Source organism: Tenrec ecaudatus, chromosome 16, assembly GCF_050624435.1.
Source record: "Tenrec ecaudatus isolate mTenEca1 chromosome 16, mTenEca1.hap1, whole genome shotgun sequence".
Lineage (NCBI taxonomy): Eukaryota > Metazoa > Chordata > Mammalia > Afrosoricida > Tenrecidae > Tenrec > Tenrec ecaudatus.
The window spans coordinates 999351-1142998 of NC_134545.1; the positions used below are offsets into that span (position 1 = coordinate 999351).

Below are 143648 nucleotides of genomic sequence, written 5' to 3' on the forward strand. Positions count from 1 at the left end.
AGCCAGTTTTCGAAAAGGTCAAGACAGAGTTCCTGACTCCAGGCCCCTCGATGCTCCCTCACAACACAGCTCACAGGATCCTAGGATGCTTCCTCCCCTCACAGTGGTGACAGGTGAGACCACCAGGAAGATGCTGCCTCTGGGATTCTGCAGTGTCGGCTTTCCCTCTTTCATCCAGTCACCCAGGAAAGACAACTGAGCACTGACCATGCCTGACCCCTGAGGGCCTGACTGTCCACCGGGGAGTCAGCCATGGACACAGGATTTGTGGGGTCCTGGTTTACAACTGCCGACACCAGCACCATGACAGGCTGTATAAAACCAAAGTCTGGGGCAGGCTTAAGCTCTAATTTCAGATTCTTGGACACTGAGGTAATTCTGTCAGAGAAGGCATCACCTGTCCCAGACTGACCAGTAGGGAGCAGTGACCACCCCCCCAATTGACCAGTCAAGAGAATGCGCGGAACTACTCGCCAACCACCACTGGACAACGCTGATGCCAGAAGTTTTCTCCAATAAGTTTAAAGAACTGCAACACTGGACTGTCCCCGGTCCCTAGTCCCATAAAAGCCCAGGGAACAAAGAACTCGGGGCTGATTCCCTTTTGGATGCTGGGTCCCCGCTGCGCTGGGCAGTGGAGGGAGGAAAGCCCTAGCTCGAGCTAGCAAATAAACTCCTTTTGCCGCTCTTGCATCTCAACTGGTCGTAATTCTTCCATGCGCCCAAGGTGAGCTCTCGTTCCCTTCCCCAATCCAACAGATTCTTGGAGTCACACAAGGGGCACAAGCTCGGAAGGGCTTAGACTTAATGGAACATTTGCTGGCTCACAGAATCCAAAAAAGATATGTCTGTGCACGCTTGTCTCTGAGGCCCCCCAGGTCAGCTCCCCACCATACTTGGCCTGCTCTGGGAGGCTGGTTCCATGGTTGGTACCCTTGGGGCTCCCTCTGGTTTCTGGCTGGATCTGGCCACTGGCATCACCAGCAGTCGATGGCACATGGGGTACCCACACTGAGGGCAGCGCTGAGAGTCCAGGGTGCTATGTTCTCTCATAGGAGATGTGGGTCCTGCTGGAGGCCCTCACCCCAGAGCTGCACCCACACCAGGTTGCAGCAGGTGCCTGTCCCTGTGCCCTGACTCAGGGTAGCATCAGTTTCCAGGCGTGTTAGCTATGGGGTGCTTCTGCATTTGCATGGGGGGACCTTTTACCCCACCTTTCAGCATACTTATTCGATCTGCATGCTGAGCAAACAATCCAAGAAGGTGAGTTCAAGGGAGACTCTTGAACAACCTATATGCAGGCAAGTGGCACAACCTTGCTTGCTGAGAGTAAAGAGGACTTGAAGTACTTAGTGAAAAAGATCAAAGACTGCAACTTCAATATGGCTTACACTCAACAGAAAGAAACAAACAAAACATCCTCACCACTGGACTGGTACGCGACATAGCAATAAATGGAGATTGATGCAGCCAAGGGTTTCGTTTGACCTGGATCCACAATCCATGCACATGGGAGCCAAAGAAGTCAAGAACTCGGGCAACGTACTGCCTTGGGCAGATCTGCTGTAAAAGACTTCTTTCAAGTGTTCAGGAGCAAAGATGTCACTTTGAGGAGTAACGTGCGTGTGAAACAAGCCACAGTATTTTCAGACACATGCCATAGCTGGGCAATGAACAGACAGGTGGAAGAACTGATGCCTTTGAATTGTGGTGCTGGTGAATGATCCTGAATATACCAAGGACTGCTTGAACAACAAGCAAATCTTGGAAGAAATACAGCCAGAAGACTCCTCAAAAGCAAGAACACCGAGGCTTTGGCTCATGTACTTTGGACTTTGTATCAGGAGGGCCAGTCCCTGGAGGAGGACATCATGGTCAACAGAGGGACAGTGAAAAAGAGAGATATGCTGAAGGAGGTGGACGGGCACAGTGGGCACAACAATGAGCTCTGGCCTGGCAACCGTTATGAGGATGGGACAGGACCAGGCAGTGTTTGGGGCTACTGTGTAAGGGGTCACAATGAGTCAGAACTACCTGGACAGCACCTCAGAACTCCAGGTTCCGTGAGATGCAGGTCCTGCTGCCCCGAGCAGAGGGCAGCCATGCAGGTAAACTTTAGGGCAGCAGGCAGTTGTCAAGGTAGGTGGTGCCCAGTGGGCAGAATGTTGACTTGATTCTCTGTTGAAGGTATGCTGTGTTAGTCTGGGTTGACTAGAGAAACAAATTCATAGACACTCCTGTGTGTAAGAGAGCTTTATATCAATGAGTAATTGTATATTAAAAAAAACATTCCAGCCCAGCACAGATCAAATCCGATATTAACCCATATGTCCAATACCAGTCAATAAATTTCTCTTCAGACTCAAGCATCACATGCAATGACATCAAATGCAGGAAGATCACAGGCCAGTGGGCGGAACATCTTGTGGATTCAGTGGCAGTGGAAGCATCTCAGCACTGGCGTGGGTCTCCACGTGGCTCCTCCAGCTCCAGGCCTCTGGCTCCATCAGTGTAGCTCCACATGGCTTGTCAACAGGAATATCTTGCAGGGAGAAAAGCAGAGAGTGGATCTGGCCTCCAGGGAGCTGTCTATCTCCTTTGGGCCTCCAAATGAGGTCATCAAGCTGCCGCCTGATTGACAGGCTAAACTCCACCCCTTCACTCTTAATAGTCTCAAGTTGACACCAGATTATGAATCTTCTCCAAACGGAAACAAATGCACAGCCACAGGAAACTCCCCCTCCCCCCAGTTGATCTGGTCCTCGGAGCTGGGCTTGCTGCTCTGGAGGGCCCAGGTGGTCCAGTCTGAAGCAACCCCTTGCTTGCTAAGCCCCCACAACTACAGGGTAGATCCTCATGGTCATCATAGTGTCCTTGGCTCCACTGTGCAGGTATCTATGTCCCACCACTTTCTGATGTCCTCTGACCCCCGAGGAAGATCCATGCTGCCAGCAGCCATCTCTGCTCCCTTTAGGAGAGCAGCATTCTTGACTTGGCTATCAAGAGACCCCCAGCTCTTAAACCCAGACCATTGCCCCAGGTTCAGACACAGGGGCTGGTGGGGTTGGGGCTTCCTCAGGGACCAGGACAGGCTTCTCCTGCACAAAGCCGACCCCCACTCAGGCCCCGGACGGGTTGCCTGTACAGCAGGGACACTGTGCGCGCCTGACCGTCCATTTCCATCCGACTGATTGGTGGTTCCGGGGTGAAGGCAGGTTATGAGCGATTGTGCCGGGAAGCATGTCCGCAGCATGAGCAGCCGCCTCCCCCCCCCGCCCTCGGCGCTGACTTCCGCGTACACACACAGGGCAGCCATCCCTGAGGGTCTCAGGGGGACACGCAGGACAGGACACGTCCCAGCTCTCCTTGCAGCGCAGCTCCCACAGCCGGGGCTGGGGCTCAGAGAGGAGGCGCTGTCTGCCCGCCTGGAGACAGACCTTGGGCACAGACATGTCCCCGTGTCCCAGGGGGGGCTGTGCGGGGGCGATGTCAGTGTCCAGGGCGAAGGCTAGTGAGGGTCTGCGCTAAGCAGAGAGGACAGCTGACAAATGGCTCTTAGAACACGCATTAAATGGCTGTCACTGTGATAGATCATAAAAGCAGTGACTGCGAAGGAGAATCCAGCTGCAAAGGCACCCTGAAGACCTCAGCCTCTCTGGGGATGCCCCAGGCTGTGGGCGTGGCCGGTCCAGGGAGTCCCTCCCCCAACTGTGGGCATGGCCGGTTCAGGGAGCCCCTCCCCTAGCCATGGGTGTGGCCGATTCAGGGGACCCGCCCCTCCCGTCCCACCTGGAAGGGTCTGCTGTCCTCTCCTTCACATCCAGGGGCCGAACCTGGGAAATTCAAGGAACAAATGCCACTGTGTTTGCCACATCGCCTGGTCAGGCTCCCTCGCGCTGTCTGTGGTGCTGACTTTGTAGGGTTCCCGAGAATCCTCCAGAGCCTCAGTGGGGACAGCCGCCCACCCCATGCTTCTGGAACAGCCCCTGGTTCTCCCTAGACTCCAGGACAGTGAACCGTCCCCCAGGTCCCATACCTGACGCCTGCGCTGTAGCAACAGCGACTCTAGTGGTGAGCGGGACAAGTGGCCCCAGAAGAAAGACTACAGTTCCCAGCTTCCCTTGCAGCAGGTGTGGTCACATGAACATGTTCCGGCCAATGGTGTGAGGGCCAATATGGCCCATTCCTCGGGGAGTTCAGAGATTGGGGCTTGCAGTGACCCAGTGCACAGAGAAGATGAACTAAGTGTGAGGGTGGTCAGTGGCTCTCATGCCCTGTGTATTGAGGCGCCTGCCGGAGAGCATTCTTTCCATATGACATCAGGGGAGATGCAGGGAAGGTCCCTGTGACCCCCAGAGGGGTCAAGCCCACCCGAGCCTGATCTCCCCCACCAGTCACCAGTCACCTGTGTGCTGAGGCCTCTGCCCCCCCTCCCCCATGACCGCAGGGTCCACCGTCAAGGTGGAGCTCAGCACAGATCTGTGTTGTGACTGGTCTGCAGGCGAGGGATGCCCAGGCCACAATGACCCCTCAGCCCTGCTCTGTCTGTCCTGTTGGGCGAGGACAGGAGTAGGCAGGGAATGAGACTGAGCATCTCTGTGGCCTGCACAGACCATGATGGCCACCTACTGCAGGGACCCCAAGGCCACTGCGAAGACCACCCAGCAGGGCTGGGGTGGAGGGGTAGAGAGAGCTTGGGGGAGCTGCTAAGGCCCCTGACTTGCTGATCTGGGATGGGGCAGGGAGAGCTGGGTGCAGGGTAACAACGTGAAAAACGTCTGTGTGGTGGCTGGGTGTCCTCTGACAGGGCAATTTGATCAGACAAGGTCAGAGGCAGGAGCTGATACTTCCAGTGAAGGTGACATGGTACTCAGGCCCTGGGACTCCACAGCGCCCAGGGCCCCACCCCTACAGCCTGTCAGGGTTTACACCTGAGTTTGAGCTGAGGCTGAGCCTGCAGCTCACGTGGCTGGAGTTAGGGCCACATCTGAGCTAAAGTGAAGGATGCCTGCTGACTTTGACCAGGGGCTAGGGCTTCTCCATGACCATGGGCAGCTGGGGCCTGAGGGACTGGATTGCTCTGAGCCTGAGCATGAGATTTAATGAAACTTGTCAACTCTCCAGCCCGAGGCCCCCTCCCCCCTCTCTGATCCCAGCTGGAGGAGGTGGGCTTGTGACTGTTACAGGCCCTGATTGATTTGCTCCCTGCCGGAAATGGGCCAGGAAACCTGCTTCTCTGGAGGTGCACAGGGGTGCTGGGGGCTCCTCCTTCTTGCCTACCTCCCGTGTCTCTGCAGGAGAGGCAGGTTAGCACCTGGGGCCTGAGAACCGAGTCCCCCTGACCAGAGAGCTGAGAAAGGCTTCTGGCTAGGACTGGGCTGAGGCTGTGAGCTAGAGGGCAGCCCAGAGCCTGTCAGTGGGCCCAGTGGGCAGGGGCAGCTCTAACAACTGTAGGTGAAATTGTTGGGCTATAATATATAAAAATCATAGTAAAGTCATAGAGAATAGGAAAGATAGGAGAGAGAATAAAATAAAGGAGTCACACACATTTCATGGTAACGCTCACCGCCCTGACGGCCATGAGCTCAGCACGCAGGTCTGCATGGAAAGAGTCCGAGAGGCGGCACTGCCTTGGGATATTTATAGGTAGCCATAACACATGCATATTCAGTAGTTACATACGTCACAAGGTGGGTGGTAACCACAGTAAAGCCCCTGAGCTCACAGGTGAGGAAACCTAATACCTGCATTGGGAGAAGGTGTGAGGGGGGATGGGTGCCGCAGCGGGAGGAGATAACAACAGAATGTCTGCTTCCGTAGGGAGACCAAATCAAATCAACCATGTGCTCACTTGAAGGCAGCATAGCTGTTAGCGGGGAATCTGTGAGCATGATATTTAAAGCAGGACAATGTACTTGGACTTTATCTCTAACTTACAAAGTGGTGGCTTTCCTACGGTGGAATACCAGCTTTCCATATTCCCTCTGTTATAAGTTAGGGAATACAGTCCTCCTCCTATTTCCCTCAGTGTTAGTTTCCAAGCTGGGTGCTTAGGGCACATGCTCCCCGCCCACCATTCACCCCACAGGGCAGGTGACCTGTTGGCTGCTCAGGGACCCTGCCCCCTGTCTGGCCTGCCTTAGGTGCACCTAGAGGCACACAGAGGGGGGCAGTTGGTGGGGTTCAAAGGTTGGGAGGAACCACATCCCTAAAAGGGCTAAGGTCCCTGACCTGAGTACCCAGGGCGCGTCCCCCTCCAGAATCAAGGAGAAGCCCCCTTCCTGACTGGGCGAAGGATGAGGGGGCTTTGCTCAGGCATTCAGGAAGTAATTAGCAGACAAAGGTAGAGGCACAGTGCCAGCACCGGGCAGACAGACACCAGCATGCACTGTGCTTTAGGCAGCTGGGGTGGGGGTGGGGGGCTTCTGGCAACAGGTGGAAGTCCTCAATTGTCTTATTAATGAGCTAGCTTGGTGTTGCCAGGAAGTGGGGAGGGCTGAGAGAGGAGAGAGTGAGTGTGTGTGCGCATGTGTGTTAAACTGACTTCTCTGTCTGGGAAAGCACCCAGTGACGCCTGGTGAGGCGGTCCAGCAGTGGTTAGGCTTCTCTCAGAGCGAACATGCGTCCTCCGTTCAAGGAAACACAAACCCCGGGGATTTCATGAACGTTCAAAGCCAGTTAAAACCGGGAACATGTTAGATGTGTGTCACAAAACGAAAACCCAACGCCCTGAAGCACAGGTGGCTGGGGGGTGTATTTATATGTTAAAACAGAGGACAAACGTACCTTTATGATGACTGCTTCTTGACTCAGAGGGGTGGGAGGTGGGACCTCAGGAAGCAGGGAAATGAAGGGGAGTGGTTCAATGTATACGATTGGACTGCTGGGATTGGTTAAGAGCTGTAACTGCAGAAGTCGGTCTACAGAGGGGTCCCAAGATAATTACAAAGTCTTCCTTCTTCAGTAGATTTTGTAAAAGCATCCATGTGAGCCAGGCATTTTCCAGGGGTGGTTGATGCTGGAGGGGTTTGGCAGGCCATTGGCAGGAGGTTCTTTTCATCTCCTGCCCAATGGCAACATGTGGAAGAAGCGCGTGCGCAGGGTTAAGATAGACCCTGGCCTCAGACATAGATCAGCCGATTTACTAAAGCCAAGTGCCTCCAGTTTCAGAGCTCTGATACATTCTCTCCCTTTGGTCATGACTTTCCATGGACATTCTCAGATTACTATTTTAAGAATGCTTTCTTCCAGATGGGCTTTGTGTTAATCTGGGTAGACTAGAGAAACAAAATCATAGACACACATATGTGTATAAGAAAGAGCTTCATATACAGGAATAATTGAATATTGAGAAAACATCCCAACCCAGTCCAGTTCAAGTCCATAAGTCCGATATTAGCCCATATGTCCAATACCGATCTATAAATTTCTCTTCAGACTCAAGCATCACATGCAATGACATCAAATGCAGGAAGATCACAGGTCAGTGGGTGGAACGTCTTGTGGATCCAGTGGCAGTGGAAGCATCTCAGCGCTGGCGTGGGTCTCCACGTGGCTCCTCCAGCTACAGGCCTCTGGCTCCATCAGCGTAGCTCCACATGACTTGTCAACAGGAATGTCTTGCAGGGAGAAAAGCAGAGAGTGGGTCTGGCCTCCAAGGAGCTGTTTATCTCCCACGTGTCTCCAAATGAGGTCATCAAGTTGCCGCCTGATTGACAGGCTAGACTCCACCCCTTCACTCTTAACACCCTCAAGTTGACAGGAGATTATTTAGCTACCACCTATGGGACCAGGCACTACCCAATTTCTTCACCAGGCTGTGGATCGGCATTCTGTTCCTGTGACCTTTAATTTGGGAGCGAGTGTGGAGCAAGGTCCTGCTTGATTTCTTTTTCCAAATGACTATTCTAATGGGAAGTTCTTCTAGTTTGCCACTGAAGTATCATTTCATCTCTATACATAGTTCTTCTCATCGGCATTACGTTCTGAGTAGTAGCATTGGTCATGCATGTCATATAATATTTGATTAACTAAATAGTGCTCATTGCAGCCAGAAATATTAACAAACCAACGCCTTTGAGCAGACAACGAGAAGCATCAGGAAAGGTCAGGCTGTGCAAAGGAGTTGCGTGAAGCCAGTCGCTGCTCAGTGCACTGGCTTAATGTCTTGTTCCACTTCCCTGAAGAAGTCACCCAAGTGCAGCCAGAGGTATTGGCGACTGCACAGATGCCTCCCCGTCTGTACATGGGGACAAAAGCAAGGACGATTTCATCCTCTCATACAAACTGTATCAAAAGTGCAAGGTTGGATTTTTTTGGCAGGGGGGTGGGGGGTGGGCGCTTTTACACTATCAGCAAGTTCATTCCTTAATTATCACACGGTAACAACTATGCTGCAGATGGCTTTTTCAAATTCGGGAAAACAAAAGAATTGGTAAGATGCATCAGAATTGGGGTGTCTCTGCTGTAGGATTGTCATCAGATCATCGCTCTCTCTGGTGTCAGGCAAGGAATTAAAAAATGCTGGTCTTACTGGGCTTCCACGCAAGTCCTCCCTCAACGCAAGAACACTTTGTCCTAATAACCTGGCATTCTGTGATGTTCACCTTCCTGACATGATCGCTGAAGACAAATGTGCGCATAAGCAAATGTGGTGAAGAAAGCTGATGGTGCCTGGCTATCAAAACATACAGCGTCTTGGGTCTTAAAGTCTTGAAAATAAACAAGCAGTCATCTCGATGAGAAGCAACAAAGCCCACATGGAACAAGCATGCGATCATGAGGTGTCAATGGGATCAAAGACCCAGAACAAAAAATCATATCATGGTGAATGAGGGCTTGTGCGGAGTGGAGACCCCAAGTCCATCTGCAGACAACTGGACCCCCCCTTACAGAAGGGTCACAGGAAGAGAAGAGCCAGCCAGGGTGCAGTATAGCACTGACAAAACATACTTTCCTCTAGTTCTTTAATGCTTGCCCCTCTCCCCCAATATCATGATCCCAATTCTACCTTACACATCTGGCTAGATCAGAGCATGTACATGTGTACAGATAAGGACTGGAAACACAGGGAATCCAAGACAGATAAATCCCCCAGGACCAACAATAAGTGTAGCAATACCAGGAGGGGAAAGGGATGGTGGGGTAGAAAGGGGGAACTGATCACAATGATCTACATATAGCCCCTTCCCAGGGGGAGGTACAACAGAAAAGTGGATGAAAGGAGACATTGGTCAGTGTAAGACAAGACAAAATAATAATAATTTATAAATTATCAAGGGTTCATGAGGGAGGGGTATTGGGGAGGGAGGGGAAGAAAATGAGGAACTGATAGCAAGGGCTCAAGCAGAAAGCAAATGTTTTAAGAATGATGATGGCAACAAATGTACAAAGGTGCTTGACACATGGATGGATGGATGGATGGATGGATGGATGGATGGATGGATGGATGGATTGCGATGAGTTGTACGAGCCCCAATAAAATGATTTTAAATACTGGTCTTTTGTGTGCTTTCATGATATAGTGGAGGCTTCGTGGGAAGCCGAGATTTCCTAGGACACACTGGTCACCCAGGCCCAACCATCTGATCGAGTCAAAGCCCACGCAGCAGGTCCAAAGCTTTGGTGGTTTCTCTTTATTTTTTAATCATTTTATTGGGGCTCATACCACTCTTATCACAATCCACACATACATCAATTGTGTGAAGCACATTTGTACACTCGTCCTCATCATTCTCCAAACTTGCTGTCCGCTTGGGCTCCTGGAATCAGCTCCTCAGTTTCCTTTTTCGCTTTGGTGCTTTCTTTTCCGTAAGGCGGTGATTCCACCTGGAATGCTTGCTCCTGCTTCCCTGCTGGCATCTGACGACCAGGGAGCCAGCGTCTGGGCGCCTCTTGAAAGCAGGTGCTTGTCAGGGAGGTACTGCACACAGGCAGTCCTCATTCTGCGTGTTGGCAGAGAGAGAGGCCTACTGGAGCGCTGCTGGTCTGCAGCGCAGAAGGGGCAGGGCCTCCGCTTCCAGGAGCAAGGAGGGCAGGGCGCTCAGAGCACAAGGGAAGAAAGCACCAGCAACCAATCGCAGCTGCGCTTAGTAGGTGACGGGGACCAGGGTGGGTGTTGCCAGTGGGTCCGCGCTCACCTGCAGAAGGTGGAACTCACAGCCTCCTCACCTCCTGGAGCACCCTCTGCTGAGTACGGCCTCCTTCCAACACCCCAACCACACGCCAACACGCCCCAGTAGACCCCCAAGTCACACGCCTAAGTATACCGCAACCGCAGGTCTAAATCACAGCCTTAAAGCACCCTCCTAGAACACCCCTTCCAGGCACACCCTTGTAGCACCCCCATAGCACTCCCAGCACCCCCCAAATGACACCCCCAGGTCCTGAAATACCCACCTCTCCCTGGAAAATAAGGAAATGTGTATTTGTCGAGAGAGAGGCCGTTCCACTGGCTCTCACGTGCGTGCTGCTTACCGCCTGCTGTTGGCCCTGCACATGTCTGCACTCTAGATGCGCCTGGGCCTCCTGACTGGGGTGCTGGGGACAGGAGGAGAGCCTCCCTGCAGGTACAAGTGACTGCCTGGTTTCTGGTGGCTCCACTTCAACAGCCAGGCGCCATCTGTCACCCAGGCTGATCATCTTAGGTGCAAACTCTCCGAAAATATCGCCCTAACTTTCTAACCAAATGGAAATACTCATTTTGTGTATGTGTGTGTGTCCCTGGATTAGAAGGGACTCTTTTCTTACCAAATCTTAAGTACCTCTTAATTATTGAATCAATTTGGTGCAACCTCAGAGTCCCCGGGGAAATGCCACAAAGCCCCTGGGGACAGCTATGCAGACGAGTCTGCGGAGAGGGGGCGCAGATCGACTGAGCAGCTGCTGTGGAAGCTCATGGAGGAGCCGTCGGTGGAGCTGCCTTCAAGGAAGCCCCCGGGGCAGTTGCACCCTGTCCTAGGGGGTCACTGGGCACCACCATCAGCTCAAAGTTGGCGAGCCCATACACGGACACAGGCATGTCTGCATGGCTGGCTTTTCTCCTGCGAGGGCCCCTCCCAGTGTGAGCCCAATGCTGGGGGGCCTGGGGAGTCCAGGCTGGGTCTCCCCTCCCGGAGAACAGAATGTGTTGGAGTCTGGGCATCTGGCAAGGCCAATCCTCAGCCTGGAGTCTCCTGCTGCCGTGGGAAGGTGCCAGGGGGAGGACAAGGCAGGGCCTGCACAGTGGCCCCTCTGCCTGGGGTCTGGGATGGGGGAAACAAGACCCTAAGGGCTGTTCTCCAACTGGTGGGTCTTCCTCACAGGATGGGCCATCTGCGGAGAATCCAGCCTCCCTCCCCATCAGACCCTGGGCTGGGAAGTCGGAGATTCAGATCATCAGAGGGTGATTGACAGCTCCTAGGAGTGACATTAGGACACTAGCATTTCTCTAACCATCCCCATTTCTGCATTGTTCTTCAGCGAGGATAGCAGGCCCTGCCAGCCCTGGGAACCCCTGCCTGGAGCACCATGTGAAACCCCGTTCATTTCCTCTGCCGCAAAATTACCTTTTGATTTTGTTTTCTGTAGCGCGGCTCCCAGGTGAAATATAAGCCTAATTAGACCACGGAGACGACAGGACTCCTGGTCCCGAGGGAGTGTCCCTGTCATCCCAGTCCCGTCCCATCCACAGTGAGCGGCTACAGGGCAGCGGGTCAGAGTGTGAAGTCACACGGGGCAAACCTTTAGGGAAAGCTGCCTGGGCTGGCTCCTCAGCCTGGAGCAGGGATCAGAACAAAGGGAAGAGAGTCCTCAGGTGGGGACGTGGGGGAGAATGCAATGTCATCCCAGAAATCAGGGCTCCAGACAGTCAAGGCGACTGGGATGGTGAATGATGGGGGAGGTGCTCCCTTGAGAAGGTGGGCAGAGATGGTGGTGACGACGGTGGAGGTGCTGGTGGTGATGTTGGTGGCGGTGATGGTGGAGGTGCTGGTGGTGATGTTGGTGGCGGTGATGGTGGAGGTGCTGGTGGTGATTGTGGCGATGGTGGTGGTTATGCTGAGGGTAGTGATGGTGGCGGTGATAACCGTGGTGGTGGTGAAAGTGGTGAGGGTGTTAGTGGTGATGATGGTGATGGTAGTAGCGATGTTGATAAGGGTGGTGGTGGCGATATAGGTGATGCTGTTGCTGCCCTGATGGTGAGGTCATGTTGGTGAGTATGGTGGTGGGGATGGTGGTGAGGGTCATGGTGATGATGACTGGCATGGTGATGATGGTTATAATGGTCAGAGTAGCAGTGATGGTGCTAAGAATGGTGGTGATGAGGGTGGGGATGAAGGTACTGAAGGTGGTGGTGGTGGTCATGACAATGGCTGGCATGGTGATGAAGGGGTGGCGACAGTGACATAGTAATTCGCCTGGCCCTCGTGCCACTCTCTCTTCCCCGTAGCTTTCCCGGGAGGCTCTTCCCACGTCAGGACAGAATAGGGTCTGGCAGCTCAGCAGCTGGCAGCCACACTGGAGCAAGGGCTGCCTCAGGTGCTTGTCGAGGGGATGAAGAGCGGCGGAGGAAGGACTCGCTCTTTCTGAGCATAAACACTTGTCAGTGCGCGTGCTGCCTCTGCAGTCTCAGGGCCCTGGAGGGCAACTCATCTCCCACAGCGCCAGGCCAGCGTCACAGAATGACGCCTCTGACTAAGTGCGGGAGTGAATGGGAGAGGGGATGGGCATTCGGATCCACACAAAGGGTCCCTCTCAGCAGCTGTGGCCCTGGGCTGGCCCTGCTGCTGCCGCCCTGCATGGGCTCATCTGCTGGGGAAGAAGCGGCTGTACCTTGAAAACACAACAAGCCGCCAGTCCATCGACATCTCAACCCCTACCTGGAGTGGCCATTCACAGAGGCAAAGAGGCGCAGGGGGCCCCCACCGAGCAGAGCCAGGCTCTGTGGGTGAGGCGGCAGCCCCACCCTTTGGGAGGACCAGACTAACCCAGTCTCAGCATGCATCCTCAAGGCAGGCTAGATACCAAAGGGATTCCGTTCCTTGGGGGGTGCTGGAGCACTCCAGAGGGGCACCCACACTTTATCTGATAAGACAAAGATGTTTAACTGTTGGGGGCACTGAGATATCTATCTATCTATCTATCTATCTATCTATCTATCTATCTATCTATCATCTATCTTTTTGTTTTCTGAAAAAGGGATGGAGGGAAAATCCATTTGGGAAGCCCTGCTGCTGAGGTCAGAGTGCACAGTGAGGGAGGGACAGGGGATGTACAAGGGGGCTCTGAGCAAGGGCTCCCAGAAACTTTGAGAGACACGGGGGCGGGAGTGGGGTGGGAGTGACTCACGCTGGGAGCCCCTCCTGCAGGACCCTCGGAAGGACGAGGCTAAGGAAGAAAGCTCTCGGCCGAGGAGCCACGTCTGAGATGCAGGAGGTGAAGGTGATCCCAGGAAAGAACATGTGGGGCAACCGTCCATCAAACTAGCCATCTTCTAGGTCATAGTACCATCGGGGGTTGGGGGTGGTTACAAATAACAAAACCAGGCCAGAGGAGGGATCGCAGTACATGATTGCAGTTCAGGTAGAAGGTGAGGATGGTAATTAATGTCGAGCTTAATGAAGAAAATATCCACGCTGGGCTTCTTGGTCATCTGAACGAGAAGAGACAAACACCTGGCCGGCTACCCAGGAGGAGGTGGAAAGAGAGACAGGAGGAGGGGAGAAATCTCCGGAAGACACCTGAATGTTGTAGGGCAAGGTCAAGTCACACTGGCTCAGCGATCCGTGCGGCCCTGCGCCTGCGCCGTGCACACACTCGTTGCTGTTTGAGCCCATTGCTGCCACCGCTGTGTCTCCCCTCGGGATGCCCTTGTCTTCCTCTTCGCCCTCGGTAAAAAGGGGGCGCTTGTCCAGGCGGAGGCTCAGGGTGCAGAGGGGGGTACTGTTGGCCGTTCCCACTGGCTCCTCTGGCACCATCTGTAGAGACTGAGTGTCCCCATGCCCAAAGAGGCCGGGCTGGGGTCCCGGGTTTCACAGAGGCCCCGAAGGCATGTTTTAGGAAGGGCCCTCTGGGGTCAGGGCAATGAGGTCATGGTGAGGCTCTGGCCTGGTGGTGGTGGGCAGTGCCCTCCTGCGGTGGAGGGAGAGGCTGGCAGGCCTGGGTACCATGAGGCAATGCTCCCCACCTGTCCCTGTGCCCACCACGGCCACCGCACCAGCCCTCCACCAATGATGACCCCCGCCCCGAGTGGGCTCCCGGAGGACAAGGGCCAGCAGCACAGCTAGTGGCCTCTGCACCTGTCCCCTCCTCGCCCCCACCCCCCACCCCAGGGCCTGGGCACATCTTCAGCACAGGAATTAGCGACGCTGCCACTGGAGCCGAGTAATGGGATGTGACAGGTTTGATTTACTGTTTAATTAATTTTATATAAACAGAGAATTAAACCCGCACGGCAATCCGGCAGCACCGCCTCAAGACGAAAGGCTGCTCTCTGCAGGAGCCCCGGCTGCCGGGACCACACCGGGGCACCGTGCCCCCACCAGGCCAACCCCATCAGGGGGCGCCCATCTGCTAGGTGGGGGGCCCGACAGCTCAGCCCCAAGTCTTCGGAGAGCAGGGCATCTGGGGGCTCTAGGGGGCAAGGATGGCCGGGGAGGTGTCTTGTGCCTGTGGGAAGGGGCTCTTGAGGGAGAAAGAGCATGGCCGGCCTCGCTGGCACAGAGTTCTGAGCGAGGCCTCGCTCGCTCCCTGGGTGCAGTCTTACTCCGGGCTACTCTGGGCTGGGGCAGACTGGGGGCGTGGGGGGTGGCCCCTCACCGACAGGCCCCATCCCTGGCAGTGCCTCTGCCCCCTGTTTCCTCACTGCCAAGTGAGGATGAGCTCCCTGCCTCCCCCAGCACATGAGCCTCAGGCGTGAACAAGCATGGTGCCGGCTGGTCGGGCGTGGGCAGCGCATGGACAATGAGGAGGATGTGGACCATGATTTGGCTCTCACGATCATGGTCCAGATGACAATGTGGAAGGAGATGTCCGTCTGCCCTGCTGGCCCAGGGGTCCCCCTAGGCTTCTCTGGGGAGAAAGAGGAGGCTCTGGGCTCCTATGAAGAGTCAGAGTCTTGGAAACACCCCCCCACCCGGGGCAGGTCTGCTCCGTCCTGTGGGGTCATTGTGAGCCGGTCAACCCAACTCTCTCGAGTCCTGCCCTGCCCGCCTCCCTCCTCAGCACGGCTCCCGTCTAACCTCACAGCAGCTGGCACCATGTGCACAGCAAGCCCATCCCGGCCCTGACCTTGTAGACACTCACTGACCCCGAGGTCAGCCCGGGCTGTAAGGGCCCGATGTGGGTGGGGGTGGGTCCTGGTGGGTCCCACCCCCACCGACCCCTGGCCCCTCACTGTGCCCTGCCCCCACAGGAAGATGATGCATACAGCATGAGGTGGTCCCCTTTCCCCTCGGCCTCCCGCTCCCCCATCTCTGTGTGTCACCAGGGAGCCCCTGGAGGGCACGTGGCTCCCATGCTCGGCCGCAGGCTGGCGATTCACACCTGCCCTGAGGTTCCTCAGAAGCAAGGCCTGGGCAATCTCTGTCTGAAAACCCAGCCCTCAGGGCCCACAAGACCAGCCCTGCTCTGACTGACCAGCGCGGGAGGACAGGGAGGATGGGCCACGGACGCAACCTCTGCCAGGTCTGTGCTCAGGCTCCTGGTGCGGGTAGAGGCACCTGTTGAGGGCATCCACGGCTGTTTGGAGGACAGTCCCTGCTTCACCTCACCCGCACAACGCTGCAGCAACACAGGCTATGACCGAGGGTCAGCAACTGTGTTAGTCTGGGATGGACACTCACAGATGTACAGGAAATTGATTCATATCCAAGAGCAATTGAACATTGAGAAAACATCCCAGCCCTGTCCAGATCAAGTCTTTAAGTCCGATATCAGCCCATAAGTCTGATTCCAGTCTATAAATTCCTCTTCAGACTCAGGAAACATATGCAATGATGCCGAATGCAGGAAGGTCACAGGACAGTGGGTGGGAAGTCTTGTGGATCCAGTGGTGTTGTAAGCATGTCAGCGCTGGCAGGGGTCTCCATGTGCCTTCTCCAGCTCAGGGCACTGAGCTACTCAGGCTACATCAGTGTAGCTCCACATGTCTTGTCATCAGGAATGTCTCGCAGGGAGTGAGCATGTGGCCTGCCTCCAGTGAGCTATTTATCTCCTTAATGCCTCCAAGTGAAGTCATCAAGCTGCAACCTGATTGACAGGCTAGACTCCCCCCCCCCCCCAGTCTTCATCCTCTCAAATTGACACCAGATGGTGTGATGACCACAGAGACAGGGTGGGGAAGACCCTCAATGGGCTCACATGTGACAACTGCAGGCTGGCACAGTGCCAGGCAGCGTGGACTCTGCTGTCATGGAGTTGCTGTGAGGGGGACGGCTCGATGGCATCCACCAGCAACAGCAGGATGAAGGCAACCACCTGCCGGCTAGTGCCGGGCCCTGTCCTCAGCGACTGTGGAGGGGAGGGCGGAGCGGAAGCACATAGTGTTCTCTGCCAGCCACGAAATCCAGATGGCTCCGGGAGTGGCGCTGAGCCCATGGCTGTATTTCCATCTTCCTCAGTGGTGGCAGTGCAGCCACCTTCTCCATGAGATGGGAAAGCATGATTGCCCCCCCAGATGGTCCCTGGGGTGCTGGACACTTCTGGAAGCCCCCAGGGGCTGCTCTGAAGCCTCACCTGCAGGAGGGGGGGCGGACCACTGGAGAAAGGAAGCAGTGTCCTCCTCGGGGCAACAGCAAGTGCAGTAAAATATTCACGACCCAATTTCCTAACTGGATCCTATGGAATTACCATTTCAGATTCAGACACCACACCATGACTGTCTCTCAAATGCCATCCCCTGCCCTTGGAGAAGGGTGGGTGAGAGGGGCCCATCTAGGTAGGAAGTGGTAGCCACGGCTGACAGTGGGGAGAGCTGACTTCCCCACAGTCGGAACCCTGTCTGTCTGCACACCCCAGCCTGGGGTCAGTACGAGGCCTGCTGTCCTGCCCACAGCCAGCAGAAAGACTGCCAGGAAGCCCAAGCTGGTCCCCACCCCACCTCCCAAGCCCCAGGCCCAGCAGAAGACCCACTGGTGCTTCATTGATGTGCAGGATAGGGATGAAACTGATCCGTCGCCTCACCTGGCCGTGGGTCACCAGGTCTGCTCTCCCCTCCTCATCCCCGTGGATTTTCCACGGGCAATTTCTGCAGCAAAGATTAGCACAGAGGCAGAGTGGGGGAGACAGAGTGGGGGAAAGAGTGGAGGGCAGAGTGGGGGGCAGAGTGGGGAGGCAGAGTGGGGGTGAGTGGGGGGTCAGAGTAGGGAGACAGTGGGGGAAAGAGTGGAGGGCAGAGTGGGGGGCAGAGTGGGGGAGGCAGAGTGGGGAGGCAGAGTGGGGTAAAGAGTGGGGGGGCAGAGTGGGGAGGCAGAGTGGGGGAGGCAGAGTGGGGAGGCAGAGTGGGGGAGGCAGAGTGGGGAGGCAGAATGAGAGACAGAGTGGGGGAGGCAGAGTGGGGGAAAGAGTGGAGGGCAGAGTGTGGGGACAGAGTGGGGAGGCAGAGTGGGGGAGACAGAGTGGGGGGGCAGAGTGTGGGAGGCAGAGTGGGGGGGAGTGGGGGAGGCAGAGTGGGGGGGGGAGAGTGGGGAGGCAGAGTGGGGGGCAGAGTGGGCGAGGCAGAGTGGGGGAAAGAGTGGAGGGCAGAGTGGGGGCGCAGAGTGGGGAGGCAGAGTGAGGAGGCAGAGTGGGGAGGCAGAGTGGGGGAGGCAGAGTGGGGGGAGAGTGGGAGGCAGAGTGGGGGGGCAGAGTGGGAGGCAGAGTGGGGGAGGAGAGTGGGGAGGCAGAGTGGGGGGCAGAGTGGGCGAGGCAGAGTGGGGGGCAGAGTGGAGGGCAGAGTGGGGGCGCAGAGTGGGGAGGCAGAGTGAGGAGGCAGAGTGGGGAGGCAGAGTGGGGGGGCAGAGTGGGGGGCAGAGTGGGAGGCAGAGTGGGGGGCAGAGTGGGGGAAAGAGTGGAGGGCAGAGTGGGGGGGAAGAGTGGGGAGGCAGAGTGAGGAGGCAGAGTGGGGAGGCAGAGTGGGGGAAGAGTGGAGGGCAGAGTGGGGGGGCAGAGTGGGGAGGCAGAGTGAGGAGGCAGAGTGGGGAGGCAGAGTGGGGGAGGCAGAGTGGGGGGCAGAGTGGGGAGGCAGAGTGGGGGGCAGAGTGGGGGAGGCAGAGTGGGGCCGCTCAGCCAGCTCCCCTTCTGGGATGGAGGTGTCGATTCAGCGGGCTAAAGCATCACTCTCAATATTCCTCACTGTAATATGGCACCAACGCCCCTCTGGTTTTCCCCGGTATCTTAGGCTTTGGCATGCATGTGAGCCAACCGGAAATGCCACGGCATGGGTCACGCTCACGTGAGTCCTCAGGGCGAGTGGCATCTCTGCTTCTGAACGAACCCTTCCACAGATGTGCCCGAGGGGATAACCAGTTGGATTTCTTGACGGTTGCTTCCATGGACGACGCGATGTCCTAGTTGGGTTCCCTAGACAAGCCAAACCAGCGGTGCCTTTATGGGGTACATGCCGAGAAATGTACACCGAGAAAGAGGCCCCTGCAGCTGTGGGAGGGGCAAGTCCAAGCTCGGGAAGTTCCAAGCCTATGGGTCCGCTGCTGGGCTGCCAGTCTTTGAGACAAACATGAGGCCAGCGTGTTTGTAAAGATTTGCAGCCTTGGAACCCTATGGGGCAGCTTTCGATTATTTGTTATTCCACCATGAGTTGGAATTGACTTCAAAGTGGTCTTTTTTTGGGGGGGTGTCTTGGGGAGCAGGACTTACTTCTCTGATTTTTTAAATATCTGATTTTTAAAAATATAACACCCCTATTTTTCCTCATTTTATATATTTATTTTGGGTTTAAAAAATCATTTTATTGGGGGCTCGTACAACTCTCATCACAATCCATCCATCCATCCATTGTGTTGAGCACATTTGTACATATGTTACCATCATCATTCTCAAAACATTTGCTTTCTGCTTGAGCCCTTGGTATCAGCTCCTCATTTTCCCCTCCCTCCCTTTCCCCCCTCCCTCATGAACCCTTGATAATTTATAAATTATTATTTTGTCATGTCTTACACTGTCCGACGTCTCCCTTCACCCACTTTCCTGTTGTCCGACCCTCAGGGAGAGGGTTATCGGTAGATCCTTGTAATTAGTTCCCCCTTTCTACCCCACCTTCCCTCCACCCTCCTGGTATCACCACTCTCAGCACTGGTCCTGAAGGGATCATCTGTCCTGGATTCTCTGTGAAAACCTCCTATTTTTATTGCCTCCACCTTAACGCCGAAGCTCGCTCGTGTATTCGGAGGATAGCGGGAGCTGGAACTGCTACTGTATTATTTTTTAGATTGAAATTGATTTTCAGGTTTCATAGCCTCTGGCCTCTTCCTGCAGCTGTGGTGCTGCCCTGCGTCTACAGAGCCCATTTCCCACGGGCCCGCAGGAAAGGCCGCATCCCAGCATTCACTTCAGGTGACTTAATTTTCTCCCTGGGAGGGAGTGCTGAGCCTGCCCACCCCCCGCCCCCCAGCGCCCCCTCCCTCACCTGCCAACAACCAGGGCTTCTCTTGGTGGCCCACCCCCAAGTGAGGGGACACCTCTAGAACACCCCGCCCCCGCGGCCCACTGCTGGCCATCAGGGACACCTCTAACTCACTCCTGCGCATGTGCGGTGGAGTCCCCAACTTGGGGCAGGGGGAGGTCTGAGAAGGCGGCCTTGGATTCTGCAGAGGTTTCTCCAGCTGGTGAGCACTCAGCTGTGGGACAGTCTCAGCCTGTTTGCAGGACGTCAACCGGCCCCCTTGGAGGCTGGGACAGGGAGAGTGCTGGCGCAGCAGGCTAAGCGTTCCGCGATAACAGGAGGGGTGGCCAGGCCCCTCCTGTCCGGAGAAAGACAGGTCCTCAGCGTGCATAATCACTGACCTCCGAACCCTGCAGGGCAGTTCAGCTCCTCTGGACCTGAGTCAGGTGGGCAGGGGGTGGGAGCGTCCTCAGCAGGTACACAATCCCCGTTGTCCATCTCTTGTCCCCAGACTTGATTTGTCCTGTCATTGCAGCTCATGCCCCACAGAGGGGTTCAGGCCAAAGCCCTGACGGTGACTTGGGGCGAAGGTGGAAGCTGGGAAGTGTGGGAGGTTCCAGGTGTTGGTCCATCAGCTGGTCAACATCTCTATGAGGACTGTGGGCCCTGTGTGCTCTGTGCCCCGGACACAGAGAATGTTCTGGAGTCCAGGCTAGAGATCCTGCTGTGTGTGTAGACAGAGAAGCGGCTGACACAGGCAGAGGTGTGTGGTCAGACCTGCCCGGACACCCCAAGGAGCAGGAGGCGTGGGAAGAGCAGTGTGGAGGACGGGTGTGTCTGTCTCTACATTGTACATCCTGAGCGTGATGACTTCCACGGGGGCTCCCACAAAGCACACACGGGCAACAGCCTCCTAGACCACACCCCCACCCCACCCCACCACAGGCAGGCAGGTCACAGTTTCACAAACCTGGTGTTTCCCCAGACGTTTTCTGAGAGGGGACTGTGTCCACACTTAGCCCAGGGTGCCCAGGAAAAGGCAGGGCCAGCTCTTGACTGAGTGGAGGTGAAACCCGAGATTCCAGCCTAGGGGTGGCATTCCAGTTTGTGCCTCAGGACAGGGCATCAGGAAAGGCCAGGAGCTGGTGGGGGGGAGGTGCATGGGAGGGTGCATCCTCCGGTGGGACAGATTCAGACCCTCCAGGTGGATTGACTGACACAGTGGCTGCAGCAATGGGCTCAAAAACAGAAAGGTCGGTACCGGTGGGGCAGGGCCAGCCCGTGCTCCCTATTGGACTTGGGGGCACTGTGAGTCTGAACTGCCTTGCAGATGGATCACTGGCCTCTGCCCTGGTTGTCTCCATCCGTCACCCTCTAGGCCTGGGACAGACTCCCTTCCTGGGCTCAGTTTCCAGTCCAACAGCATACATGTCTATCAGGCGACCCCTACCCCCAGCAGTCCCTGCTCCTCACAGTCAGCCTGGAGACCCCAGGGAGCACTTGCCCAAGGACAGAGCTCAGGGGCAGGGTTGGGAGGACAGAAGGGGCTGGAAACAGGAGACAAGGGGGAGGGAGTTGCAATCCATCGAATCATCAATAAAGTGAACCCACGGTGGTCCTCAGGCAGGCGTCTGCTGGGCCCACACGTGAACGATCCTGACCGCCCTTGCCAACCAGAGAACCTCTCTCTCCTTTGCAGGCCTGGCTCTGCTAGGGGGTTCCAGGGCTGCAGAGCCCAGGAAGGAAGGGCAGGAAATGGATGAAGTCACCTGCTTTTCAGGGGGTCATGGGAAGTGGAGTCCTCATTTGCTCACACCCCATTGGCTGGAGTGTGGCCACAGGGGCATAACCACCACAGAGCATGCTGGGAAATGTAGTCCCTGGCCAGGAGCCTGCTCCAGGCCAAACCCAGGGGCTTAGTAAACGCAGAGGTGGCAGCCACCAGGGCTGAGGATGGACTCCAATCTCTGAGGAAGGGATCAGCGGATGGTGGCCTGACTTTCCATGTGTCTGCAGCAGGAGCCCAGGCGCAGAAGGATTCCTCAGTTGAGGAGTGTTGTCGGGTTGAGAATGTTTGCAGATTCTCTGCATGGCAAACAAAGCCCGCAAAGGTCCTGCAGGAGAGGCTGTAATGAGCTCCCTGTGGACTCCAGTAATAGGCTGGTTGGGCAGGATCCCAGGATGAGTGCTCCTGCCATCTCCCCTCCCCTGGGCTCCTGCCCTGGGCATTGGCGCGTGCAGGCGGTTTGTGCATTTGCAGAGAAAACGCCGCGTTTTCCACAGAGCGCCTTTTGGGAATTCCCAGGTGTGCAGGAAAGTAAAATCAGAATCCATCTGCCGGTAAGAATCGCGCCCCCTGTGAACTCACAAAAGATGGAAATAAATTTAACTAAACTCTGCGATGAATTCACCATGGTGTGCAAATGGAGCATGGAAACTGGGGCCCCGAGAGGAACGTTTTAATAAAGCCTGGTCCGTGGGAAATGAGGCGCCGAATGAAACTGCCCCCTGGCCAGTGTGGGACGGCTCACGCTGGGGCCATTGCAGGAGACCTTTGGGGTGGTGAGCGTATCCATTACCATGATGGTGGAGGACTAGCACCCAAATCCAGACGTACAACATGAAAGGATCAGACCCAAAGCCCAGCCCTGCAGCTTATCAGCCTCTCGATGACCTTGGGGACACAGGAGAGCTGCCTCATGGGCTTCCAAGTCTGTGGTCACAGAAGCACACGGACCTAGTCTTCTTCCCTCCAAAGAGCAACCGGGGTGTGTGTGTGTGGCTGAACTGCTGACCTTTGGTAGCAGGCCCACACTTAATCCTTGGCACCAGAGTCCCTTGGAAGGACCAGATAGAGACACAGTATTCCCGTCTCCTGGGGGGTGGGGTTAGGGGGAGAGACAGAGACTTTGGAGGGCTGGTCAGTACCTCAGAGACGGGGCATTAAGTTGCTGAAACAAAATCCCCTGCTGAGTCTATTCCTCCATCTCCATGGGAAGACTGTCCCTCTGAGATAAAAAGAGCCCCCCAATGTCTCTCCCTGACTTTTCCATCTATCTTCCCCGACCATGCCTGCCACCCAGCCCTGCCTCTCCCCAGCCCCTTACTTTGCTGGGTGCCAGCCCACTCGGGGCTGTCACTGCTGTGCTGGGAGGTGGAGGGGCCCCAGTCGCGGGGCAGGGAGTCTCTGGGTGGACGAGCTGCATGGATGTAGACCACCCAGCTTCTAAATCTCAGGAAGGCAGGACTAGGTGGGTGTGTCACCACAGGGACCCTCCGGGGCTGATCTGCCACCCACAGGAGACAGGGACTCTCAGGGCTGGGGCCTGTCCCTGACGGACATGAGGAACCCTCACTAGCGGGGTCTGTCCCTGACAGGTAACTAAGACCCTTGGGGTGGGATTTATCACCGGCAGGAGTGTAGGACCCTCAGGAGGCTGTCTGCAATTGACAGGAAACTAGGACCCTTAGGGGCAGGTCTGTCATTGATCTAGACCCCCAGGAATGCAGCATGCTGCTGATGAGAGGAGGGCCCTCGGGGGCAGGTCTCTCAGGACCAGAGGAGAGGGGTGTTGTACAGGGAGCCTGTTCACTTCTCCACCTTGAAGGGACCTGTGGCTGCTTCCCTGGAGCAGGAGTGTCATGGAGCTTTGGACAGCTGACTGGGTGGGACAGGGGACGTTGTCCCTGGAGGTCAGCATCATTGCAGGGTCTTGCCTGAGTGGTCAAGCCCCTGTCCACTTACTGGGCTGCTGAGTGAGAGTGCAGACAGACGGCCCCCCACTAATAGCTCTGGGTGAGGGTCGGGTGGGTGCAGCAGGAATGTGGAGGGGCTGGGGTGAATACGTGCCAGCACCCCAATGCACCCCAGAGAGAAGAGGGCCCCCCAGGTCCCCCGTGGACTGCAGTGTGTCAGGGCTCGGAGACATCCAAGCCAAGTTCCGTCAAGGACTGGCATGTTGAAGGGCGCGGCCACTCCATCACCTCGAGATGTCGCGCTGCTCACAGGAAGCTGGCACACCAGCCTGGGAGCACGGTGTGTGGTGGGGGAGAGCACCCTGCTCCCAGAGGGTCAGAGGATGGGTAGGCCCCCACCCACTCTGAGTTGAGAACCTGAGCTGCACAGGGGAGGGACCGAGCCCCATGTCTTCCCTGTGGTTAAATGGTATGTCACATGCAGTAACCCTTTCAAGATTAAACTAATTTCTGCCTTAACATTTTTGTTGAAGTACTCCCTCAATGCAAGAACACTTTGTTCCATTACACTGGCATTCCATGATGCTCACCTTCCCGACACAATCGCTGAAGTGGGTGCATAAGCAAATGTAGTGAAGAAAGCTGATGGTGCCTGACTATCAAAGGTCTTAAAGACTTGAAAATAACCAAGTGGCCATCTAGCTGAAAAGCAACAAAGCACACATAGAAGAAGCACACCAGACTGTGTGATCATGAGGTGTTGAAGGGATTAGGTATCGGGCATCAAAGAAAAAAAAATCATATCATTATAAATGAGGGGGAGTGCAGAACTGGGGACCCAAAGCCAATCTTTAGGCAACTGGACATCTCCTTACTGAAGGGTTGTGGGTAGGAGATGAGCCAGTCAGGGTGCAGTGTAGCAACAATGAAACATACAACTTTTCTCTAGTTCCTAAGTATTTCCAACCCCCCACTATCATGATCTCAATTCTACCTTACAAATCTGGCTAGACCAGAGGATGTACACTAGTACAGATAGGAACTGGAAACACAGGGAATCCAGTACAGATGAGCCCTTCAGGGCCAGTGGTGAGAATGGCGATACTGGGAGGGTAGAGGGAAGGTGGGGTAGAAAGGGGGAACCGATTACAAGGATCTACATATAACATCATCCCTGGGGGAAGGCAACAGAAAAGTGGGCAAAGGGAGACATTTGACAGTGTAAGACATGACAAAATAATAATTTATAAATTTATCAAGGGTTCATGAGGGAGGGGGAGGGGGAAGGGAGGGGAAAAATAAGCTGATCTCAAGGGCTCAAGTAGAAAGCAAATGTTTTGAGAATGATGAGGGCAACATGTGTACAAATGTGCTTGACACAATGGATGGATGGATGGATTGTAATGAGTTGTACGAGTCCCCAATACAATGCTTTTTAAAGGTTTTGTTGTTTTCATGTGTTTTAAGTCATGGAAGAATATTTGAAAGAAAAGATAAAGTAACTTTTGGGGTTATTTGGAATTTGACAAAATTAGTGGGACGAGTGTGTCCCAAGGGTTCTCTGGTACAAGGGTTAGTGGGATGAGATCCCGGTCCTCAGATTCATACAGTCGCATGGGCCCCCACCAGATGGCAGCACACTTGAGAAGTGGGACTGTGGCTTCCCAGTAAACCTGAGAGGCCAGGCGTGTGAGTGGGCATAATGAAAGGGTTAAGTTAGCAGATTGGTCACTCTCTTGGCTGGTAGAATTTCAAGGAGAGACAGTATCCTGGCAGATGGAATTGAGTCAGCAGCCAGTGTGGAAAAGCAGTTTTGCAAAACATCTAAAGACTTGCTAAATCATCTCCTCTTTTTTTGATACAGAAAACAAAACCAGTTCTGAAATTTAATCGGAAAAAAATAACAAACGTCAGGGAAAAAGGCAGAGCAGAAAGATCAACGTCTACGTGCACAGAAATGCACGAACCATGCATACGAATGGATGTGCTTGTATTAGGAAATGTAAAAATGTCTGTCTATAAATCTGTGCACCGCTAACCCAAGAGCACACCGACTGCCCCTGTGCCGATTCTAAGTCCCGGCGACCCTGCAGGACAGGGCACAACTGCCCCCGGGGCTCCCGAGGCCATCGGTCTTTATGGACACACGGTCCCACCTGTCCCTTGAGGAGAGGCTGGCCTGTTCAAGTGGTAACCTTTGGTGAGGGGTCACCAGGACGACACGCACGCACGTATACACACACATGCACACGCACAGACACAACCTAGTGAGCTGGCTGAACAGCAGACACGGCAGTTCGCTGACAGAGGACGTCCGTCTGTGTGGACAAGGACGCGAAGGCCACATGGCAGCGAGGAGAGTGACAGGGTGAGGAGCATTTGAAGGGATGGGCCGGCACTGGCACTGTGTCACCTTGGATGAAGCAACAGAACGCTGAGCACAAACCCAGCAACAGAGGTCCCCGTAGTCACCTACCTTCCTCCTGGTCCCCCTCTTCCCCGCCCTCACCTGCCCACCTGTCCCTGCGGGCCCATACCCACCTCCCTCTCTGCAAGGGAAGGTCCCCAGAGCAGGGTCCCTGGAGCCAGACCACTGGGCACCGAGCGTGGCTGCCTGGTGCTGTCAGGCCAGCTGTGTCTCAGGGAACCCGGCACGGCCGGGGACACGGTGCTGCGCGCCCGGTCCTGCACTGTCCCCACCATCCTGGGTGGGCCTCTCCTTTGTGGTGGCACTGCGTTTTGAGTGCCTTCCCCCCTGCACTGCCCCCAAGGGGACACTTTGTCCAGTAGTGGGCGGATGGTCAGGTGCACATCGGACACTGCAGGTCAGTTCCAGACACGGGACAGGGATTGTCGCCGGCATGCTCTGGCTTGCAGGGCAGAGAGATGACCAGAGAAGCGTGCAGCAGTATGTTACGGACGGGTAGTGACCAGCCAGGGCAGAGGCACAAGGGGGCACAGGATGCTGGGCAAGTGGCCTTGAGGGGCTCACTCCACCACAGGGCAGCCACAGACTGGCCACTCATAACGGAGGCAGCAACCTGAAGCTCGGGAAGACAAAAAGCCCCCCACCCCAATCGGGGAGTCACTCCTGCCACCTCCCCCGACCCCAAATGTTAATTTTGGCCCAGTCGCTCCCGTCCCAGCCCTCCCCTCTTGCAGTCAAACTCTCAGATGTGCTGCCGGCAGGGCAGGCAGAGCTTGTCTGGTGAGTTTTGAGACTGGAGCTCTTTCCAGGAGAGAGAACCGCATCTTTCTCCCTCCCACTCGGCGGCTGGTGGTTTTGAACTGCCGACCTTGCAGTTTGCAGCCCATGTGTCACAGGGCTCCACCCCCTCAGCCAGAGCGGTGTGAGAAGGACAACATAAGGTTTTATTTTGCAGAATCACAACACAGGCTTGCTACTCTGTGGCGCTCACCATCACCCCCCGACAGCAGTCCTGACATGCGGCAGAGGCTCAGTGGCGTCTGCCGTCAACACAGCACTCTGTCGGCCCCCTCTCGGGTGGTCAGCTCTCGGCGGAGCAAGGTCCAGTCTGAAGAAAAGCATCTGCGTCACAAAGCAAAGAACCCACATCCCAGTGGGAATGCCCAGGTTCGTGTCTTCAGGGATACAGTGTGGTCACTTGCAGGCCCGCCCTGGGCTGTCAGCACAGGTAGGGCAGGCAGCACCCAGGATGAGGGTGGGGGCTTGACACACACACACACATGCACGCACGCATGCACACACACACACACACGGTGTGACCGTGGGAGTTCCAGCCAGAGTGGAGCTGGTGAGGGCAGAGTCGAGGGTTTGGGGGCTGCAGGGTCCAGGCAGCAGCCACTCAGTGCTCTACAGGAATGAGGTCCAGGATGAAGACGAAGGTCCCGGGCCACCTCTGCCTCAGCACGTGTTCCCCACAGTACGTGTCCCCCACAGCACATGCCTGGGCCCCATCTGTCTAACAAGGAGTGGCTAATGACTTGGCCACACAGCCCAGCGTGTGAGCCCTGCACAGACAGGGCCCTGCCCCCGGCTTCTTGGGAAAGGCTCTGAGAGGGGCCGGAGCATGAGGCAGTCAGCTGGGGGTTCTAAGAAAGGTGTTGACCTGGGGTCAGAGGCACTGGTAGGGGCAGGGAGGGTCCTCCTAGAGTCCAGGTGTCCACTCACTGATGGGGACCCAGACAGACAGGCGTGGGGAGACTGGTTTGGGGAGACTGGGGTGGACCTAGCAGATCTAAGCCCCCCCATCTGTCCCCCTCCCGTACTCTCCATACTCTCCCTTTGGCTGACTCAGCGAGGCCTGTGGGGCATGGGGGCCTCAGCCACCCTCGCCGGCTGCCTCCTGCTCAGTGTTCAGGTCCCTCCAGTGCTTACGAGTCTTGGACCGGTGGGCAGTGCATGCGCCTGAGGAGGTGGCCAGGCGTGGGAGGTGCGGCTTGCAGTGGCTACCTGCGGTCCTTGGCTGTGTCCCACAGTGACCCCACCTGGTCACACAGCCCCTGAGTCAGTAGCCATCTGAACCGTGCATGCCCACAGGTGAGTCACGGGTGGTGCTGTCCCAGGAGCCCAAGAAGGGAGAGTGAGTGTGTGGGGCACCTGGAGGTCAGGCAGTCTCCAGCCCTCTCACACGGCAGACAGGTCCACTTGGTGGGCAGACAGGCTGCTCTTGTCCCAGGGGCTGAGCTTGGAGGGGGCTGTAGCTGGCCGAACCCCGTTCATCTGAAAATGGCAGAGGGGCAGCGTGAGGGCAGCACTCTAAGGTCAGAGTCCAGGAAGGGACAAGGGGTGCCTCCTGCAAGCAGTCTCCCCCTCCCCTTTCCTGCACCTGCCCCAGTGTGGTCTGCCGTAATTCACTCACCCATCCACCCATCCACTTGTCCATCTGTCTGCCCACCCACCCATCTGTCTGCCTATCCTTTCACCCGTCCATCCATCTGCTCATGTACTCATTCATTTCTCCACCTAACTGCTCATCCTACCCCCCCTTCTGTCCACTGGCCATTCACCCGCTCATCCATATGTTCATCCATCGTAATCTATCAATCTGCCCATTCCGCCACCCAGCTGGTCACTCGCCAATCATTCGTCAGTGACCCCTCTGTTAATTAACCCCTCCTCCATCTGACCACCCACCCATGGAGAGATCCATGGGGTCATTGATCTGTCCCCTGCCCATCAAGGCCCTCACCATCCAGGGGCCATGCCCCTGTTCTCTCACTGCCCAGCTGCTCACTCATGCGTGCATGTGTTCCTTCTGTCTGCCCGTGCCCTTTCTCACACCCTGCGCTGAGCTCTGTCATGGGCCCTGGGGTTAGTGGGACTAAAGTCTGCCAGATCCTGGATCCCCCAACTTCTCATTCCAGTGGGGCAGGAGTGGGGTGGGGAGGGGAGGGGATGGGGTGGGTGCCCTTCAGTGCAGGGCAGGAAAGCTTCCTGGGGGGCTACGGGAGGACCTGAGAGGCACGTCACAGGCAGCCCTGCAGGAAGAGCAAGGGACCCTGCCTGACCTGGAAAACAGGAGGGAGAGGCAGGGTGGGTGCTAAGCCACGCGAGGACATGGGGAACTTGATTTCTCAGGTGTCGGTGATGGGAGGACACATCTCCTGAGCCAGGGCTGTGCTGGGACTTCTGGGTCCCCCATGGTCTCCACCTTCTCGTCAGCACCAGAGACTCTGGGGACGTGCCTTGGGTGGCCCCTGCCCTGTGCACAGGAAGCCTGCAGGCATGTATCAACGTGAAGCATAGACAAGACCCGCCAGCTCCCAAAGCCACTTCCATCCTGCCCTCAGTTTCCAGCCATGCATGGAGCCAAGAACCCACCCACAGGCGCAAGAGGGAGGAGTCACTCACGTTGTCTGAGCTGGAGGGCTTCGTGTGGGTACTGCGGGTGGAACTGCCAGATAGGGACCAGATCTTGGCTTTGTGCTTGAAGGCTGCTCGTACCTTTGAGAGAAGGCCGGGGCTCAGCTCCCAAGGGCCAGGGTAACCTCAGTGGGCAGCACCGCCCACCCTGTGGTGACCCCAACCTCCAAGGACCGAGCTTGGGCCAGAGATCAGAGGTCGGCCTGTAAGGCTCTGGCGGCTTCCTCCTGGGCTGATGGTCTGGAAGGTGGTGGCCAGGTGCTTCCCCCTGAGACTGCTCAGCACTACGCGACACACCCTCCCCCACAGATGGGTGGCAGCTGGGGTTGAGCTGAGCTGGCCAGGAAGGGGGCCAAGGTCTGCCCCATTCTGCTCCCCAAGGGAGGGGCTGCGAACACAGGCCTGAACCGCTGGCTGGCTGGTGCCTGCCGTGTGACAGAAACGGCTGCTCTAGGGTGACTGGGTGCACCCATCAGCACTGGCATGGGCAGCAGGGTGAGGTGATAGGCCCTGAGCAAGGACCAGGTGGGACCAGGCACCCCACTGAGCATGGACTACCCTCGTGTGCTGCAGCCCTGTCTGCCCCACCTCCTATCTGGTCTGGCACCTATGTACAGACTGACAGTCCTCATGGTCCTCAGCCCACCGTCTGCTCCCCCATGGCCCTGCCACCAGGCTGTAGGACAGAGGCCATGCCCAGCAGCCCCACACACACCGGTGAGTTGAGCTGCCCCTGCTCTGCCCTGCAGACAAACTCACAGGCTCATAGGTCCAGCTGTCTTACAAACACGCGCTCCTCGGTGTGAAGCCAGACAAAGTCAGGGCCTGCCCCCGGTGTCCGCAGGGCACAGGCCACGGCAGCCAGACACTGCAAACAGCCGCGTGGCCACCCACACACAGATGGTTGACCACACAAGAGCTGAGTGGCCCAGCACCCCTCCTCAGACTCCCCAGGGTTTGAGTGGCATGGGCCACAGCAGCCAGATGCTACAAACAGCCACATGGCCACGCACAGATGTGTGGCAGGGGCACAGGACTGGTCTGTGTGGATGTGGGAGAGATGTCCGGTGCCATCTTAGGACGAGCTTGAGAGGCATCTTGCTGGTGCCACCAGCCAGCCCACAAGTCAGGCTCTGAGGGGCTGCTGGCTGGACACCACTGATTCTTGGGGAGACCTGGACGGGGAGGGAGGGCCTGGCAGTGTGGTGGGTCTCTCAGAGGGTGGGGGAGAGTGGCACGTTGTTGACTCACGTGCAGTCACTGTCGTGCATTTCTTCACCATAGATGCCCTCATGCCACCCAAAGCCCAGAGTCTGCTGGCTCAGATAACAGTGACCTGTGGCTACCAACTCTCTCCAGCCCTGGGGCTCTGTTACCTACACTATCCTCGGCCACACACAAGTGTGTCCCCTCCCTTCTCTGCCCATCAGGGCTCCCTGCACTGCTGCCTCTCACCCCCCAAGTGCTGGGGGCGCCCGCCTGTGCTGGCTGTGCTGGGTAGTCTCAGAGTCACCCCTTCCCTGGGTCGGCCCATATGGTCCTTCTGGGTGGGCGGATCCCGAGTGTCCACACCTTCCCCAGTACCACGCTGACCAGAGCACCAGGCCCGGGCCTGGTCCTGCTGCGCCTGACAGATAGCGGGCAGCCCACAGTGCTGGAGGACTCATCCCATCCGAGGACCCCTGCTCAGTCCTCCCACCATCTCTGCAGACCAGCTTGTTAACATCTGAGAAGGAGAATGGCTGGACACTGCCCAGCATGGCCCAGCACCAGAGAGAGCACAGCCGACTCCAGCCAGCCCCCGGTCTGCATAGTCTGATCACTGCTCATCCAGCACAGCCAACTCCTGCCAACTTGCGGTTAACACAGCCTGACCACTGACACAGCAGAGCTGACTCCAGTCATCCTGACGTCAGCCATGTGTCTGGCACCCAAAGAGTGGCTAACTACAGTCAGCCTGGGGTTACAACAGCCTGATCACTCACACAGCACCACCAAGCACAACCACACTCACACTGCACCACCGAATCCAACCACACTCACATAGCACCACCGAGCAAAACCACACTCACACAGCACCAAGCACAACCACACTCACACTGCACCCCTGAATCCAACCACACTCACACAGCACCACCGAGCACAACCACACAACACCACTGAATCCAGCCACACTCACACAGCACCACCAAGCACAACCACACTCACAGCACCACCAAGCACAACCACACTCACACAGACCACTGAATCCAGCCACACTCACACAGCACCACCAAGCACAACCACACTCACACAGCACCACCAAGCACAACCACACTCACACAGCACCACCGAGCACAAACACACTCACACAGCACCACCGAGCACAACCACACTCACACAGCACCACCGAGCACAAACACAATCACACAGCACCACCGAGCACAACCACACTCACACTGCACCACCGAATCCAACCACACTCACACAGCACCACCGAGCACAACCACACTCACACAGCACCACTGAATCCAGCCACACTCACACAGCACCACCAAGCACAACCACACTCACACTGCACTACCGAATCCAACCACACTCACACAGCACCACTGAATCCAGCCACACTCACACAGCACCACTGAATCCAGCCACACTCACACAGCACCACCAAGCACAACCACACTCACATAGCACCACCAAGCACAACCACACTCACACAGCACCACCAAGCACAACCACACTCACACAGCACCACCGAGCACAACCACACTCACACTGCACCACCGAGCACAACCACACTCACACTGCACCACCGAATCCAACCACACTCACACAGCACCACCGAATCCAACCACACTCACACAGCACCACCGAGCACAACCACACTCACACAGCACCACCAAGCACAACCATACTCACACAGCACCACTGAATCCAGCCACACTCACACAGCACCACTGAATCCAGCCACACTCACACAGCACCACCGAGCACAACCACACTCACATAGCACCACTAAGCACAACCACACTCACACAGCACCACCAAGCACAACCACACTCACATAGCACCACTAAGCACAACCACACTCACACAGCACCACCAAGCACAACCACACTCACACAGCACCACCGTGCACAACCACACTCACAATGCACCACCGAGCACAACCACACTCACACTGCACCACCGAATCCAACCACACTCACACAGCACCACCGAATCCAACCACACTCACACAGCACCACCAAGTACAACCACACTCACACAGAACCACCGAGCATAACCACACTCACACAGCACCACTGAATCCAGCCACACTCACACAGCACCACCGAGCACAAACACACTCACACAGCACCACTGAATCCAGCCACACTCACACAGCACCACCGAGCACAACCACACTCACACTGCACCACCAAGCACAACCACACTCACACAGTACCACTGAATCCAACCACACTCACACAGCACCACCGAGCACAACCACACTCACACAGCACCACTGAATCCAGCCACACTCACACAGCACCACTGAATCCAGCCACACTCACACAGCACCACCAAGCCAACCACACTCACACAGCACCACCAAGCACAACCACACTCACACAGCACCACTGAATCCAGCCACACTCACACAGACCACTGAATCCAGCCACACTCACACAACACCACCAAGCACAACCACACTCACACAGCACCACCAAGCACAACCACACTCACATAGCACCACCAAGCACAACCACACTCACACAGCACCACCGAGCACAACCACACTCACACAGCACCACTGAATCCAGCCACACTCACACAGCACCACTGAATCCAGCCACACTCACACAGCACCACCAAGCACAACCACACTCACCCAGCACCACCGAGCACAACCACACTCACACAGCACCACCGAGCACAACCACACTCACACAGCACCACCAAGCACAACCACACTCACCCAGCACCACCGAGCACAACCACACTCACACAGCACCACCAAATCCAACCACACTCACACAGCACCACTGAATCCAGCCACACTCACACAGCACCACTGAATCCAGCCACACTCACACAGCACCACCAAGCACAACCACACTCACATAGCACCACTAAGCACAACCACACTCACAGCACCACCAAGCACAACCACACTCACAAAGCACCACTAAGCACAACCACACTCACACAGCACCACCAAGCACAACCACACTCACATAGCACCACCAAGCACAACCACACTCACACAGCACCACCGAGCACAACCACACTCACACAGCACCACCGAGCACAACCACACTCACACAGCACCACCAAATCCAACCACACTCATACAGCACCACTGAATCCAGCCACACTCACACAGCACCACCGAATCCAACCACACTCACACAGCACCACCGAATCCAACCACACTCACACAGCACCACCGAGCACAACCACACTCACACAGCACCACTGAATCCAGCCACACTCACACAGCACCACTGAATCCAGCCACACTCACACAGCACCACCAAGTACAACCACACTCACACAGCACCACCGGATCCAGACGTCCTTGGTCAGGTGTCCAGTCACATGCTGAGTGACCATGGCATGTGCTCATTTGGACAAACGCCCCACACCCCACCCTGGACGGTGTGGCCATACCTCTGAGTTCAGCAGGCAGTGGAACAGGAAGATGAAGAGGCCCTAGGAGAGGAGAACAGAGCTCTGGAACATTCCGAAGGCCATTCTATGTTCTGTGGGGCCTGGGGCAGACACACTGGGTCTTTCGGTTTGGGACCCTGTCACCTGCTCCATATGCAGCAGGCAGTGACTGCCCACACTGCTCAGGGGACAGGTAGAAGCAGGCAGGGACAGAGACCACATGGCATGTTGGTGAGTGGGGGGAGGCCCTTACATCACACAGTTTGGGCCCCAGGGAAGCTTCTCAAACAAAGCATCCTGGGTGGGGGAAGGGGGAGCCTCCCCCTGCAGTGGCAGTGATACACACAGCCTCAAGTGGAGAGCACAGTGTCGGGGACCTAGCCAACGGGGCAAGGGCGGTGCTCAGGAGAGTTCCCCTCCAGCCCTGGGGCTGGGCTTCAGCACTACCAGCCCCTGGTTTCTCCAAGAAGGCCCCTCCCCACCACCCCTACCGACTGGGCCTCCAAGCACCTTGCCACCCAGTCCCTCCCTGCTGCTCTGCCCTAGCTGGGGAACCCCATGGGCTTGGGGGCCTGGGGAGCCAAGGATACATACCTGTAAAGAGTTGAGGATGGCGAATATGTACTGGAAGACCAGGGCCTGCTTGTTGACGGCGAGCACCCCAAAAACCCACGAGGTGCCTAGGATCGGCAGGAGCACTGCCACTGCCTTTGCTGTCAGCCTGCGAGAGGGGAGGGCATGGTGGGTTTAGGTGCTGGTGTGGCACGCAGTCAGGGGCACGCTGGGGTCACTCCTCTCCGACCCCAGGGGCCGCAGCCAGTGAGCCCCAACTGTCACCCAGCAGGACAGCAGAGAGGGCCATCTCCAGCAGGGGCTGTGACTCAGTGACCCTCTGGGCCCTGCAACACCACTAGGGAAGGAGCCCCCTCGGAGCCCTTCAGCCCCACTGCTCTGACATGCAGCAGCTCCGCAAGGATAAGGGGGCGGCTCAGGGCTGTCTAGAGCACTTGGGAGCTGGGGGGCATGGGGTGTGGCCCCTGTTCTGCCCCCATGGGGAGCCTGCACAGAAGTCAATCCCTACTTGGGTGGGAGGTGCCTGCAGGTGCTGAGGGGCAGCTACAGGGCAGGCACAGAGGTGGGGGCACAGAGCGCACTGTTCCCGGGAGGGAGAGCTGCTGCTGGGGACACGACTGGCACACTGGGCCCCCTTGCCGTGCAGTGTGACCTGGGGTGTTCCAGGGCCAGGCAGGAGGGGCAGGGGTCCTGACTGAGATCCATGGAGTCTCCCACACCCACTACCCTGCTCCCAAGGGAGAGGAGGGAGAAGGACAGACCCTGTCCCAGCTCTGGCCTGAGGGCCCTCCCCAGCAGTGACAAGCCCCAAGGGCTGTGCCTGAGACCGGCTTAATTCCCCGAGTTTGGAATTCATCAGGAAATAATGGCCTCATCGATTCGGCCGCAGACATATTTACTGTCTGCCCTGACAGACCAGAAGAGACAAACTGTAACAAGTCACTTATATCCTGCCAGCCTGCCTGCCCTTCGGAAACCACTGCACCCTAAATATTTTAGTTAAGATCTGCTCCCTGGAAATGACCGTCCACTGCAGCATTTCCGTGGGCCTGCCCTCACCCCCACCCTCCACGCAGACGCTCCCTGCTCACCCAGCTCAGCCTTGAGATCCCAGGTACGCGTGACATCCACAGGCATCCAAGAGGCTGCCTGTGTGTCTCCGTCCCATGTTCATGCCCCTCTACACACCCATCACCCAGTTATGGTAAGGAGCACTCATGCCCCTGGCCTAGTTGTTGGGGTGCCAACAAGGCGCTGGGACGCAGGTCCAGGGAACCGGTTGGCTCACGCACTGTGACTAGACGGGGCGGGAGCCCGAGCCCGTGTGCAGGGGCGGAGGAGGAGCAGTGCTGGGTCAGAGCATCAGGAAGGGAAGGGGCAGCCGAGCACGATGCAGCCCCCAGGGCGTGGGGCTCAGACCTTGGGTGGACTGTCCCGTGTGACTATCAAGACAGCCCCTCCACACCCGGGGCCTCATGGGTCCCTGGGTGGAGGTATCCCTCTTACCATTGCCGGTGGGCCCTGACGGCCTGACACTGTCGGTTAGGGAGACAGAGGAAGCAGCTCTCGCTGCCCCAGGGTAAGGGTGGCAGTCTGCTGTTGACCCCTGAGGGCACCTTGGTAGACCCCTCTGCACTGTGCAGCACCAAGGTCAGGCCCAGAGCATGTCCTGGGAGACGGCACAGGCCACGTCCCTCAGAAGGACCCTCTGGGGGCAGGGAGTGGCTGGTCGCCGGCAAGACCACTCACTTGAAGGCGTTGGGGTCCTGGTGGATCTTGTAGTTGTCAGTGCTGATCTGAGAGATGACGCGGGTCACAGCGACCAGGATGCCGATGTTGACCTGCCAGGGCGAAGCCGTGGGAGGCGGGTGAGGGGCTGCCTGGCACCCCCCAACACACAGCAGCTTCTTCAGAGTTGGCTCCAGGCCTCAGGCATCTGCCTACACACATGACAGGCAATCCCCATCGTGCCACACTTGCTGAAGGAAAGGGGGATCTCCCCACAAGGGGTTTGACGCTCCCCCATACAGTGGTGGCTGCCTGTTGCTTTGATGCTGGAAGCTAGGTCACAGGAACTTAAAATCCCAGCAGGGTTCCTCATGGCAGAGAGGTTTTGGCGGGGCTTCCATGCTCAAGAAAGACCAGGAGCCAGCCAAGGAGAGCCGGGGGCTGACAACAGCATGCATCTGACGCAGGGCTGGAGCACGCGTCCCCGGGGAGACGGAGCTCAGACCACGGGCCTGAGCAGGCAGAGCAGCAGCTGTGAGGGTGGTGTGGCACCTGGGTAGGCAACAAGTCTGGACTGACTGAGCCACGACACGCGAGAGCACCCAGCTCAGTCTCATCCCGGACAGGCGACAGGCAGCCAAGCACACAACTCCGTGTCCTCGACAGCACGGCAGGTCAGCACGAGAGCGTGTCCACAGAAGACTGACCGCTGCCCGTCCACGCAGCACACAGAAACCAGGCGGGGCCTCGGCTTGCACTTCCCAAGGCTGTGAGCCTCCTCAGGCACAGACTGCCTCGGCTTTCTCCTGCCAGGCTTTAAACAGGTTTAAACTGGGGCTGCAAGGTCTAACCCACTACATCCCAGGGCTTCCTGGGGAAGAGACCACGAGGAGCCTGTCAGTCCCTGGTCAGCATTTTGTCTGGCTGTCCCTACACCTGGGATCTGTGACTGTGTCACTGCTACAAGTCACGGATGGCACAGAAGAGGATAGGCACCTGTCCCTGCCCCACTTTGTCAGGAACTTGCTAGGAGATTCTCCCTGGGGCCTGGGGGCTTTTAGAGGCTGCAGCACAACCTGGCCGGATGTGAGCTGCCCTTCGGGGTCCTGACGGACTGCTCCACATGGTGACTGATCGAGATGGGCAAGTCCCCCTCTTCCCCCTGCCCACAGTCTCCTTCCGCTCCCGGGTCCTCACCTGGACCCTTGGCCTGAATGGAAATGGGTCTTGTCCACTGTGGACGGGGCCATGAGCGCGGGGCCAGGGCGCCCTGTGTCAGGGGAGCTGTGAGTGTTCAGCCCACCAAGATGGGGCGCTGGACTAAACCTCGTCAGCCTAATTGGTGCCTGACCACTCTGGGCCTGCTAAACTCCTGCTGACACCACTGACACCAGGCTCCGTTGGACCCCTCCCGCCAAGCCAAGGGCACTGTTCTAGGTTGGGGTTCACCCCTTGTTGACAGCCTAGCCTCCAGGGTGGGGACTGGGCTGTTCACTTTCAACCTCTCCACTCTGTGTCCACCAGCAGCTGCACTTGTCCCCCAGACCCGGCCCACCAGATCCTGTAGCTCTGGGAGAAGAGAAACCATGAAGGAGGGAAAGGCTGAGGGGTCAATGTGGTCCTTCCATCTACACACAATCCTTCCATCTACACACAGACGGCGCTGCTCGGCATCTCCGCCACTCTGCCTGGCCATCTGCCTGTGATAGAGGGGACTGCTCCCTCGGTGTTCTCAGCTGCCATCTTTGCGGGGCAGATCGCCCAGCCTTTGCTCCACGGCATCGCTCACTGGGTGGGATCACCCACCTTTCTGTTAGCAGCCAAGCACAAGCCCCGGTCCCTGCCACTGGGCTAAGTGCTGCCCTAAAGAATCTGCTGGCAGATGTGAGGCTGCCCCTGTCGAGATGTGAGGCTAACCAGGGTTGCTTCCCTGAGGCCAGACCTCCAGGGCTCTCACCAGGGGTGAGGAGGGAGGTAGAGAAGACCCCCTCTAGGCTCCTGCTCACCTCCCCTGCACCTGCTGCCTCAGCTACAAAAGCACGGGGGAGTCAGGCCCCCCAGGGCCATGGGGGATGGGGGTGTATCCCCCAGGGTAGGTCCATAGAAGAACCCTCAGAGGCCACACAGAGTCCCTGCACGCCCACCCACCCCATTCCCACTTTGTGTTCCATGGGCCTGGGACGTACTGTGATCACAAACAGGGCAGGGGCCACGAAAGCCCAGATGGCTCCACTCCCGAGGGACAGCCAGCAGCTGTGGAAGAAGCAGAGGGCAGGTCAATGGTCACCCACCATCTCGTCACAGCAAGTCACACTAGGACAGCAACTGACAGCCCCCTACACAGAGAGACCGTGTGCCTGTGACCCCCTCACTCCTGACTTCCACACACACTCCTGCACTCCTGAGTCTATGGACCCTTTCTCTCTCTCTCTCTCTCTCTCTCTCTCTCTCTCTCTCTCTCTCTCTCTCTCTCTCTCGTGCGTGCGCGACACTTGTGTGTCTGTGACCCCTCACCCTGGGAAGAAAGATCTGCCATCCCCACAGATGGGCAACCAGCTGTCAGAGCAGGGGAAGCTCCTTCCTGTGCTCCAGCTCTGGAATGCCACATTCCATGGTGTCCCTGGGTTGTGTACTTCCCTGCAACCTGCCTCCGCCTGCACCTGGTGCCACTCTGTACTGGCCTCCTCTTCTATTGCTTTTGTAGTGGCATCATTTTGCAATGTTTTATTTCAGTGAACGTATGTACAACAAAACGTATGCCGATCCAACGATCTCTTCCCTTCTTATAGGGTCACTACCAGCCACACCCTCCTTTGGGATGACCTCATCTTAGCTCATTTCATCTGCAAAGACCCCATTTCTCAAGAAGGTCACTTGCTGAGGCTTCAGGTAGATGGAACTTTGTGGGCACCTTATTTAGCCAGCACCCACCCAGAGTCTGAGGGAAGAAACCCCTCATCTGAGGATGCCTCCCACAAAGGGAAGTGCAGGGCAGCTCTGCGGGCTCCCTGTGCTCGGCCCAGGCACTCTGTGTAGGGAGGCACCACGGAGAATGTTGGAGCCTCCTGACACGGGACTGAAAGGACCACGATCTCCTGACTCCTCTCCCAGAAACCCCAGGAGCCCAGCCCTCTGCCAGGGCCGCCTGTGGGCTGCGTGGCTGGGGGTCACGGCAACATGGTGCTGAGACCCATGCCATGGGAGGGAAGTGTCCTGGGAGTGGAGAGGGACAGGCGGCACTGAGATTCCTCTGAGAAGAGCTTTCTTCCTTTAAGGAGCACGGCAGAGTCTAGCACCATCTGGGACAAGAAAGAAGGGGTCTGAGAGGAGCACTTCCCCTTCAGCGTCCAGAGCCAACTGGGAAGAGGAAGACGGGGCCACAACAATGGTCCCCCATCATTGGGAGGACAACACTGCTGTCACTCGCCCTCTGCAGTTAACTGCCTCACTGGGGGAGGAGGCTGCGAGGGTGCGGACGCCCTTTCTCTTTCTCGTCATGCGCAATGAGGCTTCCACCTCGTGTCTTTGCCCAGAGGCTGCCGGCTTGAAGAAGATGGGGAGTAGCTTCCCAAAGGCATTTGAGATTGAGCTTTCGTTCTTGTCAGAAAATACCGTTTTCCTGGTGCTTGGCCCCGGGCCTGCGCCTACCGTATCGCCCTTTCCCAAGCCAACTGTGGGCCACCAGCTGCATGTTCAAAATGGTGGCACCACATCTTGGGCCACATACAGTCCCACGCCCTTACGTGAGCAATGGGATCCAGTGCCTGCAGGATCACACTCACGCGCATGTCCCTCAACTGTAATTTACAGTTGTTCACCACCCAAGAAAGGGCAACGGGCTCCCAAGCCTGGGCTCCGTGGGCACAGGAAGACCCAGGGGGAGGACGGTCCAGGAGGAACTGTCTACCAGCCACCCCATCATGCCTGGAGGAATATGGCATCCTCGCTGAAGCTCCAAAACAGAGGGGGCCTGACCCAGCAGAAGTAGTTCCTCTCCATCTGCCCACCTTTCTCCCTCCAGGGCCTGGGAAACCTTCCCAGAGCCCACCCACCCACACCCATCCCGGCGTGGGGTCAGAGCTGAGCGGTAGGAAAGCCTTGCCAGGAATGCAAAGCCTGCACTTACTTGTTACTCGATCCGTAACTGTCAATGGCTGATGACATTGAGATGATGCAGACCACCAGAGGAGAACCTGCAGAGAGGCAGCGTGGACCGAGCGTCAGCTGCAGGGCACCACGGCCAGGGCCCAGACCAGCTCCTCTGAGAACTTAGTTTACACAGGGGCCTCACGCTATGCCCACAAGCATGAGCACAGTGCACACCCATACGTGTGCATATGTACATGCATATGCACACACTTACACAATAAACATTCTCACATGTGTGCACTCATGCACGAACCCTCGCTCGCAGGTTCTGCATGAGGACCTGCTGTGTCTGTCGGGACAAAGACACACAGAGCCAGGCACAAATAGAAGGTCCCCCCAGGTGAGATGCTGCAGCCCCAGGCCAGACCACCGCCCCTGGGAGCCATCACCACTCAGGCAGCCTGTGACTCCCTGCGGGTGCCCTCGGTGTCCTGATCAGCAGTCCAGTCTGGATCAGGAGTTGGGGCACAGGTAACACTGTCTCTGTGGGTGGGTATGTGGTTTCCTCCCCCTTAACAGGGCATTTCCCCCCCACCCCACCCCCCACTGCAGCCTGGGCACTGAGCTCTGCTCAGGCCGCCCTGGAAAGAACAGCCGAGAGCTGAGAGGGTGCAAGTAAGTGTGACCATCTTTACTTAGGCCCGGTGCCAGTTCTGAGCGGCAGGCGAAAGATGCAGCTCAAGTTCTCATAATAAAATTAATTAAGGGAAAGCTGGCTGGAAGATGGATGGAGCCTGTGGGGCTGCCAGGACCCAGCCCAGTGGGCCTCCGGCTGCACTCAGCTTCCACCAGGGTCCCAAACTCAGACCCAGGGGGCTGTGGAGGTGCCAGTACACTAGCTCCTGCCAACACCACCACGCACAAGCACTGCCCCAGCTCCAGGGTTCACCCACATTCCAGAGGAGCTGCGTGACTTGCCGTAAATCTCTCAATGCTTAACTGGTGCCAAGAGATGCCTTTCTCTCTCTCCAATATTCTGCAGACCAAACAAACACACCTCTAGGATGGATGGGGTTGGAATGTGACCTTACCTCCCAGTTTATGGGCAACAATGACCAAGTGGGGCTTTCCCTGATGCAATCATGTGTGTGTGTGTGTGTGTGTGTGTGTGTACGCCTGTGTGTTCTGTGGCCACATCCCTAAGGAAGCCAGAAACCACAGTGGCTGGCTGCTTACAGCCCTGAAAATGCTTATAAATGGGCCACAGATCAGAGCAAGGCACCCTTCCTCGCTGGGTAAGTTGGGGAAGAATACATGGGGTGGGAGGGTGGGAGAGTGGGGGGACACCCAGGACCTGGGCTCAGGTGAGTGAGTTGACAAGCACGATGGGCTTCCACCAGGGGTTGGTGGGGACCTCATGGGGCTTTTCCACAGGGCGGACATGGTGGCTCAGGGTCAGTCTCCTCCTTGTGTCCCAGGAATGCTAGGTAGGATGATTTACCCCACTCTGCCCTTGCACCACAGACACCTCCTCTGCTCCTGCACCCAAGGAAGTGAGGACACAAGTGGCTGGCCAGTGGCCGCAAGCACATGGCAGGTCCTGCAGCAAGGCCATGGGCACTGCGCCATGATCCGTTCCCAGGCAGCAAGCTCCCTGCCACTCCACAGGGCCCATAGGGAATGGAGTCACCATCCAGTCGGCCAGAGACAGATGCAGCAGAGAAGTGGGGGCATGAAGCCCCCCACCCTGTGCACAGAGCCAAGAGTAACATGGCAGAGGCAGATCCAGTGGTGCCAACGACCACGGTCCACGTGACAGGGTTCAACAGTAGAATTAAAACCAGAGAGGGTCCGGTTTCTTTTCTTTAAACCCAGTCATATGCTGTCTGAGGATCTCTGGTGGCACAGAGGACTAAGCACTGGGCGGCTAGCCAAAAAGTCAGCGGTTCAAAACCACCAGCTGTTCCGTGGGAGAAAGCCGAGGCTGTCTGGGTCCAGGAAGATTTACAGAAGTTCTTCTCTGCCTGACAGGATGGCCGTGAGTCGAAGTTGACTGGAAAGCACTCAGCAGACACAACACATGCTGTCTGTGGGTGACACAGCCAACATCCAGAGCCGCAAGTAAGTGGAAGGTGACATTGTGAGAAAAGGTGTTAGGAACGTAGGTGCGTTCCTCACAACTGAGCTTCTAAATGCACACAGCCGAACCGGGCAGAGCTGGAGGCAGAGGGTGGGCGGGGGGAATCCCTCTGAGTCGCCAGCGAAACAACAGCAAGAAAGCAGAAGACTTCACAAACCCCAAGGCTGGCTGGGACACTCTAGCATTGAGAACACAGTTACTTTCTCCAGGGCACACAGTACGCCACTCGTCAGGCCACAAAACAAGTGTCAATCAATGTAAAAGGGCTGAAATCCCACCAAGGAGGCTTTCTGAATATAATGATAGGATTAGAAATCAACAAGGGGGCGGGGATTATTAGGGGGCTTCAAAGAAGATTGTGGAATTTTTTCCATGAACTTTTTGAACCCCCATCATCTGTGGCCATTAAACAACACCCACTGAGAGGAGCAGAGAGAGCAGGAGAAACACTTAGAAGTGAACGAAAAGGAGAGCACAGAGCATCTCAGGGGAAACGCAGCTAAAGCAGACCCCAGAGGACAATTCATAGCTCCAAGTCCTACACAGATGCCCTCCAGGTCTCCCATACCAGACCACTGCCCGACAGTAACCATCAAGTGAAAGTGAGCCACAAGAACTCACCGGCTTCCCAGTACTTACAGATGCTAGATCAACACTGTGCTGTTGCCTAGGAAGTGTGCATGAACACGAGGAAACAAGTCTAAAATATTGTGAGAATTCGCCAGAACGGGAGCACAGAGACACAGTGAACACATGCTGTGGAAAAATGGCCTGAAGGAATCTGGTCAGTTCAGGATTGACACAAACCTTCTATCTGTTAAAGACAAAACCACAAGGTGTGCAGAGTGCAATAAAGAAAAGGGTGGGTACCAATCTATAAAGACCTCTTCAGACTCTTGTAACACATGCAATGATGTCGAATGCAGGAAGATCACAGGCCAGTGGGTAGAAAGTCTTGTGGATCCAGCTGTGGTATTAGCATCTCTAGCGTAGCTCCATGTGTCTTGTCAGCTGCAATGTCTCCCAGGGAGTGAGCATATGTCCCGCCTCCAGCGTGCCTCCAAATAAGGTCATCAGGCTGCGACCTGATTGACAGGCTAGACTCCACCCCTTCACTCTTCAGTCTCAAATTGACAACAGATTATGTAACAAACACAAGGGGTAACTCACTTGAGACAGCTCACCCCACCCCCACTGGACTGGTGCTTTTCTTTCTTTTCTAAATAAACTTTGCTTTCTGCTTGCAAAAAAAAAAAAAGGAAAGAATCATGTGGGACCACAGGGCGGGCCTGTTCCAAAGAAGCTAGATATTAAGCCAACGACTGTCAGGTACTGCAGGAAGAAGAGCAAATGGAGCCCCATGCAAGTGGGAGAAAGGCAGTGGTGGTCAGAGACAGATACGAACGGAATCAATCCAAGAAAAAACAACAGAGCAGTCAACAAAACAGAAAGCTCCTTGCTTGAGAAATCTCGACCATAGCTCAGTCAGTGATGGAGGCAGGGATAACAATTTTCCCTGGGGGTGGGGGTGGGGGTGGGGTAAGACCTGGGCCACCAGGCAGCCAGTTTTCCTTTCCATCCTTGCCTCAGAGGCTTCAAGGTCTCACTCTACACAGGTCAAGCGCACGAACGGTAACTAAAAGGCCAAACTCACTGCCACCACGTCAGTGCTGACTTCTCAGGACCCAGTAGGACAGAGTAGACGGGCTCTGTGGGTTCCAAGACTGTAAATCTGTCTGGGAGCAAAGAGCCTCATCTTCTCCTGCAGAGGAACAGGGGAAGTCCAACTGTTGACCTTGGGGTTGGCAGCCCCACGTATAACCCACTGCATCACCCAGCCTCCTCACAAAACCACAGGAGCTTGTACTAAACAGAATGATCACAATGTGAAGCTAGCATTAACTAGGGCCACAGAGAAGAAGCATGCCAGCCCGCACGATCCAAGAATTATAAATAATAAAATCCCAATCCAGTGGAGGGAACAGTATCAGAGTTTACATTCTGAACACCCAGTTTTCAGAAGGCTATGGATGATAGTGGGAGCCCCAAATCCACTTGCAGGGTCCCCACAAAACTGTGGTTGGACTATATTGTGACCATATTCCAGAGATGTGCACGGTTTTGCTTCAGATCAATCATGTGGTACAGCAATGGTGGCAGCCTGGGTCCGATTACAATGTAACACTTGGATGGCAGACTCGGATAGTTACAATGTAACACTTGGATGGTTGACCCTGTTAGTTACAATGTAACACTTGGATGTCAGCCTCAGATAGTTACAATGTAACACTTGGATGGTTGGCCCTGTTAGTTACAATGTAACACTTGGGTGTCTGGACCTGGTTAGTTACAATGTAACACTTGGGTGGTTGACCCTGTTAGTTACAATGTAACACTTGGATGGCGGACCTGGTTAGTTACAATGTAACACTTTTATCATTTGATCTCCCTTTGACCCATTCTATATTCGTTTTTAATATTTTATGCCTTCTGTTTCATTTTGTCATTTTTTTATCTCTTGATTTTGTTGTGTATGTTTTTCTTTTCTGTATATGAAACAGGGTAGGTAAATCTATAAAGTCAGCAACTAGATTAAATAATTACCTAGGGGCATGGCAGGGGAAGTTGGGGGAAATGAAGGGCTAACACCCATGATTATGAGAAAGAAGACAACGTTCTGAAACCGATGGTAGTGATGATTGTACAACTCTTCTTCATAGGTCTGAACGATTGAATTGTATGATGTGTGCATTGCATGTGAGCTATAGTCTCCTGATCGAGCCTCATCTAGGTCTGCACAGTTCTGAAGGTAGTGCTTCCCTCTCTCTGACCTTCCTCCAGAGAGCTCTGCATTCTGTTCTTTATCTCACATCAAAGCAGGGGTTCGGCACTCTCCTGGAACACTGATTGTGCTCCTTCTCAGTGTTCTTTGCGTTTGGGGAACACAAACGTCAGAGGATACATGACCAGGGCTTTTAGAAGGATGGAGTAGGCTTCCCTCCTACAATCCCAGAATGAGCAGGTACATTGTTGTGATGTGGGGAAAACAGAAAGATTTCTCCCAAGTTGTCTCCCCCAAATATAGCCCAGGTCAGCGGTTATTCTCCCTAAGGGTTACCAGCCATCTACAGCAAGCTGTCACCACTGTGTATCCCACAACAAGTAGGACCCACTCCCTTCTGATAAGGATAGTAGTTGACTCTTTCCTTGTAGGAGACCCCAGAGAGGTCAAGCCCACCCAAGGGTGACCAAGGTTAGGCCGCCATCATGAATCTAGGATCCACCCATCTTGTCACATGTACACCTCTAGTCCCTCCCCTTCCTATGTGCACACCCCTAGCTCATCCCCTTCCTGTCACACTTACGCCTATCATACATCCCCTTCCTGTGATGTGTATGCCTAGTGTACTGCCCCTTCCTGGGACGTGTGGTTGCCTGTAATCATGCCCCCCCCCCAAGGAGTTATGATCCTGGGTTAGCAATAAAGCTGGGCTCCCGGGCTCTCCCCACGAGGACCACCGAGTGGGGCTGAGGTGAGCATGCTACCATGAAATGTGTCTGACTCCATGACTTCAATCTCTCTTCTATCTCTCATGCTCCCTCTGACTTCACTATCATTGTTACTTATTACCGCCGTACCATTGTGCCTCCCAGACCCGTGAGGATGTGCCGGGGCCTCCTTCCCCCACAGTGCTGGGGTAAGTCCTTAGAGCAACTCGCCTTGCCCTTTTCCCAGTGATGCACTTCAACATTTTCTTTTAAAGTCCTCATCAGCCTCTGGGTTTGTCCTGTGTTCTTTGAGAAAATTTACCAAGACGCCTCCTTTGGATTTCAAAAAAAGGGAGCCACAACCTTCTGAGCTACGTCTTCACCTTGAATCAAAAGGGCCCCTTTGGAAGTCACTGCTTTAATCCTTTTTAAAGGCACCAAGGGGACTTAGACGGAGAGAACTTGGCTGCAGCCTCCACTGATCACAGAGACATGTCCCACTGCATTTTGTTGGGATTATTCCCATGACCCTGAAGTCATCCCCCTGAGGGAGTCATCCCCCCTGAGGGAGTCATCCCCCTGAATGAGCCAACCCCCACCGAGGAACACCCCCCCGAGACTTCTCCTCTCAGGGACCATCCCCCTGAGGAACCATGCCCCCAAGGAGCCATCCCCCTGAGGGATGATCCCCCCAAGGGTCCATCATCCCCCCTGAAGGAGCCATCTCCCCTGAGGGACCCTCTCTGAGTACCCCGTGCTCGCATACCTACCCCACCCGATGCCATAGTAGTACAGGTGCTTGCTGTCCTCAGAGCCGAAGACCTTGATGACCATGCTGTAGAGGTGAAGGCCCTCCACCAGCATCCAGGCAAAGGCGCTCAGGAAGAAGTAGTGCAGGAGCACAGCCAGAGCTCGGCACGCGGCCTGTGAGCAGACACAGGGCATGAGCAGGGGCTTACAGGGCCAGTCCCCTGCACCCCCCACAGGAGGACAGAGCCAGGACTCATCCCTTCTGGGGAATCACTGCTCCCAGCCCACCCTGCACTAAGCAATGTGGGTGGAGCAGGCGACATAGACTGGTCAATTATTGCAGGTCCTCAGGCCTAGCAATTGGTCCAGGAGAGGCAGGGGTATCAGGCTTGACCAATCAGCACAGAGTTGCTTGCAGCCCTCGTGATCTTACAAAGAGCAGGGATCTGAGGGGACCAGTGCTCATGCCTGTGTGTTCACCCATGTGTGTGCACACGTGTGCGTGCAATGTGGGAATGCTGGTGTATGTGTGCGTGTATGTACACACATGCGCGCACGTGTATAGGGATACGGAATGGGGTGGGAGTGTGTATGTGCCGGTGTACATACATGGACGTGTGGATCTGTGTGCACACTTACATGAGTGTGCATGCATGTGTGTACACACGTGTGCGGGTGGTGGTGGTGAGAGATGCCTGCTTTCAGAGTCCTTCTTTGTCCCCTGCTGGAGCATGTGCTGGGACAGGTGGGGAGTTGTCAGTGGTGAGGGGTGGGACGCTGCCGCAGAGTGAGCTGGGTGCTTCATGAATTCCACTGCAACTGTGAGGGCACAACTCGGCTGCGGGTGGGCAGCTGGCATGAAGGTGGGGTTGGGCCTCCAGGGCCCCCAGGGGCAGCAGGCAGGGGGAAGGGGTATAGGCTGTGTGACCTGCCGTGGGGCCTCCGGTCAGGTTCAGTAGCTGTGCAGGTGCAGTGCTCAGCTAAGGGTCAGCACAGCTGCACATCTGACCTCTAGCTGAGCACCTCAGCCCCTCGGCTGTTAGACAGAAAGAGATGCCCTGCTGAGACGGGTTCCCTGGCATGTGGCCTGCCTTCCAAGTCAGAGAGCCCCACAGGAGGTGCCCTCTCCTCAGGCCACTGGGGGGAGGTGGAGGGGAGCGTGGCCTAGGGGACTGGCCCACTCACCGTGCCAGGCTGGAGCTGGAAGCTGACAAGCAGGAGCACCTGGGCCACCAGCACGGCAAAGGACAGGTTGGCATGGATGTGATAGCGCTGGTTCCTGATGGTGCTGACGGAGCTGAGGGCACAGGGGCGTGAGGCCCAGCCTGGGCACGCCCCACTCCTGACCCTCAACTGCTTTGCTCCCAGGGGTTCCAACAGATCGCTGGCACTCCCCCACCTGCAAGTCTACCCACAGCCTACTGCAGCCTCAGGGCCTTTGCAGCTGCTGTTCTAGACAGACTCCTGGGCAGGATGTCTTCCCTCGTGGGCCAGGGAACTGACCCATGTCTGGGACCCTTCTGGACCCACATCACCATGCTTCTGTCTAGAGGTTTTGGTGGGTGTCCTCCAGGGGTCCTCCTGGGTCCCGTCCTCCCCCCGCCCCCACCCACCCTTCACCCTCTCCTCTGCAGACCTCCAGGCTAACAGCACTGACCCGAGAGGCTCCTGAGGGGAGGCAAGGCTTCGGTGATAGCTGGGGGGAGAGCCATCATGGGGCCGTGGAAGCCCACCCCTCCCAGGCCGGGCAGCGGGGACTCACGAGAGGACGGCGAAGGTGGCCAGCGTGGCGGTCAGGCAGAGCACGGAAACGGAGCAGCCGATGTAACTGATGGCCGACAGCGCCACCTGGTGTTCTCGCGCCAGCTGTGCGGGGGCAGGGCGCGAGTCAGGGAAGGGGGTTTAAGGCCCGATGGTGAGGCCCCCACCTGCGGGTGCTGGAGGGGGCGGGGTCTCAAGCCACAGTGAGTGCACCAGCCCTGAGGGTCATGATTGATGGGGGACTTCAAATCCTGCCTCCAGCACCCAAACGCCTGGCCCTGGCACCAACAGAAGCTAATCCTCAGAGCTCCAGGCCCACCTCAGGGCTACTCTGCACACCCACCCTTTGGGACCCTGCCTGTGAGTCCCTCGTCTGGACTGCAGCTGACAGACACAGCCTTCAGCAGGGTTGGCCAGGGGGCCCAGAGCCAAGTTTCCTGGTTCACATCTCATGCCCACTGCCTGCACCATATACTGTGGGGTCTCTGCCCAAGGAGCCCACTCCTAAGAGGAGGCCCCAATGGCATGCACCCCACAGGGGAAGGCAGCACTGACTGAGGCCGGGCAGGTGAAGGAGTAGGGGACCAGGTGGGCCCAGAACTGACTTCCAGGGGTGTGTGTGTGTGTACGTGGTGCACAGAACAGCTGTGGACAGCATCGATGCCACTCCCCGTCCCCAGACCCCCCAGGTCAGCACCATCACTGCCCTTTCCCAGACCCCTCAAGTCAGCCCCAGCATTGCCCCACCCCCCCTTCCCAGATCCCCTGAGTTATCCCTGATCACTGCTACATCTGCTCCCCCCACTCCCACCCCAATTTCAGGACCCCCTGGAGGTCATCTCAGATCCCTGCTGCAGTTGCCCCCCCCCCATTCCAGAACTCCCTGGAGGTCATCTCAGATCCTTGCTGCAGTTGCCCCCCACCATTCCAGGACCCCCTGGACAGCAGGCCGACCTCCCGTGACACAGTGATGCTGCCTGAGGCTGTGGCATGGGGGTGCATCTGCAGTGGCCCTCCAGAGGATTAAACACACCTTGGGCTGCGTGGCAGCCGTATAGCTGGGATCCTCTGTGGTTGAGGATTTCATTTTTCCTGCACCCACAGTCAGCGCTTGTGGAAGCAGCAGGCAAGAAATCAAGCAACACTGTGCTCGGTGCATCTGCCACACAGACTTCTCTAAAGTCTTCAGGAGCAATGAGGCTGCACCCAAGGCTGACCTGACAGCGACTTCTCAATCACTTCATATGCATGATAAAGCGGGACAGTGAATAAGGGAGATCAGAGAAGAATTGATGCCTTTGAATGAGGGTGTTTGTGAAGAATGCAGAATGTGCCCGGACTGCCAGGGACTGCTGGGGGAACAAACAAATCTGTCTGAAGGAAGTATGGCCAGAATGCTACTGAGAAGCAAGGATGGAAAGACTTCACCTCGCATACTCTGCACAGGGAAGAGGAGGGGCAGCCCTGAGGGAGGACGGCGGGCCTGGTCAGGTGCAAGGGCAGCACAGAGAGGAAGGCCCCTGGGAGATGCACTGCGTCCGGGGCTGTCACGGTGGGCTCAAACGCCAGGGCAGGGTGAGGATACTGCAGAACCGGGCCTCGTTTCCTCCCCGGGTGCACTGGGTCGCCCCGAGCGTGCCCATCACAGAAGGGAGGATTGCAGGGTCGAGGGGATGTCGGCTGAAACGCTTCTCCCTTGTCCAGCTGTGAGGCTGGGGGCTCAACTGCCCACCCATCTGGCCTCCATTTCCTCATTGTCCTGGTGAGGGCAGCAGTGTCTGACTCAGAATGTCTGAGGCTGCGTGGGGGCCAGCTGTGCGGGTGCAGCAGGTCATGAGGTGGGGAGCAGGGGCCCAGAGCCCACTGCCTGGAGCCCACTGCAGTGGACCATGGGGTGGGGGTGGGCAGCAGGTTACCCTGTGTGTGGCTCCATAATCACTGTTCTGGGAGTCTGGATGCTGCCCTCCCACCCGCCCAGGAAGGCGTGGGGAGCTGCACCCCTCCTCCCAGGCCACAGCCAGATTTAGAAACAGCAGGAAAGGCCTGGAGTTTATTATAAGGACAGGAGGCCTCTGAGCCAGGGGCGTGAACTCAAGTGGCCCCAGGAGGACTTCCGAGAAGTCGGAGGTCGCCGGACACCTGTGTCCGCACGGGCAGGCATGGGAGTGACTCTGCTCATGAGAAATCATCCCTTTGCCGGCGGCACTCACTGCACTGCCCCTCATGCAAAGCCAGAATGAGCGTGAGGCTGAGAAGGAGGGGTGGTGGCATCACCGTAGTGGGTGCCCCCTCTCAGTGGGCCTGGTGGCAGTCTGTGTGTGACAGAGGCAGTGAGGGTCTGAGACACAGATAGACAGCGAACTCCCCTATGAGGAGTGAGCTCCCTCACAGGGAGGGGCAGCAGGGCTAGGGGCAGAGGGCCCCCGCTCTGGGCTGGAAAGCTCGGAGGAGTGGGCCTTCCCTCTGGTCCTCTCAGCCCGGGTAGCCCCCAGTACCTTCAGCCCAGACTGCAGGGCTGGGAGTGACCCAGGAAGGTCCCTCTTGCAGAGAGAGATTTAGATGGAAGAATAGCAGAGACGGATAATACACACGTTAACATATATACACATGCACACAGACATGAGAAAGATGGATATGCACATGCATGTGTGCACATACACGCCCACAGACACAAGCAGGGGTAAGTCAGGAACGGCTCCTAGGATCTCAGCGCATACCCCCACGGGTTCATTTCAGACAAACCCTGTCTGTGCCACCAGTAGGGGCGTGGCGGCTACATGTGGGGCTGGAAGCCGCCAGTCACTCTGTGGGAGAAAGGTGAGCGAGTTACAGTTGCAGGATTCACAGGGCAGTTCCAATCGGCCTGCAGTTTCATTGGAAAGGACTTGGCGGCAGTTGGGTTTGGTTTGGTTTCTGGTGCAGGAAAGTTCTCTCAGTCACACACCCGTTGCGGTCTTGAGACTCAAACACGGAGCCAAGGCCCACTCAAAGCTGCCCTCCAGGACCAGGCACAACAGCCCCTGGGGGTTCCTGAGACTGGACTCTTCACAGGACTAGAAAGCCCTGTCTTTGTCCCAAGGTTTTGAACTGATGGCCTTGCAGTTACTCGCCCAGCAACGTAACTACTATGCCACCAAGGCTCCCAGGGACTGCCGGGGAGAGGGGCCCTCGCCCTCAGCAGGCGCAGCCCCAGGCAGAGTGTCTGTGGAGAGCACGAACTTCCGGTCCATCAGTCACTGTGATTTTGTGGGGCTGCTGTGAGACACCCTTGCACAAGCGTGAGAAGCAGCCCCCACCTCTCAGCTGCCCCCTTGTGTGTCGCTTCTCGGGCGGGGGACACAGAGACCGCTGCCTCCCTCAGGCCTGTCTTGGCTGGGATGGGGCTGTTCCCTCAGTAAAAACAGAGCTCTGAGCTCCGCCAGCCCCTCCAGGTCAGAACCCAGGCAGCCGCCTTTTGCACCTCCGTGTTGATCCAGGGCTGGGCCCAGAGGCAGTCAGTCACCCCATCGGTGCCCCCGCCAACAGGAGGGCGAGAGCCCCCGCCAAGAGCCCCCAAGCCCCTGTCAATGCGAGCAGCATGGGGCCGGCTCTTTCTAAATGATCCCGTCCCTCAGGAGCTGCGGGGCTGCTGGGAGGGAGGCTGTGGATCCGCCGATCAATGGCAGGTGCGGGGTTATTTCATGTTGAGTGGAAAGGAAAACTGAGGGGGACGTGGGAAAGAACACCGACAGCCAGTTAACCCCCGGTGCACTGGCGACAATTGTGGAGGTAGTGAGCTGGGGGGAGGTATAGCAGCACGCAGTCCTGGACAGTGTGGCGGGGACAGTGCCCTCGTGTGCCCACAAGGTCTCCTTTTCAGACGGTGCCTGTCAGAGACCCTGCTGTCCTCAGTGGCTTTACAACTCGGAGGACAAGGCCAGGGGGCAGGGGGGCAAGGGAAGGGAAAGGAACCCGCCAGAGGGGAATGACAAGGATGTCCACACTTGTGGGGAGGATGGACCAGGGTTCAGGGCGGTGGTGGGGTCGAAGGTTGGATGGGGCCCACAAGGCTGTGTGATCCTTCACCACAGACATGTGCAGGGCATGGGGAGGGCAGGGCAGTGCCCAACGCAGTGGAGACATCTGCCATGTATGGTCCCCACGGCCTCATGGGGGTCCTCCGGGAACAGATGGCACAGGCTTAGTTGGAACTGGGTGCTGGGCACCCACATGGTCTTGCCCACCTGCCTCAGGTTCTCCCCCAGGTGATGTGTGTGTGCCTGTGTGTGCACATATGCATATGTGAGTGAGGGGCCTGGTGGGGAAGGTTGGTAGGGGAGTGTGACAGAGGACCAGGAATACTGGTGGCAGAGGTGGGTGGGTGCCTGTCCGAGAGGACGCAACCCAGCGTCTGGCCACACCAGTCAGGGCCTCTGGTGAGCCCCCAGAGCTCAGCTTGGGCTGGGCAAGGCCGGGAGATCCTCTCAGCGCTGACATTCCCTGTTGGCAGACATGGTAGCCATCTTTCCTGCGGACCAGGGGAAGTGTTTGTAAGCACTGTGCACAAATGTTTACCTGCAACTGCACCAATCCCAGGCTCGCCCCACTTCATATGCCCTGCTCTGCACAGGGTGGCCAAGATTGTGGGGTGGGCTTTTCTATGTGGGGAAGCCCTGCCTAGAGCCAGCCGGCCCGTCCGTGCATCTACATCCCAGACCATCAGTAGCCTGGGCCACATGTTTCCACTGTGCTGTTGTTGTGCACAGGGGCCCTATGGGCTTAGTGGTGGCTGGTTGGGCTGTGAACTTCAAGGCCAGCAGTTTGAAACCACCAGCTGCTCCTCGAAAGAACAATGAGGCTCTATACTCCCGGAAAGAGTTACAGTCTTACAAACCCACTGGGGGTGGGGTGGGGGTTTGAGTCGGCACTGAGTTTGGTGTGGGGGCTGGCTATGCATGTCACAGACAACAGCAGCCTGCCCACCTCACTTTGGGGGGAAGTCCGCCTGGACGAGTGCCGTATGCTGAGGAGGAGACAGACAGGAGGCTGTGGGGCGCGGCTGGAGCGGCGTGTGTGGTGATACTGGCTCTTGACAGGCTCTTGCACATGGTCACTCTTGGCCACAGTCATGGGTGTCCCCTCTATGTGCCACACCTGCCCTGCACCCACACAGCGCAGACAGGATATGACAGGAGAGTAGAGCCCCCTTGGGAAGTGCTCCTGGCAAAGGGGGCCCTCAGGAAGGCCTCATACACGGAGCTCCTCCACATGGGCTGTCACCCGGAGGGCACAAGCCTGCCCGCTACCCGGCCCACGGGGTACCTCACCTCCAGCGGGACCACCTGCATCAGGATGGCGAAGTTGGTGAGGTGGGTGCAGTGGCACACGGAGTAGCTGAGGTTCCCCTCGGTGAGGGTGCAGCCCTCGTTCGACCAGACGCCTTTCCCGGAGCTGTGGACACATGGGGAAAGGTCAGTGGAACTGGCTGGTGGGGGCTGGATGGGGTGCTGTGTCTGGGGTCGGCACCGCAAGTCCAAGCCTGTAGTGTTCTGTCTTGTAGAAGAAGGAGCATCGATTTTATCATTTCACGACATGTCAGCTCTGTGGAGGGTGGGGTGGGGTGGGGTGGGGAAACCCCAAACTGGAAGCTCAGTGAGACTCTTTCCAACAGGCAGGAGAACAGACTCGCTCTGACAGGGAATGCTGGGATTCTGGCCATGTCCTGCACCAGCGGGCTAAGGGGACATGACACCAGCAGACAGGGGCTATACTAGGAGGTGTTTCTGTAAAACTGTCGCCGTCACCGTCATCATTTCTGTCACTAGGGGGCATGGGGTCCGTTCCAACCCACAGCGACCCTGTGCTCAGCGAGCAAAGCACCGCCGGTCCACGCCGTGTCCACGCTGCTCCCGGGCCCGTGGCTGCAGCCACGTGTCCACCCAGCTTGTTGAGGGCCTTCCTCTTGTTTTGCTGCCTGCTGCTCCCCGGCCCCCAACTTTACCAAACTAGATGTCCTTCTCAAGGGACTGGTCTCTACATAGAACCAGGGGGTAGAATTTCAGAATCCTTGTGGATAAAATACAAAAAAATAATTAAAAAGCTAAAAGACTCCCTGTCGCTGAGTGCACTCACAGCAACCCTCCCGGAGCACCAACACTTCAATGCCCTCCCTGAGTCACGTCCTGGCAGCACCGCAGGCCTGTGTGTTCCTGCCACCGGGGCCGGTGGTACCTGAAGTTCAGGAAGGCGCAGTAGTAGAAGACACGGTGGCTCTGGTTGTTGGCCTGCAAGTGCTGCTTTCGCGTCTGGAATGGAAGAAGACTGGGAGTCACCATGAAGCTGAAGCACCCCAGGGGTAACGACTGTCCCCCTCCATCCCAGACATGGCCCGTGAGGGCTTCCCCCACCCGCTCCCCTGGCCATCCCTGACCTGCTGCCCTGCTGGAGGCCCCCAGCCGAGAGTGACCCTGCTCCCTCGCTTGGCACCTCAGCCACCATCACACAGCCCATCTGCAGGGCAGGTGAGCCCCATCTTCCTCCCCCTGAGCCCCAGACAAACCCAGAGTGGGTCCAGCTCCAGGACCTCCTAGGAAAGACCAAAGTGAGAGGCGGCAATGAGGTGGGTGTCTGTCGGGCTCGGGGGGGGGGCGGGGGGAGGGCGGAGGGAGGAGCATCTGAGGGCAGGGCATGTCTTAGGCAGAGTACACATGGGACCTGGAGTGTCGTGCAGGGAATGTGGAAGGACTTCAGGAGAGCAGCCAGGTTGACCGGACTCAGGAAGACCCTGTGTGTGTGTGTGTGTGTGTGTGTGTGTGTGTGTTAGAACTGCTAGGGGTGGGTGCGGGGACAGGGAGAGGGTTTCTATCGGCTGGCTTCTCGGGCCCAGACCACCAGGCCTTTTAACAACCGGGCTTCCGGATAGACCTTTCAGTGACAGTTGGGTGCTCACCAGTGGCTACCACCAGGGACTCTGGCAAGGGTTGTTCTCACTGCCATCAAGTTGATTCCGACTCACTGTGACCCTATAGGATGGTGGAGAACTGCCCCTCTGGGGTCCAGAGACTCATCTTTCTCTGTCGGAAGGACCAGCTGGTGGTTTCAAATTGGTGACCGTTTGGTTAGCAGCTGAACATGTAAACCATTCCACCACCAGGGACTCCTTGCAAAGGTTGTTAGCCGGGGAGAAGCCGTCACATTCAGAAACCACAAGGTCAGTACTACAAAGGCAGCCCCATGGCCACAGCCCTGCACCTGGGGCTGGGGGCACTGAGGCCACATTGGGCCCAGGCTGACACAGAACCTCTAGACTATGAGGAGCGCATTTTAAAGGCTTACTGAGAGCCCAGAGGGGCTGCAAAAACCAGCAGCCGGATGCACTGAGGGGCCCCAGCTGGAAGCAGAGCAGAGGCCGAGTAGCCCCGGGGGACCCCAGCACCTGGGCTCCGGATCTGAATCACTCTTCCATGGCAGAAGCATGAACTTTGAAGCCCGGGGTGTGTGTGGTCTGGAGTGAAGGAGGCACAGGGAGCTCACGGGAGCCTGGCCGTGATGGACGGCCTCGGCCACCAGCCCCAGAGGTTCTACCCTGAGTGGGAGGGCCGCCGCTCCTTAGGGCTCAGAGTCTCTCCACAGGCCCCCAAGTTGGGGGGTGGGTGCTGATGTGGGACAACTCAAAAACAGTGAAAGAACCGGGCTCACTGGTCTGGCAGAGGCTAGTGGAACCCCAGATGGTGGCCCTCAGTTACCCTGTAGGCCTGGACCTGAACTCACCGCCAGGCCCAACTTTCAGCCAAATGGCAGCCAGGACTGTGAGGGGGCAGTCACACCTGGGAGAGACAATCTTCTTAGAACAATTAACCCAGGAGACCAGAAGGTCAGCATGTGCCCACGAGGTGCTCAGAGGCAGGAAGGACAGGAGCAGCCATGCACCTCATGGTCTAGAACCAGGACACCCCGAAATACACGACAACTTGACAGGGCCATGATTCTTAGAATATGACCTGATACAATTATCTTGTGCATTATAAATCCTCACCTCTACGATGCAAATGAGGAAGGATTAGAGGCAGCTAGGTAAATGGGACAGGAGGCTGTCTACACCAATACGCTGCATCTTTAGTCGATATCCTTTGAGACATAAATGAAATTCAAATCCCCTTTATGACTATACATGTGGACTTGGCCAGATGGAACACTCAGGCATGGACTTCGCGACCTCTCTGGAAAGCGGGAATGGGGAAGCTGAATATCGTTAGCCAAAGCAAGGCCGGGGCCAGCTGCAGAACAGCGTTATCAGTGACAAAGACACGGGTTCAAGCTGAAGATGAATAAAAGGAAGCAAGTCCAGGAGTACCAACATACAACCTGCATGTGTACCACCTGCACTCAGAGCCTATCTCAAGAATAGATCTGACTCAGAACACTGAAGATTGGATGACCTGATGACTCATGGGATTACAGCAAGAACATCATTTATAAAGACACACACCCCTCTTACTGTGACTGAATGATTAAAATGTAGTGTGTGTTAATTATGGCTCAATAAAGCTAATTTTAAAAGATAACATTACATATGAAGAAGGTAAAAGGTCTTTAAAAAGACAGAGAAGACCACAGTGGATTTCAGAAGAGAGTGAAACTCTCTCTAGAATGTAGAGCAGCTAAAACACCAGGAAGGAGGAAAAAGGAAATGAAGCAAAAGAGCTAAGCAGGAAATGTCAAGGGGCCGCTGGAGATGACGAGGCTCTCACTGTGGTTCTGCAATGTCCCCGGGGTCTGCAGGGGGACCACCAAAAGGGAAGGGCATGTTGGCGTTCCTCAAGATGAAAGAAGGGAAGAGAAAAAACCCGAGACTCGAGTTTTAATCTTGAAAGGTTTTTTGGGCAAAATATTGAACAAAGCAGGAAGTCTCAAAAGAAAATAGTATCAAAATTTTACCAAAAAGAATTAGTTGACAGTCAAACATTTCAAGAGACAACATATGCTCGGGAACCGATGGCACTGGAGGGAGAATCCAGGCCGCACCGAGGGCGCGGGTGGAAAGCAAGGCTCCAGGAGGTGCCGGCCTACCAACGGAAACACGTCAGCAGGCTGCGGAAGCTCTAGGAGCACTTGTCTAAGGCGGGAAATTTGGAAGGTGGCTACCTGGTCAACCAACTGGACGAGGTCCATGCTCGTGCCCATTCCAAAGCAAGGTGACTCCAGGAAATGCAGAAATCACACAACAATATCATGGATATTACATACAAGCTACGTTTTTGCTTAAGATTATTCGATCATGGCTGTTGTGGTATACTGACAGGGAGCTGCCCGGAATTCAAGCCAGATTCAGAGGGGCATGTGGAAAGGGGGATCTCATTGCTAATGTCAGAGAACACCAGGAAGACGTTGTGTTTTATTGACTTATGCCCAGGCATCTGACTACATGGGTCTGTAAGGAACCCAGCGGGGGTTCTATAACAGAACAAGAGAATGCAGCATGGTTCAAAGTCAGGAACGGCATGTGTCGGGGTCGTATGCTTTTACCACACCTATTCAATCTGTGTGCACAGCACATAGTATGAGGAGCTGGACCAGAGGCAGAAGAACGCCGTGTCAGGACTGGAGGAAAGCTATTCACAACCAGAGATATGCAGATGATACAACCGTGCTTACTGAGATCAATGAGGACTCGAAGCACTTAGGAATAAAAATTAAAGATGGATACAGCAATATGGATTATCCCTCAATGCAAGGAAAAAATTTTATAACGTCACAATTGTATCAATAAACAATATGATTGGTATTTTCAGATGGAAATTGTCAAGGACTGTCTTTTACTTGTGCATACAACCAATGCCCATGGAAGCAGCAGTGGAGAAATCGCATGATGTATTGCACTGAGCAAATCTGCTGTGCAGGGTCTGTGTGAAGGGGGAAGAGCAAAGCTATCACTTTGAGGACGAGGGTGCACTTGGCCTGAGCCATGGCATTGTTAATTTCTCCTAGACAGTGAGTGAGGAGAACGGAAGGAGGAAGAGGCCTTTCGATTATGGGGTGGTTGAAGCCTCCCGATAGTGCCACAGACTGCCAGATCAAACTGACGGCTAGAGTGCTCCCTAAGAAGTGAGATGGGCCGATCTCATCCCAGGTACTCTGGGTATGCTACCAGGAGGAACCGATTCTTGGAGAAGGCCGTAATGTTTGGTAAAGTAGAGACTTGGTGAAAAAGAAGACGCACAAAGAGGTGGATGGACACACAGGCTGTAACAATGGGTTCAAACACGACGACTGTGAAGATGGTGCAGGACCGGGCAGGGTTTCCTTCTCCTGCACTTGGGGCTACTATCAGTTGGAGTCGACTCAATGAGACCTAACAACCACCACCACCGCAACCACCACCACAAACACCACGACCACCACCATCACCACGACCACCACAACCACCACAACCACCACCACAAGCACCACCACCACCGAGAAGTGAACAGGGAGAGGCACCTCAGTCCAACCACGGGAGGAGAGCTGGGAGTGGAGTGCCTCCTTTGGGCCCAGGGTGCTTGAGCCGAGAAACTCCTGGGCCCACTGGACGGCTAGTGCCAAGATACATGGAGATCTCCAAGGGACGTGAGGCACACACGCAGATGCTGAAATGAGACATCAACCTCCCCACAAAGCCGGCAGAGAGCGCGAGCTTTCCCTTGGAGCTTAAGCACTAAGTCCCCACTTCTGGTCTCCTAAACGGTGTGAGGATACATGTATCTGTGCTAAACCCACTCGCATGTGGTGCTTCTGACAGCCCATCCATGAAACTAAGATCACTCCCTGCCTGCATGTCTCTCCAGGACAGCCCACGTCTCTGCGCTGGGGTCCCCATGGCTCTGCCTGCACCCCGTGCTGCCCAGGTCTCTTCCCCGACCAGACAGGCTTGGAGGCCAAGACAGGCCCTGGGGCTTACGGTTCCACCTGATGCATCCTGGTCCCTCAGGATGTGAAGCAGGCTGATGAGGTCAGGTTCTTCTCAGTCCAGGGAGGTTCCCTGCCTCCTGACGCCCCCTCCAACTGCTAGTGTGCCTGGGTCAGGGCAGCAGTGACCGCCTGGGACACTGCAGGACTGATGTCCCCAGACTGCTGGGCTCAGGTCACAGGACCTCCTAGGCAAGGCCCTTTGTGTTTCCCTGCCCGGTGTGGACCCTCTGGTCGGAAGGCAGAGCACCACCAAAATGAACCCCTGAGATTCTAGCCCCTAGCCCCTTGTGAGGCTCTCCTTACCTGAACCCCAAGTCTAAGAACAGGCATACCCCTTTCCCACTCCCTGGGCTTACACACAGCATCACCCTCGGGGCCAGGTGAGGGCCGCCACCAGAGGGGAAATTGCTTTGATGTCCTGAGCGAAGAACAAGAAGGAAAATAAATCTCTCAGAAACAACACGGGAGCCAGAATGAGAACAGCGAGCTGGATATTGAACACAAGTGTTTCCAGATCACCTCACTTCTCCCAGGTGACAACCGGCCAATGCCGGGAAATGTCCCTGGAAAACACAGGACTCCTACTGCCAGGCCCCACCAAGTGTAGCTGGCGTCCTGCAGAGGCCCAGACCCTGAGGAACCCCTGAGAACAAGCACACATAAGCGCACACATACACACACACATGCATACATGTATACCCACACATATGTGCTGTACACATGCACACTCAGTTATGAATTTGTGTACACTCATATCCACACGTGTGCTGCACACTCACACATTTATGCATGCATGCATGCACACACATGCACGTGACACTCACCCACACACTTGTGCTGTACGTACATGCACATCTATGCATACACACTCATGAATGTGTACACTTACACATCCACACATGTGTTGTACACTTACACATTTACACACATGTGTACGCTCCCATGTGTTGAACATGCAATGCATTAATGCACACACTAATGCACGTGTACACTCCCGCATGTTGTGCACTAACACACATTTATGCCCACAGGTGCGATCTGCCCATTGAGCGCATGGCTGCGGCTTGGTTGCCGAAGTACGAAGCTACTGATGTCGGCGACGGCATGTGTGCCTGCAGGCTGGCCCGTGGCTTGTCCCGCAGGCCTCCTCTTTGGTGGAGAAGTCAGACCAGATGCAGGCAGTACTGAGAGGCGTGCTGTGAATCTGATGGCCCCAGCCCCCGGTGCACTGCTCCTCCCTTCTGAGGGGCTGCCTGCCTGGCAATAAACCTACCGCACCTGGCGCCTGCCCCATCACAACGCGGGCAGCTCAGTACAGATAAGGGACTTCTGAGAGAGGGTGACAAATGCGTTCGGAGCAGAGGAGAGGGAAGTGGGTTGAGGGAGAAGCAAAGATTTAGGGAGAGAGAGTGAGACCCCGACAGAGGAATAGACAAGAGAGACAGACAGAGAGCGAGGGAACGTGAGGGGGCGCTCTGAGGTAAAGTCCAGCCTGGACTTCCACTACCCTGTTCCGTGGCCCTTTGCTCCCGAGTAGTGCTGGGTGGCAGAGTCAGTTCCGACTCCTGGCAATTCATGGGTGGCGGAAAGACACTGCCCGGCCCTGTGCCCGCCTCATGGCGTGGCTATGTCCAAACCCACTGCCGCAGCCACCGTGTCCCCCTGTCCTGTCAAGGGCCTTCCTCTTTAACGCTGCCCCTCCACTTGACCGAACATGATGTCCTTCTCCAGGGACTGGTCTCTCCTGACGGCACGCCCAAAGGCTCTCCCTGGCTGCCTCTGAGGAGCATGCTGCCTGTATTGCTCTTCCTGGCAGGTTCGATAGCCTTCTCCGGCCCCATGGTGCACGGGCAGCGGCTCTCCTTCGGCCTTCCTGTCTGTCTCCTGTCCAGCTGTCACAGGTGCATGAGGTGACTGAAAAGACCGTGGCTTGGTCCTCAGAGTGACACCTTTGTTCTTTGACACTGGCATTTCCGGTGGGCTTGTTTGCATATTCTGCTAGAAAGCGGGGCCGTGGCCTGTTGTGCCTGACAGGAAATGCCTCCACGCGTGACCACACATTGGCTCTGGAGGAAGAGCCGGGACCCCAGAGCGGAGCAACCCATGAGGAAGTGTCCGATAAGACAAATCCACTCAAGTGGCAAGTGCTTCTTTCCTACGGAACACCCAAGGCCACCCATAGACTGTCTTCTCCTTCACAAAGCCTGGGTGCTGTCACCAACCTGACGGGGCTTCACAGAGCAAGGCCGTGCGACCTCCCTGATGGGCAGGGTGCACAGCCAGACGTGAAGAGCACTCTCTGAGCCGCCCTCCAGGCCGCAAGGGCACAGAGCAGGAGAAGGTTGGTCCAGGGCTGGAAGATGGACTGGCCGATGCAGGGGAACCATATCCGTGACCGAGCAGAGCAGGCAGAACAAGCACAGAACGAGACGCTCATTGGTGATTAAAACAAAACTGAAACTCGAAGCCTAGCGGGGAATGTGGTGAACTTAAGAGACTGTCCACAGAAAGCTGCCGCTGACTACACACACACACACACACACACACACACACACACACACACACACACACACAGACCAGCTCCCCCCACTCTGCCCAGGGAGGTCCTGAGAAGAAAGGAGAGGCACGCAGGCTGACCAGAAAGAAGGAAGCCGTCTCTACTTGCCCGTGGCATGGTCTTTGGTGGGGGACCTCTGTCTCGTGGGCTCTACAAAGACACAGCTCACCATGACTACGAGGCACAGGGGCAGTCACAGGGCACGAGGTGCATGAGCAAACACCAGCTGTGTCCTTAACTACTGCTGGCAATGGGCTGTGGGCACCGAAAACAGAAAGGTGGTCTTTGCAGTCATTCGGAACATGAGATCCTGACAAAACTCTCACAGCAAGCATGCGGGATCCGAAAGCTGATAGCCCCCGAACAATGCTGATGAAGGAGATTCAGGAGGTCTGAATACACGGAGATGCACCAGACACAGGCATATACAAACCACATAGATGCATGCCAGAGCGATGTATGTATACTAATATGTATGTGCATCCCAGAATACATTTACCATACCGAGATACATATTTTAAAAACCAAGTTTATTGCCACTGAGTCAGGGCCAATTCATAATGACCCCTACCCTGTGGGTTTCCAAGACTGTAGCTGCTTATGGGAGTAGAAAGCCCAATCTTTCTTCTTCAGAGCTGTTGCTGGTTTCGAACTCTCAACCATATGGATCCCAGCCCAACACAGAACCACTACACCACCAGGGCTCCTGTATATGTGTATATATCTCTGGTATGTCTCTCTAGTATATAAATAGATAGATATCTGATATATGGTATGTATATATCTATTTCTATGTCTCTCTGATATATGTCTCTATATAGAGACATATATCAGAGAGAGATACAGAGATAGATTGATGTGTACCTGATATATACATATATATGCATACACACACCAGGGAGAAAATATGAATATATATATGTATATGTATCTATATATCTGAGAGAAAAGCAAGGCTAGAGGGAGATATACAAGATAATGTACACATGTTTACAGAGAGAAGTGTTCACAATTACAGTCACATCGGAGACATCAATTCCCCCACATGTGGAACACTCAGCTCCTGTGACAGTCTAAGCAGGTTCTTTTCACACAGACAAGGTTACGGCAGGATTTATACAGAGAGGCGCAGGGACCAGATAAGCGGAAAGCATTTGAGAAGACAATGAGGAGCGCGGTGGGAATGACTGTCCCTGAGATGAAGCGGCAGGAAGTTCTTTCAGGAGTCACGTGGCATGGCAGAGGGGCAGACACACAAGGAATCAAACACGTCAGAGACAGAGAAGCAGCCCCACACAGGCAAAGCCTGCGGATCTCGGACAAAGGCCGGGATAATTCCCTGGCGAGCAGGACAGACTTCTGGACAAAGGTGCCTGAATGACTGGACAGACACAGACGAAGAGGTGGATCACTGTTCCTGAGCCCGAACCTCACGCCGGATGTGAAATATGACTCAAAGTGGGCCGGTGAAATACCAGACGCAGAACTGTGTCCAGGGCTGCAAGGTAGGAGGATGTAAGGATGGCAAACACGCTCCTGACACGCTTCAATGCCTACCGCCAGCCTTTGGAAATGGAATCAAGACCACAGTGAGGAGAAATAAAATAAATAAACTCCGGATGCTGGTCAGGGCTGGGAGAAACTGGATACATTATATATGTTGTGTATACATCGCTGGTGGAATGGTACTACTCTGTAAAATACATTGAGTATACATCGCTGGTGGAATGGTACTACTCTGTAAAATACATTGAGTTTCATAAAATATTAAGTATACTTCCCACCTGGCCCAGCAACTGTACCCCTAGGCAAGCATCCCAGAGAGAGATACACTTATGTCCATACAAAACCACGGGCCTTTCAACGGCCTCATACGCATGTGGCAGTTGGGCACGGGAGAAGGAAAGTCAAAGGAAATGGGTGGTGTTGGAACCCGTGGGTGGCCAGACGAGCTAACAGAGCTGCGCCTTGGGAGCAGTGCACCAGCAGGCTCCTTAGATGCAAGGACAGGAGTACTTTGTCTCTGGCACTTTGGATGTGTTGTCAGGAGAGACCAGTGCCTGGAGAAGGACACCGTGCTTGGTCAAGTGGAGGGTCATCAGAGAGAGGAAGGCCACCAAAGAGACGGACTGGCACAGTGCCTGCAACAGTGGGCTCCAGCGTAACCACAGTGAGGCTGGCGCGGGACCGGGTGGAGCTTGATTCTGTGGCACGCAGGATCGCTATGAGTTGAAACCGACTCCACAGCAACTGACAGCAACGATATACAGACACCTGCACGCAATTATTCATAGGCATTTATGTGTGATACTCGAGAATGGAAGCCACCAAAGGGTCCCACCACGGCTAGACCACGGCGGCCTGTACACTACGCACACGCGCGCACACACGACGCTGCCCGGTGCTGGTCAAGAAGGCCTGCCCTGGATGCACGCACCGTGAGCTGCTCTGAAGGTGCCCCGGCTGCCGTGCTGAGAGAGAAAAGCCAAGTGAAGAAGAGGTCACGTGCCCAGCTGAGCTGATACACGCGCCACCCTCCACATGGCAGAATGAAAGAGACTGAGGACAGGTGCGGGGTTGCCTGGAGTTGGGGGGCAAGCAGGAGGAGGAACAGGATGGGAATCTTTTAGTAGGTGAGCCAGTCGGGTATGCAGGCTGTGGTGGCCGTCACACAAACTACCCCAAACCAAACCTGCAAAACCACCACCACTCATTCCGACTCACAGCGGCTCCCTGTGGCGCTCCCAGGCTGGAAGTCTGCTGAGGACAGAGATGAGGCTCTCTACTCCCCGGAAGAGCTGACCGCCTCGGAAACCCACAGGGGAAGCTCTACTCTGTCTATTATGAGTGATCTGATGGCCAGGAATTTGGTTTACAGGAGAATGTAAGGAGCCATGGTGGCACTGTAGGTTAGGCAGCGGACTGCTAACCACAAAGGCAGTGGTTCAAACCCACCGATCGCTCTGCGGGAGGCGAAAGATGAAGCAGTCTGTCCCTCCTGATTTACAAAGTCTCAGAATCCCTATATGGGCTTGCTCTGGGGTGGAACCACCTGGCTGGCCCCACAACACCAACCCCAACAACCCGTCCTACAGTGTGCAAGCAGGCGGGGCTGCCCTGAGGCACAGCTGTGAAACAAGGAGATGACCTCAGCCGGGGTCTGCTCCCCCTTGCCCCACCCCCTACACCCGAGCCGGCCCGTATTCCTGTATTCATCAGCCTCACAGGTGCCCGGGCTAGGAGGCTTGCCCACAGCCCGGAACACCACTCTCCCTGTTTATAGATAGAATTGCAATCTCTAATGTCTGTCTGGGAAGGGAAAAGGAAAAAAAAAAAGCGTTTACAATCAAAACGAGGTAACACTGCCGCCTCTGTGTGTGTCAGCAATGCTTAACTGGAAGAAAAATGTTCTCACAATGCAAAAGGCTCAACAGAGCTGGAGCCAAGACCACGGCAGCTGCAGGGGGTTGCTGGTAATCAGGAAATCCCAATTACGGTGCCCCCACTCTGCCCGCAGGAGGCCATGTGAAGCCTCTCCTCTATCAGAATCACAAAGGTCTGGTCTGCTCTTGCTCAGCCTGAGTGAGCTCCCTCCCTCCTGAGAACCTGGGAACCTCATCAGACAGGATCCACTTTCCCTCCGCAGGAACCCGAGGCTGCAGAGCTGGGGGAGGGGGTGTGTGTGCACCCTGGGGGCCTCAGGGCACACATGGCAGGGAATCCTGGGGGCACACGGGTTTGCAGGGTGATGGGTGTGCCTCCTTTGTTTCCCCTGGTGTGTGTCAGGCACGACCTGGTTAGCCTGCCTCCTCTTGGTCTGACGCACACATACAAAATCCCCACGTTCTTACTTGCAAGGACCAAGAAGTGGCTTATCCCTGGTTTCCCTGGGCACATGGGCAGCGCATCTCTGGGCCATCGAAGGAAACGGAAGTTCTGGGGCTCAGGGAGGGAGGGGGGGCGGCACAGCGTGGTCGGAGCCTGGGGACAGGGAATATGCTGGGCGGTGACAGTGTGGGCAGCCATACAAGGATGGACAGTGGTGTCTGGCCCCACAGTGTGAGGCCTCGGGAGTAGGCAGGCATCAAGGTCAGGGGAGGAGGTCAAAGTGCTCCTCGGTCACCTAAGGAGACATGGGTTCAAACCTACGAGCCGCTCTTTGGGAGAAAGATGAGGCTTTCTACTCCCGCCCAGAGTTCCAGCCTCAGAAGGCCACAGGTGCAGCTCTCGTTTGTGCTCCATTGTCTCTGAGTTGGCAGTGGCTGGATGGCAGTGGGTGTGGTTTGAGGAGTCTTTATTTAAGGAGCCCTGGAGGTGCAGGATGGAGCCCGTGGTGTGGTGGTCAGGCATGTGGGCTGTGAGCCACTAAGCCAGCAGTTTGAAACCACCAGCTGCTGCAAGGGAGAAACTGGGGCTCTCTATTCCCATAAAGAGTTAGCGTCTGTCTTGGAAACCTCTGGGGTTGCTGTGAGTCAACTCGATGGCAGCAAGTTAGGTTTTGGTCTGGGTGGTGCAGCGAGTAAGTGCTCAGCAGTGCTCGGAAAGGCAGGGAGTCCTCCCCCACCAGGCCCTCAGTAAAAGAGACAAAGCCATCTCTTCTGTCTGAGCTCAGTCCTGGGGGCTTCGTGGAGCAGTCGTCCTGTTGGGTTGCTATGACGACCATGGGGCAGGCAGGAGGAAGGGACAGGCAGGGTAGGAGGTCCGCACTGCCTGGGGACCTGGGGCTTCTGCTACAAGAGATGGAAAACGTGGGGCAGGGACAAGGGCAATGAGAGAACAAGAGGGACATCATTTGTGTCACTAAGCTGGGTACGCGCTGATAGCTGAGACAGTAAGTGTCTGCCACCTGTGTGCCTGCTGCAGTAAAACCCTCTCTTCTGATGCCCACGGAGACTCTACACAGCCTTTCTCTCCAGGTTCCCTCCCGCTCATCAAAGGCTGGTTACGGATTACAAGCAGAAGGTCCAGAGTGAGGGAGCGCAGAACCGCACTCGGCTCCACGTGACAGTGACTTCAAAGGGGAGTCTTGAGAACCACGCACGGGCACACTCACTCACATTCACTCACTCCCACCCTCCCATGTGCCTACACACTCACACACTCACACACTCACAGACTCACACTCATCTAGGCATGCACACACCCATGCACTCGCACACTTACACATGCTCACTCACAGCATCACACGCACACACACTCACAGTCACACGGTCGTCAGTGGGTTGCACAAACACCAAACAGGCAAAACTCACCAGAGCCACAGAGCGCACAGCCCTGGGGCCTCGTGCAGACAGAACCCCCATCTCCCTGGGCGAGGACCATCAGAACTGCACAGGATCTGTGAGCAGCCAGGCACGCTGTGGAACAGTGCAGAGACGTGAGGGGACATGTCCACTAGGTCAGGTGACCCAGAGAGTGTCCAGCACACCACTGTAGGTAGCCGCTCTCCTGTGTGCTCTATTTCAAAGTCTCATGACTTTCTTGGGAACCAATGAAATGCAATTAAAATTAAGTAAATCTAACTCCCCAAACCAAAAAGACATGGCCAGCCCCGGAATGCAGACAGACCTCTTCCTGCATCAGAAACAGAACAGAGGTGCACTGTGGAACAGGAGGGGAGCTGAGCCCTCTCTACAGGATGGAATGACAGCAACAGTACTGACTGACTGCTAAAGGGAAGATGAGTCCATGCCCTGATGACATGGGGCATCAGGCAATGAGGGACAGCGACCTCTAGACCCAACACAACAAGTACATAAAGGAGCTAACAAGTACACACACACACACACACACACACACACACACACATGCTTCATTAATCCAAAGGGAGGCAGGAAAATGGGACAATGAGAACAAGGAGCCAATGAGGCAAAAAGAAAGCAATCAGCAAAACTAGATTTGCACTCAACCCCATCACGAATCACATTAATTAGACGTACTCTAAACACTGCACAATTAAAAGGCAGGGAGTATAACATTGGATAAAAAAGCAAAACCCACTTAAAGGCTGCCTTCCTGGAACCCACACCAAATAACCACAAGTGACCACACCCACCATGCTCTCCCATCAATCACAATGCCCAGAGATCCCGCGGGACAGCATCAAACGGCTACCTGGGATTCCCAAGGCTGGAGGTCTTTATGGGAGCAGACAGCCTCATCTTGCTCCCTCAGCGCAGCTGGTGGGTTTGAACCGATGACCTTTTGGTTAGCAGTAAAGTGTTGTAATCACTAAGCCAGCAGGATAGAAATAAAAAAGGATCTAAGTGGGTATGCCATGGCAGCCCCAGCAGATTGAGCTGGCATGGCCACAAAGCTATCATGGTAAATGTCAGCGCAAAGGGCACTATGGAGGATGAAGACGTGCATTTCGTAGTAGCAAAAGGATAGATTCCTCAAGAGGACATAGCAATCCTGAGAGTATACCACTCAGGACAAGGAGTCTTGGTGGCACAGTGGATTTCACGCTGGACGGCCCACTGCCAGTTCAACAGTTTGGAACCACCGGCAGCTCCTTGGGAGAAAGAGGAGACTCTTGTGAAGAGTTCCGGCCTAGGAAACAGATCATTCCTCCTTGTCCTACAGGGTTGCTATGAGTCAGCACTGACTCCACAGCAACGGGTTTTTGAGTTTTTAATATCCCTCATTACAGAGCTTACAGTATACGGGAAGCAGAAACTGACAGAGCCACAGGGAGAAAGAGGGGTCTGCAGTTGTACCTCTCAGTAACTGTAGAGCAATCAAGGCTCTATAGGACTGAAATATGCTATCAATCAATTTGTTTGACTTGACATTTAGAGGCTGTTCCACCGCCAAAGAGCAGATGGCGTGGTCTTCCCCAGGGCACGTGGCGCATGCTAAGGCTATTGTCTAGGCCCGCAGGGGTCCTCAAACTTTTTAAACAGGGGACCAGTTCACGTCTCTCAGACCCGTTGGAGAGCCAGACTATAGTTTTTTTTTTTTTAAACTATGAACAAATTCCTATGCACACTGCACATATCTTATTTCAAAGTAAAAAAACAAACGGTGCAAAAACACCTGGTGGGTGGGATAAATGTCCTCGGTGGACCGCATGTGGCCCGCGGGCCGTAGTTTGAGGACCCCTGGTAGGGCCTAGATCCTAGGCCATCAAGTAGGGCTGACTCGGTGCAGAGGGTTTCTGAGACTCTCTTGCTGTTGGGCTCGCCCACCTGGTCTTTCCTGTTGGCAAGGTGGGTAGTAATCTCCATCAGCCCTGCTGCTGTGCACGCCCCTTCTCTACCGAGCCTGTCCTTTGTCATCAACTCCAGCAGTGGTTCTCAACCTGTGGGTCGTGACCCCCTTTGGGGTCAAATGACCCTTTCACAGGGGTCGCCTGATTCAGAACAGTAGCAAAATTACAGTGATGAAACAGCAACAAAAATAATTTTATGGTGGGGGGTGACCACCCCATGAGGACTTGTATTGAAGGGTCGCGGCATTAGAAAGGTTGAGAACCACTGAGCTAAAGGGATCCCATACACCCCAGTGCCATGACCCTGAGCTCAGAAGAACTAGATGGTGGCCCGCCAGCACAGTAACTGCTCAGAAAGGGATCACAGTAGGAAGTCCCAGAGCCAGTGGGGGGAATGTGACACGAAATTCAAAATCGCATAAAAGCACGGGCTCACTGGTCTGATAGACGGGTGACTGTGGGACACCTTGCAAACCTGGACCTGGGCTGACCCTCATGGCTCAGTTTCCAAAGTACCTACAAGCGGCCGGCAGTAACAGCAGCAGGGCTCACAGCAACTATTCAAGACCCAAGGGGCAGTGCTGGCCGGGGAGAAAGCCCAGAAGACGGGAATGATGAGGAAGAAGGAGGCATGGAAGAGCGCTGTGATTTGGTGGGGATATGGTAATCAGTGTCCACGATCAGATGTATATGAATTGTTGAATGGAAACCAATTTGCTCTGTAAACTCTCACCCAAATCACAGTAATACATAGAGTGAAAAACATGGTAAGAAAATTTTATTTTTGAGAGGGTCCCATGTGACCTCTGGACATGCTCAGATCAGAGCTGTGGAGATGGTGTCCCTGTTGCCAAGTCACAGGGCGCCCCAACCAACCAAAAGGAAACAAGCTCCCTGTCATAGAACCAATTCTGACGTACAGCCTCCCTCCGAGGAGGTAAAGCTGTACCCGAGCAGACAGCCTCATCTTTCTCCCTAGGAGCAGCTGGTGGGTTTGAACGCTGACCTTGCAGTCAGCAGCCCAAGTAACCCTCTATGCCACCGAGGACCCAGCCGAAACCATTGCTTTACCCGAGTGCAGAGGGCAAGGGGAGTAAGAGTTTGGAAGGGTCTTCTGAAGCTGGAGCCCGTGCGCCTATGAGCTCAGATCCCTCGCCTCTGCCAGCTGAGGAAAGAGATTGCCCCTGTGTCTTTGAAGCATGCCCTATTGGCTGAGAAGTGGTGAGGAAGCTTTAGGAAGCCAAGTGCCCGCTGCTGTGCCGCAGGTCTGGTAACCCGGAGCATTACGGTTGTTGCTGAGACTTTCCAGTTTGTGTCCCCGGGAGACAGCGAAGGTGCTCCGACCTGTATGCAGAGTGCGAGAGGGTCGGTAGGCCACAAGGAACAACCACGAGAAACCCTTGGATGGCGTCACCCCACTTGGGCTGCTCTCGTTATTTGATTTGAAATAGAACTTGAGCACTCGTGTGACGCATTTTAGGCAGGGAACATTTGGAGCAGCAGAATGGGGTATTAGCCTTGGAAATTTGGACTGGAAAACCATCAGTCAAATTTTAGGGCTAGCAACCTGGTTGGCTCAACAACATTTGCTGGCTTCAAATGCCACCAGACCATCCTGAGCAGTGTGGTGGTGGTGGTGGTGGTGGTGGTGGTGGTGGTGGTGGTGGTGACGGTGGTGAGGTGGTGATGAGGATGGGGGTGGGGGGTGGTGATGAGGATGGGGGTGGTAGTGGTGTTGATGGTGATCGTCATGATGCTTGCCTTCTTGACCTACAGGGCAGGGAGTGGGTGACACACGGGGCTGGCACTGGGGAATGAACGAGTGTGGCCAGCTGGGAAACTCTGGATCTCTACTTCCCACACTGACTCCTAAAACACCATGTGTTCAATCTATGTGCCAAATCTTTTTCCGATCAAGCATTCTTGTCCCGAGTCTCACCGGAACATGACCAAGCCAATACAGGAAAGACATTTCCTGGACCACCCAGGGCAACATCTGTGAGCCACAAACAATCGTCTCCCTTGACTTGGACCTTCTGCTATTGTATCTCCTGCTGCTCCCACCTCCAACGTCCAGGTCCTTACTGACCACAGAGAGGCGTGACCCATCCTATCGGGTGATGTGGTTCAGACTCTTGTTCTACCCTCAAAGCTCGTCCTGCCAGCCAGATGCCTGGTTCACCTTCCCCAGGTTTTCTCCCCTGCACACTGCACAGCCCCTGGATGCCTGCTTCATACCCAGCCCAGGGGCTTCTTGTTAGGGGCTATCAACTGGGTTCCAACTCATTGCTACAGCACAGACAACAGAACAAAACACCACCCGGTCTGGCGCCACCCTCACAATTGTCCCTATGCGTGAGCCATCGCTGCAGCCACCGTGCCAGTCCGTCTCACTGAGGGTCTTCCTCTCTCTCACTGGTCCTCCACTTTACCAAGCATGAGGACCTTCTCCAGGGACTGGGCTCTCCTGACAAGTCCAAAGTCCGTGAGTCAGTTTTGCCATCCTTGCCTCCAAGAAGCACTCTGGCTGTACTTCTTCCAAGACGATGTGTTCGTTCTTTTGCTAGTCTACAGCTCTGTCAATAGTCTTTGCCAGCATCATCATTCAGCTACATCAATTCTTCTTTGTCCTCCTTCTTCTACGTCCAACTTTCACATGCATGTGAGGCCACTGAACATACCATGACTTGGGTCAGATGCACCTCAGTCCTCAAATAGTGTCCTTGGTTTTCAATACTGCAAAGAGGTCTTGTCCAGCACATTTACCCAATGTAACACTTCACTTAATCTCTTGACCGCAGCGTTCATGGGCAGTGAGTGTGGAGTCAAACAAGACAAAATCCTTGACAATTTCACTACTTTACTCATTTACCAGGCTGCTACCCCTTGGCCCAGGTGTGAGGGTTCTCATTTTCTTTACACTGAGCCTGGAGGGACTACCACACATTAGCATGGGGTGGGCTGGGGCCTTCACTGCTCACTGGACCACACAGTTTTTGTGCTCCAGTTTTACTGCTTCCCACCACCCCTTCCTCATCCTCCTCCTCTCTGTCCTCTGGTGCTGATGTCTCCGTGCCAGTTACCACCTGGTCACCTGGTGGTTGATTCTGGAGTGGGAGAGCACCTGCCTGCCTCCCATGGTGCTCTGGGTGGATTCACACCCCAACCTCCCAGTCAGCAGTGGGGGTGCCACCCTGTCCCTCACCCCCAGGGCTTGAGGTCTTCTCAGCAGGATGACTGAGGAAGAAGAAGGGCCTGTGGCCCAGGCTGCCAGGGCAGACCTAGCCCAGGACAACAGACAGGGGACGCCAGGCTCCTGGTGGGTGGCAACGTGGTGCAGGAGCTGAGCCGACATCTGAGCAGGCCCTGCTCACAAGCACACGCTGGCTTCCCCGAGGGCCCGCTGCGATGGGAACTATAAAAAGTAGCTGGATCAACAACCTATGATCAGAGGGAGTGGATGACTGCCCTCGGCGTCATGGGCTCTGGGCCAGCTGGGGAGGGCTGGGCCCAGCCTCTTTGCACATACCCCAAGTCCGGGCCACTCACACTCTCTCTGTCAATCCACCTCCACAACCCCACCCTTCCCAGAGGCTGCTGGTTCAAACCCACGAAAGACTATCTTCTGCACATCAGGGCTCCCTGTTGGCCAGGCCTTCCTTCAGCTCACAGTGACACCTCTGTGTCCCAGGACAGCCACAGGACGGGCTGCAAGAGGGCCCTCCCTGGACGGAGCCCTGTGACAGTTGGTGCCCCAAACAAAGCTCATACACTGTCCCCCTCAAGACCTGGGGCCAGTGTTGGCCGAGTGGCTTCCTTCTGAGGCTCTGGGAAATCCCATTCACACTGTCCCAAGGTGGTCACACCCCCATCCCCCAGCCTCTGCCTCTGCCTCTGTCCTCTCACAGCCATGTTCCCTTGGACATCCTTCCAGCCTGGAACCAAGGTCACCCCCGTGGCTCAACTTTCCTGCAAAGAGCTGTGACCACACAGGGCCCAGATGTGGTGCCAGTCAAGGAGTGAACGGGTGTCCCCAGGCTTGGCGTGCAGTGACCCCGGCCACTAGGGAGTCAGCCAGGAGCAGGCTCGCTCTGGAGACCTCTGCTTCACTCACCGACCCACAACCCCACCTGCACAGGCAAGTACCAGTCCCGGGGACGTGGCTCTGTTAGAGATCAAATTGTGGCCCCAAAGCAGGCATGCTCGAGCCTAGCCCCCTGACCAATGGGACCTTGTTTGGATATTGGGTCTTTGCAGATGCTACCTATTGGTTAGGTTAAGAGTCGCCTGGACCCCAAAGGGCCTCCCCGCCCCCGTTGGAGTGGTGTCCTTACACAAGAGCGACATAGAAAGCAATGAGCAGCAGGAAGTGGCCATGAGATGAGAGAGGCCGAGAGGGACCAAGGCAGGGCTGAGAGGGTGAGGGAAGATGTCCACTTAGCCCAGTGTGTCCCAGAGTGGGTGATACCTCTGGGGGGCAGTGCTGAGACACCTACACTTTACCCTGGATGATGGGTCAGAGCATAAACGTTTTCATGGGCCAGGGAGGCACCGAGTAATTTTTTTTTTTTGTTGGTTTGTTTCCTGAAAATGGGGCAGGAGGAGAATCAAGTTGGGGAACCTGTGGTCTAGAGTCCACTGAGAGAGCCTGGACCTGTAGACATTGTGAATGTGAACCTCTGCCCTCCAGAGTCGGGGAGAGATCAGTATCTACTGTGCACAGATACCTGCCCCCCCCAGGGGGTCGGAGACAGGCCCCACCCAGGGAAATCAGAGGGCCACAGCACGGGGTCCAATCTGCTCATGGCTGACAGTGAGAGCCCTGGCAAAGGCCCAGGCCGGCAGGACCCTCCCGCTGGCCACCAATCACTCAGTGGCCGAGCTGTGCAGACGCGCCTCCAACAGTGGTCTCTCGTGGCACGGCAGTGCAATGGCAGCAGCAGGCTAATGAGGGTGCCCACTGTCTCCTGGAGACCTCCCATCCCCCAGCATCTCGGCCCCACAGCACCTCTCCCCCATCACCACGCAGGGTATGGTGGCTGCAGCTCTGTCCTGCCACCTCCCTAACAGGGGGCAAGGTGTGCCCCCCCACCTCCCCTGCCACATGCCCCACTCCTACCCCGACTCAGCGCCAGTGGGGCTGCCACAGAGCACACTCCTCACCAGACAGTCCGTTTCACTCAGAAGAGCATGTTGGCGCAAAACCGCCTCCGAATGTAAAAGTGGCTTCAACAGAAAAACCCCAAAGCCCCGGAGTGCCAGGCGGGCAGGCCATAATTGCTACCCTCCCTGGGAGGGAGGGGAGAGGCCTGGTTAAAAATAGCTGCAGCAGCAGCAGTCACCCACGGTGCTGCCTCTTCTCTGGTTTCCATGCTGACTAGCACCTTGCTTGCCTCTCCTCGAAGAATGCAGGAACGGGGCAGGGGCGAGGCACATGGGGGTTAGGGCGTCCTTCCACACCGGGCCCAGCCTACAGTTAGAACTGCGTGTGTTCCAGAAGGCCGGCTTGTCCCAGGGCTCACAGCCAACACATCGGCCGGCACTGATGGCCAGAGGAATGCTTGTCACCGGCCCCTGCCCGGCAGAGTGCTGTGCACCCGCAGGCCTGGAGGGCGGGCATCCCCCCGGGAGAAGTGTCCCAGGAAACCCAGTTGACACTGCCCCCCAAGAGGGTCCCTGGCTGGAAATGCCGCCAAAGCCACTGGCCACCTCCTCAGCCACCCAAAGCTGCTGTCCACCTCTCTTAGTCATTGAAGCCGCCATCCCCTTCCTGCAGGGGGCAGGGCTGGAGAGCTGACAAAGGACGTCCACACCCAGTGGGAGACGCTGTGAACATGCTTGGCATCCACCCTGAGGCCCCTTGGGAGAGAGGCCTGGCCATCTCCGGCCCGCTGGTGGCTGTGGACACAGGGTCATCATGGGTCAGGTCAACTGGACAGCAGCTGGGCACTCAGCTGCCCCCTCCCCACACCTGCTCCCAGACCCACTCAGAGTTGTCCCCGCCTTCTGCGGCTCTGGGGTAGCTGACTCTGGACTCCATCAGACCATCTGGATGGTCACCATATCTCTAAGGTTAGCACTGCATGGCCTGCTCACCTTCTTTACATTCAGAAAGGAGCTGAATGCGGATACTAAAGGCAGACTTGGGAGTGAGGCTGAGGGAGCACAGGGCAGCTAGGTGCTCTCCTCAGTCACTCTGGTGGGTGTGGGGGACAGGGTCAGGGAGCCAGTGTCGGGGGACCAGTGAACTGTGGCAGGTAGGGGACAGCGTCAGGAGTTCCATGGCATGTGTGGGGGCAGTGTCAGGAGTTCTGGACATTGTTGGGGGGCATGTTGGGCACCCAGTGTTGTAGAGCCAGTGTCAGGGGTCCGGTACACAAAGTAGGTATCAGGGGTCTGGTACACAAGGTAAGCACAGGGGTCCTGTGTTTACCCAGTCATCTCTAGGGAATACTCTGTCATGCGTCCACCACACCCGAGACTCTGTCTGTCTCTCTCCTCCCCAGCTCCCTCCTACTGCATCCAAGCCTTTCTTCTCATTCACAGTCCCTGATGGGGACGAGCGGCCCAGTCAGAAAGGTAGACATGGACTCATCTGTGTGAGCTATTCCGTAAGTTCCCACCACCTCCTGTGGTGACCACCGACCCTGTGGGAGCAGGGCCCAAGCCAGGGGCATGCTAAGAGGTGGGGGACCAGGGCGTCATTCCACACATGGACAAGGGTGCTTCAGAAAGTTTCTGCAACAAAAAGTCCCATTTACCTTGCACTCTAGTCTCCCGGGAGCTCTTTGAAGCCCTTCGCAGTGGCCTGCCCCCAAGGATGGTGCAACGGGGTGGGGAGAAGGAAGCAGAAACCGTGGCTGGAGATGTCTTATTAGGGCTCCCAGAACCAGCCTGACCCTTCACCAACTTCCGAGAGAAATCCTTCAGGTCCCCAAACCCCATTTGTTCACATGTAAATCATGCCCTGGGTGGGGCTGAGGCAGCAGGATCTGGGAAGGCAGGGCAGCGGAGATCAGTGGTAGGAATGGAGCTTGCTGGGGACAGCCTGCACATGCCACACACAGCCAGGCAGCCACCGCTCACCCCAGCTTTTCAGCAACCTGCTCGTGGACAGAACACATTCCTCCACGTTGCTAATGGCTATTGTGCGAGATAACGAGGGAGAGAGGTGCAGCCGATGTCCCCGCCAGCGGCACAGTGCGTGCATGAAAGTAAGAGAGGTGCCTGAGCACACGTGCGTGAAAGCCAGGCCCGACCTCAGAAGACTGGCCATCAGGAGCCTTTGCCACTGAGTTCAGTAACAACGAAGACAAAAGACAATTCCAGAGAGGCCAAAGCAGTGCTGGGCACAAGCTGTGATGCAGCCTACGGCCACCTCCCTCCCTGCACTCCCCACACTCGGAGCTTTATCAGCAGAAGGCTCCTCCAACAGCGGGCGTCTCTGCCCCAGTTCTGCTCATTTTCACTCAGGGTCACACGGTCTCCTCCCGCCATTCCTGCGCTGCATGGGGGCTAGCTAGGCGGGGAATAAGGGGGTCGAAGAAGAATCGGCACGTGGAGAGCCCTGGAAGTACTGTGCGCTGCCCACGAATCAGCCCGTCTGTCTTGAGGGAAGTACAGCCAGAATGCACCGGGACAGGCTGGGAGGTCGAGACTTGGCCTCACTAACGTAAGACACGAGGAGACCAGTCCCGGGAGGAGGAGATGGCGCTGGCTGGGCTCACGCATAACAATCGTGAGGATGGCGCAGGACGGCGGTGCTGCGTGCTGCGGTGCGCAGCGTCACCGTGAGTGGGAGCAGACTCCAGGCCACTCCACAACCACAGCGCTGCTTTACTGCACACGTCACAGACAGCCCGCCACCGCCACGGCTCACAGTGGCCCTGCAGCACAGAGCCAAGCTGCCCCCGAGGGTTTCTGAGGCTCCATCTTTACGGGAGCAGGAGGCCGCGTCTGCTTCCCGGGAACAATGGTGGTTCCAAACCCTGACTTTTCCGTTATCTGCTGAGTACTTCACTGCTCCACCGCCAAGCCTCCTTCTACCAGAGAGGGGAAACCTAACCTAACCCAGTGCTGAGCAGTGGGTTCCACCTCACAGGGACCGTGCAGGACAGGAGGGAACTGCCCAAACAGATTTCTGAGGCTGTACATCTTTGCGGGAGCAGACGGCCTCATCTTTCTCCCACAGAGCGCTGGTGGGTTTGAACCGCCGATCTCTGGGTTAGCTCCTGTACTACACCACAGCACAGGGTGAATGTGGCTCGACCGTGTGCTGGGCAACCTCCTAAAGTGCGCGTGGCTCCGTTTATCACAACGGTCACTCGTTCCTGGCGGCCTGCTCCGAAGCTGCCCTGTCCACTCGGTCAGAGAGAGCCGGAGCCCTGATATGACGGAACAACTCACCAGCATGTGCTTGAGGTGGACGGTGACCAGTGGTGACTCCAACAGGCTGTGGGCCAGAGCAGGTTTTGGGGACGTGTCCAGGGAGATGAGGAGGCTGGCAGCTGACAGCAGGCAACCCCTGTGCTTGGCTGCCTCTGTGATCCTGGGGACCCAGGGAGAACTAGTGTCAGGGACGGAGACCTGAGGGCAGGGCTCTCTGGGAGCCTGTGGGGATGCCAGATGCTGGTGTGAAGACCCCTAGGTCAAGGCCACTGTGGGCAGGCGGGCGGGCACCAGGGCGTGGAATTCTATTCTGCAGGGCCTGCTCAGGGCCAGCATCAGTAGGGATGCAAAGAGCCCTTACTGGCCCCAAAGAGCCCAAAGGCCAACCAAAGGGGGGGGGCAGATGGACAGGAGGGCAAAGAGGGTCTGGAGAGCTCGCATCCACGTCCCAGGGGAATCAGCCCTGGCTGTAGATGCTAATGGGGATTCTCCTCTCCTCCCACACCCCTCACAGTGAGAGGTCAGATACCATGTTTATACACTGAGACAGGGGCTCCCCTTCAATCCTGTCCCTCGCTGCCTCCCCACTGTCACAGCCACGGAGCCCTGCAGGGGCTGCTACCACTTCTCTGAAGCGGAGGCTCCGCTGTAGGGAGCTCCCACCCTTCTCTGCCCTCTCAAGCGACTGTGAGGGGCGCCAGCTCTCGGAAACCACACACGCCCGAGCTGGGGACCCGAGACTCACAAGGTGTCGGCCGGATGGATGTCGTCCAGGTAGCTGTGCACCGTGTGGTAGAGCAGACCCACGACGGTGGTCCAGGCTGTGAGGAGACGCACGCGATCAAAAACACCTCCCCATCTTCCACACGCCTCAGCCACGTCCCGGAACTCTCTCACACCTCAGCTCCCACCCCCACCCCCCAAGCCCCAGGAAGGTGCTGAGCCCCAGGAGAGGCAGGCAGCATCATGTGTCTCTGTGTGGATAAGGGGCATGGAGTCCCAGACCCCACCTGGAATCCAGTTCAAGAGGCTTAGCCGGGCTCAGCCCTGTTTGCACACCACACGGGTGACATGGGCACAAGTGAGGGGTCTGGGCCAGCCCCTGGCCTGGGGATGGGCAGGCCTTCCCCTCTGGTAGATTCTGTTGCTTACCTTGGCTGTGGAAGGCCTGGTAGGGGATCTCGATGTAGCTGTGCCCCAGGGCCAGAAAGCGGTAGTGGGAGCTGTTCATGGTCCTGGGGCGGACCTTGGCCACTGAGTACTCTGTGGGAGTGAGGAGGGGGCTGGTCAGCTAGCCTGAGCACGGAGAGACACTGGCTCCCGCCCCTCCCAGAACAGGCTCCTCATAATGGGACTCAGGTCTAGGGAACAAGCGGGCCAGGTTGTCAGCTTGCAGCCCCCATCCAGGGCCCCCTACAGTCACACCGAGAGGTCTGTGACCATCAGGTAGTCCTAGGCTTGCTGGTAGGCCATCCCCCAGGGCAGCTGGGCCTCACTCTCCACTCCTTTCCCCCACCCCCACTGCCTGGGCTGTGCCCCCAGGACACATGGCCCTGACCTCCAATTGGTAGGCCATCCCCCAGGGCAGCTGGGCCTCACTCTCCACTCCTTTCCCCCACCCCCACTGCCTGGGCTGTGTCCTCAGGACACATGGCCCTGACCTCCACTTGGTAGGCCAGCCCATCCTGAGCAGAAAGAGGCTGGCCCACATTGCTTTCTGGGCAGACGTCTTTGCCCACTTCTGCATGGCCCTGAGCACACCACTCCGCAGCTCCCTAAAGGTCAAGGTCCAAGCCCACTCAAAGACTCCTGGGGAAACCCGAAGACCTCCCGACAATGGCAAACCCCCGGGGCCCAGTCATCCCAGGATGCAATAGACGCCCGCGAAAGTGAGAGCCTCCCTCTGTAGGCACAGACCGGGCAGCACTGTCCACCAGCAAGGAGAGGGACCCAACCCAGGGGCCATCGGTGGGAGGACACCATGGCGCACACACGGTGGGGTCAGCATGACCCCACGTGAGGGAGCGATGGACTAACGTTGGATCCAGAGCCAGCTTGTGACCGGGACGGACTCGGAGCACGCTGTGCAGCGTGGAAGGAGCCCATCCCCGAAGGACAGGCATTGTTTGGGACCCCCACTGCACAGAGTCAAAGGAAGGTTTTCACACTAAAATCTTTTTTAAAGTCTCTGCGGGTTAGCAGGCATGAGAGGGGAAGGAGGAGAGGGGACTAACCAGAAGGTAGACACGTGTTGACTTGGGTGACCAGTCTAACCAGACTCACTGCCACCTAGTCGATGTCGACTCACTGCGACCCTATATCACAGGGAAGAGCTGCCCCTGTGAGTCTCCAAGACCGTAACCCGTTATGGGAGCAGAAATCCCCACGTTTCTCCCCCAGAGCCTGGCTGGGGTATCAAACTGCTCACCTTTTGGTTAGCAGCCCAACATGTAACCACTCAGCCACCAGGCTCCTGCTTTGGGCGACGGGGAAGGCAAACAAATGAATAAAACAAAGGGCTAAACAAAATGGTGCTGCTTGGGGGGATGGAGACAAAATGACCCGAAAGCCAGGAATCCAGATAGAGACAGTATATGCACTCGGGAGGCAGGGGCTGCCGTGGGAGTGGGGCTCCCGGCCCCCACACTTGCATGTCCACGCTACCTGCCATGGGGGAAGAGCCATTGATGGTGACCTGGAGCTCGGAGGCATGCAGGTTGGCAGATATGTGGCCCATCACCACGTCGATGGTCTCGATCAGGCCCAGCACCACAGTGGGGTCCTGGGGACAAGGGGACAAGGATCAGGTGAGGACTGGGCTGGTGGAGGGCGGGCACAGTGCTCACCTCCCAGATATAAACTTCTGCCCATTTGAGGGTCAGGAGAGGGACCCCATCCTCTCATGACCAATGGTTTAAGGTTGACAGACTCCCTACAATTTCAGAAAGAGAGAGATCGCACAGCCAGGCTCCATCTCGGGAGAGCCCCTACCATCTGGTACAAGTGGTCGGGCGGCCCAGCCATCAGGCATCCAGCTCAGGAGCCTCCATGCTTATATATTCAGGACTGGGCCACCTTGTTCAAACTCCACACTGAGAAACGTCTTTGGCCTGCCCTCTCCCCATCATAGGGCTCTGAGCCCCCAGATTTCTTCAGGATGAGGACGGGAGGGCAGGGGTTTCCCAGGGCCTCTCCTCCCCTGTCCAGGCCCTCAGGGGTCCTCATGCTGGCCCAGCTGGGAGTCATACAAAGGTGTCAATAACCATTTCCACTTCAGAAAATGTCTACTTCATACATTTTAAAATTATTATCTGCACTTTCTAGCTTTGCTCCAACACATTTGCTTGTTTGGTGCTTAAACTAAATAAAATCAATCTAAGTGATTTAAAAAAATAAAAACTCTTGATCCAGGGCAATTAGCTAAGAGGAATTACTGAAATCTGAATGAAGGTCGAACATGATATTGGGTCAAGAGGAAAGTAAAAGAAAATAAAGGAAAGAACTAGGAGGCAAAGGACATTTATAGAGGTCTAAATACAGGTATGTACATGTGTAATATATATTTATCTATAATGATAGGGAAATAGATCTACATACATATATTTATGTGAAGTATTATGGTAGCAGATAGATATTGGCCTCTATTCAACTACTCCCTCAACACAAGAATACTTTGTTTTAATAACCCGGCATTCTGTGATGCTCACCTTTCTGACACGATTGCTGAAGACAAATGGGTGCATAAGCAAATGTGGTGAAGAAAATTGATGGTGCCCTACTATCAAAAGATATAGCAGCTGGGGTCTTAAAGGCTTGAAGATAAATAAGCGGCCATCTAGCTGAGAAGCAACTAAGCCCACATGGAAGAAGCACACCAGCCTGTGTAATCATGAAGTGTCGATCGGATCAGGTATCAGGCATCAAAGAAGCAGAACAAAAAATCCTATCAGTGTGAATGAGGGTGCAGAGTGGAGACCCAAAGACCCAAAATCTGTAGCCAATTGGACATCCCCTTACAGAAGGGAAGAGCCAATCAGGGTGCAGTATAGCACCAATGAAACATACAACTTTCCTCTAGTTCTTAATGTTTCCTCCACCCCCACCCCCACTACCATGATCCCAATTCTACCTTATAAATCCAGCCAAATCAGAGCATGCATACTGGTACAGATCAGAGCTGGACACACAAGGGATCCAGACAGATAAACCCCTCAGGACCAATAATGAGAGTGGTAACACCAAGAGGGTCGGGGAAGGTGGGGAAACAGGGGGAGCCAACCACAATGATCTACATGTAACCCCTTCCAGGGCGACGGACAACAGTAAAGTGGGTAAAAGGAGACAGCAGTCAGTGTAAGGCATGAAAAATAATTTATAAATTATCAAGGGTTCATGAGGGAGGAAGGAAATGAGCTGATACCAAGAGCTCAAGTAGAAAGAAAATGTTTTGAAAATTATGATGGCAACATATGTACAAATGTGCTTGATGGATAGATGGATGGTGATAAGAGCTGTCAGAGCCCCCAATAAAATGATTTAAAAATAAAATAAAGAAATAAAAACAAAAGTGATTCCGTTCCCCTTTCTAATTGCTTGGAGTCTGGAGTAAAGGAGAAGCTTTGTACTTGAGCATGCCATACGCCTTCTCTCCCCACAGATCACACCCCCTCTGAGGGACGCACACCAGAGGGCGTGCGATGATTTGATGCATTATTTGCATGCACACACAGTAGGTCCCTGCACACTCCCTTAATCCAGCCATGGTTACATGTGGGATTTTATCTGCCACCCAAGAACAGTGTGGCCGCAGGTCATACTACGTAGAATGGCAGCCAAGGCTCGGCCTGTGGAGCCAGGGGGTTCCTGCCTGGTATCTGAGAGCAGAGCGGGGGTCTGTCCCCAAGGAAGGTCTACAGCTCTGGAGCCCTCGAGGGCCGCTGGCTTCTGCATGGTGAGGTATGATGGTGCAGACCTCAGGGCTGATGGGACACGTTCCTTCTTAGACGTGAACTGGGCCATGGATGTTACTCCCAGAAGCCACCAGGCCCCCGAGGCACTCTCATGGCAGGGCCTGGACTCCCTCTCCTCTTACCTCTGACACGTCGATCCAGCTGGGCAGGAGCAGGACCTCGGCCATGGCTTGTAAGAAGGTCTAAAGGTGGGCAAAAGAACAGGGCTCAGCTTGTTTCCCTACACAGCAGGGGGGTGTAGACACTGCCCAGTGCTGCCCAGGAGGGGGTCAGAGCTCAGCCCACCACTTAACAGTGAGCCAGAGTGAGCAGCGGCAGTCAGGACTCTAGGACCTCACCCCTGAGCCTGCTGCCCACAGTGACTGGCTCATCAACCTGTGTCCTAATGAGTCAAGACTTGATCATGGCTGCCTACCCCCTCCCTACACACCACCAACTGGAGGCCTGCCTTCAGCCTGGGCTGAGGGCCAGCTGCAGATCCATGGGAACCTGCTGTGTGAGGTCAGGGGACAGGACTCAGGGGCAGGTACTGAGCACCGGCTACATACTTGTTCAAGTATCACCATCACCCCTTCAATAGCTCTCAAAGAGAACATGAGTGCCCACTCCATACAGGGCATGGCCTGTCACAGTCACCCTATCACCCACCTCAGAGGGATGGCCACTGTTTATTGAGCACCAACTGCATACTAGCCCATTGTTACTCTTTCAACCCTATTGAGTAGTACTCAGAGTGAGCATTAACATGAACTGAGTTCTGACTGCATACAAGCAACCTTCTGCTACAGTCACCATCATGGGCCAGGCCCTCAGTTCTCAGAGCGATGGTCAGTATCTGCCGAGCGCCAACTGCATCCCACGTGTTCCACACTTACTAAGCACAGCACCCCAGAAGCCTGTGCAGACATGCTCCCCATCAACATGCTGTGGGCACCCGGGCACTGTCACAGTATCAGGTGCACAGGGTGAGGAAGGGACCCAGGTGCCCCCAGAGCAGGGTTGCAGGCTCAGTGGAAGGCCAGGCAATCTAGGTGCTGGATGTGGCCAGGGAAGGAGGCTGGTGGGGGGGGGGGTGGTCCCTCTTGCTGGGGGCACCAGGGAGCTGGTGTCAGATCCCATGTGGGTCACACCCAGGGTATGGGGTTGGGGTCCCTGACACACTGGACAGGAGGTCGACTCCTCACCTCAGTGAGGTTCCGGGCCGTGTCCGGCGAGAGGGACTCGTGGGGCAGGCTGAGCGACAGGTTCTGCAGGTAGGTGAGCACAACACTGGGGCTCTGGAAGTTTCTCCTCTCCTCCGTCAGGTTGGTTATGATGGGGTGGTAGGCGTCTGTGGGCATCTGAGAAGGATTCAGGATAGGAGTTTCCACCAAGAACAGCAAACAAAACCACCCAATGCCACTGGTCAATTCCAACCCATAGTCACCCTCTCCAGGGTCCCCAAGACTGTCAGTCTTGACCAGAGTAGACAGCCTCATCTTTCTCCCTTCGAGTGGCTGGTGGGTTTGAACCGCCGACCTGATAGGTTAGCAGCCCAGTGCCTAACTGAGTGCACCAAAGGCCAAGAGGACCCCACAGAAGCCCTGTGTGTCCCGCTCAGGGTGTAAGGCTGCTTATCGCACCACCATAGCAGCGACTGCAGCATCTACCACCTACCCGAGGAGCCCTGGTGGCACATTGGGCTACAAACCACAGGTCAGCAGTTCAAAACCACCAGCAGCTCCGAGGGAGAGAGATGAGGCTCGCTGTTCCTGTCAAGATTTATAGGCAGGGAAACGCACGGGGGCAGCTCTGCACTGTCCCAGCACATGGGCGGCTGTGGTTGGAACGGACCCGCTGGCACTGAGAGTTTGGTTTTCGTTACAGTGAGGAGGTCCTACCAACTGAGGGTGAGTCCTGAAAGTCTCCCTTCTGAGTGGCCCCTGATGGCCCAGCAGGACAGACAGAGACCCACAGGCAGGGGAGGGAGGACAGGTGCCGGGTGAGGACTGGTTTGAAGACCAGGGATAGAGGCAGGAAGGATGACAAGCGGGGACCTCGGGTAGGACCCAACCTGACTTGGGCTTTGAACCTCACACACACGAGAGCATTCATCCCTGTTCTTCAGTCACCCCCTGTTGGTGTTGGTGAGGTGGCAGCCCCAGGTGGAGAATTCACCGGTCTGGTTTGTCCTTTCAGGCATCCCAGGTTAGAGGGGACAGGGATTCTCTGGGCCCTCTAAGCACCAGAGACCTTGGGGACTTGGCTCCGTCTCTGATTCTTATTGCTCTCAGCCTCCACCCACAACAGTCTGAGGGGACTCCAGACCCCTGGCGTTACAGTCAGACCCAGCTGGGGGCTCTGCTCTGCTCACCAGCCAAGCATCCTCAGTGGGCGTCACGAGGAAGTGCGGGGGCACCGAGGAGGACACGCCCTGCTTTCCTGGAAAGGACAAACAGTGCACTGTTGAGGACTGATGGGCGGATAGCCTTTCCCACCCACTTGTGAGGAGCTGCCAGCACTAGACACAGAGAGATAACCCAGGAATGCTTTGGAAAGGACTCCTGCTGGGACGGTAAAGGCCTCATAAATCAACCTAATAGGGAGATGGGATGGATTTTCCCAGGTCAGATTAGCTTTCCATTTATTTTCCAAATTGCTTTGGAGCAGCCTCCACGTGTAAAATGAGAATTTTATGCAAAGCACTGGCGCGTATCAAGTACACACAGGGCCAGGAGAAACGGGCTGGCGAAGGCTGATACCCAGAGAGGGCAGGACACATCTGCGTGCCCTGAGGGGTCCAACTCACAGGGCCTCGGGGACAGAGGGGCACTGCTCCAGAGGGTTCCACAGGTAGGCTGTCCACCTGCCAGAGCAGACTGTCCCAGCTCTCTCCCGAGGGGCGGCTGGTGGATTCAAACTGCTGACCTTTTCCGCAACGGCCCAATGCCTATCCCACTGCAGTACCAGCACCTTCTTGTACAGGAGTGGGTGTGTGAGTTCCCTGCATTTACAGAGGAGGCTGCGTGCTTGGAGGGAATCAAAACCTTACAGGTGTCACATGCTCGGGTCCTATTCACATGGGATTTCTCCAACAGGCAAAGCTATGGGGGCTGGAACAGATGTGTGTGTGTGTGTGTGTGTGTGTGTGTGTGTTGATTATGATGATGATGATGCAGCAAATGGGGGGCGGGGTCTCTTTTAGGGCTGGTGAGAATGTTCTGGAATCAGAGAGAGGGGCAGCTGCACCTGGATATGAGTGTGGTGGCTGGGCACCCCTTCATCTAGAAAACAGAGGTGGGTTTTGAAAAGGCCATCATTCGAAATGGAAAGGGAACACAGCCAGGGCTCATGGCCTCTCAAGAGTGGTGACCTCACCAGACAAACCTAAACCAAAGACAGCCACTGAGTCAATGCCGACTCACAGCAACCATGCAGGACAGGGCAGAACTGCCCCTGTGAGTTTCCGAGACGGTAACTCTTTGTGGGAGTAGAAAGCCCTGGTTTCTCCCATGGAGCAGCTGGTGGTTTCAAACTGCTGGCCTCTCGATGGCAGGCAACACATAGGCACTTCCCCACCAGGGCTCCACGACCTAATGAGACAGGCTGATTATTTCAAGGGACTTTGAAGCCAGCGGTACCTGGGCTTTCCCTTCCTACCAGGGTATACTCTGAGGAGGGGACATGGCAGCATGATCGGTGAGGTGAGTCTGCTGGGAGAGGCGTGTCTCTGTGCCAGGTGAGTCCCAGGGGTGGAAGGAAGTGAGTGAATACAGAGGTAAGACCAGAAAGGCAACACTGTTGCTTGTTGTTGTTGCTGCCAGGGCCACTGCGTTGGTTCACAGAGGAGACGATGGAGCCCTGGTGGCACAGCCATTAAAGTGCTGGCCGTCTGCGCCCACGAAGGCACACAGTCTCAGAAACCTACGGGGCCATGCTACTCTCTCTCCTGTGAGTCGGCATGGCACTCGGAGGCAGTGAATCTTTAGTGTCCTGAAGACACTGTGTGTTGGGAGGAGGTGGCCTGGAAGGGTGTCTCCATGGGTGAGGGATCAGCCTCTCCCTCTCCCCACCCCCACCCACTCCCGTCTCCTTCCTCTGTACCCGACACTGACCGACAGCTGCCCGGAAGTACATGGCCACCTCATGCGGGGTCAGCGCCCGCTCCCAGATGACGAACTCGTCGAAGGCACCGTTCTCGTAGTGCCGGGATGGGTCCTGCTCGGCCCCGATCACTAGGTTGGCGTTGGAGTCCCCGTAGGTGTGGGCCACCTTGCCGCTGGGGTCTGAGGTGCTCAGAGTCCCGTTGACGTAGACCTTCAGGCCCTCCTTGGGCCTCCAGGTGAACAGCACATGCGTCCAGTAGGGGCCTGGAGGAGGGAGAGTGGCTGTGCTGGATGCAGGGGGCACCTGTCCTCCTCCTCTTGCCTGACTGGGCCTTAACACCCATGCCAGGCCTCGACCCTCAGGGCACAGGAAGGAGGCTGACCTCAGATCACACTCTGGCCATGGGAGGCAAAAACTGATTTGGACACCCATAGGGGCAGTTCCCCTCTTTTCTACAGCATCTCCCCGAGTCAGGATCGATGGGACGGCCATGACCACTGACTGAGAGGTAGAGTGATCAGCCTGAGGACTGAGGTGCACCTGGCCCAAGCTGCGGTGCTTTCAGTCTCCGTGTATGCATGTGACAACTGGACAGTGAAGAGGAACACTCCGTGTCTGTGAATGCTGGGGCTCATGAGGAAGACTGACCAGACCATGGTTCTGGAGCCCTGCGAGTGCACTGGGTGCTGCGTGGAGCTGCTAACTGTGAGGTCGGCGGTTCAAACCCAGCAGCCACTCCACAGGAGAAAGAGGAGTCCTTCTGCTCCTGTAAAGATCTACAGCCTCAGAAACCCACAGGGGGAGTTCTGCTCTGTCCTACGGGGTGTCCATGAGTCAGAGTCGACTCAACTGCAGTGAGAGTTTGAGAACAACAAATCAATCTGTCTGGGAGGAAGGGTAACCAGAACGCTCCTTAGAAGCAAGATGGCGAGACTTTGGGCATGTCACCGGGAGGACCAGTCCCCAGAGGATGTCGTGTGAAAAGCAAGGCAACCGTCCCGGAGATGAACTGACACCACGGCTGTAGCAGTGAGCTCAGACCCAGCCAAGCCTGTGAGGATGGCATGGGGCTGGGCAGTGCTCTGCCCTGACAGTGACTCTGAGCTGGCCAGTTGACCTGCCCAGAGACACTGAAGAAGAAAGGCCTGGTAACCTGGCACCAGAAATTTCACATCCACAACCCCTGAATGGAGCCGTTTTCCTCTGTGACCCAGCCGAAGGGCAGCATGTCTGGGCTTCCAGTGGGCCCGTGTCCCTGTCTGCACCAGCAGGTCACAGTGTCCCGGCCACGTCACTCTGAGCCAGAGCTCACATGCCGGCCCACAGAGGGTCTCACTGACCACTGGTGGTGTACCCAGCTGCAAGGAGCTGCTGTGGCCATGGCCATACCAGCCACCTGCAAGCCTGTGACAGGCTGGGAGAGGGCAGAGGTGACGGTGGGATTTCTGTGCTGCCCTTGGGGTGGGGAGGGTGGCTGCCCCACCGAGGTGAGGGGACCCTGTTCAGCCCCCACCGGGTCCATGAGAGAACAGGGCGTGTGTTGCCTCTTTCATCCCCCGAGAAGCTGGCGAGCTTGATTTTGAAATGAGGTTGCGAGGAGAGGTCCTGGTTGAGAAGCTCAGTTAACCTAACGGTTAACCTACCGGGGCTAACCCAGCCCCACTGCCCTTGGGCTATTAACCAGTTGGGTCCAGCGGCCAGCCGCCTGTCTCTGTGGGGAGCTCCCTGGCTGCTCACCAGAGAGAGGATCGACATTCCCCAGGCACCCTCAGCCACTCACCCAAAAGGGGCCCAATGCGTTCTCCCACTGCTTGTGTGGGAACAACTTCAGGACTCCCTGCTGGTACCCGGGCCACAGTTACGGGCATTCCTCGTGTGAACCCTAAATGGGCCCAGAGTGTGGCTGACAGCAGGTGCGGCAGGCCTTATGTGCACAAACAAGGGGCATGTTGCCGGGCAAACATGTTTGCTGTTCTTCCGTTTCTTCCTGGTGGGAAGTCAGCAGACATTCACCCAAGGTCTGTTCCCGGGCCCTCCCAGGTCTCGCTGCTGAGTCTGGGCTGCCAGTGCTGAGAAGCAGGGAGATAAGGTTGTTACACAAACACGCTGATACCAGGGGAGACGTGATAAGAGAGTGGGCCAGGTGCAGATAGCTCAGCATGGGGCAGGGCAGGGCACCGGAGACCTTGGGGACAGAGAGAACAGGTGTGCGAGTTTGCACAATCGAGATTGGCCACGCATCCTCGCTGAAGAGTGCACAGTGTGGGCACACAGGGCCTGACAGAAGCAGAGCATGTATGTTCCGTCTTGTTATGCCCCCTCCTGAGGCGCTGGGTGGGCATGGTTGTTGGGTGCCAAAGATTTAATGCCAACTTGTCAGAAGAGAACTGCCCCTTAGGGTCTTCCAGGCTGCAGTCTCTCTCCCCGAGAGCTGCTGGGTGGGTGTGAACCACCAGGCACTTCACGCTCCACCAGCTACCTTGATTCTTACAGCAGGCCCCTGGGCACCACTGCCAGTACCCGGTGTTATGAATGGGAGACCAACACAGAGAGGTGATGCACATGCCAATGGCCACACGGCAGGCACGGGACAGCGGGGAGACGGGAGCCCGGGCCACAGGGCGTCGGGGCGAGGGCTTCAGGCAGAGAGGTTGGGCGGCCTCTGTTAAACAGGCCAGAGAGTGGAGTTCACGTCAGTCATTACATGCAGGTACAGACAGACCTGCAGGTGACCACAGTGCAGCAGAGACAGCAATCAAGTGAGTCACATGACGGGTTTGGTTTCCTGGTGCCTGGGAGCGTGCTGCTGCGCCTCATTCACCTGTCCTCTAGGCGTGTGCAGTGTAGGGTGGGAAGGTTTGGGATGCTGTCAGCATGGTCAGCGTGGGACACACTGACAGGAAGTGAGCTCACACTGTAGGGGAAACAGGCCCGACAGAACTGCTCAAGGCAAGACTCACACACACACTCACAAACACGTGCACACGTATGCACACACATGCACACACATCCAGGTGCACAGGCATGTACACACATACACACATGACCTGTACATGTACATGCATGTGCATATACATGCACACATATACATGTGCACACAGACATGCATGTGCACACACAATGTTTTCAAAGCACAATGAAGCTGTGCTCCCTTGTGAGGTGTGCCTGTCATTCTAAGATGGGAATCTGTACCTTCATTATGCCCTGACCTCTGACCCTCAGTTCTTTGTCCGACCTGTTCACCTGCCCTCTCCACATTCCCCACCTGCTCCCACCCCCAGCTCCTCCACAGCTCATGCCAGCAAACAAGCCAGCCATGTTAAGCCCTAGGAATGGTCTTCAGACAGGCCACGGGACACCCCCACCTAGCACATCGCATCCACATGACCCGCGTCGACCATCCCGATGTCAGCAGTGTCCACTCCCACTACCACCCTCACCAGGGCTTCCTAGCCAAGAGCCTCCCTTGTGGCTCCTGAAACCCCGAATCCACTGCTGCCCGACTCATGGCCACCCTACACAGGGTTTCAGAAACTGTTCATCTTTACAGGCGCAGACAGGCTCCTCTGTCTCACAAGAAGCAGCTGGTAGGGTTGAACTGCTGACCTTGCAGTGAGCGGTGCAACGCCTAACTCATAGTGCTGGGATTCCCACTGCCACTGAGTGTATTCCAGCTCATAGGGACCATAGGTAGGGTTTCTGAGACTAGATCACTAGGGGAGCAGGCGGCCTCATGGTTCTCCCAAGGTGAGGCTGGGGGGTTTGAACTGTGAGGGGAAGGGGGAGCAGGGGAGAAAAGGAGACGGAGCAGGAGCAGGGGGCGGGTCGGGCATTTTGCTGTGGGGTCTCCCTCATGCTATTCCCTCACTGTGCAGCCCGCTCTCCACCACGGGGACTCACCTGGGGGCTGAAGGTGGCCATGTGGCTTGCTCCCCACCACAGGACTCACTGGGAGGCTGAAGGTGGCCATGTGGCTTGCTCCCCACCACAGGACTCACCTGGGGGCTGAAGGTGGCCATGTGGCTTGCTCCCCACCACGGGGACTCACCTGGGGGGCTGAAGGTGGCTGCCCATGTCATGGAGTTTTCCCGTGTGTACAGCTCCACAGAGCCCTCGCCACCTCGAGATCCGACCTTGAAGCCATTGGAGATGACCTGGCCTCCGTAGGCAGAGGGTGGGGCCCTCGTCTGCTCCCCCGGCATCTTCCAGAAGAAGGAGAATGTGACCCCTAGGAGAGACAGGCCTTGTCAAGCACCACGGGCAGTTATCTCTGTCACCCATCTCTCTCCCAACAGAAGTAGAGTCTGCCCCTAACCTGGAGTCACATTGCCAAGGGCACAGCAGCCATGGATGAAGGAGAACTGCCCCCGCACCCCAGAGCGCCCAAGGCTGTCACCTTCAGAGGAGCAGACCGCTGGCCGCAGCTTTCTGTCATAGAGTGGCTGGTGGGTCACAGCTGCACCCCCAGAGCTCCTTTTAGTGGACCACCCTGCTGCTGGGGCTCGGGTTTGCGCTAGCGTTCTGCACCACTGAAGTGGCACCTGTCTCTACATCAGAGCCTTCAGCAGCCAGACTCCCAGGAGGGCCCTGCTGAGGGGGTCTGAGACGGGCATCGCCCACCCGCTGCCCTTCCCAGAAACCCGCCTGCAGGGGGCAGTGCGCACCACCCCACACGCTAAGGGAAGCAGAAAGAGCTGAGTCACACCACACTGGCCATGAGGAAAGGTCACCACAGTCCGACCCCCCTGACACCTCACCCACTCTACCTGCCTCTCTTCTAGAACCTGTGCCCACAGCCCTCACACGTGTGCGTGTGTGCGCACGCGTGCTAAGTCACCCACTGCAGGGCAACGTGCGAAAGCTGGAAAGAAAGCCAGCCACCTGACCCTCCAGGGGCACCCACCCCAAGGGGAGAGGCCTGGGAGACTTTGAGAAGAGTGACCAAAGCCACCCATCTGCCCGGCCTTCTTTACACAGCGGTGCCGTGTTGTCCTAAGGTGTGCTGTGGTCACCCTGAGACAGACACTGGGTGGGGCACCTGAGCCCCGTGTGTCCTGTTGGACAGGTCCCCAGTCCTCTGCTTGTCGGAGACGGCCACAGTCACACTGGGCGGGATGAACATGAGGGGGCTTCAGAAAGTTTGTGGAAACCCTGAGACCGGAAGAAGCAGCTGGTGCCCAGCTGCCACTACCAACTGCTCTGGAAGGGGCCCCATGAGAGGTCCAGAGAGGGGAGGAAAATGTGAAGCAGAAGTGAGTATCGTGAAGGAGACTGGTGAGACACAGGCTGGTGGGACCCCCAAGACGATGGACCTTCGTCAACCTTCAGCCTGGAACTGAACTCAGCCAAACTGCAGACTGTCCCCCAGGCTGACAATGGCACAGGGGAGGGGCACACACTCCCAATAACCAGCCAGCTGAGATCCAAGGGCCACACTGAGGCAAGGACCAAGTCCAGAGAGGGGAGGGAGGGCGCAGGAAGTGCAGGGAGGCAGGGCACTGAGGGGGTTGCAGGGGATGAGCAGAGACAGAATGTGTCTGAATCATGAATGTAGACTGGTGATCTGCTCTGTCAACCTGCATCGGATTCACAGCAGAAAGCTGTTTGACGGATCGGATATCCCATTGTCTTTCAGTTCCACCTCTCCCTTGCAAACTTCTTGAAGGCCCCCCATGGCCACATGAAAAACACACCTGCTCTCCCCAGGCCTGGTTTGGAATGGCCCTGCTCACTTGTGCATGAAAGAAGAATGTCTAAGGAGTGCAAGGGGCCTTTCTCGGGCTCTGGGAAGCTACAGAGCAGGGCCCCAGGTCTCAGGTGTGTGTGTGGGGCAGCTAAGAAAGTCAGAATGGGGTTTAGAGGTGCCCTGTGATGGGGGTCACCCAGGAAAGTCTGGGGTCCCTGAACCAGGGCCCTCCCAGCCTGCTCCCCACAAAGGCAGCAGGACAAGGGGCTCAGAGGTAGAGCCCCCACAACGCCCAGCCTCCCTCAGCCCTGAGGACTCAATGTTCAGAAGGAGCCCCGGCAGCTCCCCGTGCCCTGGCCTCTCCACTCTCAGATGCAGTACATCACGGGGAAGTGAGCAAAGAGTGTTGTGAAATGTCTGTTATGAAACAGGTTCCCGGGAGGATTGGGGGAGGCCGACTGTTCCCACAGACGGTACTCGATGAAAAGGGAGCCCTCTCTGTCCAGGAAGAAGCATCACGGGAAAATGTCTCATCCTCCCACCTGCCCCAGCCTCCTGGGGGAGGTCTCTCAGCCGGCACTTGGTGACTGTGGTCCCCTGGCTGCAGCTCCCCAAGGCAGAAGGGGACAGGGGTCAGTTACATCAGGTGGTCCTTTCATGAAGATGGAAACAGCCATGAGTGAAGAAGGGATGGGTGAACTGTGGTGCGTTCGCGCACGTGCGCGCACACACACACACACACACACACACACACACACTGCTGCAGAACCATGATGAAAACCATGAGATGCCTGGGGACATCGGTCCAGGAGGAAGTCGGCCAATCACAAGAGGATAACTACTACATGAGACCACTTGTATAAAACAAAAAACCCACAAGAGATTTCCACACCACACCAGAAACAGGTTTGGATGGCCCCCAGGGTGGGAGGGGAGAGTTCAGGGGAAGCAGGAAGGCAGAGGGGAGACAGGTGTGAACTTGGGTGAAGGCGAAGGTAACAGCCTGAAAGAGGGAGAGAAGGGAGACTAAAGCAGGGAGCCAGGCAAGCATTTGGGAGGGCGGGTCAGTTGCTGAAGCTGATGAATACAGAAATGACATCTGATCCCTAGGTACATGAAAGCCGAGATGGCTACCCATCTGAAACAGTAACAGGAGTAATGGGTCCCTGAGAGTAGGGAAGGGGGCGGTGCTGGGAGCTGATAGCACTGATGACTATATAATCCCACTCAATAGGACTGAAAGGCCAAACAACAAAATTGTATGTGAATTGATATATTGGATTGTGGAAGATATGGAAGAAAAAAAAAGGATAAGGGTCCCTAGAGGATAGGGTGGGGAAGGGAGGGGATAAAGGAGAGCTGGTATCAAGGAGTTCAAGGAGAAACAAAATATTTTAAAGCTGATTGTGTCAGCAGTTGTACACTACTGCTTGATGTGCTAGAACTATGGAGTGTATGATATGTGTAAGAGCTCCAAATAAAATTATTTAAAAAATAAAATGCAGGGGAAAATGACATTCTGAAATGTAAATCCATATAAATCACAATAAAAATTGTTAAAAGTCAATCAATAAGACGGCCCTTTCAGGTGTCATGTGCACCAACACCGAAGTGTGAGCGAAAACACGTGAGTGAACTGGACACAAGGCAGTGGGTTTCACTCCAATCTGACCTGTGAGCCTCAGGAGGGAGGGGAGGGCCTGGATAACACGATGGGGTGTGCTGGGCTGCCAGCTACAGGCTGGTGGTTCAAACCCACCAGCTGCTTCGAGAGAGAAAGATGGGGCCAGGTGCTCCTGTAATGATACACAGCCTCAGGAACCCCGGGGGCAGTTCTGCTCTGCCCTGGGGGGGTCACTATGAGTTGGGCTGGTTTGGAGAATGGACAGTGAGATTACGGGGGGTAGGCAGGGTCTGCACATAGGAGAAACAACAGCTGCGTCAGGAGTCACCCTCTCTCTGCCTGGGCTCCCCACTCCCTAAGCCCTGGAGACTGCGTGCCGATGCATAAACAGCTTTGTCACACACACACAAACACCCAGCCACACCCACCAGGGCCACCAAGGCCACTCTGATTCATCGTGGCCCTGCACAGCGTCTTGACAGAAGCAGACGTTCCCCCGTGGACCGGCTGGTGGGTTGGAAGCCCTGGGCGTCCCGTGAGAAGCCAGTGTTTAACCACGGCACCTGCAGAGATGCTCACACAATATCCAGAAGCAAACCCCATCCCGATTCCCACAGAACCTCACTGCCGGGCCGACGCACAGGCACCCCAGAGGACCTGTGGGTTTCTTGACAGGAGTAGAAAGCCTAGTCCTCCTCCTCGGAGTGGCTGATGGTTTCAAACGCTGACCTTGAAGTGAGCAGCCCAGCACACAACCCACTCCACCACCAAGGCTCCTATCCCCAACTCAGAGTGACCCTGTATCTAAGAGAGCAGAACTGCCCCCCGGGTCTCTGCATCTGTAAACACTTACAGAAGGAAGCAGACAGTCCCCTCTTTCTCCCATGCAGCAGCGGGTGGACTTGGACCACTGACCACTCTCCTCCCTGCTGTACTGAATCATCCCGCTCTCTCTGGACCTCCATCACCCTGGCCCTCCCCCGCCAAGATGGGAGTGCAGGACACACAGCTCTCATGGCCCCCTGCTCTGCCCGAGTCCTTGGGCCTCTCTGGAAGCCTCCCCACTGGGTCTGCTCACAGTTTAATCACCTTCTGGAAAGCTGAAGAGTCACTCAGAGGACTAAGGTGTTTTCAGCTCCTCAGAAATCCCATGTCAGGTGGCTCTGAGCAAACCGCAGGCCCAGGACAGGGGGGTGCTAGTGCTCTCTGAGGGCTACCCTTAAGTCCAGCAAGCGGCTTTCTCGTGAGAAACCTGGAGATGTCCACTCCAGGGGACAGTCACTGCTTGCTGCTGCACTTGGGTACCGTCATGCCAGCTCTGACTCATGACAAGCCCCACCGTGCTCGAGTCTAGGGCCGTGGTCTCTGTGTATCCTGAGAACCCCTCCACCCAGGGGGCTCCCCTTGAAGCTCACCATCTCTGACATGGTTCTTTTGTGACCCAGAGGGCTTTCACAGACGCACTCTCCGGTCCTTTCTTCCTAGTCTTCCTCCAGAAGCTCTGCTGAAACCCGCCTGACCCAGGTGACCCGCTGGGACTTGAGAAAAGCATCACATGAGCACACAGGCCACTGCTCCGCTGTAGCACAGGAGAGTCAGTCACAGGAATTTCTCAAGAAAATGGAATACCTGTGTCTTTATGTGAAAATGTCCTCTTTTCCAATGTATCCCACATGTTATGGATTGAATTGCGTCCCCCAAAGTCATGTGTCAGCCTGGCTCAGGCATGATTCTCAGTACAATGTGGTTCCCCCGCACTCTGTGATCTGATGTAAGGATCTTCCACGCTGTAAACAGGAGGTGGTGGCACAGTGAGTTAGGCACCAGGCAGCTGTGTACAAGGGTGGCAGTTAGAACACCCCAGCCACTCTGAGTGAGGGAAAAAGAGGCCACCTGTGTCCCCAAAGGCTGCAGTCTCGGAAACCAGATGAGGCCATTCTACTCTGTCCATTAAGGGCAGCTTTGAGTCAGAGTGGATTGACACAGCAGTGGTTTGGTTTTAGTTTATGAGGTTAAAGAGGCAGGATTAGAAGTGGTTGTGTTAATGAGGCCAAACACAATCTACAGGCTTGGACTGTATCTTGCGTCCATCATTTTTGAGATATGAAAGAGATCAGACAAGCAAGCAGAGATGAGAGGAATCTACTATCACCAAGAAAGAAGACACAGGAGTGGGACTTAGCCTTTGGACCCAGGGTCCCTGTGCTGAGAACCTCCTAGACCCGGGGCAAGATTGATTCCAAGGCACATGGAGAGCTTCAGGGGATACGGAGACAAGATGATCCCTCCAGAGCAGACAGAGAAAGAAAACCTTCCCCTAGAACCAGTGCCCTGATTTCAGACTCCTGCCTAAACGGTGAGAGGATGAGTTTCTCTTTGTGGAAGGCACCCCTCGTGGGATTTCTATCCTAGCAGCACTAGATCACGGACACAGTGATGGTTTGGCATTTGCCTTCTGCACCTGCTTGTATTCCCTCTTTTTAAAGTCACTTGGAATTCCAGCTGCCTGCATTCCCCCACCCTCCCCCGGCCTCACGGGCGCACTTGAAATATTCAGGCACAGCACCATCTGGGAGGACGACCCACTCCCACCTGCCGTCGTCCAGAGGAGCAGATGCTGCTGCACGTGAGACGCATCAGACATAAGCCCAGAGCTGCTGCTTGCTCACCTTCGGGACCACACTGGGTGGGGTCGCTGATGCAGGAGTTCTTGTAGCTTCCGTAGTAGAGGAATGCGACTCCCTTCTGCTCCCGGAGGTAAATGCCTTTGTTGACCTTCCCTTCCACAAGGTCTGCATGAGAGAAAGCACAGCGCTGCCATCCCTGCCCCTCGCCAGAGTGAGCATGCCAGGTCTCTCTCTCTCTCTCTCTCTCTCTCTCTCTCTCTCTCTCTCTCTCTCACACACACACACACACACACACACACACAAACCTACAGGAGGAGGGCACAACTCAAACACAAGCCACTACTATTGAGTTGCCTCTGACTCACAGAGACCTGAAGCATTTCTACACTGGTGTAATACAATAACGATACTGGGGGCTATTTCAGTAATAAACTACATGGGCCACATTTTTACACAGATAACACAAGCGCTGTTTTTTCACTTTTGGTAAGTGTGCTGTGCCATATATATGTATATGTATATACATATATATATACACAGACATACATATTTTACAGCAACGTGTTAAAAATTTAGTGCAGCATGCTTGTGAAAATAGCAGGAAGGACATAGCTGGCAAGGAAGTAGAACCCCCAAAAGTGTAACATCTGTGTAATTTGCATACAAATCTGGTACCAATATAACAGTGACAGCATTCATCAGTTGCTGGGTAGCGAGAGGAGTGTGGGTGCTTTTCCTGGCTTGTCCTGAACTTGAATCCAGTGGTTGATCAGGTTGACTGGGTGAGTTTTCCCCCACTGCCATCCTCATTTTCCAAGTACAGCATTTAGGTACAAGTTTGAACATTAGACTCCCACTGCATGCTCTCCCACTGAGGTCTAATGCAAGGCCCAACAGTTATGGACACAAGAACCAAGGGTTTTTAAAGAACCCATTTTCATTTTCAGACCTCGAGAGGGAAGCTGAGTCAGGTTTTGCATTAGCCAGAGGAGGTTGAGGCTACAGAAGCCGTTGTCCGGGCTGAAAAGTTCCCAGGACACTCCTAACTAACTGTGGGAGTGGGGGAGATGGCTTAAGCTAGGGTCATCGTCTCCTAGCGACTCTCCCACGGTGGGGGAGTGAGGGCAACACCTGCTGCTCTGGTAGCTGTGGACCCCACTGAGGACAGACAGACCGAAGGCCTCCTGGGGGGCCCCCCAGTGCCCACGGGGGAAGCTACAATGCTGTCCCCTCCTTTTCCCTCCTCCATCTCGTTTAGCTCATCTATCACTAGGGCCCCAGGCTCAGGATGGGTAGCCAGCAGTGGGTACTTGAACCCCAGACTGCCCTGGGTTCTCCCCAGCAGCAGGGATTCTGGGATCCCAGGTCTCTGCCAGAAAGAGCGGTCAGGTTGTGTTGGGGAAAGGCCCAAGGGCGAGATCTTTTGGACTTCTCTGCCAGCCACACAGCGAGCCTGTGGGTTTGGGGGGAAACAGAGCACAGGGGCTTCGTGGGCAGGTAGTGAGATAGCAGTCCAGGGGGAAGTCTTGAGGCAGGTGTTTTGTGAAACAGCTTCATGTGATTTGGGGGGAAAAAAAGAGTACAGATTACAGAAGAAATGCTGATTTGAATATCTGTAAAAGGCCTTTTTTTTAAAAAAAAGTATTTTAAAACCAGCTCTCATTCTCCACTAAAAGGAGGTGACTCTCCTCCCCTGGAGACTGGAGGGGGAGGGGAGGAAAGAGGGGGCGGGGGCTTCCAAACACTCATGGGAAAAGGCCATTATCTTTTCTGTCCATTTTCTACAGACCTTCAGAGGTCCTCTTCCCTCAGTCCCACACAATTCATCCAAAAGTCCAAGCAACTTCTGTTTGTAGGAAAGCTCTCATCCTGTGTGTGATTTATTCTGTGAGGCTGGCTCAGGGGGTCCCATGGCTGTGAGCGTGGAAGGTAACCTGTGGTGGATGGTGGCCTGTAGGCGGAACCCCTGGTGACGTCTCCATTCCCCGGGAGGCGGTCACTCTGGTCCGGGCTCTCTTGCAGGCCAAGACAGAGCGAGTTTGCCCAGAACCAGACTAGACTTGCCCCAGGTGGGCCCGCGCGAAGTGCATTGTGGCAGGTGCTCACCAAGGGTCGCGGTGGCGTTAGAGTAGGTGGAGTTATGGTGGGGGAGGAACACAGTGAGGTTGTGGGCGCGGGAGGCTGACAAGACAAGAGAAAAACACACAGCACGTGAGTGAGACACAAACACAGACGGCACCGGCCGCTCTCTCAACCCAACTCGCTCTGGGTGCCTCCATCTCACCCGAGGGGCGTCCGTCCGTCGTCCGTCGTGGACTGCTTTCTCCCCCTGTCCCTCTCCTGACCTGCCCTCCCCAGCCCTCCCGCGACGTCCCAGCGGAGGCCAGTGGCCGGGACCAGGCGACGCCGGGCAGGCAATCGGCCAGTGTCCCTGAGGCTCGGTTGAGAGATGACAGGGAAGTCAACGAGAAATGGGCGGCTACGGTGTCACAGACGGATGGGACAGCGACACAGGCAAAAACACCACGCGGGGTCACGACAAGGAGCGAGACAGCGGGGTCTGGGGGCAAAGAGCAAAGCTGCACGCCGTGGTCCGGTGTCCCTGCAGCCAAGCGCGCCAAAGGCCTCCCGCCTCCCTGTTCCGCCTGACGCCTACGCCACGTAGCACCGGAAGCGAGCCGGCCCCGGCCGGAAGTGACGAAGCCGTCATCATCCGGGCGCTTCCGCCCACACGTCCCTCTCGCTCAGGGCCGGCCTGGGAGCCCGCCTGGGAGCAGAACGAAGCCTGCCCGTGGCGCTCGTGGATTTGAATCATGGCGCCTCGCGAGAAGAATGTCTCAACGTGAAGATTGTTCAGAAACACCCAAAGCTGCGGTTTCCAGCAACAACTGGGTGGGAGGGAGGGGCGTGCTCTCGCCCGATGGACCGGCCAGATCTCGCCTGAGATCCCTTCTGAGGCGTTGAGTTTGTTTGGCGGGACGATTTTGTTTGTTTTGCTTAGGACGCCTTTGAAGAGCAAGGCTCCCACGTCAGAAAAATGAGACTTTTAACGAGGGCGAGCTCTCCCTGCCACGAGCACCCGTGGCCGTGCCAATGTGCCTTGAGACGTTGACTCTCAGGACCCCCGGGGCACGCGACCCCCTAGTTCTAAGGGCAACACGGGGAGAGGTCTTCCATGACCTCTGGCAGCTGCAGAACAACCCAGTGCGCCCGCATGGAAGGCACGGAAACCAGCCATAGACCATGGCCCTTAGAGGCAACTGAAGCGTGGACTGGGAGGGTGACATCATGATATCTAGAGGGGACTGGACTACCGAGACAATGCCCTCAAAACATTTAAACCAAAAATACCCCCCAAAGGTGTGGTTCGTGAGGAAGTGGCAGTGATGTCTTGAACTATAATGTCTGCCAGCCCATCACAAAGATATCTTAAGTGTTCCAATAAGATTGAGATAACCATTATTAGCGGAAGTCCCCCCCCCACTACTGAATGTACATTCATCCCCATGCACTGCCTCGAATCTGTTCCTCTGATGCCCCCACCCCCCACTTCCTGTGGCCAACCCCGGGGCCATGGCCACAGCACTTTCCCCACGTTGTCTACCTCTGGTTGTGTCCTGAAGCTCATGGATTCCGTCCACATGTTCCAGCGGCCAGTAATGGGATGCAGAAGCCAGGACTTCAAACCCTTAGAGGAAAGGGACAATACATCAGCCACCTTTGGGAAGGGCAGAAGCAGGCGTGTGTGCAATATGGAGGACCAGGACCGTGGCACAGACTGCAAGAGATGTCGAATGGACCAAGTATATTCAAGGCTGTGAGTAGGGGGCAGGACTGGAAGTGTGCCCTTCTGTTGTGCTTTGGGTCTGTGGTCCGTCGCCGGGCCCTGGAGACGGGCATCGTGCTTGGTAAAGAGGAGGGGCAGCGAAAAAGAGGAAGGCCCTCAAGGAGATGAAGTGACACAGGTGGCTACCATAGTTGGTTCAAACAAATCATGCTGTGAGGCGGCACAGGACCAGGGCAGTGTTTCCTGCTGCTGGGCTGGGGTGGCTGAGTCAGAACTGCCACCAAGGCACCCCACAACATGAAAGTACCCAGAGACTCCCCCAGCTGCTGGGAAGGCACTCGATACAATTAAGTTCATAATCCTGGGTAAAAAACAACAATTTAAAAATGAGAAGTCTAGAAAAAAAGGAGAGAAGTCTATCAATATTTCCCTAAAAGGCTAAAGTGTGACAGATAGGCCTAGATACCTCTAAACTTGAGAGAACAAAGGTGCCTAATGAGGCAACACTGGATGAACCTCGTTAGTGTCAAGAAAAAGTCTTAGAAACTTCATGATCCACAATTATTCAGTGTTGTTGAAGAGGTAATATTGAGGTGATCAGACAAGAGAATGAGATGAGGTAAAATGTAAGTTAAAAGGAGAGATAATATGATCATTATTTTTAAGTGGTTTACGCCTTGATTCTCAAGCTGAGAGACTAAGAAGAAAAGAATTCTGGAAGGAAGCCTATACAAATCCAAAACAGAGAAATGGCAGCTCTCCTACACTCAGACAATAGAGCTGAAAAATAATAGATTTCTAATCGCAGCCAAGAGGGAGAGAACGCCTAAGAACAAAGAGCATAATAAGATACTGGGAGGGGAGCAATACAATAGTTATGCTCAGCTGGAAGGGACTGGGCACACAAATAGGTCAAGTCCCCACCTGGGGCAGGTGTGGGGCCAAGGAGGTGATGGTGTGGACCAAAATGGGGACTCTCGAAGCTTTAGAGTTGAAAGGAGGTGGGGTAGGGGTGTGTGTAAAATACAGATTGGGGGGGAGAGAGGGAGGACCTAAAGGAGGAAGCAAAGAAAGAAAGACAATGGGAACAAAGAGAAACAAAGGTAGAGCAGAGAAAGAAAGAGACAGACACACAAAGACCAAGTAAAAAAACAAAGAGGCACCTTCACAGAGCAGAAGATAGAGAGTGATACAATGACAACAAGATAGAGAAACCAAGACACACGGGTGTGTGGAAAGATATTCAGGACACGGGTCATTCTTTGTGAGGTAAGGAAATTGAAGGGCTGAGGGTTGGGCATGAGAAGACAACTTAGCTTTTCATTCATCTTCTGGTTCTGTTTGAATACTTGATTATATTTATCCCTTCCAAAGCTGTCTCAGGGGCTGCTCTGAAAACCAGCAGGACCTGGGCCTCCACCCAGTCTCAGTCAGAGTGGGGGCCTCTCGCCTCCTTCTAAATCTGACAGTTGTGCCCAGGTCTGCCCGTGTCCTTCAGAGGGTGCTGCATTGAGGACAGGGCTAGTCCTGTCGCCTGAGTAGGCAGGTAGCTCAGTCATGGCTCATGCGCAGGTGTGAGTGTGTTGTACACAGCCCTCCTGGTACCATGTGCAGCAGCAGGAAGAGCTCCCCTGCCGCCTCCCCTGCTGAAAGGCCAGATGGTGGCTCTGGGAGGTAAAGCTCAAGATTCCCTTCCCTCTATTCCCACCAGGCTGGCCTCGGAAATCTGGGCTGCTTGTTTGGAAGAGGAGGGAAAATGACTCAATTCATCTGGGGAAGTCTGCAAAGGAGACAACAGCTGTGATGCAAACAGCAGATGTTGTCCGCTCGGAGCCCACGTCCCCACGAAGCAAGCCCAGTGGGTGGGCAGGGGGCGTGTGACTTCACCCCATCCCAGGGCCCCGCTGGGTTCACATTGGAAGGCACTTCCCCAAACCAGCCTGTACCCACCAGGGTCAGGAAGAGGGGCTGAAGCCCACGGCTGGCAGGCCAATACCGGCCCACAGCGACCTGGCAGGAGTAGAGCTGCCCAGGGGGCTCTAAGGCCGTCACTTCTAAGGAAACAGGCCGCCCCACGTTTCTCCCAACAAGCAGCTGGTGGGTCTGTACCACCAGCCTTTGGGGGAGCAGCCCAGTGCTTAACCTGCTGCACCATTGGTACTCCCCTTGGGGCCAGTTCCTGTCTCAGACGTGTGGAACATGTCCACAGGGCTGTCCTGGCGTCTGGTGACTGACTGACGCTGGGAAATGAGCCTGAATTCCAGGACCTGCAGGGCTGGGTGGGGCACCCAGACTCCTAAGCAGGCCAGGAGCAAACAGCCAGTATCCCTCAGTCCCACCCCGTTGTCACTATGTGCCGCTGTGTGACTGGAGTGGGGTCTGAGGCTGGAGGCAAATGCCAGCAGGGTCGTCCTTGGTGGACAGGCGTCAGCAGAGCCTCCAGACTCAGACTGACTAAAAAAGGCCTGGTGCTTCCTTTATGGAATATCCCAGCCTTCGAGCTCTGGGCACTCCCTCTGGAGGGGGCTGTGGCTGCAGGAGGACGAAGAGCCAGAGCTAGGGAGGCCCTCGGTGCGATGGGCTAGCTGTGAGACATGGGAAAACACCTGTTCCAACTAAAGGAAAAGGAGCCTGATGCTGCAGAGGTTAAAGCACTCAGCTGCCAACCGTAAGGCCAATGGTTCAAAGCCACCAGCCACTCTGAGGGAGAAAGATGAGGTGGTCTGCTTCCATAAAAATTGGAAATCCTGGGGGACAGCTCTACTCTGCCCTACTGGGTCCCTGTGGGCTGGAATCAAACCCATTGCAGTGGGTTTAGAGTCACTAGGCAGCTGCTTCTTAGCCCTAAACAATTATTCCTCAAGTAATAGGAAGGTTGCCTTCTGGGACCAGGCCTCAGCCTCATCTCTCTCCCCCAGAGCAGCCAGTGGGATGGAAGTGCCCACCTTGCAGTGAGCAGCCCAATGCTTATCAGCCCACCGCTCCATCCAGGCTCCTTTTTACACTGCACATATCTAATCATCAGAAATCTAGACTTCTGCATTTGAAATCTCCTTGAGTCCTCCCGCTCAGCATCAGAAATAGCGATGCCTCATAAAGCCGATTATGGCAGGTGTTAGGCTAAAATGTAAGACCTTATCATTTGATCTTCCTTTTTGCTCATTTTAAAATGGCTTCAGTTTTTAATATTTTGTTTTTTGATTGAGGTTTTTCTGTTGTGTCTTTCCAATGTTGTTGGCTTTTTTTGTGTGTGTTCCTTGTTTATGTATGATTCTCTGCATATGAAATCCAGGATAGGTGAATTTAGAGACAGTAACTGGATAAATAATTAGTTAGGGGCATGGCAGCAGGGGGCAAGGGGGAAATGGGAGCTAACAACGAGTATGAGAAATAAGAAAGTGTTCTGAAATTGCGTCTTCTGAATCTGAACAATTAAATTTATGATATGTGAATTACATGCCAATAAAACTATTAAAATATAATGATGCCGAAAGCTCAGAGAAGAAATAATTCTACACAAGTCACAACCTCGTGTACCCAAGACCAGAAAAACTAGATAACCACGAACCACCACTGACTTCTCTGACCAGTAGGTGGTCCCAAACAGAATGGGGAAAAATGGGGAGCAGAACTCCAATTCTTAGTAAACCCAGAACACAGCCAGTCCCCCGAGATCCCTTAAGTAAAATAGCAGAACGACACACAAAATAAAAGAGATGCCCTTCCCCATAAGACCAGTGGTCTACTTAAAAACTATATATGAGACCAAAAGGTAAAAAATTACTCAAAAGCAAAAAGTTCACCACCACTGAATTGATTTTGACTCAACTGACCCTATAGGACAGATTAGAACTGTTAGAACTGCCCCTGTGGGTTTCCAAGGCTATAAATCTTTATGGCAGCAGAAAACCTCATCTAGAAGCAGCTGGTAGGTTCAAACTGCTGGCCTTGTGGTTACAGCCCAACACTTAACCCACTACGCCAAACATGAGGAGCTGAGGGATCCAGGAGTGAGAAATCTCAGGATCATGGGAAGAACAGCCATCAATGTAGCAATGTTCAAGACCTCTATCTGAAGCCAGATATCTGTCAGAGGCTGAGACCAGAGGCAACAAACTGCAGCACAGAGACCCTGGGACAGAGCAAAGGAGCCAAGCCAAGACCAGAGGCCGAGGCAAGGAGACACTGAGACAGAGCAGAAGAACAGAGCCAAGATTATGGGATTGTGAGGCAGAGCAACAGGCAGGTTGCCTGGTCCACCGAGGCAGAGGCCAAGGGCACCTTGTGGCTGAGGACCAGAGAGACGTGGCTACGAGCTGAAGAGAGGTGCTGCTGTGGACCTACTGCATTGTACTAGTTACTGGCCCTGACTTGTGGTCACCAGCCACCTTGCCCAAGCCAAGGGAACGAGAGCACGGAGCTGGCACAGCCGGACACAAGGAGTGTGGACACGCTATGCAAAGTGCAGCCAGTGTCTCTGAGCAAGCTGTGCAGAAACTGCCAGATGGGAACCAAACATGCCATGCAAATGGCCACCAAAGTCTCAACGCCACACGTTAAAAACCACCTTTGATGCCACAGGTAGTCTGAACAGATGGAGGAACACGAGCAGTACCCCAAAACTCGGTATTGGCTTAACCCCCTACATGATAAGCTGAATTGCAGTTAATGAATAAGTTCGAAACACTGCAGGAACCACCAAAATGTGGCACAGAGACATAGGGAAAACTGCCAAACGACGTGCCTGACGCAGGGCTGGCTGCCACAAACCTTCCACGTGTAAATGGCACAACATCTACCAAGTGCAGTAAGGCAAGATGCAGTAAAACAAGGTCTGCGTATTCAGCACTGGCTAAAAACACTAACTATACCGTGGACTCCCAGGGGAATAAGCAAATCTGTCTTGGAAGAAGTACTGCCAGAATGCTCCTTAGGAGCAAGGATGATGAGACTTGTCTCAAGTACTTTGGGCAGGTCATTAGGAGGGACCAGACCCTAGATAAGGACACCATGCTTGTTAAAGTGGAAGGGCAGTGAAAAAGAGGAAGGACTTCCAAGAAATGGAGTGATGCAGTGGCTGCCACCAAGGGCTCGAGCAGGACAAGACTGAGGATGGCGCAGGACCAGGACGTGTTCCCTTCTGTTGTCTATGCAGTCACTCTGCGTCAGAACTGACTCAACACCCAACCATAACAACAATGTGGCCAGATCATTCTGTGGGACACAGATGACCCACATGGCCCATTTCTTCAGATGCACACCATTATGCTTTTCCCCACTGGGTGGCAGCATGCACGACAACTGGGACAAAAGGTTCCCAAGAAACCTGAGAGGCTAGAAATGTCCAAAAACTCACTGCAATGAAATAGATTCCAACTCATAGTGACCCTGTGGCAGAACAGCCCTGCCCCTGTGGGTTTCCAAGGCTGTGTATTTGTACCGGAGGAGAAAGCCTCATCTTTTCTCTCTTGGAGCGGCTGGTGGTTCAAACTGCTGATTGTGTGATAAACAGCCGAAGGCATAACCCAGTGCACCGCCAGAGTTTGGAAAAATGTAGGTGGTTGATATATGACCCATGGGTCACAAAATGGTAGAAACTGAAGATGAAGACCCAAGTTTTCCCCTGCCCAGTGATTATGGCTCTATAAATACACAACATGAGGTAAGTATAGGGAGTCACTTCTGTGTGGCCTCCCACGTGTCTAAATCGGGCAGGGTGAGCTTGCCACCCCCCTCCCCCTCTCCCCAGGAGGACTTGGCTCTGATGTCCCAGTGACCTAGGATCAGCAACCTTCAGGACATGGCAGGTTCCTGTGTATTGATTTGTCTTGTTTAAGTTCTCTTTTCATTTTTTGAACTCATAGCAACCCCACAGGACAGGGTAGAACTGTTCACTGTAACTCTTCATGGGAGTAGAAAGCCCCCCCCTTCTGCCCGTGGAGCTGCTGCTGGTTTCCAACTGCGGACCTTGCAGCCAGCAGCCCCGCTTGTAACCTCTACACCACAAGGGCTCCTTCAGATAGTGATTCTCTGCCCCTGAAAACCGAGTGACAGAAAGTCAGCCCCGGCTCATGGTGGCCCCTTGTGCCTCAGAGAATGGGGTGTTCAAGCGCTTATCCTTGGAAGTAGATCACCAGGCCTTTTCCCGCGGGCACATATTCATCCTGTTAACAGCCAAAACCAGACTCACTACCATGGGAGTCAATGCTGACTCATAGTGAACCCCTGTGGGTTTCCAAGACTGTAACATGGGAGTAGAAAGCCCGTTCTTTCTCCTGAGGAGCTGCTGGTGGTTTTGAATGGCTAACCATGCAGACTCCAGCCCAGCACATAACCCTAGGCCACCAGGGCTCCTTGGTCCTGTTAGGACCTTGGAACACAGAAACTTGGTGTGATCATAAGGCACTCAGACCAGCCTTCAGAAGACCAGGACTCTGGCCTTGTTCCTCTAGAGACTGAGCGCCTGGAAGGCACAAGCCATGGATGAACTAGGCTGCTAACCAGAAGGCTGGTTGGTTCAAGTCCATCCATCAGCCCCCTCGGAAGAAAAGCCTGACGATCAACTTCCAGAAACTCAGCCTGGGGCACGTTCTCCTGTGACAATCCCAGGGCCCCAGGACCCTCCGGGGACTTGGGGACACTTTGTGGTGGCTTCACCAGGGAGGCAAACGCTGCACCCTCAGTAAATGCTCTTCTAGAGGAGGAGGAAGGAAGAGACGGCTGCAGAAGCCAGTTGGGGTGCAGGAGGCAAGGGAGAGCCAGAGGTGAGGAAGACCTGGGGCAACAAGAAAGACCTTAGCCAACGAGAACCAGTCACCCAGTTCAGACACATGAAAGGCCACGTGGAGCCAGAGCCGACAGCCCTGAGCCTCCCCCTGCATCCTGTGTGGCTGTGGACAGCACAGCCCCTTCGCAGGGGAGCTAGTTGTTGGAGGGGCATTTTCCACCCTGAATCTGAACATGGAGGGCAGGGAGGGAAGGGGGCGCATAGGGGGACACAGTTGCTCGAAGCTTCTGAATTGGGTAGCTCCTAGACCTCGAGGCCTAATAGCTTCTGGACCTTAGGGCGTGTCCTTCCCCCTCGGGCACACTGACCCAGGGCAGCCTCATCTGCCTAGAGCTGGTGCTCGCTCTGCCAGGTTGCAGGGTGCCCCTGCTCCCTGAACCCCGTCTTTGTGTTCCTCTGGAAAGCCAGCCAGTGCTGAGGTCAGCACAGGGGGCTCCCACAGGACCCAGTCACGCCCTTGGGAAGGCTCAGCAGGCATCTGGCCCTTGGCAGGTTCTCGGAGCTGGTGGGGGTGGGGAGGGTCACGGCACTTATGGCTTTCTAACGACTAAAGTTCTTGAGATTGAGGATGAAATGGGTAAACTGAGGCAGCGGTACAGTGCGGTAGGCGGTGTGAAGCCAAAACCCCAGTCTGACCACATTCTGTGCCCCACAGCAGGGTTGTGGAGGTGGTCCCTGGAGGTTGGTCAGGCCATGAGCCTCGGCTGGGATCCCGCTTCCCCAGGGGATTCGTCACAGCGGTACTAAAGGGCCGTCCTCAAGCTCCCCTGGGTCCTGTCACACAGTTCACCCACAGAGCACCCCCTCTTCCCAGCCAGGCCCTGGTGCTCCCCCACCCGCCACCAAGCCTCCCTCAGAGAAGGTGCCACCTCCTGTGCCCTGTGGAACACCAGGATCAGGCCGTGGGGTGGGAGCCAGGGCCCCGTCTTCCTCTGTCCTCATGGGTCGCCCGAGGAAAGCCTATATCCACAGGCGGCAAGGCCGTGAGGACGGGAGTGAGCCTAGGCGCTGGATGGGGAGGGACGGGGCTCTCCCCAGCTGTGGTATCCGAAGGCCTACATCTCCCCGCTCCACCAAGGGCCCCTGGGTGTTGGAGGAGAGGTAGGCCCTGGGTGTGCAGTGGCCAGGGTCTCGGTAGTACACCTCCCGACCTGCCTCCCTCAGCCTCTGTGGGTGGAGCTCCTACCTTCTGTCCACAGCGAGTGTGTGAACCCCTCTCATCCCGAGGATCCCAAGACAGGCCTGCTGGGAGGAGAACGACAGCCGCCCAGGCCCCTGGGCCCCACCCCCAGGAGGAGCAGGGAGAAGCTTACCCGGGTGGTCCTGGGATCCAGCGACAGTTCGGCGTACCTGCACACAGAGGATCATACTGTGAGACTCAGGTATGGGCCTCGGGAGGACTCCCTGCCCCCTCAGCCCCCAGGGGGACTCACCTGAGAAGTGCAGAAAAGCAGCAGCAGCCAGGTGTGGGTGGACCAGGTGTGGCTGGGGTGGGGTGGCCGCGGCCGCCACATGGTCCCAGGATGTTAGGACAGCCGCATGAGAGTCTTGGGTGGCCACGCAGCCCAGCTAACACTGCCGCCAAGGGCACATTCCCACGGGTCCGCTCCTCTCTCCTCTGTGGGCACCACTGCCTTGGCAAGCTGTGCCGCCTCCCTCGGGTCTCAGAGCAGAGGCTCTGTGGTGGTCAGTGAGCACGTTGTGGAGGCCGGGTCAGTGGGCATGCAGGGGACAAGCCCAGCAGCTCCGTGATGCTGGAAACACATCCAAACTGCCCTCCGTGGGGCTGGCGCTGGACGTGGACTCCGGCTTTGCTTCCCGTGTGCACAGCAGGATCGCAGGACAGAGGCTCCGGTGCTAGGCTGCCTGCGCCTCCGCCCAGCACGGTGGGAGCGGCCGCTGATGTCAGACTGCCTCAAACTTTGCTCAAGGACTCTCTCCTCGCTGACACCAGACACCCAGCACTGGCCCGCGAGCAGAGGGGCCGAGGTGCTCTTCGCAGACGTCCGCCCTCCAGTCGGCACGGCATTAATCAACGCAGAGTGTATAACAGACTGTGAACTCTTGTTGGTCCAGAAGGGGACGTGGGGGGGGGGCAGGGAAAGACTAACCACACCCGCCCGCCCGCCCTCTGTGCAAGCTGAAATTTTCTCTTTAACCCTTTCAGGATGCAGTGAGTGCTGCGTTTCCCAGAGTTTCTGGAGTCAGACTAGGAAGAAAGGCCTGGCTACCTATGTCTGAAGATCAGCCAGTGATGGACCTCTGGCTCCCCACAGAGCATCCATCATGCTGTGTGTGAGAGGCTAGTGGGCTCCTCACAGGGAATCGATGGTCGTGGGTGTGAGGAAGAGCTGGCGAGGGCAAGGGAGACCCTAGGTGCTGTGGATTGGCACGAAGGCCATGCAAAGGAATTGGAGCATGCGGTGACCGAGGAATGGGGTACATGGGGCAGGGATGTCCGGAACTGCTGGGGCAGCGTGGGGCAGGCAGGTTCTGTCTCTGGTCCCTCGGGTTCCTGGACCTGAGTGGCATCTCTGTCATCTGCCTGGTGTGAATCCCCCACATCCCCAAGGCCAGCATGCATCTGTCATGCAATGCCACGCCAGAACATAGCCATCTGTGCTTCTGTCCACCCAATCCCTAAAGAACTGACCCATCAAATCCAGGTACGTGAGCAAACCACCCTGGTGATGGTCACCGCCCTCACCAATCCAGCAACTGTGTCAGCAGCCTCGGCACAGTGGTTACCTGCTGGGCTGCTAACCCGAAGGTGGGTAGTTTGGACCCACCAGCGGTTCCACAGGAGAAAGGCCTGGTGATCTGCCCACAAAAATGATGATGATGATGGCTGTCAAGACAGCCTGTGAGGTACATCCACTCCGCCATGAGGGGCCACCATGCCTGGGGCGAACAGCACCCCCACCCCCAGCTTAGACACTAGTCCCTCTGCGCTTCAGATCCCTCCACCATAAGGGGGCGGTGATGTTACAACCCACCAGAGGGGAGATGGCGCATGTAAGACCCTGGGGGCTCACTGACGGCCCTCGAATGGGCTCTGATGCATCGGGACCTTCTTTTCAGACATCTCTTAGCACGTGCAAGTTGGGCAATGAGTCAAGGCCAGAGAAGAATCGATACTTTGATGGTGCTGCAGAAGACGACTGAAAGTACGAACGGTGTTGGAAGGAGTACAGCCAGCATGCTCCTTAGAGGCAAGGCTGGCTAGACTTCGTCTCACATACTTTGGTCATGTAGTCAGGAGAGACCAGTCCCTGGCGGAAGACATCGCGCTGATGAGGTAGAGGGGCAACGCAAGAGGAAAGCCCTTGGCGAGCTGGAACGACACCGTGGCTGCAACCATCAAACCTAAGGACAATTGTAGGGCTGGCACAGGACGGGAGGTGGTCATTCTGCTGTGCTCAGGGCCGCAATGGGCCAGGACCGACTAGATGGCACCTCGCAACAATACGGACCCTACAGGGCGGGGCAGACCTGCCCCCACCCCCACCCCGTGGACTTCTGCAGCTGTCCACCGTTAGGAGCAGAGAGCCTCATCTCTCTCCCATGAACGTCTGGTGGGTTTCAACTGCCGACCTTGTGGTGGGCAGCTCAGCACGTCAGCCACTATGCCACAGGCTCTACAACTCGGTGCGGGGCCCAGAAGATATTTCGCACATAATAAATGTAAACCCTTTTCTTTCTTTCTTTCTTTCTTTCTTTCTTTCTTTCTTTCTTTCTTTCTTTCTTTCTTTTTTACAAAGAAAGAAATATCACTCAATAAATGTTAGCTGGAATCACGATTATAAAGTCGAAAATAGCACTCAGTAAATGTTAGCTGCTATTCCTCCCACAGCTATGCTGACTTTAAATGGGAAGAGTGAGTCCTGAACCTGACAGCCTTCCTAAAGGGGTAAGAGGACCACCCAGCTAGGAGGGAGGCAGGAAGCATGATGTCAACGGGGAAGGTGATGCTTTAGAACTTGGGCTACCGCCTCCACCACCCTAGCGCCGGTCCCCACCCCACCCCACCCCCACCGGTGGAGACCTGTGAACCCCAGGTGCAGGTGCTGACTGCACAAGTGACCTTTCTCCTGTCCCCTGGGCAGAAGCCGCCTGGGGAAATCCAGTTTACAACTCTTATCTCTGCATGTCATCCATTGTCCAGCCTTCTCCCCTGCTCGGCCCGCCAGCCAGCCCGCCTGCCCTGCTGGGCCCTTCGAAGAAACCAGGAGATACAGACGGGAGGCCAGGGCAGGCTTCTCTCCACTGCCACCAGCTCAGAATTCACTGCCTTGAGTGGATGCTGATTGACAGAGATCCTCGAGTGCGCAGCAGGATTGTCCCTGCGGCCCCCAAGACTGCAACTCCTTGTGGGAGGAGAAATACTCGCCTTTCGCCTGAGGAGCGGCTGCTAGCTCCAAACTAATGGCTTTGTGGTTAGGAGTCAACTCGTATCCCATTATGTCGCCAGGGCTCTGCAGACTCCAGGCCCAAGCAAATCCTGAGATGCTGGCCCGAGGGGGTCGGGGGCAGCTGGTTCGACTTGGCAGTTGTGTGATGATGTGGTCACTCTCCATCTTGTGATCTGATGTCACTGTCCTCTGAATTGTGATGTGTCTGCTGCTCAGTCCATGGCATGGTCTGCGTTGGAATGAGGTGTCCATCATCACCGCCCTTCACACCTGTGCACCGCCTTGCTCAGGTGAGGGGAATTCCCTTGAAGGCATGGTCTGCACAAACGCAGACCTGCAGACTCCTCTCCTTGTGCTGGGTCTGCTGTCTGACTTCAGTTAAGCCAGCAGCCTGTCATCTGACGTAGATAGCCAGCTTCTATAGCCATGTGAGCTGGTGTCCTGCTGTCTGACCTGCCAAGTAGGGTTCCTCAATCCCTGAACTCATGTGAACTGGGAGAGATCTCCAGACGGTTTCCTGATCTATGGGTTTGCCAGCCTCCACCACCACGTAAGCCACATCCGTGACCAGCTGTGAGTTCTATGAGATGGGAGGCTGAGTACCGAGTGGAGGAGGAGGAGGAGGAGCTGGTGGCAGAGATGATAGAGTGGTACAGTGACTTGGAAAAGTGGGACACTTGGAACATCTTTAACCTTCACCTGATAGGAATTGGCTTTGTGCTGATCCTTCTAAAATGAATTATTCATGCATTCAACCTACTGAGGATTGAAAACATTCAGAGGGGAAAAAAGCAATTAAGTGGTCAGAGCAATCCCTCAAAAGGCTAAGAGGGAGCGGAAATGACATTTACATAGCATTTACATTGTATTAGGTGTTATAAATAATGGCGAGATGATTTAAAGGAATGGGGGGGGGCGTGGGCAAGTAAACACCAGGGCATGCTATATAAGGGACTTGAACACCCTTGGTTTGGGAATGGGGGGTGCCCTGGAATCATCCCCACCCACACCAGGTAGCGAGGGACAACTGTAATAAAAATCTGCACAAAATCAGGTGACGAGTCTACTCTTCAGGGGTCTGCAAGTTCCCAGGAACCAATGGCCCTTGAGTGAACTCTGCATCGTAGTAGAACTGGCTGGTTTCTCAGAGGGGGATCTCCAGGCCTTTCTTCCATGTTCATCTTAGCCTGGAAGTTCTGCTGAAACCTGTTCAGCCTTCACCAACAGATAGTGGGTGGCTTAATGCTCGGGCCAGTGCTGGGAATTGAACCCCAAACTGCTGCATGGAAGGTGAGCAATCTGCTGCTGATCCTGCGCTGCCACATGCTTAACTGAGGGGGCAGATGCCTTCTGTATCACACCAGCTGAGAGCCAAGGTGCAAGGTGGCCTGGTGTACAGAGAGGGTCCCCATGCCAGTCTTGTGGGTCCTCTCCATCACTACGGGTGACTCCCCAGTGTGAAGCCTATGGACCACAGGGTACAATGGGCTTAGTCACACGGCTGGCGGTGTATGCGGGCGATGTTATGAGCACTTGGCAGCTTGTGTCCCAGAGGACTGCCTGGGACACGGTGAACATTCTGTGGAGAAGCCCGAAAGCTGAGGGGAGTTGGACTGGCTGTGAGGACAGTGGGTTCTTCACGCCTGATTCCAACCCCACTCCAACTGCACCTCCCCCCAGGCACACGTCCTTCAAAGGGCCGTGCTGTTTGTGTGTGTCCGCTGCCTTATTGGTCCCCAGCTACGTGGGCACCCACCCACCTTGCGGTCTGTTGTGCTGTGGTGGCTTGCGTGTTGTCGTGAGGCTGGAAGCTAGTGGAGACTACTGGAAGCACCGTGGACCGCCAGCAGAACAGGCCGCTCTGTCCTGGAAGAAGTAGTGCAGCCAGAGCGCTCCTTAGAGGCAGGGATGGCGAGACTCCATCCCACGTACTTTGGACGTGTTGTCAGGAGAGGACAGTGCCTGGAGCAGGGCGTCATGCTTGGTCAAGTAGAGGGTCCATGAACTAAAGGAAGACTCCACAAGATGGACGGACACGGTGGCTGCAACAATGGGCTCAAGCACAGGAACAATGGTGAGGATGGCGGCGCAGAACCAGCGGCGTTTCGTTCTGCTCCACAGAGGGTCACTCTGAGATGGAGCAGGCTCGGTGACACCCCACACAACAACACGTGTGGGCACCGCAGAGCGGCATTCCTGGGAAGGGTATTAACAGGCACACACAAGACAATGACCATGTCCTCATGAAAAAGCTCCCTGAAAGTGTGGGGACTAAGTGACCAACCTCAGTCCATGGACTTAACTAAAAGGGTGAAGACACCGGCCCACACAAAAACCTACTGCCCCTCTTGACACGGGAGCCCTTTATCACCCTTCAGATCGACCACTGAATTCACCCCACCCCACCGCTACCCCCACCTCTCCCTCCGTGGCTCAGTTTTCAGCCAACAGGCCTCTAAGGGGAACCATGACAGGGAGACATACACACACACCTTAGAATCAACAACCATTTGAGATCGAAAGGGCAGCATTTACAGAAGGGCAAAGTTCAGAGGGTTAGGAAGGAAGGAGGGGTGGGAACAGAACTCAGAGAGGAAGTGGCATGTGTGAGAGCTAACTGAAGGAATTGCGATCGATGAGATGAAACAAAATGTGAGTGAATGGTTGAATAAAAAAGACCAGGCTGTCTAGTCCGACAGAGACTTGACAGAATCCTGAGCCGACAGCCCGTAGACATTCTTCACTCCAAGGCCTGAACTAGACCTTGTGGCTCAACTTTCAGCCAAATAATTATAATAACACTGCCACTGAGTTGATTCTGACTCACAGTGAGACATAAGACAGAGTAGATCTGCCCCACAGGGGTCCCACCAAGACCATATATGGAAGCAGGCTGCCACATCTTTCTCCCACAAGGCGCCTAGTGGGATCGAACTGCCAATCTTGTTTCTAACATCCCAATGCTTAACCCACAGGCCAACAGGACTCCGTAGCTAAACAAAAGGCAGGTCTATAGGTGGACAGTGACACCAGGGTGGCACTTCCTAGAATACGCAACCATCTGGGATCAAAGGGCAGTGCTGGCACTGGGAGAAGGCAGGAAGGGTCGGGGAAGAGGAGGTGTGCAAACCAGCTCGGGGGCCAGTGGTAGGAGGGGTGTGACATGGGATGGGGACAGATGCCACAAGACTGACCAAGTGTGAGTGAGTTGCCGATGAAGAACCGATTTTCTCTGCACACTTTGACTTAAATCACCATCACGGGGTCAGGAGGAAAGAACGGAAGGAACTAAGGCCTTGATGGCATCATGGAGGGGCTCGTCCGCGCCTCCACACATCGAGGCCCCCACAGGTTGGCTTGTGGTGCTCATGCTAAAAAGTCATCTTTGTCCAGGACATATGACTAAGGAGGACTCATCTGAAGCCCACTGACCAGCGCATGGTCCTTTCCACCTCCTGCCCAGGGCATTGAATGTTCTGGTATGAGGGACCAAGTCACCATCGTCTGTCTGCCATCTGTATCACCACCCTCACACGCATGGCACCCAGCAGGCATCACTGTGTCCCCTTTGGATGGGAGGGGGTGAGTGGGTGAGGAGAGTCAACGATAGGGAGAGAGACATCTGATGATCCTGTACCCACTGGAAAGATGTTTGAGTTGGTGGTGGTGGTAGATTTACCCACAGGCTCAAGAATCTGAGCAAAGCCCACACAGAAGCATTTTGTGCCCAGGCTCAAGACAACCAACCTGCTCCCAGCCCAAACTCACTGCCATTGTGCTCACTCACCACTGTGCTTCGCGAACATTGCTTTTTTTTTTTTTTAAAGAAAGGCTTGTGGTACCCCTGCATCCAGCATGTCTAATGGTGCTCTTTTTCCCACAGCCTGTGCTCTTCGTGTCTGTGTGTCCTGTGTCAGTCAGTCTCACAATATTTCAAACTTTTCCATCGCACTGCCACACACTTCACAACTGTAGTGCAGTGCAAACTTAACTGGTAGATGCACTGAGACACCCACAAATGTGAATTGTTTTCTTGTGCTATTTGCTTTATTGTGAAGTTTGGGTAGGAAATTTGTTGCAGAAATGAAGGCATGTCAAGCAACTCCACAATATCTCTACAGCATGCCTATCGAAAGCAATGTGATAAAATGATATAACATTCAAAAAGTTTCAATTCACCAAAATAAGTCCAAAGGGGAAACTGAGGAACAACTAAAAAAAGAAAAAACAGATGGTGCATATAGTAAACAAAATTTTAAATGGTGGATCTAAATCTAAACGTACCCATAATTAAATGAAATACAAATGGATTAAATACACTTACTAAAAAAACAGATTGACAGATTAGATTTGATTAAAAAATGATTCATGTATACTTAGATTACCTAAAAAACTAACTTGAGATGACATCACAAGTTAAAAGATTTTAACCAAGAGAATAGTGGAAGATTTACCATGAAGACACTGGTCCTAAGAAAGCTGGACTGGCTATCTTAATATCAGGTAAGGCAGAATTCAGAACAAAGCAAATTAGCAAAGATAAAGGGAGAGAATGCATGTATCCAGGAGTCAATCTACCAACAAGACATAGCAATAAAAAAGTGTACACACCTAACTACAGAGCTTTAAAATACATGCAGCAAAAACCTGCTAGTCCTGAAATGGGAAGTAGACAAATCTACAATTACAATTGGAGACTCAACATGCCTCTCTCAGTAATCGAATCAAGAGATAGAAGATTAGCAAGGATATCAAAGACATGCACAGCGTGATCGACCATCTGGATCTAATTGTCCTTTACGGAACACTCCACCCAACACCAGTAGAATGCACATTCCTCTCAAGTGCAGATAGAACATTCACTGAGATGGGCCCTATGCTGCCTGTAACACAATTCTAATGTCAAATAATTGAAATAAAACGAACTTGGCTCTCCGGGTATAATAAAATTAGATTACAAAACAGTCACAGGAAAAATCATTTGGGGAAATAATTTCCAGTGGCTTGGGAATTAAGCAACACACCCCTAATAAATTGAGGGGTAAAAGAATAGAAAATATTTGAACTATGTGAGCATGTAACTTAATCAAAATCGGTGTGCTACAACTAAAGCAGTGCTTAGAGGGAAATGTATAGCACTGAACATTTGGAACAAAGAAAGGTCTCAAATCAATATTTAAGTCTCTAGGTTCAGAATCTAGGAGGAAGAGCAAAAGAAACTCAAATCACAAGGAAGCAAATAAGCTTTGCAAAGTAATTACATGTCACCAGAGCTATCTGGGTGGGAAATTTGATTTAGAAATGAAGACATGTCCACAGCTTCTCTGCTCAGAAACCTGTGACACATAATTACTCACCCAAAGCGGAATGATTCCTAGGGTGTCCCACCCGAGTATGGCCCTAAACAACTTCCCAATATCATTACCCTCTCCCCTTTCCTGTTTTCCCAGTCAAGGGAAATTTCAGGCATCATCCTTCATTTTACTGTGCTTCCCAGATACTGGGCTTAAAAAAATTAAGTTTTGAGGCCACCCTGCATCCAGCAAGTCTATCACTGCCATCTGCCCTTCCCCATGGACTCACTCCCTGTCTCTGTGTCTGATTCGGGCATTCTCACAATAGCTGACTTTTTCACAATGTACACTGAATAGACTCCAGTAGAGTGCCAACACCACTTTTGTCTGCTCCGAGGGACCAAACAGTTCACGCAACTCTCTTTGCAGCAACACGCTTTATGGCGCTGGTCTGGAGCCAAAGTCCACGCTCCCTCAACCATACAATTCCAAGGGTCATTTCCTTGTCCATCTCCCTTGTCCATCCCAATCCTCTTCAGCCACGGACTAAAGGCCTGTATCCTCAATCCTACATCTAGGGCACAGAATATTGAAGACGCTGTGTCAAGTGTCCTATTGCTTTTTCTAGCCATCCCAACAAACCTAAGAGGTGGATACTAATCACGTCTACATTTTGTAAGGGAGGAAACGAGGCCCAGACCCTTCAGGGACAGGCCATCAAACCCCGACCACTCCTCGGCTCTGCCTCCTCCTCCACGCTTTCAGAAGATCCTCTCTACACCGGTCCAGGGATGCCTATTAAACTTAGCCTTGAATGTCAAGTCCTTCTATCCACTGGGAGGTTGTTGGTGCCTGAGGACAAAGGCCGGGCCATGTTCGACTTCTGTGATCCCGGTTCCGGCTTCGTAGCTATCTGTGGGATGATGAGAAGAGGAAGGCCACCAATGCAGCCACTGGAGGCTCCAAGTGGGGTGACTCCGATAATCCCCTGGACACCCCGAAATTCTAGACACCTCGAGTCTTGAGGAGGCGTCCTGGTGCACAGGGGGTTGTAAGCCGGGCTGCTACCTGTGAGGTTGTCGGCAGTTTGAACCCGCGTGAGAAACCCTGGCTGTGGACCTCAGTAAGCACGGTGGCCTCCTCAGAGTGCTCTGGGGCCACTCCATCTGTCCCATGGGGTGACCGTGACTCGGATGGACTCATTGCTGTGGGTTTGGTAGCATGAGATGGTGTTCAGTACCAACCTTCTTCCTCCTCCTTCTTTTTACCTATTAGTCGGGACTTAATACATATATTTTTTCACATTTCACACGCGCCAAGTAGAATTGTACAATTGCTACCACAATGGGTTTCTAAACATTCTTTTTTTACATGGACTCTTTGACACCGACTCCCTTTTACCCCCATACCACCACTGTTACCCAACCCCCTCCACCCTCTGACCCCAAACTCCTTATTCTACTTGCTGTCCCTATAGGGAGGCTTTTAAAATAACAATTGCTTGCTGTAAATTAGATGGGGGGGGGCTATATTTCAGATCAGCTTGGTGTTCAACAGTTCAAACTACGAATCAAGCCCCCCAGTCCTTTTCCCTTGCCTTGCTCTTTGATTTCTCTTCTCCATCTTGTAAACGATGATCTCCTGTTATTGACACTTGTCAATGGTCTCTCGCGTTGCTTCAGCTTCCCCCACTTGGCAATCTCCAAAGTCTGTTCTCTTTGGAATGAAAGTCTTCATCTTGGTTTCTGTTTTGCCTTGCTTCCTCTTACAACAGTGGCCTCCTATCACATGTGTCCCTTTGTCTTGGGCTCACTTCCTCAGCACACCAGCCTTCTTGCAACCCCAACTCGTGGAGGTTTTTAGAGTTTCATTTTAAATGCATCCATCCCGTAGCTTTATTGACTGCGAGGCGATGGAGGTCAGTGGAGAATTCTGCAAATTGCTATTGTTGTGTGCCATTAAACTGACTCATAGTAACCCCATACAACGGAGTAGAACTGCCCTGGTGGGTTTGTTAGGCTGTGGTCTTGATGAGACCAGACCACCAGGTCTTCCACCCTGGAGCCGCTCACTGAGGGGTGGGGAGTGGGGGCTGGGAGGGAGTGTTCCAACGGCCAGCCTTTCAATGAGCAGCCAGGTTCTTAGCTAAAGTGCTACCAGGTTCCCTTGGCTTCGCTCCATCACCCGTCAACTTCACTGACCTGAACCCAGTGCCTCTGCCCCACAGACCATCTGCCAGGGCTGCTCAAGGGATTCAGCTAGGGGGGACTCTTTGCTGAGCATTTGCTGAGCACAGACACTCCTCCAATACTGGGGGTGGGGTGGGGTTGGGGTAGAGCAGCCAACAAGAAGGATGAGGTGTCTATCTCCAGGAACTTGAATCCTGCAGGCCCAGAGCGATGGGACACACAAGCAAACGCCAATGAAGAGCAGAGGCTTCCAAGCCTGTCATCTCTGGGGAAGCAGACTGCCTCCTCTTTCTCCAGCGAAGGAGGTAGTGCGTATCCACCGAAGCCCACTCCACTAGCACTGGGCCAGCAGGGCTCCTCAGAGCAAACACTGCTCTTGTTAGGAGCCTTCCAGTCACTCCTGACTCATAGGGACCCCACACAGAACGCAACCCCACCCGGGCCTGCATCATCCTCCCAATGGTTGCTAGGTGTGAGCCCATTGCTGCAACCACGGTGCCGGTCCCTCCTCCCCGCCACCCCCTGACCATAGGCTCTGCCGAGCGCGGCGTCCTTCTCCAGGGGCAGATGTCTCCTGGTGACATGTCCAAGTACTCGAGACAGGTCCCCTCACCCTCCCTTCTAAGGAGAATACTGGCTGCGCATCTTTCCACCAAACAAAGCAACAATTCGACATGATCAGTAAAGGACCTCTTTACTACCTGGAGCAGCTCTTTCAAAGCGTCATCTCCATGGGACTCAACTAAGGGAAGCAACTCCAAACTGTGAACAGTAAGCTGAAAGGGCACTGGTGGAAACAACTGTTCAGAAGGGGGAAGGGGGCGGTGGCTGCATAGCCCAGAGTGTAACCCACCGCACGGAGCTGACGTGCAGAAATGGTCAGACTGAGCATGCTCTGCTGGGCATATGCTTTAACAAGAACATAAAACGATGGGTTTTTTAAGACTCCAACAGGCTGTGGGAAGTGCCTCAGGTAAATGACGGCACGGCTTTGTGGCAGTGGCCTGGGCCAGGGAGTTGGCCCAGGAGGGGTCCTGCATCAGGGGCAAGTTGGAGCCCAGTGCTCAATGAGAGCACCAAGCCCACAGACACCTGTGGGAGACGGTCCCGTGCCTCCCAGAGGCCACTGCAAGTGGGAATCTGCCAGAATGAGAGGGCCACCAAAGGCCAAGGGTCCCAGGATGGTGGGCACGTGTGGGCCATGCCCCCTGCCCCCAGAAGCCCTCCAGCCCGTGTGGGGAGTCTGAGCTGGATTATGAGGGACAGGGAGGAGAGTGCACAAGCTCCTGACTATTTGGCAAAGTTATCTGACTGCCCTTCAGATTACTGGAGGGCAGTGGTGAGAGGAGGGTGACTGGAAAGGTCAGGAGGCAAAGGTCAAGAAGTGCCAGGGGCTTGGGGCCTGCAGGCAGTGCCGTGGGACTGAGGAGATGTGGAGAAATTTAGGATAATCCAAATCCAGAGTCGATTCCGACTCACAGCCACCTGTAGAGGGGCTTCAGAGGTTGTCAGTCTTTAAGGAAGCAGACAGCCTCATCTTTCTCCCTCGGAGCAGCTGCTGGATCTAAACCACCACCCTTGCGGTTGGCAGCCCGGCGCCAATGATGCTGGAAATCAGTCCAGCAGGGTTTGGTAAGCGATTTGAGGCAGCCAGGGAAGGTGTCTGAGGAATGGGCTCCTGGCTCGGGGTTTCTGGTTTGAGCAAAAGGGCAGAGAGTGGTGAAATTTCATACAATGAAGCTGGAAACAGAAAAAGGAGACGAAATTGGAAGGGCTGTGGGCTGGGAGTGGCAGTGCAATGAGAGGGAAGGAGGCCATGAGCCCTGGAATCAAGGGGCCTCTGGGCACAGGGAGCTTGCCACAGCCCTGCCACCATATTAGACATCCTATCAGAAAGGTCTGGGCCCTGGGGCACTCACTGGAGGAAGAAACAATGTGTTTTGAAATCATAGGCAAGTATGGAGACCAACGCTTATTCGTGGTGACTAGGTGGGTTGGAGGGAGGGGAAGGGGCCATTGAGCTTCTCTTTAGGGTCTTGGGAAATTTGGGTGACCGTGAAGTGATGTTATGGTTAGATGTCTGTGAACTGACTGTGTAGAGCAGTGGTTCTCAACCTTCCTCATGCCACGACCCTTTCATACAGTTCCTCATGTTGTAGTGACCCCTAACCATGAAATTATTTTCGTTGCTACTTCATCACTGTCATTTTGCTATTGTTATGAATCGGGTGACCCCTGTGAAAGGGTCGTTCGACTCCCCCAAAGGGGTCGTGACCCACAGGTTGAGAACCGCTGCTCTATGAAATGTCGGCCTGTGGAGGGTGCATGGCCACATTCAAAACAAAGCAAAAGGAAACAACAAACATCCTTGTCCTCCGAGGGGGCAGCAGAGGGAGGGCCCCCAGGGCCCCTGGAGTCACCCTTCTTGAGGACAAAGCCCTACTTGGTGGGGTGGTGAAGGGCTCCATGCTGCTCACGTGCCCCACAAGGGCCACTTCCGACAGGGTGGGAGGAGAGTGGCACCACACCCATGGCTGTCTACGTCTGACGGGATATTCCTGCGTGCGTATTATGTGTGCTGTGAACACATCCACATGTGCGCTGACAAGGGGAAGAGGGCATCTTAGACACCAGCAAACACCTGGGGGCTCCAAGGTCAATTAGCATAGCATAACTCAAAAGACAAAAAGAATCTTACTTTGGCAAGTAGCCACTGGGGTCAGAAAGCTTATGCACTGCCATCTTAGGGGAAATATTGGCTTCTCATTGTCTGGTGGAGAAAAGAGAGATGGAAATCAAAGAGACAGGGAAGCAATTAACCCAAAGGACTAATGGACCACACGAACGCCAAGCTCCTCAAGAGATGAGAAGAACTAGATGGTGCCCGGCTGCCACGGCTGACCACTCAAAGAGGGATCACAATAGGAGATCCGGGATAGAGTAGAAGAAAATTGAGGAACAGGCTACTGATCAGAGACTACGGGGACTCCAGAGGCTAGGGGCCTTAGTCACGCCCTTCAGGTCTGGAACCGAACATACCCCAGAGGCTCAACTCTCAGCCAAACAATCAGCAGCCAGCCAATAAAGTGATATGTCTCACCAGGGAGCTACGCAGTTCTTAGAAACAACCAACCGCAGAAGAACAAAAAGACCGCACGTGCCCAGGGAGTGCGGTCAGTGGGCAGGAAGGGGCCGAATGGAGGCCAGAAACCCAGAGAGGGGGTGGGAAGAGAGCCGTGGCACGATGGGGACTGAGTGAACCATTGGATGGAAAACCACTCTGCCCCGTCAACATTCAGCCAAATCACAAATTAAGAAAACAAAACCCACTCACTTCAGAAGCACCCTAGGGACCATGCCTGCCTCTGCTTACTTCCTGGGTTGCGATTCCAAAGCAATAACCCAACAACCAGTTGCTGTGAGTCTGGCCCTGAACCGTGGTGACCCCGGTGGATCCGGAGGACTGTGCTCTCAGGATGCTCAGAGGCTGATACCTCAGACAAAGACTCCCCGTCTTTCTGCAGAGGTGGGCTCGACCCTCCAACCTTGCCATTAGCTGCTGACACAGTCGCTGGCCACCCCACCCAGGGACTCTTGTCCGTTCAGGGAATGGGACAAAGCTTCTCTGAGCTGGCTTTCTCCCCAGGAGCTCTGGTGCCTCAGTGGTCACGTGTTCGGCCGCTAGCTAACAGAACAGTCCCGTCCAGCGGCTCCTCAGGAGACAGATCAGGAGTCTCTCCCTTGAAGATTCCCACTGCTGTCCACTCTGGCTCGTCGTAGTGGCCCTGTGGGACAGAGAGGACCTGCCCTGTAGGGTTCCCAAAGGCACACATCCTGTCAGGAGCAGACTGACTTGACTTTCCCTTGGGGAGCGGTTGGTGGTTTCGAACCATTGGCTATGAAGACTGTGGTCCAACGTTCAGCCCACTTCATGGAAGGGCTGACTGCGGGCTAAACAAACCCACAGCCCGGGTCTGCTCTCGGGGCGGTCACTGTGGGTTGGAATAGACCAGTTCGGTTTTGGGAAGGAAGCTGGGTGGCACGATGCAGAAAGGCCTAGCAATCTGCTCCCATCAGATGATAAGGCAGAAGTCCCCACAGGGCAGCACTGTGACTTGGAATCTATGCAAGGGACACAAGACCAACAGCTGGGCTCTCAGCAGTTCATGTCCCCCTGGATAAGGGCAGTGGGGAGGGCAGGGGTATCGACAAAGCAGCTGTTGCCCTTCAGCCTCCTCTTGAGCCCCCCTCAGAGGCTCATCAGTGTCTGTCTCCCACAAGCTTTACTAAGCGTCCCTGGAATGCAAGTCTCTGGCCAGTTCAGCTTGAGGCCCCGCTGTGGAGGGGGCCAGCCCTCAGAGCAACTCTGGCAGCATTGCACAAAGGCCCCCCAACACACTCCTTCCCACTTCCTTCTGGGGTGCAAGGTGCCTTCCCTTTGCCTCTGAGCCCTGGAGCTAATCACACCCAGTCCCCTCAAAGCCCAGCCAAGACCCCGCCCCTCTGCTTAATGGATGCTTGGAACTGACAAGCCCAAATGCTATTTTGGCTGGTGGATGTGCCAAAGGCGGAGGGGAGGGGGGTTATGAAAGCCCTTCTATTCTGGCAGAAACCTCATCGGGGTGACTTCCATGCTCTTGATTCTCAAAGAAAATAGAGAATCTGCCGTGCTAAGGAGGTGGGGGCGGGGGGAGGACACAACGATTTCTCTAGGAACGTAGTCGGTAACGTGGCTGAGAGATTGCTATGCGTCCCTGCCCTTAAACTCTTTAGTAAATCCAGGGAGAGGGCCGTTTAACGGACTCTGCGCACTTCCCAGCTGTTAGATTTTATTCCTGGGCTGTCTCACTTCCCATAAAGACGAACAACCCTCTGAGAGACCGGGAGAAGATTGGTGAGCTCACTGTGGACACTTCTTCAAATCAAGCGGCCGTGTTCGTCTCTATTAGAGCGGGGGCAAAGACAGATGCTGAGATGGGGCTGCGTCTGCTGAGGAGGGTTTTGCTCTTTGAGGGGCACCTGGGGGAGGTCTTCCAAGGACCAACGGCTCCCGTCGCTACACAATGGAGGTGACGGGAAAAGTTATGAGGGAAAGAACAGCGTAGGGACAAAGATGCTCAGACTGCACTTTTGACCTTGGACTTTACGCTCTAGCATCAAAGGAAAAGCAAATGGAACGTCGAACACATACAGGAAGTGACGTTAGTGTTAATTCCTTGATCTTTGAAGGACCCCTGGAGGAGAGTGGGGGGTCAACCTCAGGCTGCCCACCTGCCACTGGAAGGGAAAAAGATGAAGCCATCTGCTCCCGGAACCCCCGCGGCAGCTGTTCCACTCCGCCCCGCTCCTAACTTGATGTTTTCAATAAGGTCCAGAGGGTGTCCATGGTGGAGGTGAAATAACTAAATCGGCCATCATCGGCCTCCCTTGTTATTTTCTGCTTCTTGGACTCTGCTTCCTGGGCTCCTAGAAGAGGACACCTGCGTGATAAAGTAGAGTAAGCAAGTGGAACACCGTCCACGAGACAGATGGACACCGTGGTGGCAACAACGGACTCCAGCATAGCAACGATTGTGAGACTGGCGCGGGACCAGATGGGGTTTCCTCCCGTTGTACACCGGTCGCTGTGAGTTGGAGCTGACGCAGCAGCACCTGACACCACACCAACTTCCGAGGGAGGAGGGGTGGGGTTGTCTCTAAATCACATTGTAAGAATTGCTTAACTCCGAATGTGAAGGTTTGGGAAATAGGACGATAGGATGTTCTGAACGCATCCATTTGCCCCACACTTACCAGCTCTAAATTTGCCCCTCATCACCCTCATTACCGTCACCACTATCATCATCATCTACAACCTCATCACCTCCACCACCACATCCATCATCCTCAGCACTCTGACCATCAGCACCATCAGCATCCACATCCTACCCATCACCTCCACCAACATCACCAACATCACCACCAGCATCACCCACCGTCACCAGCATCACCACCACCATCACCAACCACCATCAGCAGCATTCTTGCCATGATCACCTCATCGCCACCTCTATCACCGCCATCACCATCATTATAACCATTACCTCCACCACCATAATCACTGTTACCATCAGCACCAGCATCATCACCACCATCAGGGGACAATATTATTCACAGAGCATTTACCACGTGCAGACCTTGTTGTCAGTGCCTACACACCGTCACTCACTGAGTCCTAATGGCAACCCTAATAAGGAACAGCAGAACTCTCAGGATCCAGGACCTGCACCCCCTCAGATAAGGAAAGCACTGGTATTTTCCATTAGTGGAACTACAGGAACGTGGTCAGACTAAACCCTGAGACATCAGAAAGTTCTGGCTCTCACAGGCTTCACTCTGTAGGTTATTTTCATCTCCGCTTTGCACATGAGAAAACTGAGGCCCAGAGAAGGGAAAATGTCCCCCAAGGTCAACCAACGGGTGAGTAGGGAAATGAGGAGTCTAGCTTCAGTCTTGGGGTGGCACCCCAGTTCCCCAACACACCATAGATACAGGTAGGTCCTAAACAGGGTGGGAGAAAAACCATTCCTAAAAATGCAGCACACGCCATGCACCCGTGCTCAGTCATCCAAACAAGGAGCCACCTAAATGCCAACCCACACAATGAAAGTCACTCAGCCATCAGGAGGAACTGGCTTCTGGGGACCTTGAAAACCTCGTGCTGAGTGAACGAAGTCAGGTGGGACCGTGTGCAGTGACAGTGACCAGAGCAGCTTACAGAGCGTAGGGGCTTTTGCAGATCGAGGAGGAAGATGATGAAGTTGAGACGATTTGATGTGAGCTTCTGGCAGTGGCTCGGGAGCGACGGGCAGTACAGACGAGAAAACACAGCGATAATGAGGGAGACCGTGGAACTCCTCCATACGTTGCTTTTCCAGTACATTTGTGTTAAAACGGCTCTAAAAATATGGTGCCAAATAGGTGATGCCATTCCTGTGGCTGCACAGGAAAGAATTCCTGCAAGATTTGGGGTGGTTCTTTTTTTGGTTTGTTGGTTGTGTTACCTCAGGTCCGTATGAGCTATGTAGTTAAACTGGAACGCAGTCAAACAAGTACTCACTTAAGTTATATGCAGATGGCTGGTTTGTCCCCTGTCTTTGGCCAGTCGGTGGTAAATAGTGAAGAGGAACAAGCACCGGAGGAGGAAGGGGAAGGCAGCAGAGTCATGAACAGGAGGGGTGAAACACAGCAGCGAGGCATGATCCAAATGGGCCACAGGGTGGCTAGCCAGCTGGTGCCAGCAGGAGGAAAGCAGATGGTCAGCGAAGGAGAAGGCCCGTGGTGATGCCTGGTTTGGGGCACAGTTGGATGCAGTAGCGGGATGACTTGGCTTTGCCCTCCCCACGCTATCCTTCCTATTAGATCCTCTGCTCCCCATGGTGGGAAGATATGGAAGGAGACCTCTGCAACAATAGCCCGGGGGCCATATCTGGCAATCTTGTTGACTTCACCAGTGGGGAAGATGGTCAAGTTCCAAAAGCAACATCAGCCCAAGGCCAGTTCCTATGAGGCAGAGGTCAGACCTGCCTCCACCCTTCACCCTTCTTTACCAATTCTGACACCAACCATCCCTCTCAGGGCACTCTCTGCTTCTCTGCTGGGTTCAAAATTCATTGCGATGGCTACACAGAGCTCATAGACTATACTCATGATTATGGACTTTATTAGGGCTATTAACAAGCTACTATTCAGAATTAGAAATGTGCATGATACATTTCTTCCAGTCAGGACAGTTTCTCAGCCACGCAGTCAGGCATGCCTCCCCCTGGTTGTCAGCCTCTCGGTCACATAGTCCCTTGGTCTCTGTCCTGCTCAGCCAATGTGACACAGCACCTTTAGTGCTGTCAATCAATGCCCAAAGGGAAACCCGCTCCATTATAAGCCTCAGTCTGAAGGCACTCGGCTCTAGCTTTCTGAGTCAGCAAACCTAGCTCCCCCAATTAAGTGTCTAGAGGCATCTCACTCCTCAAAGAAGTCTGCTGCAGAGGGCACTCAGCTTTCTTGCCCCACGGGCTGGGAAGCCCACTGCTCTGTCTGAGGATCTTGGTGCTGCTGCCTCTGCTGCCACCGCCTCTCCACCTTGTCTCTGGTTCACAGCCTTCTGTCTCCTGGGTCCAGAAGGTCCAGTATGCAGGGATCTCTGAGTCCAAAGGACACACTTCACTCCTGGGTCTTCTTTCTTGATGGTAGTGAGATTCCCCCATCCCTGCTTCTGAGATGACTCACTTTACTCCCAGCAGGGTGACAAAACTGACCAATCACCACATTAGAGTGCCACACACCTTATTTGCATGGTCCCATCAGCCACTTGGTGGAGTTACAAAGACAATGGCTAGAAGGGCACATTCATAATTTACTTCACAGCAGTCTCTCAGCTCATTTTAATTCCCCATCAGAGTGGCTTCTGATAATCACTGGAGACATTCTGATCATTTTCCATCAAGGAGTGGAACAGAGAACCGCAGCTAATTAATTCAGGAAAATGAATATGTAGGGTAAAGAGCCACCTAGTAAAGAATTTGACCATTTTAAAAAACAGAGCCCTGAATTACTGCTTATACTCAGGGGAAGCGCAAGATTATTTATACCACGTAACAGAAGCACGTTGTCATATTGTACAGATTTGATCGGCTCCAGAACTCCCCCAAAGCTTTACACATGGCTAAGACGGAAAGGGGCCTTGGTGGTGTTATGGGTTAAGGGTTGGGCTGCTAGCCACAGGGACAGTAGGTCAAATCCACCAGCCACTTTGGGGAGGATAAAGCTACCTAATCTGTAAAGACTGACAGTCTCAGAAACCCTGAGGGAGAGTTCTACTCTGTCATACAGTCACTGTGACTCTGAGTCGACTGCAGCAGTGGAGGGGAAATCGATTGAGGTGCACTAAGAAGTTGCGATCCTACGGCTGCCCTTGAGAAGAGTAAATAAGATTGATGGTCCTGATAGGGAAAGAGCTCCAAGACACATCACAGGAAAAAACCAAAGTCACAGAGACACTAACGGAATGTGGTACGGTTCTCAACCTGTGGATCACGACCCCTTTGGGGGGTTGAACGACCCACTCACAGGGGTAGCCCAATTCATAACAGTAGCAAAATGACAGTGATGAAGTAGCAAGGAAAAGAATTTTCTAGTTGGGGGGTCACCACAACATGAGGAACTGTATGAAAGGGTCATGACAAAACGGTCGTGGCATTAGGAAGGCTGAGAACCACTGATGTAAAGCACACATGCACATCACATACCACATACATACACATAGCACACACATACACACATGTGCACACCACATACACACAGCACATATTCACACACCATATATGCAAATACACACAAGATATACACCATATCCAAACACATACCACACCCATACCCATAACACGTATACATCACACATCACACACATAAACACATCAGACACCTCCTGCCACATGCACCACACACATATACCCCACACACACCTCACAACCACACATCACACACACCACATACCATACATACTCCACATCACACACACACACACAGAGGAGATACACATGCACCCCTCACACATACACACTGTAGTTATCTTCTGGGACCTCCAGGGGGATGCAAACAGAGGCACCTTAGAAGAAAGACCTGGCAATCACCTTCTGGAAAATCAAGCCCTGGAAGCCCACAAAGCTCGGGTCTACCCGGTTATATACAGGATCCCTGTGACTCGGGAGAGGCGTGGCGGCAGTTGGCACACATATGTAAAGGTACAGAGTTGGCAGCAAACACAGAAGAGAATATACTCAAGGTGATGTCAGAAGAGGCCTCCAGCCTTGCTGCACTGTTTTACAAGTGCTGGGGCGGGGTGGAAGCAGCCCCATAAATGAGTGCAATCACAAGACCCTGCTGCGTGACAGTACCAAACACATAGTAGGGCTTCTCATTCATGCCCCTTGTTGCACCCTCAATTCTCCGTGCATCTTTGTTCAAGAACTTGGAGTGAGCACAGAGCACAGAAACCTTCTCCCTCCCAAACCACCACAGAAACCCCGCCTCTCCCCATGCAGGCCCCGCCAGCAGCTGAGAACCGGGAAACAAAGCCGGCCCTCGGCCACTTTAAAGACTTTAAAATAGCAGGAGGAAGAATGCCACATGTTCTTGAGACGCCTGACCTCTACTTAGCGCTATCTTTAGCGTGAGGCCCCTCAGATGCTGGGAATAACTGCTTGTTTGGGTAAAACTTCAGCTGACCTGCTAGAGCATCTGCCTCCGTTAGGAAGAAGAGCTTCGAGTCCCTTGTTTCTTGCTGCCTGGTTGGCAATCATTGGCACCAAGCAGCGTGTGGGCCTCTGTGGAGGGCTAGGAGGAGGGAGAGGACACAGAGCGTGGACCCCTGGCCCAGAGGGCTCGCAGCTCAGTGGGGAGGCAGCCTGACAATGCAAGGGATGGTGGTGAGGAATACAAAACCAGTATGGAAATTAGCAACTGCAGATGGCTGGCAGGCGAGGAGGGCGTCTCTACATGACTATAAATTATCTGTCGCAGAAAGAGGGATGTAATGGCAGCAGGGCAGGCAGTGCATATTTTTATCTGCTTTACGGGTAAGCGTTCTATGGAGAATTTCTTTTGACAAAGAGCCCCAATATTATGGTAGGAATAAATATTTATCATTTTGGCAGCTATCATCATAATCTACTTGCTAAACTTTTCGCCAGCCCAAGCAGAAACTCTGTGTCCATTACCCAGTTTCTCCTCACTGGGCTCCTCTTGCCCCCAGGCTCTGATACCATCCAGTCTACTTTCTGTCCGTGTGCATTAGCCTCTTTCTAGATATTCCCTGGACTGCCAGAACATACCACAGGCTGCTGGAACAAACCCATCTGTCTTGGAAGAAGTACAGCCAGAATGCTCCTTGGAAGTGAGGACAGCAAGCTTTTTTTTTTTTTTTTAACATTTTATTAGGGGCTCATACAACTCTTATCAAAATCTATATATATACATACATCAATTGTATAAAGCACATCTGTACATTCTTTGCCCTAATCATTTTCGAAGCATTTGCTCTCCACTTAAGCCCTTTGCATCAGGTACTCTTTTTTCCCCTCCCTCCCCGCCCCCCCTCCATGAGCCCTTGATAATTTATAAATTATTATTTTGTCATATCTTGCCCTATCTGGCGTCTCCCTTCACCCCCTTTTCTGTTGTCCGTCCCCTAGGGAGGAGGTCACATGTAGATCCTTGTAATCGGTTCCCCCTTTCCAACCCACTCACCCTCTACTCTCCCAGTATCGCCCCTCACACCCCTGGTCCTGAAGGTATCATCCACCCTGGATTCCCTGTGCCTCCAGCTCCTATATGCACCAGTGTACAACCTCTGCTCTATCCAGACTTGCAAGGTAGAATTCGGATCATGGTAGTGGGGTGGTGGTGGTGGTGGAAGCATTTAGGAACTGGAGGAAAGCTGTATTCTTCATCGGTGCTACATCGCACCCTGACTGACTCATCTCCTCCCCTAGACCCCTCTGTGAGGGGATCTCCAGTGGCCGACAAATGGGCTTTGGGTCTCCACTCTGTACTTCCCCCTTCATTCACTATGGTAAGATTTTTTTTTTTTATGATGCCTTATACCTGATCCCTTTGACACCTCGTGATTGCACAGGCTGGTGTGCTTCTTCCATGTGGGCTTTGTTGCTTCTGAGCTAGATAGCCACTTGTTCACTTCCAAGCCTTTAAGACTCCAGACACTATCTCTCTTGATAGCCGGGCACCATCAGCTTTCTTCACCACATTTGCGTATGCCCCCATTTGGAGGACGGCAAGCTTTTGTCTCACTTACTTGACCGTGTGATCAGGAGGGATTGATCCGTGGAAAAGGATATCATGATGCATGAGGGTCAACAAAAAAGGGGAGGACCACCAGGAAGTTGGAGTGACACAGCAGCTGCAACGGTGGGCTCCAACGTAGCAACTGCTGTGAGGACCTCGCAGGTCCGGGCAGAGTTTCATTCTGTTGCACCCAGAGTCACTGCAAGTCGGAAGCAACTCAACAACACCTAACAACAACAGACACCCAGATGCCTGGGGTTGAACGGTATTTGACCTTTTGTATCTAGTTTTTGTCACTTAGCACAGTGTTCTCAAGGCTCTTCCAAAATTGGAAATGTTATCCAGAAAGCAAAAAGGCAGTCCACAGAAAGGGAAAGGCCATCTATCTATCTATCTTTCAGCAGTATCTAAAAGGGTTCCGTGTCCAGAGTGATGTCGGGAAAGGCACTGCCAGGAAGGGCGTTGTGGTTGGTGCAGCATAGTTCAGGAGAAGGAGGGACAGACATCATAGTCTCAATGGACTCACACATGCCAGCGATCTGGGCGATGGCAGGGCCAAGAGATGTGTCCTGCTGTGCGGGGGCCTTCTGACCCTGTAAACAGTTACAGTCTCAGAAACCCACAGGGGGCCACTATGAGTCAATGTCAACTTGTTGGCAGAGATTTTTTGTTTTGTGTGTTGGGACATGGGGAGGCGAAGCTGGCTGGCTGGCAACAAACAACAAAATGCAGACAAGCAACCCCATTCAAGCGCAGACCAAGGACTTGAACCTATATTCCAGCAAAGATGGCATACAAATGGCCAAGAGACTCATGAGCAGGATAGCATTCTCATGTTCTTATTTTGTGGTGGCATCACGGGATACTTGGTGATTCAAACCCACCAGCCACTCCACAGAAGAATGAAGCTGTCTGTTCTCATAAAGATTGACAGCCTCAGAAATCCTATGGGGAATCCTCTGGGAAAACTACTCCTGTCACCTCCTCATCTAGCTTCTCCCTGTGCTGAGGGGCCCCTTGTGACTTTGGTCCCTGCACCACGTGGGACCCTTCCTCTTCTGCTCTGGGTTCACCAGGGGCTAGGTGCAGAACTCCAAGGAGAGACATCTCCCAGGGGGACCTGGGGTGCAGGAAGAGGCTGAGACTCAGGGTGGGGCACCATTGTGGGGACACGACACTTCCCAAAAGAGGAGATGCAAAAGCCAGCATGCTCATGAGCAGTTGCTCAACGGCATGAGTCATTAGGAAAAGGCAAATCCATGCCACAGGGATTCCCTTTACACACTAACTCACACACATTTACATATACACACATGTACAGTCATGCAGAAACTCACACATTCATACACACATACATATATGCACTCACACACACATGTGCACACATACCTTACAATACACATGTACATATACCATGTAAACAGATATATACTGTTATGCACAACATATTCATATACACATATACATGCACATACCCCCATACAGTCATACACACATATACAAATAATCATATACATACACATGCATGCACACATACACAAATACACATACACACATACACATCTGTACTCACATACATATACGAATACACACATATATTTACATGCACATTACATGTATGTACCCACATATAATCACACTTATATATGCCTATACTCATTCATATACTCACATACACTCAAACACATAAATACACATAGTCACATATCACACACTGACACACACACACACCCCAGGATAGATTCCATCCAAGACTGACTGCCCTACATGTAGGGGAAGATGCTGAAGCACCATCTGTACTCTCACCTGCTGCTGGGTGAGCGCGGGGTCCAGGTGCGGGGTGAGAGGGGAGGGGTCCCTGGGCGGCCGAATCCTCCATTGCTCTGGGGGACACGTGTGTGCCTGCCTCTCTGCCAGACAGACGTGAGGGCTCAATTTGGCAAGATCTAATGATTTGCTTGTGTGTGTTTAAAGGACCTGGGCATCTTGCCTGGTGTGTCAAATACATCTTCTGGAAAGATCTATGAGGGAGATGGGGCAGAGGGGAGAGGTAGGGATGAGGTCTGAGGGTTACCAGCTGGTGACTTCAAGGGGACTTGGCAACTCTGACAGGATTTGACAGGCAAGAGAAGTCGAACTAAACTGGCAGAGGCCAGAGGTCAAAGGTTATCAGTCAGGAGGGATGAGATCTCCTCAGGGCTGGGTGCTGCCTCAGCCTGCAGGCCTCGGATTCTTCTCAGACCAAGTGACCGCCCAGGATGCTGCAGCTCCTGTCACCCTGCCTACGTGGTGCTTAAACGGGTGCTCTGTGAACCTTGAAGACACCCATTTCCCGGAAGAAACCGGATCTGTCCACTCAGAGAAAGGCGATTTCTACTTTGGGCGACCCCGATCTGGGCATTCATTCCCCGGGGGCCTGCGGGGTGGCTCTGATTTAGAAGCGAAAGCCATTCCAAGGCGGGTTCACCACCCATTGTGGTTCCCTGCACGAGGAACCGTTTCCGAAGAAACCGCTAAAAAGCCGGGCTTAAGTGGTTACATTCTGTGAGGTCATTCCCTTTCTATCTTTTCAAAAGTGATTACTGACCCGCCGGCTTCGCCAAAACAGCCAACGCCCGGTACACTTGTGCTTCATTTTCTTGGCGTCCGCCCACCCTTTAATATTTTTGCAATTAGGCAAGTATTTGATGATCGGAACTCCTCACATCTGGGCCAGATCATGCTCCTGCCTCTGCCCCGCCCTCCCAGGCCGCTCGGACCCTTCCCGCTTTTTTCCAAAAGGGCCCCTGGCTGGGACCGGGACAGGGGACAGGGATAGGGACAGGAACGGGGGCGGGATTCAGCGAGCGTTTCCAGGCCGGGCTGCGGTCCCTCTGCCTGTGGCTAGGTGGCAGGTGGACAGGCCAGAGCGAGGTGTGCAGCCGACGGTTCAGAAGACCCGGATTGCATTTCCCGCCAACGCAGAGCACGCACCGCCGCACGCACGCACGCACGCACCGCACGCACAGCCACGCCCTCTCCGGCGGTGGAGGCTGGCGTGTCTGTCGCCAGGCTGCTGGACAGGCTCCAAGGGAGCTTCCAGACTCAGACTGACAGGAAGAACGTCAGCCCGCGGACACCCCACCGACCGCCGCACTCCAATCCCAACTGGGGCGGCGTTTCCTTCCGGGGTGGCCCGGCCGCCGTGGGTCCCAGCCCACTCCGTGGCAGCTAACGGCAGCAGCGGCCACCACCACCAGGTGGGCGGCCTAGCGAGGCCCCTGGCTGGCTGTGCGGCCCTGGACAAGGCCCTGGACGCCTGGGAGCTGCTTCCTCCTCCTGAGAGCAGCGAGGCGGCTCCGGTGGCGCTCTCCGCGTGGCACCTCGGGCACAGCGCCCCAGGGTGACCCGGAGCCACCCGTGGACGCTCCCTCACCCGCCATCAGGGGCCTTCAGGGCCACCCTTCAGCCATTGGTGGCAGTCACTGTCTCTGAGGTGAACAGACCCTCCAGGAACACACGCCACCGCTCGCTTGCTCTGGTCTCCAGGACAGACCACAGTTGGACTAACAGACGCCGAGGCAACACAGCACCACAGGATGGAAGGGCTAGGCCCTGAGTCGCAGGGCAGAAAGCTGTCTCTACTAGCGGGGAACCCTGTATTAGGCTGCCACCCAAACCCCGCAAGTGAGGTTTCCAAGGCCCACTACCTCATCCTTCTCCGTGGAGCTGAGGAGCTGGCGAGGGTGTGTGTCCCTGGCTTTCTGGTTAGCACCCGTGTGCTTGATCACGGTGCCACCAGGGCCCCTCAAGGGCTAACTCATTGTTGCCTGTCAGGCGGTTATGCATGCGAATAGAAAAGATCCCTGCGGATCCATTCTTTTTATGCACCTGCCTCACCTCTCCATCATCAAGGAGCCGGTGCTCAGATGGACTGATATTATCGTTATGCTTTTAGAAATGCAAAGGGAAAACACACATCAGACCCCGTTGCCATCTAATCAATTCTGATTCACAGTGACCCCATTGGACAGAGAACTGTGCCACGGGGTTTCTGAGGCTGCCGTCTTCACAGGAGCAGATGGCCACGTCTTTCTCCCAAACAGCAGACCTTTGGGTTAGCTGCTAAGCGCTTTCACTGCCACGCCAACAGGACTCCTTTAGACCACTACAGGGAACACGGGCGCATGGTTACAGGGTGAGGCCCCTGTAGTTCAGAGGAATTTGTCAGAGGATGTGGATTCCTGCTGGCTATGCAGGGGTGGGTGTGGGGCTGACTTGGGTGTGGTGAATGTGTCACCTGACTGGGTAACAACAGCCATCTGTGCTGACGTTGTGACCTGGCTGTCATTCCTACAACTGCTCAGCCTTTCAAAGCCCCCTTAAAAAGCCCACTGCCATCTAGCCCACTCCTACCTTCTGACCCTATAGGACTGAGCAGAACTGTTCTGTTGAGTTCCTGAGAGTGGAACTCTTTATGGAAACAGACAGCCTCATTTGTCTCCCAAGGAGAAGCTGGGAGGTTTGAACCATCAACTGTGATTAGCAGCCCAGCACTGACCCGACAGCACCACCAGTGCTCCTTTCCAAGCCTGACCCTCCAGCCCCACCCCATGGTCTGTAAACCCCCAAATGTACTTTCAAAAACTCCCTTTTTGCATTAGAAAACCAGAGTCTGAGTCCTATTGGCACCCCAGCTGCCAGCTAATATTCCAGATGTCGGCAGAGAAGCGTGCACTCACATTTTGTGTGTTCCCAGCCAAGCTCCCCGCTCCACCCCGCAACTTGGTCTGATGCAACACCAAGGTGGCTACACCCTTGGCGGGTTCCCCAAGAACATGTCTCAGATTTACAGCAGTCAGCCAGCCAGTTCTGGTCATCCTTTGGCCATAGCTGTCCTTGGCGTGGAAGCCAAGGAGGCCGGACTGAATTACGAGAGCAGGCCTAGATTCTGGTGTCAGGGGATGACAAACAGGGAGACACTGAGCAAGCCCCTCCACCTCCACACCAGGGAGACTGCTGCAGGGGACTCTCAGTGGGCAGTCTGTCACATGGGCTCTGTCCACTGAGGAATCACCAGTGCCATAGCCTGTCCTCATACTGATGCCCGAGAGTGCAAAAGAGCACCCAGCTCTGACATTTGTGCAGGGCAGTGTCCCCTGCTGGAGCACACAAACCCGCCACACATTGCCTCAAATGGGGTTGATACTGTGCACATAAAGTCCAAACAGAGCCCCTGTCCCCACGTGGCCTCTCCATTCTGGGTTCCTTCCATCTTGTGGCTCCATTTTAACCTGTAACCACCCCTGGTTGGTGCTGTGAGTTAGGCATTAGGCTTCTCACTGCAAGGGCAGCGGTTCAAACACCACCACTTCCCAGGAGACAGATGAGGCAATTCTGCTCTGTTCATCCATAGGCGACTCAGACCTTATCATAGTTATTGTTGTTAAGTACCATAAAGTAAGTTCCAACTCAATAGCCGCCCCATATACAATAGAACAAAACATTGCCTTGTCTTGTGCCAGCCCCACAGTAACTGTGTCAGTCTGTCTCATGGAGGATCTTCCTCTTTTTTACTGACTACCAACCAACCATGATGTCCTTTTCTATGGAATGGTCCCTTATGATGCAATGTCCAAAGTCCATACGATAAAGGCTGGTCATCCTCTCTCTTAATTCATTCATTTGTTTGCCTGTTTGTTTTACTGGTACAACGCACAGACTTTATTCAGATTGTACCAACTTTAGGTGCACTAATTTTCAAAAATCGTTTTATCATCATATACTTCACATATCACACACCATAATTTAATCATTCAATCATATGAAGAGATTTGGGCAATCCTCACCACAATCAATTCCTTCTGGTACTCCTTGTTAGCTCCCCATTTTCCCACCCTGCCAATTCTCCCCTGCCGTGCCCTTAGGCAATTATCAACTGTCTCTATAGAGCTACCTATTCTGCACTTCATAGACAGAAAAATCATATAAAACACAAACATGAAGCAAGCAACAAACAAAACCAACAATGACTGGACAACATCCTCACTTCTAAGGAGCGTTCTGGGTGTACTTGTTTCAAGATGGTTTGTTTGTTCTTCAGCGGTCCACTAAATATTCACTATTCTTTGCCAGCCCTGTAATTCAAAGACATAGATTCTTCCCTAATCTTCCTTATTCATTGTCCAATTTTCACATAGAAGCTGTGGTGATTAAAAACAGCCTGGCTTGGGTTAGGCACACCTTAGTCCTCAGGGTAGCATTTTTTGTTTGTTTGTTTGATTTTTGATATTTTAAAGAAGAGGTAGGTCGCTTGTGGCAGGTTCGCGCAATGCAGTATGCCATTTGATTTCTTGACTGCATTTTCCAGGGGTGACGATTGTGAGTCCAAGTGACATGAATCCTCAGTGTCAGAATCCTCTGTTCATCGTGGTGCTGCCCATCGGCCCTGTGGTGAGGATTTTCTTTATGCTGGAGACTGTCAGCTTGGGTCGTCATCAGCAAGTGCTTCAAGTCCTCTTTGCTCTCAGCAGGTGAGCTTATGTCATCTGTTTATCGCTTGTGAATGAGCCTTCCTCCAATCCTGATGGTAAACTTTCTCCATGCCCCGAGGCCCTGCAGCGCAGCATGATGAGAATTATACTCCAGGGGGACATGTTATACATGCTGCAGTTAAGATTCAACATAAACCAAGGGCAAGGTGGTGACTCAGGGGCTTCATGAACTGTCATTTATACTGGGAAACCATCCCCTCAGGACCTTGACATGGAAGGATTAAAATGGATTGGTAGGTGTGGGTTGTTGGGTAAGGTGTCCGGCTTCTATGGAAATATCTAGAGGAATTACCATATTTAGAGTTCTGTCTGAAAGATCATTCATTCCCAAAATTCTAGACACAATCCAAAACTGGCAGTTTACAGGCCCTGGTGATGCCATGGGTTAAACAGTTTGCTGCTAGCAGCAATGTTGGCAGTTCAAACCTACCAGCTGCTCCATGGGAGAAAAAAATGAAGCTGTCTGCTCCAGTAAATATTTATAGTTTCAGAAACCTACTGGACTCATTCCACTCTGTCCTACAGGGGTTGCTTTGAACTGAAAATCTTTAGATGGCAGTGGGCTCGACCTCTGGTCTGTTGCCCCCTTGTGGAGGAGATTCTAATGTGCACCTCCTTGGACTTGAATCCCTCTGTCAGCCGAACAAATCGACTCCTTGGCAGTGGATAATGGGTTATCAGCCAAAACGGAAGTGCCCTGGTGGCCCAGATCCCAACAGAAAGGTGGGAGTTTGAATCCACCAGCCCCTCCAGATGAGGCAGTCTGCTTCGGTACAGGTTACAACTATGGAAACTCTGGGTGGGGGGGCAGTTCTACTCTGTCCTACGGAGCCGCTGTGAGTCAAAGCAGAGTCAATGGCAATGGGCTTAGTTCTTTTTGTTTGTCGGTCACGTGCATCCCAGCTTACGCTTACTTTGCAAAGCTCAAACCAAACTCACTGCCACCGTGTCAATGCTGACTCACCGCGACCCCCTGTGGGTTTCCCAGACTGTGATTATTTGCGGGAGTAGAAAACCCAGTCTTTCTCCAGCAGAGCTGCTGGTGGTTTTGAACTGCCAACCATGAAAATCAGAGCCCAACACATGACCACTACACCACCATGGCTCCTATAATACAAGAAATGGAAAACACACACACACACTATCGAATCATTCCTTCTGTTAGTGACCCTAGAGCACAAAGAAGAGCTCCCATCAAGCATCTCAGCCCTTAATGCCGCACCCAGCACCTCCTGTTCCTTGGCAGAGTGGGAGAGACATGAAGACAGGCCCTGAAAACCTACAGAGGTGTGTGTGTGTGCAGAAGAGCCTCCTATAGCTCTGAGGGGCCCGTCTGTCTCAGCTCGAGCCGTCCAACAACACCACTCCCTTAGTTCCTCACGCCACTGGGTGTGCAGAGGTGGGGCTCTACAGGCCAGTGTCAGAGATACCCCGGGTTGGTTCGGTGCCAGGCCACCGCAGTAAAGTGAACACTGCAATAAAGCAAGTTACATGCCTCGTTTGATGTGCCTGTGCAGTGGTGTTGACGCTGTGCCATCCTCTGTGGCGCGTGCAGTAGCATGATGAGAAAGTCTGAAATGTTGTGAAGGACGGCCTTCATGGACACAGAGACACTGAGAGCGCATGGGCCGGTGGGAAAGGGCGCTGAGTGACTTGCTGGAGGGAGGGCTAGCAGAAGGTTCAGGAGAGTGTGAGGGCCAGAGTTCTGTGTGGTATGAGAGCTAAGGGCAGGGCTTGAGTAAGGACAAGCTTAGGCCAGATTTGGAGAAAGGATTTGGTTAAGTGTTGAGGTTGGGTTTAGGGTTAAAAAACATTTTTAGGGTTAAGATTAGAGGTAATTTGGGGGGTGTTTTTTTTTTTCTTAAGGCAATATCTGTGAAGCTCAATAAGGTAGGTCTGCCTGTGGCTCATCTTGTGTGCAGACAATGAGCAAACAGAGGCACCTCTAGTCCCTGAGCCCTCTCAGCAGCCTCTCAGAAGACATGCTCGTCTTTCTTTCCTGAGCTGTCTTGTTTGAGGGCGCTCAAGGATTCCATTAACAGTGAGCAAATAACCTGTTCTGTGAAAACGAAGGGAACCTGACAGCCAGAGCCTGCCCGTGGACTCAGCCCTGCAGCCGGATTGCCTCTGGGGCCCCACTGTCGGCATCCTGACATGGCTTCTCCTCCCTCATAACTTTCAAAAACATGCTGTGGTCATTAAGATGAAGGACTCACCCATGTGCCCTTTGGATCAAGTAAGCAAAAGGGTGGCAGTCTAGCACCATTGGAACAAGTTGCTACTTTAACAAATGTGTGCCCACAAGCATGGAGTGTGAGCGCCCCCTTGTGGCACAAGTTGTTCTCACTCCTGTCCGTTCGATGGTGACTCACAGCAAAGCCATAGGACAGGGTAGAACTACCCGGAGGGTTTCTGAGACAGGAACTCATTGTCCGAGCAGAAATTCTCATCTTTCTCCCTCGGAGCAGCTGGTTGCTTCAAACTGCGCCACCAGGGCTCCGCTGTTGCTTTCGTTCTTGGGTGCCATTGAGTGAGTCCCAATTCAAAGCAACCCCTATGTACAATGGAAGGAAACACTGCCTCAGCCTGAGCCGTCATCACAGTGCTGTTATGTTTGAGCCCATTGTTGAGCCACTGTGTCAACCCATCTCATCGAGGGTCTCCCTCTTTTCTGCTGCCCCTCTACTTTGCCAAGTATGATGTCCTTCTCCAGACACTGCTATCTCCTGGCCACATGTCCCAAGTACATGTGTGAGAAGAAGTCTCGCCATGCTGGCTGCTAGGGAGCATTCTGATGCTGCTTCCAAAACAGATCTGCATGTCCCTCTGGCAGTCCACCGTACTTTCAAGGTTGCTCACCAGCGCCGTAACTCAAAGGCATCGATTCTTCCTCGTCTTTGTAACTCATCTGCCAGCTTTCAAATGCTTATGAATTGTGACCTATAGAGGAACTCATTCAATCAGTGAGTGATTCTTAGTTTCGGAGCAACATTCTAGACACAGAGGTGGCCCAAGTGGGGCACAGAGGTGAATTCACAGGTGAGGTCCCTGCACCCTGGACATTGCCGTCCCAGTGGCAAAGAGATGATAGGTCCATACTTGTAGCAAGCAGGACATGAGTTTGATAAACACATCCTAGGGACCAAGGTCATCTGCTCTTATCGTCCATGACAACTGAGGGCCGAGACCAGGCCCTGACATGGGTGCATGGTAACATGTATGCAATGCATAATTCCTTGAAAATGATCAAGATGAGAAAGGGTGACGAGGCCCTTGTAAAAAGTGAGCATGTCTTTCAGTGGAAAGCAGGGGTGATGTCCTGATGAACCTCGACAGGGATGGAGCTGGAAAGCATAAAATGCCTGAAAGGAGACGGTCTTACCACAGCCTGGGTTTTAGGAGGCCATTTCTTTTGAAAGATCCCAAGTAGGCAAACCGGAGATGCAGAAAGCAGAATGGTGGCTTCAAGGGATCAAGGGAAGGAGCCCTGGTGGTGTAGTGGGTTGCACATTTTGCTGCAAACGCCAGGGTCATGGTGTGAACCCACAGTGGCTCCTTGGGAGAAAGACTGGCTGTCTGTTCCCATAAAGATTTAAAGCCTCAGAAACCCCAAAAGGGGCAGTTCTAACCTGTCCTATAAAGTTGCTATTAGCCTGGGTTGACTTTATGGCAGTGAACAAGTGAGAGGTTAGGGGAGGGGAATGGCAGCTGACAGGTCTAATGAGTGAGATTTACATTGGGTGTGTGGGGGCAGGATGAGAATGTTCTGGAACTAGCTGATGGTGGTGATTGGACAACCTTGTGAATGGAATAAACACCACCAGATTGTATACTTTAAGTTGATTAAATTGGTAACTTTCAGGCTATCAGTGTTTTACTTTGCACAGTATTTCCTTAGAAATTAAACACCAGCATCTGTGCTGCAGAGAACTAGACACAGCGAGGGAGCCAGCTGACCCAGCCAGGGCTTTTATGTCTGATGCAGACATTCAGATGTACCGAGCATATGCCAACAACAGTGTCCGCTGCCAGTGAGCTGTCGCAGTGTTGAGGGGATGCTAGGGACGCAGCTGCAGGATCTCTTTTAGGGTCAAGAACCAGACGGTGTGTGATAAGGGGTCAGGGAGGAAGAGGAAAAGGGAGGTTGGGAAAAAAAGCCCTCCCCTCCTCCCTTCAGTCCCTGTTCCAAGGCCAGGCCTGGGCCTAGGACCTCACCGATGACACCATGGCAGCGTTTCCCTGGCCCTGGTTCCTCGCATGGCCAGTGAGACACGTAAGAAGTCTCCCCATCTGTGGGGGAGCAGACGTGTGCTCCTTCCAGGCTTGCACCCGAGGAAGCACAAGTGTGGGGGCATCTCTTCCCAATGAAGCCAAGATGGAAGGAGGAGACGGGGTCAGACTGGTCCTGGTGATGTTTCCTGGGTCCCTAAGTCCAGACAGTGCCAGCCAGGTACAACCCAGGGCTTTTCTTTTTCACCGTCAAGAGGTGCAGCAAGCCAAACCCGTCTGAGGTGTGCAATTCTCCGCTGACTCGAAGCAATTTGATCCTTCAAGTCCTCCTCTGGTGTAGGTTTCTCCACACCTAGTTGGGGGGGGGGGGGGCGGGTGCAGATCACTGATCAGATTTCTCTTCCGTCTGTGGATTTGTGGCTTCCATCACATTTGGAAACTTTTCAGCCACTATTTCTTCAGAATTGTTTCCCGGCCATCCCTTCTCCCTCACAGACCCCACTACACATCTAGTAGAACAATTCACAGTTCCACACAGATCGCTGATGCTCTGGCTTGCCTCTCCTCAAGCCTCTCCTCTGTTTCAATTTGAATGTTTCCTATTGCTATGTCTTCAAGTTCATCGAGCGGCGCTCATCTGCCGCTAATCTCATGCAACATATTCTTCGTGGAAGATGCTGATGTTTTCATCTGTCGGAATTCCATCTGGGTCTTCCGTATCTCTTCCAACCATCCTCCGCCGTTCCTCTTATGTTCTTGAACATATGTAACGTAATTACAATAACAGTCCTACTCGGTTAATCCAATCATAGGAGTCATTCTCTGGATTGGTTTCAGTTAATTGACATTTCTCCTCCTTGTGGTCAGCTTCCTACTGCTTTGTGTGCCTTTTAGTTTCTGATTGGATGCCAAACACTAAACGCTGTCCTGTTAAGTGCTTGGTATTTTTGTATTCCTGTAAATATTCCGCGGTCTTTGTTCTGAGACGCATTAAGTTACTTGGAAACAGTTTAATCCTTTCAGCTCTGGCTTTTAAGCTTCCAGGCAAGAGCAGAGACATTTTTAGACCTTCGTCCCGTGCTGCCCCATTTCTGGGAGCAGCACCTGCAGGGTAGTGCTCTATCTGGCGCTCATGAATCATCACCAAGTTTATATTCTGGCTGGTTGTAGATGCTCGGAGGCTGGTTCTTCGAATCCTGTTTGATGGTTCTTATCTGGACTCATGTTATAAATTGAACTGTGCCCCCCTCCTCCTAAACAATGTCTATCATTATGACGAGGCCATGATTCTCAGTGTTATGTAACCAGGCTCCATTTTGTAATCTGATGTCATCATGGATTGCACATCCTCCCCTTCAGTGATGTGAATGAGGCAGGACGCCACGTAGAGGGTTAGGTGCATCTTGAGTTAGGAAAGAGATTAAACCAGTAAGCTGAGATCACAGGGATCTCAGCACCACCGAGAACGAAGAGCCAGGAGTGAGGCATGTCCTTTGGACTTGGGGTCCCTGTGCTCAGCATCTCCTAGACCCAGGGCAAGTTTGATACCACGACACATGGGAATCTCCAAAGGATGTCAGGCCTGCAAATGTAGAAAGGAGCAAAATCTTCCCCGAGAGAGTCTACCCTAAGAGCTGGCGTCCTGAACTCAGCGCTTCCTAAACCGTGAGATAAATGTCTGTTTGCAGAGGCCCTTCTCCCATGACGCTTCTGTTAGAGCAGCCCCAGAAGGCGAAGGCACCAGGCAGACCCACTCACATCTACTGTGTTTTCCTCTGTGCCGCTCCCACCCCTCCAGGATCCACCCCGAAAACTATAGTTGTCCTTCCCTCCTGGGACTCCCAGCTCAGGCTGCAGGGGCATTGCTGGTTCCGCTGGGAACCTTGCCTATACCATGACTGGGGAGTTCTCCCCTGGCAGTAAGTGGGGCAAGCCAACGGGTCATCTAAATCATTTTCCATCTCAGAGATCCCTCTGTCCTTGCTTGAACCTGAATGTCTTCAAAACCACTGTGTTACCTATTTTGTCCAATTTGTCTTTTGTCTTTAAAATAGTCTTTTAGGAGGCAAGGTAAATCCAGTCCCCATTACTTCCTGTTGGCTAGAAGGAGAAATTGTGTGTGTGTGTGTGTGTGTGCCTTTAAAAGTTCATGGAATCATTGTGAATGAGTGGGAATGCAGAGTGGAGACCCAAAGCCCATTTGTAAGCAACTG

The 143648-nt window shown here is 54.6% G+C and overlaps 1 protein-coding gene across 1 annotated transcript; it reads right to left on the reverse strand.

Annotated features, from left to right (window-relative positions):
* Window positions 1–27837: 27837 nt before the first annotated feature.
* On the reverse strand, window positions 27838–108453 carry ADGRD1 (adhesion G protein-coupled receptor D1). Its single transcript, XM_075534617.1, has 26 exons — window positions 108373–108453; window positions 108253–108289; window positions 99970–100053; window positions 98472–98546; window positions 96408–96530; window positions 90477–90656; window positions 86437–86691; window positions 84696–84763; window positions 83527–83682; window positions 82465–82524; window positions 80037–80154; window positions 78525–78635; window positions 78118–78193; window positions 77391–77532; window positions 54499–54572; window positions 53595–53718; window positions 48290–48393; window positions 47713–47824; window positions 46548–46701; window positions 40186–40252; window positions 38246–38312; window positions 36081–36172; window positions 34353–34479; window positions 33759–33800; window positions 29109–29201; window positions 27838–27977 (listed from the first exon to the last, which is right to left on the reverse strand). The coding sequence occupies exons 1-26, from the start codon at window positions 108451–108453 to the stop codon at window positions 27882–27884; spliced, it is 2718 nt and encodes a 905-aa protein (XP_075390732.1). The 3' UTR covers window positions 27838–27881.
* Between the last annotated feature and the right edge of the window lie 35195 nt (window positions 108454–143648).

Coding starts and splice junctions, on each gene's coding strand:
- ADGRD1 (XM_075534617.1), bottom strand. CDS start 108,453: ATGTGGCGGCCGCGGCCACCCCACCCCAGCCACACCTGGTCCACCCAC. Junction 86,692..90,476: donor AGCCACCTTCAGCCCCCCAG/GTGAGTCCCCGT, acceptor TCCCTCCTCCAG/GCCCCTACTGGACGCATGTG. Junction 36,173..38,245: donor CTGCCCTGTTTGTGATCACA/GTACGTCCCAGG, acceptor TCGCCCTGGCAG/GTCAACATCGGCATCCTGGT.